Source organism: Mesoplodon mirus (assembly GCF_964341445.2).
Source record: "Mesoplodon mirus genome assembly, chromosome: 5".
Classification (NCBI taxonomy): domain Eukaryota; kingdom Metazoa; phylum Chordata; class Mammalia; order Artiodactyla; family Ziphiidae; genus Mesoplodon; species Mesoplodon mirus.
The window spans coordinates 100,718,207-100,853,211 of record NC_138980.1 but is presented as its reverse complement, the minus strand read 5'-3'; the positions used below and the strand labels follow the sequence as shown (position 1 = coordinate 100,853,211).

The 135,005-nt window shown below is 35.2% G+C and overlaps 2 protein-coding genes across 23 annotated transcripts; one reads left to right on the top strand and one right to left on the bottom strand.

Moving 5' to 3' along the window:
- Positions 1–13,996: 13,996 nt before the first annotated feature.
- On the bottom strand, positions 13,997–42,913 carry GIN1 (gypsy retrotransposon integrase 1). Of its 2 annotated transcripts, XM_082620658.1 has the most exons (8): positions 42,842–42,913; positions 33,263–33,408; positions 31,436–31,629; positions 29,524–29,829; positions 22,591–22,782; positions 22,319–22,495; positions 21,563–21,848; positions 13,997–14,684 (listed from the first exon to the last, which is right to left on the bottom strand). In XM_082620658.1, exons 2-8 carry the CDS (start codon positions 33,402–33,404, stop codon positions 14,410–14,412), a joined length of 1,572 nt encoding a protein of 523 aa, XP_082476784.1. In that variant the 5' UTR covers positions 33,405–33,408; positions 42,842–42,913; the 3' UTR covers positions 13,997–14,409. The 2 variants fall into 2 exon arrangements, with proteins under 2 accessions (XP_082476784.1, XP_082476785.1); XM_082620659.1 differs by lacking the exon at positions 29,524–29,829.
- A 135-nt stretch (positions 42,914–43,048) lies between these two features.
- Positions 43,049–123,023, top strand: PPIP5K2 (diphosphoinositol pentakisphosphate kinase 2). 21 transcript variants are annotated; one of them, XM_082620632.1, is made up of 32 exons: positions 43,049–43,271; positions 50,757–51,142; positions 53,904–54,099; positions 56,564–56,654; positions 58,338–58,423; positions 59,453–59,607; positions 60,838–60,939; positions 62,055–62,216; positions 63,874–63,995; positions 65,243–65,344; positions 73,545–73,631; positions 74,237–74,312; positions 74,396–74,505; positions 75,237–75,322; positions 77,659–77,784; positions 78,027–78,145; positions 78,417–78,599; positions 83,843–83,984; positions 84,818–85,041; positions 95,125–95,252; positions 95,833–95,947; positions 99,657–99,764; positions 99,854–99,970; positions 103,051–103,218; positions 105,022–105,138; positions 105,797–105,970; positions 107,262–107,334; positions 108,930–109,049; positions 109,950–110,012; positions 113,621–113,761; positions 116,895–117,020; positions 121,301–123,023. In XM_082620632.1, exons 2-32 carry the CDS (start codon positions 51,029–51,031, stop codon positions 121,411–121,413), a joined length of 3,846 nt encoding a protein of 1,281 aa, XP_082476758.1. In that variant the 5' UTR covers positions 43,049–43,271; positions 50,757–51,028; the 3' UTR covers positions 121,414–123,023. The 21 variants fall into 21 exon arrangements, with proteins under 21 accessions (XP_082476758.1, XP_082476744.1, XP_082476755.1 ...); XM_082620618.1 differs by having other exon boundaries at positions 78,024–78,145; XM_082620629.1 differs by having other exon boundaries at positions 43,049–43,322; positions 78,024–78,145.
- The last annotated feature ends 11,982 nt before the right edge of the window (positions 123,024–135,005 follow it).

The window sequence follows — 135,005 nt, the reverse complement described above, 5'->3', positions numbered from 1 at the left end:
CTATAGTTTTTTTTTCTTAATAAAATACACTTTATCAGGGTAAGGAAATGCCCTTCTGAGTTTGCCAAGAATTTTTTTAAATTTCACATGGATGTTAACATTCAGCAAATACTTTTTCTGCATCTACTAGATCAAGCGTCTACAAACTACTACCCCACAGGCCAAATCCAGTCCACAGTTTTTTTGGGGGGAAATACAATTTTACTGGAAAACAGACACACCCATTTGTTTAGTATGTATATATGGCTGCTTACACTACAATGGCAGAATTGTGTAGTTCCAACAGAAAGTTTGGTTTGCAAAGCTGAAAAATATTTACTATCTAGCTAAGCCCTTTACAGAAAATGTTTGCCACCTAACTAGATGATTACGTGACTTTTCTTTTTTACATCTGATCATGTGGTTTTGCCTGTTCTTCTCAAATCACATGCCAACATCCATTCTCTGCCCTTTTCTGCTCTGTTCCCTAGGAGGCTGATCTCAACTGCTTGCATCCCCAAGCTCCCTGCCACTGACTTCCTATGGGGGCTAACAAATGAGAGGCTCTAGCAGGAGATGGGAGGGTTGTACCCTCCTATGGTCACAGTTTTAACAATGGTTGTTACAGTTCTAACTTGTATTGTTCTGGCAGAGGTTGCTTTCCTCTATGACTACCACCATTGATGGTTAAACTCTTTTCCATGAATTCGTCTCTCAATGGACATTTCCACTCTTTGCCCCTTCAAGCCTAGAGGTTTCTGGCTATTGCTAGTTACTAAATGTCCCACCATCTCTTGTGGGTTCCATTAATCTTTAAATAGTTCCTTAAATTCTCCTCAGTTAAAACGTTTTGTGTGTTTCATCTCTTTTTTTGCCAGATCTCTCAGAAAAGCTGTCATTAATTAAACCAAACTTGCATTTTGGGGATCCACTCAATTTGGTCATAATGCATATTTTTATAGGTCACTGGATGTGGTTTGCTAATTTATTTTTAGGTCTTTGTGTTCATGGGAGAATGACCTGTTATTTTCCTTTCTCATTCTGTCCTTTGCAGATTTTGGTATCAAGATTATGCTACCCTCATGTCAAAGATTTAAGGAGCAGTCCTTCTGCTTCTACACCATGAATAATTTGTGTAAGCTTAAAATTATGTACTCCTTAAATTTTGTTATAAATGTTTGGTAAAATCATATGGCTTATTATTTCTTGAACCACTTTTGCAGGTTAAATTTTTCTAGAATTTATCAGTTTTATTGAGGTTTCAAAATTATTAGAATAAAGTTATAATATCATTTATCTTTTAAATATCTGCATTATATGTGGTTCTGACCCTTTATATATCACAATATTGTTTATAAATTCTCTAAGATTATTTTCTTAATTAGAATTTGCTAGATTTGTCTCAATTTATTAGTGTTTTCAAAAAAGCAATTTTGGCTCAGTTCATCCTGTCATAAGCTTATTTTCTATTCCATTAATTTCTATTATGTTCATGATTTCAAACCTATTTTCTTTAGGCTTATTCACTTGTTCTTTTTATACCACATTAAATTGGATGCTTAGCTCATTACTTCATAACCTTTATTTTTTTCCAGTATAATCATGTAGGTCATAAATTTTCATCTAAGCACAATTTGAGCTACATCCCACAAACTTTTAAAAACAGCTTTATTAAGATATAATTCACATACCATATAATTCACCAATTTAAAGTGAATAACTCAGTAGTTTTTGGTATATTACATTATTAATTTTTCTAAACTGTGGTAAAATATATATAACATAAATGTTGTCATTGTAACCATTTTAAGTGTACAGTTCAGTGACATTAATTACATTCACAATGTTGTGCAACCATTACTACGATTCCCAAAATGTCTTCACTATTTCAAACAGAAACCTTGTAGCCATTAATCATCAACTCCTCATTTCCCCTCCCCTATTCCCTGGTAAACACTGATCTATTTTCTATCTCTATGAATTTGCCTATTCTAGATATTTTATGTAGGTGGAATCATACAATATTTTTCATTTTATGTCTGACATATTTCACTTAGCATAATGTCTTCAAGGGTCAATCATGTAGCATTATTCAGAAATCCATTCCTTTTGATGGCCGAATAATATTCCATTGCATGTATATACCACATTTTATTTATTCATTCATCTGTTGATAGACACTTGGGCTGTTTCTACCTTTTAGCTATTGATAATGCTACAGTAAACACTGGCATACAATTATCTGTTCCAGTTCCTATTTTCAATTCTTTTGGGTATATACCTACAAGTGGAATTGCTGGGTCATATGGTAATACTATGTTTAGCTTTTTGAGGAACAAACAGTTTCCCATAGTGGCTGAACCATTTTACATTCCTATCAGCAATATACAAGGGTTCCAATTTCTCCACATTCTCATCAACACTTCTTATTTTCCTTTTTTTTCCCCCCAACTATCACAGCCATTCTAGTAAGTGTGAAGTGGTATCTCATTTGTATATCTTCTTTAGAGAAATGTATAATCAAGTTTTTTGCCCATTTTTAAATTGGGTTCTTGTCTTTTTGTCTGTTGAGTTATAAGAGTTTTTATATATTCTTGATTTTATGACTTTTCACATTACATAAAAAGAAATCATTACCCTTTTAACTGATAACATATTAACTACCTCAGGTAGAATTAGTGATTATTAAACATAGTTTGTGATCAGTGTGGCTTAACAGGGGATTGACTGTAAGTCCTATTCTCAAAGTCTAAGCAGATTTGCCACTGACATGTTTCTAGCTATGACCAAGTAACATAAACCACCACTATGATTATTTTATCACTGTTTATTTACCACATACAATTTTTAAATGAATAATATATGCATATGTTTGTAAGGATGAAATTCTAAATGGAAAGAGCAAAAACCCAGAATAAAACGCTCTCCAGAAATCCAGAGACTGTAGATTATATATTACAATGCAGTAGGAAAACATATTGGAGGAAGAGAACCATTCCATTTAGTATTTTTCTCTTCACCTCTATTTCAAAATAATACACAGGAAGGAATGAAGTCAGATTCCCTTTCCTTTCATTTCTCTTCTGTTCTCCACTTCATTTCCTGGGACCTCTTCTCAGAACTAACAGAGGCTTCACTGGGATGTGGGGGAGAGGAGGGAGTGAAGTGGTCATTGGCTATCTGGTCTCCTCCAGCTAACCACCAGGCCAAGGAAATGGCTCTCCTCACTATGAGCTCTTCACAAGGACCTTCAACGTGTGGACAGTGAGGTGGTCAGATAAGGGAAGTCCCTTGGACCCAATGCTCCTTAACTTCTAAACAAGTTTTGGGTGAGTACACAAAGGAAGTAGTATTTTAACATTTAATTTAATATAATTTTTTTTGCGGTATGCGGGCCTTTCACTGTTGTGGCCTCTCCCGTTGCGGAGCACAGGCTCCGGACATGCAGGCTCAGCGGCCATGGCTCACGGGCTTAGCCGCTCCATGGCATGTGGGATCTTCCCGGACTGGGGCACGAACCTGTGTCCCCTGCATCGGCAGGCGGACTCTCAACCACTGCGCCACCAGGGAAGCCCAGGAAGTAGTATTAATGGGGGGTGAGGAAGTAAGAAAGGGGAGAGAGGAGGAAATTGAGGGGTTAGAGGAGAACCATTTGATCTGGTCCTCATGTTCAGGGCAGGCTACCAATTTAGATACTTCTTAACTTGATGACATTGAATTGATCCTTGCCTGTTTAACATCAATTGTAACATTGCACAAAGCTGGCATTTCTCTCTCAATAACAGAAGCATTTGTGGAAAACAAAAGTTTGGAAAAAATTTGCTTTTTAAATGCTTATTTTGTTTTTAATTACTAATCATAATGGTTAGAAACTCCAGCTGGAAGTGGCCCAGTCCTTTTTAGACCTCTGAACAAAAACACTGTTAGAACTTTCTACACAGTCAAAAAATAAGTGGAAGAGGCTTAAGGTAGGGATCTCAACAAGATGTCTGTGCAAAAGGCTATCAATGAGATTGTAGGATTGGATGTAAGTAATGTATTTGTTAAGAACTACTGGTCAATATTCTATTGGAATGCAAGCTCTAGGAGGTCAGAGATATTTGTTTCTCATTGATATATCCTCAGTGCCAAAACAGTACATGGACATAGTAGACATTTAATACATACCCTTTTTGAGTGTATGAATGAATCCCATAACTAAATATCTAGTAAGTTTTATTTTGTAAATCTTAGTGAGTTACTTCTTTTTTAAAGATGGTGATATAAGAAAAATTTTACACTTGGAATGTTAATTATGATATTTAAAAATAACTTTTCAAATGAGGAAATTATTCAAAAAATTTTTTCCTTTATTATAGCTTAGCATTTCCATTTCTTTCTATATCATGGTTTTAAGTGTTCATAAAAATACCACAAGGTGGCATATAAAACCTCATAAAGACACTGGCATTTTTTTGGTCAAAATTTTACTATATACTTATAGAAAACCTCCCTTAAATCCAGGCAAGAGGGACCTCACTCTCGACCCTTTGCTTGAGGGCTAGGCTCTGTCCCCCTTGAGCTTATGTTCCTCCCTGTAGGGTGAAAAGATCACAGGGCCCAGGGATGTGCCCCTCCCCTCCTGGAGAACCTCTTCAAAGGCCTCCCTCCTAGGGGGGTGGACAGAGAGGTGGAGAGCACATTCCAAAAGCTTGGGCTGGTCAAAGGGTGCATCTGCAGGAGCTTGAATGGGGGAGAGGGGCAGCAATGGAGGGGGGAGAGTTGCTCTTGGGAGAGGATGGAGTTGAGACAAAGAACTCTCTATGACCAGCTCTCCCTGCTTTGCCACTCATTAGTGTGAAGCTTGAAGAGTCCAAGAATTCTAGGAACCTTAAGGCATATTTACCAAAGTAGGAATAGTTTATTAGCTCAATTTATAACTTATAAATATTTAGGTATATGGTATATTGAAATACATTTTCACTCTTGACAGGGCCCTGCAAACATTAGAGACAAGGCTATGTATATGTATATAATTTGTTATTTGTTTACTTAACATCTGTATTTGGAATCTACATTAGAATCCTCAGATTTCAGTTATAAAATCAGCATTTTATTTGAATAGTTTATATTCGCTATCAGGAAATAAAAATAACTTTCATCATAGGTGGCCTTTAATAGAATTTGCAAACAAAGACGAGTATGGCAGTTATTGCAGTTATATTCTAGTTTTCCTCCTTCAAGGAATATAGTAGGACTATATTAGGTGTGGCTATGTGGCTAGTTCTGTTTTTAAAACTTTGGTTTAGACTCTTTTTATAACAATTTTATTGAGAAATAATTCTCATAAAATTCACCCTTTTAAAGAATACAATTCAGTGGATCTTAGTATTTTTTGTTATGCATCCAGCACCATTAACTTTAGAACATTGTTATCACTACAAAAAGAAACCTGTACCCATTAGCAGTGTGTGACTAGGTTTGACCCTTGTTATGTGAGTAGGAAGGATGTGCATAATTACACACCAAGTCTTTTCACAGCTAGTGCACAGTTCACCATATTCTCCCCTTGCCATGGTGACTGGTGTATTCCAGAAGTCAGGTTCCTTCAGCCTGCATCTTGGATTGAGGATGAAAATGGACGCTTAATGAACCAAGAGGGTGGCTAAGAAATAAAACTCTGTTGTTTTAACCCACTAAGATTTTGGGGTGGTTTGTAGACGCAACATGGTGTAGCCCAACATGACCAGTGCACACAGGATAAAGGTCTGTTTGATGAGAAAGTATTTAAAGGAGATAGAATTCTAAAAAAAAAAAAAAAAAAAAAAGCTTAGGAATTGTAATTCTAAAATGACTCATTAATAATTACCCTGTTACAATGGAAAAAGACTTAGAGTCAGATGATCATTGAAGAAAAGTCACTTTATTTGAGCCAAGAAAAGGGTACTTGACCACTTATACTTACCCGAGAGAGTTCAGTACGACTCCATCATGAACTTTTTTCTGCTAATAGGAGCAGGATAGGTATCACGGTTTGAGACAACTATGTTTTCTTAAGGTTTTTTTTTCTTTTTCTTTTCTTTTTATACAGCAGGTTCTTATTAGTCCTCAGTTTTATACACATCAGTGTATACATGTCAATCCCAATTGCACACCACCAACCACACCACCAACCCCAATTCAGCACACCACCAACCCCAAACCCCAGTGGCTTTCCCCCCTTTGTGTCCATACGTTTGTTCTCTATATCTGTGTCTCAATTTCTGCCCTGAAAACCAGTTCATTTGTACCATTTTTCTAGGTTCCACATACATGCGTTAATATACGATATTTGTTTTGCTCTTTCTGACTTACTTCACTCTGTATGGCAGTCTCTAGGTCTATCCACGTCTCTACAAATGACCCAATTTCATTCCTTTTTATGGCTGAGTAATATTCCATTGTATATATGTACCACATCTTCTTTATCCATTCATCTGTCGATGGGCATTTAGGTTGCTTCCATGACCTGGTTATTGTAAATAGTGCTGCAGTGAACATTGGGGTGCATGTGTCTTTTTGAATTGTGGTTTTCGCTGGGTATATGCCCAGTAGTGAGATTGCTGGATCATATGGTAGAAATATTATCAGTTTTTTAAGGAACCTCCATACTGTTCTCCATAGTGGCTGTATCAATTTACATTCCCACCAACAGTGCAAGAGGGTTCCCTTTTCTCCACACCCGCTCCAGCATTTGTTGTTTGTAGATTTTCTGATGATGCCCCTTCTAACTGGTGTGAGGTGATACCTCATTGTAGTTTTGATTTGCATTTCTCTAATAATTAGTGATGTTGAGCAAATTTTCATGTGCCTCTTGGCCATCTATATGTCTTCTTTAGAGAAATGTCTATTTAGGTCTTCTGACCATTTTTGGATTGGGTTGTTTGCTTTTTTAATATTGAGCTGCATGAGCTGTTTATATATTTTGGAGATTAATCCTTTGTTCATTGATTCCTTTGCAAATATTTTCTCCCATTCTGAGTGTTGTCTTTTCATCTTGTTTATGGTTTCCTTGCTGTGCAAAAGCTTTTAAGTTTCATTAGGTCCCATTTGTTTATTTTTGTTTTTATTTCCATTACTCTAGGAGGTGGATCAAAAAAGATCTTGCTGTGATTTATGTCAAGGAGTGTTCTTCCTATGTTTTCCTCTAAGAGTTTTATAGTGTCCGGTCTTACATTTAGGTCTCGAATCCATTTTGAGTTTATTTTTGTGTATGGTGTTAGGGAGTGTTCTAATTTCATTCTTTTACATGTAGCTGTCTAGTTTTCCCAGCACCACTTATTGAAGAGATTGTCTTTTCTCCATTGTATATCCTTGCCTCCTTTGTCATAGATTAGTTGACCATAGGTGCATGGGTTTATCTCTGGGCTTTCTATCTTGTTCCATTGATCTACGTTTCTGTTTTTGTGCCAGTAGCATATTCTCTTGATTACTGTAGCTTTGTAGTATAGTCTGAAGTCAGGGAGTCTGATTCCTCCACCTCCGTATTTTTCCCTCAAGATTGCTTTGGCTATTGGGGGTCTTTTGTGTCTCCATACAGATTTTAAGATTTTTTGTTCTAGTTCTATAAAAAATGCCATTGGTAATTTGATAGGGATTGCATTGAATCTGTAGATTTCTTTGGGTAGTATAGTCATTTTCACAATATTGATTCTTCCAATCCAAGAACATGGTATATCTCTCCAACTGTTCGTATCATCTTTAATTTCTTTCATCAGTGTCTTATAGTTTTCTGCATACAGGTCTTTTGCCTTCCTAGGTAGGCTTATTCCTAGGTATTTTATTCTTTTTGTTGCAGTGGTAAATGGGAGTGTTTCCTTAATTTCTCTTTCAGATATTTCATCATTAGTGTATAGGAATGCAAGAGATTTCTGTGCATTAATTTTCTATCCTGCAACTTTACCGAATTCATTGATTAGCTCTAGTAGTTTTCTGGTAGCATCTTTAGGACTCTCTCTGTATAGTATCATGTCATCTGCAAACAGTGAAAGCTTTACTTCTTCTTTTCCAATTTGTATTCCTTTTATTTCTTTTTCTTCTCTGATTGCCGAGGCTAGAATTTGCAAAACCATGTTGAATAATAACAGTGAGAGTGGACATCGTTGTCTTGTTCCTGATCTTAGAGGAAATGCTTTTAGTTTTTCACCATTGAGAATGATGTTTGCTGTGGGTTCGTCGTATATGGACTTTATTATGTTGAGGTAGGTTGCCTCTATGCCCACTTTCTGGAGAGTTTTTATCATAAATGGGTATTGAATTTTGTCAAAAGCTTTTTCTGCATGTATTGAGATGATCATATGGTTTTTATTCTTCAAATTGTTAATATGGTGTATCACATTGATTGATTTGCGTATATTGAAGAATCCTTGCATCCCTGGGATAAATCCCACTTGATCATGGTGTATGATCCTTTTAATGTGTTGTTGGATTCTGTTTACTAGTAGTTTGTTGAGGATTTTTGCATCTATGTTCATCAGTGATATTGGTCTGTAATTTTCTTGTTTTGTAGTATCTTTGTCTGGTTTTGGTATCAGGGTGATGGTGGCCACATAGAATGAGTTCGGGAGTGTTCCTTCCTCTGCAATTTTTTGGAAGAGTTTGAGAAGGATGGGTGTTAGCACCTCTCTAAATGTTTGATAGAATTCACCTGTGAAGCCATCTGGTCCTGCACTTTTGTTTGTTGGAAGATTTTTAATCACAGTGTCAATTTCATTACTTGTGATTGGTCTGCTCATATTTTCTATTTCTTCCTGGTTCAGTCTTGGAAGGTTATACCTTTCTAAGAATTTGTCCATTTCTTCCAGGTTGTCCATTTTATTGGCATAGAGTTGCTTGTAGTACTCTCTTAGGATGCTCTGTATTTCTGTGGCATCGTAACTTCTCCTTTTTCATTTCTAATTTTATTGATTTGAGTCCTCTCCCTCTTTTTCTTGATGAGTCTACTTAATGGTTTATCAATTTTTTTTATCTTCTCAAAGAACCAGCTTTTAGTTTTATTGATCTTTGCTATGGTTTTCTTTGTTTCTATTTCATTTATTTCTGCTCTGATCTTTATGATTTCTTTCCTTCTGCTAACTTTGGGTTTTGTTTGTTCTTCTTTCTCTAGTTCCTTTAGGTGTAAGGTTAGATTGTTTACTTGAGATTTTTCTTGTTTCTTGAGGTAGGCTTGTATAACTATAAACTTCCCTCTTAGAACTGCTTTTGCTGCATCCCATACGTTTTGGATTGTTGTGTTTTCATTGTCATTTGTCTCTAGGTACTTTCTGATTTCCTCTTTGATTTCTTCAGTGATCTCTTGGTTATTTAGTAATGTAGTGTTTAGACTCCATGTGTTTGTATTTTTTATGGTTTTTCCCCTGTAATTTATTTCTAATCTTATAGCATTATGGTCAGAAAAGATGCTTGATATGATTTCAATTTTCTTAAATTTACTGAGGCTTGATTTGTGACCCAAGAAGTGATCTATCCTAGAGAATGTTCTGTGCACACTTGAGAAGAAAGTGTAGTCTGCTGTTGTTGGATGGAATGTTCTATAAATATTAATTAAATCTATCTGGTCTATTGTGTCATTTAAAGCTTCTGTTTTCTTATTTATTTTCATTTTGGATGATCTGCCCATTGGTGTAAGTGAGGTGTTAAAGTCCCCCACTATTACTGTGTTATTGTCCATTTCCTCTTTTACAGCTGTTTGCCATATGTATTGAGGTGCTCCTATGTTGGGTGCATATATATTTATAATTGTTATATCTTTTTCTTGGATTGATCCCTTGATCATTATGTAGTGTCCTTCCTTGTCTGTTATAATATTCTTTATTTTCAAGTCTACTTTATCTGATATGAGTATTGCTACTCCAGCTTTCTTTTGATTTCCGTTTGCATGGAATATCTTTTTCTATCCCCTCACTTTCAGTGTGTATGTGTCCCTAGGTCTGAAGTTGGTCTCTTGTAGACAGCATATAGATGGGTCTTGTTTTTGTATCCATTCAGCCAACCTGTGTCTTTTGGTTGGAGCATTTAATCCATTCATGTTTAAGGTAATTATCGATATGTATGTTGCTATGACCATTTTCTTAATTGTTTTGGGTTTGTTTTTGTAGGTCCTTTTCTCCTCTTGTGTTTCCCACTTAGAGAAATTCCTTCAGCATTTGTTGTAGATCTGGTTCGGTGGTGCTGAATTCTCTTAGCTTTTGCTTGTCTGTTAAGCTTTTGATTTCTCCATCGAATCTGAATGAGATCCTTGCTGGGTAGAATAATCTTGGTTGTAGTTTCTTCCCTTTTATCACTTTAAGTATATCATGCCACTCTCTTCTGGCTTGTAGAGTTTGTGCTGAGAAATCAGCTGTTAACCTTATGGGAGTTCCCTTGTACGTTATTTGTCATTTTTCCCTTGCTGTTTTCAATAATTTTTCTTTGTCTTTAATTTTTGCCAATTTGATTACTATGTGTCTCAGTGGGTTTCTTCTTGGGTTTATCCTGTATGGGACTCGCTGTGCTTCCTGGACTTGGGTGACTGTTTCCTTTCCCATGTTGGGGAAGTTTTTGACTATAATCTCTTCAAATATTTTCTTGGGTCCTTTCTCTCTCTCTTCTCCTTCTGGGACCCCTATAATGTGAATGTTGTTGCATTTAATGTTGTCCCAGAGGTCTCTTATGCTGTCTTCATTCCTTTTCATTCTTTTTTCTTTATTCTGTTCTGCAGCAGTGAATTCCACCATTCTGTCTTCCAGGTCACTTATCCGTTCTTCTGCCTCAGTTATTCTGTTATTGATCCCTTCTAGTGTAGTTTTCATTTCAGTTATTGTATTGTTCATCTCTGTTTGTTTTTTCTTTAATTCTTCTAGGTCTTTGTTAAACATTTCTTGCATCTTCTTGATCTTTGCCTCCATTCTTTTTCTGAGGTCCTGGATCATCTTCACTATTGTTATTCTGAATTCTTTTTCTGGAAGGTTGCCTATCTCCACTTCATTTAGTTGTTTTTCTGGGGTTTTATTTTGTTCCTTCATCTGGTACATAGCCCTCTGCCTTTTCATATTGCCTATCTTTCTGTGAATGTGGTTTTTGTTCCAGAGGCTTCAGGATTGTAGTTCTTTTTGCTTGTGCTGTCTGTCCTCTGGTGGATGAGGCTATCTAAGAGGCTTGTGCAGGTTTCCTGATGGGAGAGACTGGTGGTGGGTAGAGCTGGGCGTTGCTCTGGTGGGCAGAGCTCAGTAAAACTTTGAATCCGCTTGACTGCTGATGGGTGGGGCTGGGTTCCCTCCCTGTTAGTTGTTTGGCCTGAAGCAACCCAACACTGGAGCCTACCTGGGCTCTTTGGTGGGGCTAATGGCAGACTCTGGGAGGGCTCACGCCAAGGAGTACTTCCCAGAACTTCTGCTGCCAGTGTCCTTGTCCCCATGGTGAGCCACAGCCACCACCCGCCTCTGCAGGAGACCCTCCAACACTAGCAGGTAGGCCTGGTTCAGTCTCCCCTGGGGTCACTGCTCCTTCCCCTGGGTCCCGATGCGCACACTACTTTGTGTGTGACCTCCAAGGTGGAGTCTCTGTTTCCACCAGTCCTGTCAAAGTCCTGCAATCAAATCCCACTAGCTTCAAAGTCTGATTCTCTAGGAATTCTTCCTCCTGTTGCCAGACCCCCAGGTTGGGAAGTCTGATGTAGGGCTCAGAGCCTTCACTCCAGTGGGTGGACTTCTGTGGTATAAGGGTTCTCCAGTCTGTGAGTCACCCACCCAGCAGTTATGGGATTTGATTTTGCTGTGATTGCGCCCCTCCTACTGTCTCATTGTGGCTTCTGCTTTGTCTTTGGATGTGGGGTATCTTTTTGGTGAGTTCCAGTGTCTTCCTGTCGATGACTGTCCAGCAGCTAGCTGTGATTCTGGTGTTCTCACAAGAGGGAGTGAAAGCATGTCCTTCTACTCCACCATCTTGGTTCAGCTTGTTTTCTTTTTTTTTTTTTTTTTTTTTAAAGATGATGTTGGGGGTAGGAGTTTTTATTAATTAATTAATTAATTTTTGCTGTGTTGCGTCTTCGTTTCTGTGTGAGGGCTTTCTCTAGTTGTGGCAAGCAGGGGCCACTCTTCATCGCGGTGCGCGGGCCTCTCACTATTGCGGCCTCTTGTTGCGGAGCACAGGCTCCAGACGCGCAGGCTCAGTAGTTGTGGCTCACGGGCCTAGTTGCTCCGCGGCATGTGGGATCCTCCCAGACCAGGGCTCGAACCCGTGTCCCCTGCATTAGCAGATTCTCAACCACTGCGCCACCAGGGAAGCCCCCAGCTTCTGTTTTCTTAAGGTTTGTTTCTGGAATTCTACTTGGAATTCATTTGGTCTGTGGTATAAGATGGAGTCCTTGATTTCTTTCCTCCAATCACTTTTCCTTTAGCGTATATTAAACGTAATTTAACCTTTCTTAAATGAGTAACTGTAATATCTCACCTCAGGTTTCCATTTTCAATATCACTGTTCAGTATGGTTGATGCAAAAAATATGAGATATTCTGTAGATCTTGAGATATGCTCCATTCATTACTAATGCTACTAGAATAGTGCAGGTTCCTATTATTCATCATCACTTCAAAGTCATAACAACTAATCCTCCATGCTTTGATTCTCTCCTCCTCTAATCAGTTCTTTACTAGTTGCCAGCTTAAACTTCCTAAAGCATAGTCCTGATGACACTTCCCTATACAAAGACCTTCAATGGCTCTCAGAAAATAAAAAATAATTTAACTAGGTATTTATATTACTTTGCTAGGGCTGCTGTAACAAAGTGCCACAAACCTGGTGACTTAAACAAAAGATACTGTCTCACAGTTCTGGAGGCTACAAAGCTGAAATGAAAGTGTTGACAGTCTTGCTTCCTTCTCTGGGCTCTGAGCAAGAGTCTATTCCATGCCTCTCCTTTAGTTTCTGGTGGTTTTCTGGTAAACTCCAGCATTCCTTGGCTTGTGGATGAATTACCTCAATCTCTGACTTCATCTTCACATGGCATTCTCCCTGACTCTATGACCAAATTTCCCCCTCTTGTAAGGATATCAGTCATACTGGATTAGGCCCCACTCTACTTCAATATGACCTCATCTTAACTAATCAATATCTGCAATAACCTTGTTTCCAAATAAGGTCACATTCTAAGGTACTAGGGTTTAGAACTTCAACATGTGAATTTGGAGGGAGGGGGACACAATTCAACCCCCACCAGTATTCAAAGCCCTCCACAAGGTTTCCTACTTCCCCTTCAGCTTTATCTCCCCATGCCTTACCATTTCGCCTTACACCGGAGGCAATGTAGACAACAAAAAGCCCTGCCTTTCTGTAAATCAATTCAATACTTTCTGTCTCTGTGCATTTCTTTTCCTCTAATTTTTTGGATCCTCTCACCAAATCCTATTCATTCTTCAGGGTCAAGCTCAAAAGATCCTTCCATTAATAGCCTAAGTTTCCTATCCAGAAATAAACTCTTTCTTTTCTTCCTCGCTAAATGTATTATTTGCACTTTTCTTATGGAACTTAGCACATAACTTGTAACTACTGTTGTACATGGCTTATATGATCTATATCCCCTACTGGACTATACGTCTCTCTTGGGGACAAGGCACACATAGCATTTATTTTTCCCACAGTATTCTTCAAAATGCTTTATAACAAATATTTGTTGAGCAAAGTTATAACTATCATAGAAATTATAGTTTAAAATCTTTGATATCAGTTATTTTATAATTATTATTTACTTCTTTAAGACTGCAGAAAAAATCTTATTAATGGATGCTTCTGACTTTAAAATATACTATGGAAATGCACAAATGTTTTCAAACTAATATATAGTTTCAGATCCTAATCCTCAGCCTGTCTAACAAGGTGAACTTACCAATACACTGTAGGAGCCCATTAAACAACTCTAAATTTTTTCCTACAATATTGTTTTTAGAAGTTCCAATGACAAAGAAAGAGGTTCCATTTATCACATTTAATAAATATTTATTAATGCAATTCTAGGTAGTTCAAACTTATTTTTTAAAAGGGGGGAATATTAAAAAAAAATTAAAACTGAAAACATGGTACTATTATCAAACAAAGTTTTGAGAATTTTGAGCTAGAATTTAGTTTACTTCCTAAGAAGCAAGCATGCTTTGCCTGTTCTCTTTTTAGAAGAAAAAATGACATCTATGTAATATACTTCCTTTGCCTTTTTATTTATATATATATATATATATATATATATATATATATATATATGCACTGACATTCAAATGAGGCACAATTTTAGATAAATAAATAGTTATAAAATAAATCTTCAGGATTTAGTCATTAAGAGTTTGTCAAGATACTTTTTCTAAGTAACCTTTTTGAATGGAAAAGATAACAAGATTCAAGGAGATATACTTTCTAAACAAGCATTTTAAAGGAATTTTGGTGTTCACTAACTTAAGTACTCAAGGACTTGGTTTGAAGAGTCCAAGAGACTAAAAGTCTGCTTTTCAAGAGTACTATGATCTTCTATCAAGGGAGAGATTTTGGGATTTCTATATTCTAACAGTTCATGATCCTTGCTTGATGTCAGTAATTCATTGTTGACTACTCCAATAGTTGCATCTTCTACCAGAATATTTGCTTGGTATGCTCCAACTGAAATTTCAGGCATTCCAATGTAGTCATGATCTGCCACTACTGAACCTTGTAAGAGATAAAGACTGTCTGAAAGAAGAAAGATAAATTTGCCTTTTAGAATTATAATTAAATCACTTTAAAATTAAATAATGTTAAATGAGGAACAAAATCCCAAGTAATACAAATTAACTATGAAGATTAATTTCTGGTGGGTTCTTGTATCTCCTAAATAAATATGCCAAAGAATGAATAAAATGATATATGAATTTGACAGTGCATACATACAGAATTCAGGAAAGATCAAGGATTTTAAAAGAGCCAAACTTTTTTTTTCCAATTAAAAAAATAGGAATAATATAAAGGGATTTTTTTTTACAGGATTAAAAAAAATTTTTAATGGGGTATAGTTGATTTACAATGTTGTGTTAGTTTCAGGTGTACAGCAAAGTGAATCTGTTATACATATACATATATCCACTCTTTTTTGGATTCTTTTCCCGTTTGGCCATTACAGAGTATTCTCTTGACCTGTGTTTGGTAGGTGTGGGTGGAGGGGGTGGTAGGTGTGGGTGAGGGGGTGAGAATCATGGTATAGATTAAAAACAAAAGTTATAAAACTATATTTTTGATGTTGATGATATTCTTAATATACTTCTGCAAAGCATTTCTGGGTGAATTAATGGGGTCTCGAAAGATGTTTTATTAACAAATTGAACTGTTAAATCCTTAAATTTACAACTTTAGATAATTCTCTGGTCTTTATAGAATCCATATTAGGGCAATAATATTAAATTGTCACAATATGAAATGACAAACTAAAATGAAGATTAAGTTCCTAGAATCAGGCTTATATAATAGGAATGTAAAAGTAGGCAGGCTACAATGAATTAGATTAAAAAGCTTAGCTTACTTAAGTCTAATTTAATATTAAAATGCTCATGACCTTTTAAGGTGTAGCAAAATCCATACTAAAATGTGACAAGGAATCTTGCCTGTCAGCATTTCATTCTATTTTGAGCAAATTTATCATCACTATCAGGAAAAAAATGCTTAAAATGAAAAACACATGGCAAAGCAGCAGCATCTTCATAAATAAAGGTTAATTATATAAAAGAATTTCTCCCTACATAATATTTTAATTCATTACAACAAGGAACTATTCCACCACAGTTGATTAACTTCCTGGACCCGTGCCTTCTCTTTCTGGATTTTCTCCCAAAACATTAACAGATTCTCTTAAAGATTTTAATACCTTAAAGAATCCTCAAATTTTAAGTTCAAGAAATAGCAAAAGGAACATTAATTATCCATTTAGATTAGAGAGCAATGAAAGTTTCTCAGAGCAGATAAATTTACTAATATATCCCAGAACATGATTCCACCCTACCCATCCTCATACTAATATGTGAAAAGCTAACTGAATCTATTCCAACCCTATAAGTTACACATTTATGAACTTTAAATTTACAAACATCAAAAGATCAAACAGGACTTCCCTGGTGGCACAGTGGTTAAGAATCCGCCTGCCAATTCAGGGGACATGGGTTCGAGCCCTGGTCCGGGAACATCCCACATGCTGCAGAGCAACTAAGCCCGTGTGCCATAACTACTGAGCCTGCACTCTAGAGCCTGTGAGCCACAACTACGTGTGCCTAGAGCTCATGCTCCACAACAAGAGAAGCCACTGCAATGAGAAGCCTGCACACTGCAACAAAGAGTAGCCCCTGCTCACCACAACTAAAAGAAAGCCCCCACACAGCAAAGAAGACCCAACGTAGCCAAAATAAATAAATAAACTTAAAAAAAAAAGAATATAAAAAAAAAAGATCAAACAAAGCTACGCTCTCTCCCAGCAGATGGCATAAGTAGACTTGGGCTTGTATGGACATTTAGTTTTGCCCATTTACTGCTTCATTAGGCAAAGTGTAGTTGGTATTTTAGTTTTGAGAGGCTTTCTAAGTTTAACCCCACCAATTGTTATTAATGCAAAAGTAGTAATTAGATTGAAAATGCTGTTAAGAAGATACACATATTTATGATGGAAATAAAAGGATGGGTAACTGAAGGTGATAAGAAAATGATTTTTGTATGCTAGTAGGGGATGAATTGCTGAACAAGAGAACAATTCTGAAAGATAAAAAAATCATGCAACCCATGAGAAGTGCTATGCCCAAGAGTAGCGGGAAAGAAGAAAAAATGATCAGTGAAATTGAAACACTTTTAGAATGTGTTGCTAGAGCTTCAACATCAAAGTCTGCTATTAGCTTGTTAATACTAGAGCAAGATAGGTTGTAATTTAAAAGAGAACTTAAAAAAGGTTAGGTATGGTAAAAATGTTGCTGATGAAATTTTTCTAATAAGCCATGAAGAATTTCATAGGTTCAGGGTACAATGCTGCAATGTATTAGTGACAGCAGCTACAATATAGCATTTAAAGTATTTCCAAATTGGATCTTTGCAGAGATCTTTGATAAAGGAAGTTTTCTGTCTCAAAAATTTTTTTCCATACAGAAAGCCAGGTTGTAGTAAAATATGTCCAGTAAACATGTATCAACAGGGAAACTATGGATAGATGTAAAGCTCTTAGAAGTTATCACTTTGATTTCCTGCAAATGCATTCAAAGACCTTGAGCGTAAAAACCTCCTAATTACAGTAGACTTAGAAACAAATGGACTTTACCAACCTCACCTGTTTGTAAGAGGACAGCTTCTATATGAAAGTAACCAATATATATCTGAATATATATACATACACACACACACACGCACACACAGTTTCTTTTAAATAAACTTTAAAGTAACTTAGTGTGATAAAACTGTAGAGAATAAAGATTATACTCAGCAAATTCTACACAAATCACTCTATATGCAATGGGAAACTACTCTGGAGATTTCAAGCCTTCTTTGTGTAGGAAAAAACAAAATTCTCATTCATTCATAAAGGTCAAATATGTTTCAATTCCTACTATGTTCTAAATCTAGTGGACCCAACAGAAATGCTCTTTAACTTCGAAAAAGATTACCAAAGACTTACCAGAAAGAGATTTTTGAGGCCTTACATACATGTTGAAATAATGCTATCTTAGATATATTGGGTAACTATAAAATATATTATTAAAATTTTTTTCACCTACTTTTTAAACATGGCTACTAGAAAATTTTAAATTATATATTACTTAGTTTTTGCATTATATATCCATTGGACAGTACTGATCTAGAACAATCCTGAGTTAGGGATATAGAAAAGAACAAGATAAGTTTTTGCACCCAAGATAAAAGAGAAATAAACAAACAAAACCATATTAAAGGACTTTTCTACTCAGTCACATTACACGATAGAATTTAATTATTTTAATTTTCTCATTCTATTGATTTAGTTACTATTATAACATGTTTGATAAAAGCATTATTTCAGTTTTGACTAGACTGAATACTTAAGTCTTTAGTTTCTTAGAAGCAGAGGTATTTTCAAGACATTTCAGGAAAGTGTTATCAGCAGTTTTGACATACTTTTTCTTATTTAGTTTTAAGGAGGAAAAAAATGAGATTAAGAGTATTAAAATTTCCCTAGGGAGAAAAATAAGTTAAAACCAAAGCCTCAGAAAAGTCTGAGTGATTTGGATTAATTTATTTTTTCAAATAGAAAGAAAAGTACAAGGTTTCAGAATAATTAATTTTCTTATTGTGAAGTGTGGTGTCTTGACTAATCCTATACATGGCCTGATATCCTAAAACTATTACAAATGTGTTGCCATACTAGTACACCTTTTCTCATGATAAAATAACAAATAACTACAATTTGATACATACCACATAATTGTCATAACAGATAACCAATACTAACACAGAGAACTGAATGACTTTTAATTTTGAGATTACATAATTAGAGGCCAAAGGGAGGTGCTCTGCTAAAACTACAGTTGGCTCTCCATATCCCAGGGTTCGGATCCATGGATGTGCAGGTGGGGTAGGGGATAAAGGTTGGGGGTACTGTACTATGCCATTTTATGTAAGGGGCCTGAGCATGAGCGGATTTTGGTATCCACAGGGCTCCTGGAACTGATCCCCTGTGGATACCAACTGATGACTGTATTAATAATAAACTCAAGCTCATGGGCTTGATACTAATACAGGGACTAAGCTTTATTTTGTTTTGCGAATGTAGACCATAATTGTGGTAGGCAGAATGATGGACCCCTAAAGATAGCCATGTACTAATTCATGAAGCTTGTGATTACGTTACCTTACATGGCAAAGGAGAATTAGGGTAGTGATAGAATTATGGTTGCTAAACAACCAACCTTGAAACAGGGAGATTATCCTGAATTATCAGGATGGGCCCAAGGATAAGAGTCCTTAAATGTGGAAGGGGAAGGAAGACTAGGAGGATGGAGTGATGTAATGTGAGAAGAACTCTACCCCCACTGCTGGCTTTTAAGATAGAGGAAGAGGACCACAGCCAAGCAATGTGAACAGCCTCTAGAAGGTGGAAAATGCACAGAAACACCATCTTCTTGAGCCTCCAGAAAGGAACACAGCCCTGCAAATGCCTCAATTTTAGCCCAATGAGACCTACATTGGATTTCTAAGTATAGAACTGTAAGATAATAAACCCGTGTTGTTCTAAGCCACTAAATTTGTGGTAAATTGTTATGGCAGCAATAGGAAACTTATAAAAGAATAAAAACCATTTCACAAACTGTGAAGGGCAATCAGACCAAAGCCTTTAGGGGAGGCAGACACAAACTGATCACAATAATTCCCACTCAAAACAAACAAAACTACTCAAAATCTATGTCAGATAGAATAATGGGTCAATAACATTTTTCCTTTCAAAGGGAAACATTACGATTATGAAGAGACACTATGGTATGTCAAAAAATTTCTTGTTAAAACACTTAGTCTTGAAAAGGTGCCTGGCACTGAACTAGACAAAAAGGCAAATAGGCCTGCTTAAAATAGCAATGTCAACCTAGTACTGAATGTGCTCCCTCAACATTATGTTCTAGATAAGAATGGATAAGAAGTTTCGCAACGGAAGCATATCTGCTTTGTACAGTGAGCTTTAATACAGCTATGAAATCTCAATGCTGGTAAGAGCAACCATGCAGACAAATTCATAGTTCTTTTGGCTATACCTTGTTCAAATTTATGTCAAAAGAATGGGATGACTATTCAAAGACATTTTGTTTGGTTTAAATTCAGTTCAAGGACTCTTTAAAATCAGCTTTTGAGGAGATTTTCAGGAAAATATGTGATAGAAATCACATTTATTTTGAATTTTCTACAAATAAGAGAAACAGACAAAAATGGACCAAAGAGTAAACAAGAACCAGACTCTAGGATAGCTAGATTAGTACTTCCTTTGATTAATTAGAAAAAACTATTTTACCCATCAATCTCAGGTTCCTTATATGTATACACTAGTACTAATACTGCAATTTCCTTTGTATTACTGGAAGAATAATCTGCAGAGAATTCAAGCATGAGGCAAAAATTGTACTGCCTCTGTTTAGAAATTGTTCTATTCAATTGGATTCTGAAATATTCAGCAGTAGCAAAATGTTAGGTCTCCTTAAGAAATTCTTCGGCAAGAGCAAATTGCAAAATGTTGAAACAGATCCTAATACAGCAACATTTTAAGCAGAAATTTTGTATTAATTAAGGAAGGTTAACACATTAGAAGGGAGCAAGTCCCGAACGCCGAAGATTAAGGGGAAAATCAAAAGAAGAAGAAAGGACAACATGCACCTGTATAATCTTTTGTTCCTACTTAACTTGCAGAAGGGAGAAATCATAAAGGGCAGCTTAGAACTAAGAGGAGGCACAAGGAATAAAAGTGCTTGTCTTCTAACAACGAGAATGAAGGTACTGTGAGCCTTCTGAATTGGAACAGTCCAAGCTAAGTTTACTACTAGAGCAACTGGTTCTGCCATAAGCAGAAAAGAAGGTACTCAGAGCTTTTAACATTAGAGTTGTGACCCAGATCAGAAACAGAGTTGAGCTATTACAAAGCAGCCCCAAGGGCTTCATATCCTAAGAAAGAGGGTTATCTATTATCATCATTTTTGTAATTATTATTTACTTAAGCCTGTTAAATAACTCAGTTGTTTATATTGTTTAAAAATGTACTAAATTGTATCTTCCTTAATTGCTACTCAGATTCAAATATTGATGCTTTATCTTTCTTTATAGAAAAAACAAAATTAACTAGCTAAGGTACCAATTCATTCCCTCTAAGTTATCCACCCCAAAGAAACTCTAGGGAGCACATACAATAGACAAAATAAAAGCCTGAATAAAGTGGGATTTAATCTGAAAGCCATGTCATTTAGCTCCAGTCTATGAAAGAAAGGGTTAGAGAAGATCAGGATATCGTGACTATTCGTAATCACATTTTGAGGCAAGTATTACCTTGTCCAGTGTGCTATTTACCTCTTCTTATAATGGCACTTTATAGCATTCTGAGTATCTCCCACTCTCACCCTCCCCTGCATCCACCATGACTGTGACTAAGATGCAACATTAAAAATTAATCACATTTTTAAATGTCCACTAATATATTTATCTCACAACAGAATTCCAGATACATGTTTGTTTTTGGCATTATTTATCTTAGTTACTATCACTTCATATTAAAAGTGACAAAATATTCTGAAAATGAAAATAATGAAGATATAATTCTGTGAAACACGTTCAGTGTCTCCCACATGAACTGTGGGAAAGTGTGTGAAAAGTACACTAGAAATCAAAATAAAATCTCTTACAAACCTGACAGTTCCAGAAGACACATGCTAATAAAAAAGACTACCTGGGCTCCAATACTGTACAAAATTTTATAAAAATAAGAAGGGAAAAGAAAAACTAACCAAAGGAGGGGTGTGGGGCAGGGGAGATTTCTTATATTTTTAACTTCTCTCTTCATTCAAAGAAAGTAAAAATGTAGAGAAGTGACAGATATTTACCTTGTTCACTGGATTCTCTTACATAGGGCTTGAGGTGGGACATTTTGATGGGTCTTTTAAGTCTTGTCCCAGTGTTGTCTCTCAGAACAGCACATCCATTTTCTGTAATATAGTCTATGACACAAGGACCAACCCATTCAGATTGGAAACGACCATCCTTCCACCAGTTTTTCCTTTGTCTTAAAACTTCATGACCCACTTTTAGATGAAATGGATTTAATTGCTTTGGTTTCTTTTTAACAATGATTTTGCTTTTATTTAGTTCATCAAAACTGTTGTTCTCCATCTGCAAGTGTAAAAACACAAAAAAAAGAACAAAGGGATGAAAGAGCTAGAGTTTCTTGAAGGTATATACAGATAATATAATAAAAAGATTACTTATTGAGATGCTACTGAAAGCTAGGCAAGAATCCCACTTAATTTTTTAAAACAATGTTTCAAAGTCAGTATTATTACCTCAACTTTATAAAGAAAATAAAGTAATATATGAGATAAAGTAATATGCCCAAGTTAAACAACTAGAAAGCAAGACCAGGGATTTGAATTCAGCTCTACCTTGATTCCAAAACACGTAGTTTTCCTATTAATGTCTCTCAGAATTTCATAGCTAATAAACATACTGTTTAATCAAAACAGAATTCAATAGAAAAAATTTGGTTTTAGGGTATATCATATGTATGTGAGTGTATGCTGAAATTAAAAAAAATCACTATAGATTTTTAGATTATAGAGATTTTTTCTATTAGATAGAATCACCTGGCCTGCTGAAGTTGTCTTATTCTCCATTATTTTATCAGCTTCTTTAATTGCACCTAGAATTCTGGCAAACATACTTGTATTACTACCATCCACTTCACGAAGAATATCTGAAGTCTCAGGCATGTAAAGATTTCGATTAAACATTTGAAAATATGGTGTATTTTTAGTAGGTTCCTATTAAGAAAAATAAACAACAATTTGTAATAAAACATTTATGTAGCCAAGAAATGGTCATAATTCACAAGTACAGATTATAAAAAGGTACATACCAAGTGAGTAACATTGAAGGCAAATGAAACAGCTGCTAGGTGATCATCCCAGTTGTTTGGGTAGTCAGCACAGTGTTTGGAAAGAAATGTTTTGATTGTGCTAGATGTACTTACAGTTGGATTAATAGTTTGGGAGGCATGAGAAATTACAATTTGCTTTGTACCAAACAATTCACACAGTTCTACATTGATCTGAAAAACATATAAAAAACAAAGCTGATTTTAAAATCTGTATGTTATTTTTCCCTGGATTGAAAGGTTACAAAAGAATTTGAATCTTACCTTTTACTTGACCATAGCCAGTCTTTATGAAAACATACACATTTTGTTTAAAAGAGTAACTACCATTTATTGAGTCCTTACTATGTGCTGATGCTTTACATTACAGTCATTATACCTGACAAAAATCTTATGAGATATTATTAACCCTATTTTAAAGATAAGAAGCTGAAGCTCTGGGAGGTTAAGTGCCTTGCCAGACACACACATACAGCAAGGAAATGGAAGAACAGAATTTAACACTAACTCTGAGTTCAGATAACATTTTAATTCAGTAGACAGTTTCTCAAACACAGTTAACATAATCCACTTGACAGCTACATGACCTTGGCCACATCACCAAACCTCTGTGTACTGTTTCTTCATCTGTAAAATGAGGAAAATCCTAACCATGACTCTCTTGAGGATTAAATGAATAAATGTTTATAAGGTACTTAAAACAGTGCTTGGCAAGTAGTAAGCACTTTATAACTCTTAATGTTACTATTATTTTTGTTGTTATATTTATTATGGGCAGGGCCTAATAAGTCAAAATGAGTTTAGAAAACTTCTAAGAATAAGCCTGTTAACTTATTTTTCCTACCTTATTTACACCTCAAACTATTTTTTCTTATTATTTTTAGTTGGGGTAGTCAGATAGTAGTGATATAGTAGTGGGGTAGTGATATAGTTCTGGCCAAACAGATTTAAGTGAAAGTTGTTGGGCAGACTCAGTTAGTTCTAGCTTTTTTAGCCCATTAACCTCCCCTTTCTTTCTGCCAGAAATATAGAATTTGTGGCATGCCATATTGTAAGCATAAGATTGAGAGTCCCATCTCAAAGATGGTGGAACAGAATGCTAGAAGCATGGGTTGGTTCCCAGTGACATTCAGAGTTACCCTTCCAACCCTGGAGAGCCTGGCTTTCTTTTCCCTAAGTATAAAATAAACTCCTATTGGAGTTTATATATTGGAGGGAAGAGAAGGGTTCTCAGTTACTCGCAGTGGAATACAATTCCTACCTAATATATGTACTAATTAAGGCTGCTTTTTTTTTTAACATCTTTATTGGAGTATAATTGCTTTACAATGGTGTGTTAGTTTCTGCTTTATAACAAAGTAAATCAGCTATACATATACATATATCCCCATATCTCCTCCCTCTTGTGTCTTCCTCCCACCCTCCCTATCCCACCCCTCTAGGTGGTCACAAAGCACCAAGCTGATCTCCCTGGGTTATGTGGCTGCTTCCCACTAGCTATCTATTTCACATTTGGTAGTATATATTAGTCCGTGCCACTCTCTCACTTCGTCCCAGCTTACCCTTCCCCCTCCCCATGTCCTCAAGTCCATTCTCTACATCTGTGTCATTATTCCTGTCCTGTCCCTAGGTTCTTCATAACCATTTTTTTTTAGATTCCATATATACTTGTTAGCATACAGTATGCTTTTCTCTTTTTTTTTTTTTTTTTTTTTTTTTGCGGTATGCGGGCCTCTCACTGTTGTGGCCTCTCCCGTTGCGGAGCACAGGCTCCGGACGCGCAGGCCCAGCGGCCATGGCTCACGGGCCCAGCCGCTCCGCGGCACATGGGATCCTCCCAGACCGGGGCACGAACCCGTATCTCCTGCATCGGCAGGCGGACTCTCAACCACTGCGCCACCAGGGAAGCCCTGCTTTTCTCTTTTTGACTTCACTCTGTATGACAGACTCTAGGTCCATCCACCTCACTACAAATAACTCAGTTTTGTTTCTTTTTATGGCTGAGTAATATTCCATTGTATATATGTTAGGCCACCTCCTTTTAAATCAAAAGTAATCTAAAAGAAATCCCAGAAAATAGGTATCATTTGGGTCAGCCTCAATCTGAGGTCATAATTAATGGTTTTAAAAATGACTGACTTTTGGAAAAGGCTTCAACTTGTTTGAAGAGGTTGCCTAGAACTGATCCAGTGAATCCATTTGTGAGATGCTACCTAGATATCCTTACCCCAAGAACCTTTTTTTCTCGCCATCAAACCAGACATTCCATTAGTGGTCACAATTTTAGTTTTCCATAAGACACATTTTTAAAATTAAAGAAATAATTTTTCCTTTACAAACGTTAATTCTCTTTTCTTCAGAGGTTTATAAAAAGGTCTTTGTGTATTTTATTGAAACAATTTAGCAAATACTCAAATGCTCTAAGCTGAGATGTTAGAAACATCTGTACTTTCATCAACTTTATAATAAACCTCCCACATTGTGTATAATGTTCTAAATCTTATTTCAATAGTTTAGCAGTGTTTCCTATGTCAGTATATGCTGACAAAAAAACCATTTTATTTTGTCACGATTATGCCTGCTGTGTAATATTTAAGCCATTTAAATCACAGCAAAAAGAACAAATTTTCTTAATCACGTGTGATTTTTAGTTTTTTTGTTAAACCTCATAAAAGAGGCTTATAAACATTTATTGTTACTTTTGGTAAAATTTTCATAGTCTTGGATTATCATATGACTATTCTTTTATTTTTAAAATTAATTTTTATTGGAGTATGGTTGCTTTACAATGTTGTGTTAGCCTCCACTGCACAACAAAATGAATCAGCCATACACATACAGATATCCCCTCTCTATTGGACTTCCCTCCCGTTTAGGTTATCACAGTGCATTAGGTAGAGTTCCCTGTGCTACACAGTATGTTCCCATCAGTTGTCTATTTTATACATAGTACCAATAATGTATATATCATATGACTTTAAATATGACTGGAAAGACTGCTGCTGATTCATAATGGTTTCATATTGTCATTACCTAGTATTTTGAAGTACTATATGCATTTAGGATGAGGCTTTTCATTAATAAAGGTGAAAGTAAGATAATATTTCAAATAGATTTCTTGATAATTTTGAATTTTGGTGGCCAATTTCCTATCAGATCTGATTAGTCCACATTTATTTTTATATTGTTAATGCATCTGTGAAAGAGCTAGTACTAGAAGTTACTTGTGTCAGCTCTATCATTTTCCTGTGGTTGAAAGGTGATTGCATTATTATTCGTATGATCTTGTTTCACTGCAAGAAAATTAAGCCACCTAGCTATTCTATGAAGGGTAGTTTGGCAAAAACTGGCCAATATCCATAAATTTAATTACTGCTGCTAAAGCAAAAGAATGAGTGAGGGAACCACTATGGACTCCCACATGTTGCAGATTCTCACTTTTCTCCCAAGATACCTTCCCGTACCATGTGCGACACACAATCATCTGCTTTGTTGATTCAGGATGCTATTATCAATCTCTATATATTATTAGCAAAAGCTTCATTTCTTATTTATTAGATAAAAATTATAAACAAAAGTTCTAATATTGTCATCCTACAAACTAGATTGTCTTGCACACCCCATTTTGCAGACCACTGCTATATTAGTCAAGGTAGGCAATATTATACTGCAGTTAAAAAACACATTCAAGGCTCAGTGGTTTAACTCAAAAATTTTACTACTTGCTCAGACAAGGTCAGCTGTAGGTCAGGGTGTCTCTCCAAAGCACCTAGGTGCCTCAGAAATCCTGGATGGGAGAAAATCCACTACCCTTTAGGGTAATATCTGAAATATGCAGTTAATTCTCCAGAGACAGAATAAGACTGGGAGAAGGAAGAATCGAGGATGAAGTTTTCAGTACCTCAGGCTGAAAGGGGCACACATTCATCCATTCAACTTCTTTGCCCAGATGTGTTACTTGGGCTTGCCCACCTGCAAGAGGCTAGGACAGTCGTCTATGTTTGTAAGGCTAGGAGAACTAGTTATTGCTAAGCACTAGTAATTTATATCACAAAACAACAGATGATTATGTATATTTTAATCACTAATAGTTATAAAAGCAACATAATGCTAACATATAAACTGAAAAGTTAAGGGAAAAAACCTATAATCTCATTACTCTTAAAAACTCCATGGTTAACCATATAAATTTTTATTTTAGTTTCTTTACATCTATTTTTACAGTTATCTGTGTAAAATATGTATACATAATATATGTAATAAAATCTTTTATCGAGAGTTTTAACTGAACATGTTTTAATCAGTGTCCATGTTATTTCCTTTTCTTTGTAAACATTTTTAATGACTACAAAATATTTCACCATGTGACTTGACGTTTTTCTGAAACACTTTCTTTATTTGGATATTTAGGTCATTTCCTGTTTCTCGTTAATATACATAGCACTGTGGTAAGTAATATCATAAAAGAGCTATTTTTCTATACTTTGGATAATCGCCTTAGAATTCTTAGAAATAGGATCGTTCACCAGAAGATGTATGTATGTATGTGTGTGTGTATATATATATATATATATATATATATATATATATATATATATATATATATATAGCTCTTACTGGACCTTTGGCAGACTGCTTTACAAGAGTTAGTTTCAAGTTGCTATACTACCTGTAATGTAAGGCTATATTATTTTATCTGTAGTCTACTTGGTATTTTTGGTATTACTACTATTTTTCTTGATTTAGATAAACAAAAAATGGTCTTAATTTACATTACTCATTACTATTGGGTTTGAACATTTTTCCATATTTATTATTTTTATTCCCTCTTGTGAATTACGTTTCTGCCATTGACTAAATTTTTTAATTTGTTTGAATCTTTTATAATAAAGGCATTAGCCCTTTCCTGCATGAATGTGCTTTATTTTTGTTGGCCTATTTCTTGGCCTGTATGTTTTGGTGATTTTACCACATATAAATTTCTAATTTTTAAACAGCCAAAGTTGGTGATTTTTCCATTTAAATGTATGCCACTATTCCCTAAGCTTGGAAAGTTAACTCAGTCTCTAGAGATTGAAAAAAAAAAAAAAAGTCAACAGTATTTTTTGTTGTTTCAATTAAAAAAACCAAAATTTTTAATTTACCTGAAAACAATTTTGGTATGCAGTAATTCTAAAATCATATTATAGAAATAACTAGAAATAATTAGAAAATTATTATCTATGCTGTTAATTAAATTAAATTTATTAAATAATCCTTCTCTAACTCCACTCATTTGTGATACCAGCTCTATCATTTTAAACATGGTTACTAAACTCTGTGCCAAAGGGCCTCCTTAACATCTGTTGGACACCTTGAAAACTACTAGCTTAAGGTAGTTTATGGTTTCAACATTAGATCAGACTACATTCCTTTTGATGATGCTGTATCTTTACAGAACTGTTTTTTGACAGGTGCTATGATAGAAAGCAACGACTGTATAAAAAATCAATGCGAAACAGGAAATGAGGATGGCAGTGTCCAAACTGATTCCAAAGTTTGAAAAGCTTAGCAGTGGTAAACAGGTATACACATCCCATTAGTAACTAACTGTGGTTATTTAAGAATGAAATAAAAATGAAATGAAAATGAAATGAAATGAAAATATTATTTCTTTCCATTTATGACTACTATTTTTTTAAATGGCTAAGTGGTTAGGATATAAATACTAAGTTGTTTGGACCTGTGCAGAAAAAGAGTTAACTTAGCAGAACTAAGGCTGCTATCCTGTGAAAGTCCTGCTTACAAAGTTGGCCCTTGGCTGGTGTCTAGGACCTTGGATTTCGTGCGGGTTTCCACCACTCCCTAACTGATTAAGGGTGGCTCACAGTGACTAAACTGTTTATACAATCAAGGTGGCTTATGCTGAACACCTTCTTTCTTTTGAGAATCTAGAATTTTTGGTGCTTATGTGATCAGCTCCCAGTAAAAATCCTAGGCACCGAGTCTCTAGTGAGCTTCCCTGGTAGACAACAATTTACATGTGTTGCTATAACTCTGCTGGGAGAATTGAGCATGTCCTGTGTGATTACACTGAGAGAGTATGTCTTAGAAGCTTGTTCCTAGTTTCCCTGGGACTTATCCCCATGAGCCTTTTGTCTGCTGATTTTGCTTTGTATCCTTTAGTTATAATAAATCTTAGCCATAGTATGACCATCTGCTGAGTCCTCCTAGTGAATTATAAAACCTGGAGATAACCTTAGGGACCCCCGGCACAAGCCCTAACTATTTGATAAGTATCAGTTTAGGTATTTCTTTTGGACTGAGATATCAAAGGTGTGGTGAACCTAGACAGTCTGGTTATTTTCTTACACCAGTACCCTGTCAATTATAAAAATTTAATAATATGCCTTAAGTACAGTAGTTATATTCCTTTTTTAGAATTTTTGTATGTATTCCTGTCTGCTTATTCTTTCAGGTTAACTTTAATCTGGATAAAGGCCAGGGCAAGGGAAAATGCTCCCTCCTTTTTAATGCTGATTAGAAATACATTAACATATAAATTAATTTTGATTTGGGAAAAATTGGTATCTTTCAATATTGAATAGTCTCATTCACGAACATGACTGTATTTCTCCATTTAGTCAATTCCCCCTCTACATGTCAATCATAGAATTTTTAAGTTAGAAGCAAAAAAAGACTCTTTGGTCCAACCTCCTCTTTTTAGTTTGAAGAAAACTAAAGATAGGTTTACAATTACTTGGTGGCACAGTAAGTACTAAAATCCTTAATTTCCAGTCCAACTACCTTGTACTATACAATATTAAACCTCTATATCTGTAGGAATTTATCTAAACTTATTAAGTACCATATAAGTTTCGCTGCTCACTGAAAGGTGAGTAAAATATCTTCCTAGATCTAAGTAGTTTGTCTTACCTGATGAATGAACTCATCTCTTTGGTCCATTATTATTTTCTGAGGAGGTCCATATAAGAAAAATATATTGATAATAGCTTTAGAAATTTCTGATGCTGAAACATCACAAAGAGGCAAAATCACAACCCATTTTGTGAACAAATCTGTCATGATTATAGCATATACATGACTTCTGCTGCTTGTATGAAATGGGCCCATCAGATCAACAGTAACTATACTCCATGGATTCTCCACTTTGAGAAGGTGCTGTTTAGGTGCTAGAATAACCGTATTTTTTGCCACTTGGCAATGCTGACAAGCATATACCTATAAAACAGGCATACAATAAAGAAAAGGTATACAAATGTTAATATATTCAATATAATAAAAACAGTCTTATAAATCTGAACTTTGAAATGGTTGATAGGTACTTTGTGTTTTGAAGGAGAAACTTTGGGACTATTCTCATAATAATATAAAACCTATTCAGAATATAAGCAAATATTACTTGCTACTACTATTCAGTGACTCCCTTAAGGGGTCTTATTCACATGGAACATAATTCTGGTTTACAATCAATAAATATTTATTAAATGAATAGATCTTAAAACATGTTTTGCTATAATTTTAAATCAATATGTGAGTATATAATTTCTATAAGCAAAAATTTTTTTCTTTTAAAGTTATCACTCTACTAAGTTCATTCATGTATGCAATAATATTCATTAAAATATAACTTTATTCAAACAATATTTATAGATGCCAGAAATTCCTCTAGGTCCTGGAAAAAGAGAATGAACAAAAACAACGCCCATGCTGTCATGGAGCTTTCATTTGTGTGAGATGACATCAACTGATCAACATATGGATGGTGCCATTGTTCAACATATTTCTGGAATTACACTTTGGAAACTACTTTCAAACCAAGTCCTGAACAAAATTTTTAAACCAATCTTATTGCATTATAGTTACTTTTGATCAAAATTTTTATTTTCTAGCTTTTCTAACTTAAACTAATTCTCATCACAAATAACCTTATTTCCAGAAATCATTTTTCAAATGATAAAGATGTGACAAAGATTTCATTGAATGTCTGTAAAGGAATGTGTGGCAGGTTCTAAAGGCAAATACAAAAACTGAGGTCTTTGGAATACCTGCACAGACTCACAAATGATACTTAGTTAAATTAAATGTTAGGTTAATTCTTTATGCCTGAAATGACAGTCTTTTTAATGCACTATTATGATTATTAAAGGGTTCTCACATACATACTAAGGAATTTCTATCATTTGCCATATGGAGCACACTAGAAAGAGTAGGGATCAATTGACCTAGAAGCAAGAATCCCAGAACTCCTATATGAATTTTCTATTAGAAGAAGTTGAGGTCCTAATGGGTTATAAAGTTACAAAACTCAGATTAATTTCATTATCTTCACAACTTGATTTTGCAATTAGTTGGTTTGGGGTTTCTGCCATATTTGACATTTTCTATGTCAAGACAATATAGGGACAAAAGAGGAGACACACATGGGGCCTGACTTATAATGAACACATTCTCCTCTCAAGAAAAGATTGTATGACTGCCATCAAAGAGGTAATGATTAATTTTTGGTCAAAGAAATTTCAGCCCCATTTAAATTCTGCCTACACAAGATAGTTCAATGATGAAAATCTGGTTCTAGATAATCTATCTCAACAGAGTATTTTCAAATATTTAAATAATGCTTTGTTCTAATTCAAATTATATTTCAGTGATTTAAAGAAGATTTTTGAAGGGAAATAAAACTCCCTTTAAATGTTTTGCAGAAAAACTACCCAGACAAAAAGTACTTAATGAGAAGTGATATCTAGAGTTAATCTGGAGCAAAAATGAAATTTGGATATATACTACAAAGACATTATTCAAAATATTTTAAATACATAAGCCATACCCACTGTTTGACATCATTGGTCACAGAAGTCCAATAGTAGCTGGATTCCACTAGAGTAAGGGTTCTGGATATGCCATGATGGGCTCCAGTGTCATTTTCATGGCATTCTCTTAGGACTTTCTTTTTTTCTTCTTCTGAAACAATTACCAAACGATTTTGTTTTCTGTCTTTTCCGACATAAAACAGCTTTTTTTCTGAAATAAAAAAATACCAAAAAGATATAATTGAAATTTTTAGATATCTATATAGTTTTAAGATAATCATAGCCTTATCTTCAAACCGTGAGGTTTTTTTTGTTAAATCTTTTTCCCTCTACTATAGAATATTTGTGATGATGCTACCATACAATCTGAAAGGTCCTCAGCTGTTACACTTACTAATAGATATGTAGGAGAACTAGCTGCTATAGTTTTGTAGCTATCAACACAAGTAGGGCTAGCTTGGTCACCAAAGCACATGATAAATATGGGAGTATAAAATTATCTTTCTATGGGAGTAATCAAACTAGAAAAATACTTGCAGCAGGCACCTCCTAAAAAAGGCAGGAATTAGCAAATAAATTATGTACAGATAAGCAACTTCTGGAATAGAATTTTCCAAAATAGCATTTCATCATAGCTGTATTTTTGTAAGCAACCACCTCTCTTAAGTTTTTCTGGATTTGGGTAGGAAATAGGGTTCATAAAGCCAAGAAAGTGGGCAAACCTTAATCCTCAGGACAGTTGTTTTCCTTTGGAGACACCTGGAAGGAGTCTATGGCTGGGAAGTAATCAGGGCAGGAAGAGAATCGCCAATTCTCCAGTGTGGATGACTAGCTATTCAAACTCCAAAATACATCAGTAAGCTATTAGTGTGCTTAATTAAGCACATGCTGAGTGGAACATTCCTTACTTGAATTAGAAAGTAAGCAACTTAAGGGCAGGACTTATCTATCTTATGCATCAACATGTTCCCAAGGCCTAAAATGTGATTGGCACACAGTAGGAACTCAGTAAACATTTGCTGCATAAATGATTAAATAAATGAATGAATGAGTCCTCTTTAGTCTAAGATGTAATAGGTATGCCTGTTCTTAAGCTTAAGGGAGTTACTGGAAGGGGTGTACACAGGGAGAAACAAGCAGGTATTTATTTATTATCTTAGAATTTTCTTGACCTGCTTTGAGAAAAGCCTGATTCTGTACCTACAGGCAAAATTCCCATTAATAGTACCAACATTCATTTAGTCATCTGGTGATTGTACTTCTTTGCTTATCTCATCCCAAACTTCTCTTCCCCTTTGGAGGAGGAGGAGAAAGAGGGAGAAATTATCATAATCTTTCAGATAAATACTCTACTGTCTTTCAAATATTTAATTCATTCAGGGAGATTAGGAGTTCAAAAATAAATATGATCCTGAGACTATTTAACGGCACTGAGAGGGAGGAACCACAGAAATAAGTAGAGTAAATAAGTTAACTTTGTCAACATTTTCGTATTAGGCATCAAATAAGTTCTTCATTGAGAGTGACAAGAGTGCTTGCAAGTGTACCACTAGAGTAGGAATCAACTGAGGACAAAAGCAGGTGACATTAATTTAGGTAAGTTTTGTTTTGTTCATGGTATCGTTTTCTGTCTATGATTTAAAATGCCCTTTTCACGCTTACTGGCCTTCAGTTAGCTTCAGTGTGATTTTTATTTTGCTTTTGACTGAATGGCATTATCAATTTAAATGGTAATTGTTAAGCAACGACCAATTACTACAGAAATTCTCAGGATTCCACAAGGAATTAATATGGAGAAACATCTATATAAACTCTATACTAAAAATTGGGGGCATTAATTTTACCTTTGAAGGCAAATTTTTTTGCTGCTCTTCTTATGCCACTTCTCTCACTAGGCAGTGTAGTTGGATGATATTCACCAATTCGTTTATAATATGCAATCTGTTTCAGATGAAGGTCACCATTTTTTCCACTACGAACCATCATGAACCTAGGTAAAAGGTATTTAAAGATATAATTTAAATGATAAACTAATTCAGTTGCTATTTCAGTTTAGCCTTCTGTCATATTTCTGCTTACACGTGAACTGAACATTCCCGGAATATTATCTGTGTCAGAGATAATTGTAGTACAGAAAAGTGTGTGATGTAGATGAACTAAAATATTCAAATGCTATTTTTGAGACATAACATGACACATTATCTTGTCTCTTTCCATGTGAAAAGAAATACTGAAAAATTTCCACATACTGGGAAAAAAGGAAATGAACAAGCACACTTCAAAAAGTTTTGCTTAAAGTCTCTATTACTATCAACTGAAATGTTACTTACATAGGATGGTTCTGTTATGTGACATGTAAACAAATGACAGCTTATAAGAGGGAAAATATAATTTTATATTACTTCTAAATATATTCATGGTCATTGCAAAATGCAAAAAATTCTCAAATCATTTATGAGAAAGATACATTTTAGAAATGTTCAAATGATAAATGGCAAAGAAGATATTTAGCTACACTAGATCTCATACACTCTTCTGAAGTACATTGTAAGCTAATTTTTCTTGAACAGAAATGATTTTTGTTCTGTGTGTACTTTCCCTATGTTATAAAGAAAAATCTGGCTGGACTGGCCAAAACAAAACTTCTCTATTTTAGACCCTAAGCCATATGGAAACCATTACTACATTCAAAAGAAAAAACCTTTTCTTTCATATTTTCAGTCAAAACGAACTATTCTGTGCTGGTTATTCTGTTTGCCACCATCCCCGCTGATCCAGATACATGTTTGGCCTTTCTCTCCATGCTGCTGTACCCTAAAAGACTGGCCCTTACAGACTGCATTTATAGTTTTCTGGTTGGACTTGTCCAATGGGAGGTACGAGCAGGCATATCAGATGGCAGAAGAAAGAGGTCAGGATATTTATTTCCCGGCTCCTTCCTTGGTTTAAGCTGCAACCCTCTACAATCATAGCTCCTGTCAGGAAGCCCATCTTCTGTGTCTCTAGTTCTCACTGGAAGTCTATAACAACATTTCTTCTTGCTGCTTCAGCCCTAGAGGTGGTTGCTATTTTCTGCTGTTGCTAGTCTCCAGGTGCCATGTTGGTTTCTTTGACCCTTTCCATCATATGTTTATAAACAGGAACTTCATTAAGTTTTCTTTAAAATTCTAGCAGAGTATATCTTCTGTTTCCTGCTAGAACTATAATTGATACAAATGCTTAAAATTCTGAATTTCCACAAACAATATAGATGTTTACTGACCACTAGAAGATGCAGGGATAAGGCTACAAGAAAATATTACTGCAGAGAGAATGTTAGAACAAAGCAGAATAGACCATGCTTATAAACTATGGCTTAAAAAGCTTATTAAGTCTCTTTCCCAATGATACAGCACTTTGCACATTTAATAACCATCTTTCTGATCTTTTCATAACTTTGGGATATCAGTACATATCTAATATCCCTTAACCTTAGGTTAGCATAAAGTGTAAGCCATTTTAAAAGCAAAGGTTCTGCAAAGCTAATTCTCTCCTATCATAACCTAAAAAACAGGTCAATTATCTCTATAAAACAATTAGCTTATTCTAAGTTTAATTCACTTTCAATTAAATACATAACGTTTTTTTATTTTATAATAAATGATTGTACCCCTAAATCAAACAAATGTACCTCATCACAGTTTCTAAAACATCTCAAAAATGAATGGATCAGATTTTTTTTTTTTTTTTTTTTTTGCGGTATGTGGGCCTCTCACTGTTGTGGCCTCTCCCGTTGCGGAGCACAGGCTCCGGATGCGCAGGCCCAGCGGCCATGGCTCACGGGCCCAGCCGCTCCGCGGCATATGGGATCCTCCCAGACCGGGGCACGAACCCGTATCCCCTGCATCGGCAGGCGGACTCTCAACCACTGCGCCACCAGGGAGGTCCTGGATCAGATTTTAAGACCATCTATAAAACTACAGTAAATAAGACAGTGAAGTATTGGCATAAGCCAATACTTATGGATAGACAAACAGGTCACTGAAATAGAATAGGGAGTCCAGAATTAAATCCACATGTATACAGTCAATTAATTTACAACAAAGGCATCAATACAATGGGGGAAGAGACGGTCTTTTCGATAAATGATGCTGAAGTAATTGGATATCTGTATCAGAAAAAAAATTAATATTGACCACCTACCTACATCAACAAAAGTAATTCCAGATAAATCATAAACCTAAAAGTGAAAAGTAAACTATAAAACTTCTGGAAGAAAACACAGAAGATCTTCAAAACCTTGGGATAAGCAAAGATTTCTTAAACAGGACACAAAAAGCACTATTCGTAAAAGAAAAAAATTATAACACGTTGGATTTCATTAAAATCAAAACCTATTCATCAAAAGACCATTAAGAAGGCAAAGGGTAATCCACAGATTGGGAGAAGATATCTTTAATATATATATATCTCACGAAAGACTCATACCCTGCATATATAATTAACTACTACAAAATCAAGAAGAAAAGGATAAAACTCAATACAAAAAAATGGGGGAAAAATCTTACATGACATTTCAAAGAAGTGAATATCCAAATGGTTAATAAGCAAGTGAAAATGTGCTCAACATCATTACCCCTAGGGCAATGCAAATTAAAGCTAAAATGATTTACAACTACACACTATTAAAAGGGCTAAATTTAAAAACAGAGACAACACCAGGGGTTGTGAGGACAGGTAACTGAAACTCTCATACACTGTTTGTGGAAGTGTAAAATGGTACAGCTACCTTGGAAAATGGACAGTTTCTTCTAAAGCTAAACATGTTTACCCTAAGGACTTGGCAATTCTATTTTTAAGTTTATATCCTAGTGAAATGAGTATATGAGTATCAGAAGACGTGTATAAAAATTTTCATAGACGTTTTATAGTCATAATACCCCAAGGCATCAAGAGGTTTTACCCTGTGTATACTCAGTCCTTGCCCTATAGACACTTTTGTTGTTTTCCAGTTCCATGTTGCTCTAAATCTCAGTGCTTTTCAAACTGTGAAATCTGTGACAATAGACCCCTTGATGCCTTTATTTTCATGTCATCCTATCTACAGCCTTTCCTCTGCCAAAAGGTTCTGTGGCAAACTTCCACCCTTCATCCATTTTCAATTTAGGAAGACTTGTGTGGTTTTAAGTATGGAATATAGACTGTCAGTCTACCTATCCATTTGCCTGCCTGTCATTCTAGCTCTGTATTATTAATAATTCTCCTTAACTCTTAAAAAATCAACCAGAAAATAGGCAAAAATCATTTTTTCTCTGTCTTATTTTCATCTCTAGGATACACTGACACAAGCTCTTCCAAGTCCAAGAGACAGCAAGACCCGTCCTTTCTTAGTTTACATTAAATCATTATGATTTACATGCTGTAAAATTTATAATATACTATAAATGACCCCAAATTCTTGTTTTCCCTTAATGGCTTTTGGGACCACCAATGTTCTAAATCACCTAAAAGAAAACGTTAAAACATCCCAGCCTAGCCACTGGGAGCACGGTACCTGTAGGAGGATGAAATTTATTTTAAAAAGGTAAAATCCTTTGTTACCTCCATTTCAGAGACCAGTAAATGTTGCAAAATTTCCTGAAGGACATTAAAAAGAAAAGGGGAGAAGCCTTTTCAGGCCTCTGAAAAGCCCGCAGGAGCAAAAGACCAAACTCTCACACCTCAAAGGAAGTACAGGTCCTAAAACACAGAGGTTTATCCCAGGGGATACAAGGATTCTTCAATATATGCAAATCAATCAATGTGATACACCATACTAAAACACAGAGGGATGTGAGTAATTGTAACTGGTAGAAAAAAATTGGCCATTGGAAAACATGAATGTCTGCATAAAGCACAGTGATGTCTATATCTCGCCCTTATATTTAAAAACCTCTCTGTTCTAAGTTCCCACCATACCCCTCCCATTTCCCTTCTCCTGGGTATCTTAGTCCATTTGGGCTGCTATAGTAATTTATTATAGACTAGGTGGCTTAATAATAACAAACATTTGTTTCTGATAATTCTAGAGGCTGGGAAGTTCAAGAACAATCTGGTGGATTCGGTGTCTGGTTACAGCTTGCTTCTTGGTTCATAAATGGCATCTTTGCTATGTCCTCACATGGTAGAAGGGGTTCAGGAACTCTCTGAGCTCTCTCTTATAAAGACACTTAACCCATTCTTGAGAGTTCTACCCTCAGGATCTAATCATCTACCAAAGATGCCACCTACTAATACCAACACATTAGGGGTTAGAATTTCAACACATGAATTTTGGGGGGACACAAACATTGTCTATAGCATTGAGGTAACTATAGTTACTTACTAATGGCATGCCTGCACCTCTGGTCAGTGTACAACTCCTCAAACCTTGGAATTAGATTAGACACTGCCACCCTCATTTCTTCTTCCATACTGATTTTCGTACAGTATCTGCATTATTACCACAGCAAACATCCAAAAACCAGTTTTGCAAAGATATAAAAAAAAGGAATGTAGTGTGACCTAATGTTGAAACTGTGAACTAGTGGTCCACAAGGGATATAATAGATGTTGGATACACCTGTGTTTCCTTTGAAAGTTTAAAATGTTTCATGGCACCCTGTGAATTCACTATGATGCCCTAGGAAGCCTTGGCACACAGTTTGACAGTTCTGAGTTAAGGCATTTAACAAGTGAATACAAATTGGATTTATTAAGTTAAATTTTTGGATGTTAAAAGGTTGTAGACTGACAACACTGATAGTTATAAATTATAGGTCGCTCAGAGGTACAGACTAAAAGTTTTCGACATTCCTTTAACTGGAATCAAAAAAACCTGGCAGATGGCAATGCTAATACTAAGTTCTCTAAGTGTATAGCAAAAAGCACCTATCAGGTCAATTCCATATATCTCTTTTCTAAGCACTTCTTAAATAAAGACAAAAGGCAAGAGATAATTTCACAGAAGAAAAAGGTTTCTTATTTCATTTTCTCTTTGTAAAATTAATTTTTACACTTCTTAAAACATACACATCATTCTTGATGATGTGTACTTCTAACTTGCAAAAAGTTCAGGAAATAAGGCTTTCTAATTTGAAAGACCAATCATTATTAACAGGAGAGTTACTTTATTTCATTATTTCTATTCTTTTGCATCTTTCACACAATTATAATATAGCAAAGGATATTAAAATACATTGATTCTTCAAGAAGTAGGGAAAGATGAACAGATTTTTAAAAAATTAAATATACCACATCACACACTGAAAAATTAGATCTTGACTAAAGAACACATTAATATAGCACCAAAAGGAAGCCCAGCGACTGTGATTCAATATCCCATTTTCCAGATAAGAAAAAAGACTTCAAGTGGTTAATTCAGATTGAAATTGACTGGTAAATTATAATACTCAACAATGGAAGTAAATTATTCCTTTCTGAAACAGCATTTAAAAATTCCCATATAGGCTTCTGCCTAGAATGCATAAAGCTGGAAAAAAGTCACTCCTACCCTAACAATGAGAAAAGAACTGGATAAGCTCACTAAGATGTCAATTCTCCACAAACTGATCTATAGAATCAATGCAATGCAATCAGATACCCAACAAGCTCTTTTGTAGGAACTGACAAGCTGATTCTAAAATTGATATGGAAAACCAAAGGACTCAGAATAGCTAAAACAAGTTTGAAAAACAAGAATATAGTTGAAAATTTTTACATTACCTGGTTTCAAGACTTACTTTAATGTTATAGTAATCAAAACTGTGTGGTACTGGCAAAATGACAGCCATCGGTCTACAGAACAGAATAGAGTGTCCAGACATATAGCCACACAGAAATGGTGTTTACTGATTTTTGACATAGGTGCCAAGGTAATTCAATAGAGAAAGGATAATATTTATAACAAATGATGCTGGAGCAACTAACTAAACATCCATGTGAAAAAACATGAATCTCAACTCATACCTTGCACCATATGAATAAATTAAAATTATTCACGATGGTCACAGACCTAAATGTAACACCTAAAGTTACAGAACTTCTAGAAGACAACAAAAAAGAAAATTTTTGTGAGCTTAGGTTAGGCAATGACTCCCAGATAACAAACAGAAAGAACCACCCATAAAAGAAAAAAATTAAAACTTCTGTTTTAATTTAAGAAAATAGAGAAATCACAGTCCGGAGAAGGTATTTGCAGTACACGTATATAATGAAAAACCTGGGTCCAGAATTTATAAAGAATTCTCAAAGCTCAATAATAAGAAAACAAACAATCCAATTTTTAAAATGGGCAAAAGGTGTGAACAGACACTTCATCAAAGAAGATATGGTTAGCAAATAAAAACATGGAAAGACGTTCAACACCATTAGACAATGAAAAACGCAAAAAACCACAACAAATACCTCTACAAATCCACCAAAATGGCAAAAAACAACAAAAACAAAACAAAACCTGGCAATACTAAGTACTACCAAGCATGAAAAGCATTGCTGGTAAGAATAAAAAATGGTGTTAACATGTTGGAAAACAGTTTTAACCCAAGAGAAATGAAAGTATATGTTCACACAAAAATCTGTATGTGAATGTTTCTAGAAGCTTTATTCATAACAGCCAAAACCTGAATACAATCCACAAGTTCATCAACAGGTGAATGGATAAACAAACTGTGGTAGATCCACACAGTGGAATACCACTCAGCAAAAAGGAACTACAAATACATTTAACAATAGGGAGGAATCTCAAAATCATTGTGTTAAGTGAAAGCAGACACAAAAGGCTACATACATACTATATGCCAGTCTTTTTATGACATCTGGAAAAGCCAAAACTATAAAGAGAGGAAATTTTTTGAACTAATTTTTGAAAAATAACTACAAAAGCAGATTTTAAAAATAATAGCAAACGTATACAGCACTTTACTGTGATGATCCTCACAACATGCTATGGAGCAGGTACTAGTTTTACATCTGTTTTAGAGATAAGAAAATGGAGGTTCAGAGAGATTATCCACTTTACTCAAGGCAACACAGTTAGTGAATGCAGCCATTGACTTAAATTTAAACGTTGGTCTCTGTTGCTTCAAATTTCGTGGTCCGTCCCCCGACACACACTAATTTAATTATTTGTCATCCTCAGCTTTCATAATATTTGGTTCAGGCCTCTGCTAGAAAAGTTATAAAGTGATTTTTGTAATAAATAATTTAGGTTATAAATGAGGAATGAGAAGGTCTTGTTAGTTTTTAATGATTACATTGTTTCACATAGTATTCAGGACACAGTGGACATTCAACTATTGGTAAATGAGTAAGTATTACTTGCATTTCCTGACAGGAGAGGTAGCACTGAATTGAAAAAGAGCACACGTTCCAAAGGTGACTATTATTTCACTTCAGAAAATATTACTTCACTTGCATGTATTGATATATGGTACTACAAGTAGGGCCTGTCTAAGAAGGTATGGCTTTTAGGAGTCAGAATTTCTAGCATGTGACAGTTACCTGTCTCAGTATCCATGTTTGACAAAAAGGAAATAATACTTACCTTTCCTTCTTCACAATTATGAAGATCAATGAGATAATTATGAATTTCAAAAGTCCTTTGCAAATGGTAAAGCAATATATAATTATTGTTAAAATGTTTTAAGTATTATTATCATCCATATAAAACTGTTCAAAGTAGCAGAGAACTTTCTTGTCTCAAAACCTTTATCTTCAAGGAAAAATAGATTTTAAAATCTCGTTCCTTTCATTAATGGAACGAGATTAATGTTTCATAGCAATGTTTATTTACGTTTTACTGCTAAACACGAAACCCAGAAGAATCAAGAGTTGTATACTTTATAATGAGTTTATAGTCTAATTGGGTTCACAAGCTTATGGTTCTGGCAGTAAAGACAGATGACAAGGAGAAATAGAAAACGAATAAGAAAGAAAAATCAGTTCACAAAAAGTATAGTCCTCTAAGTGGAAGGTTAAAAGTTTCCTGCTAATGTTTGCTATTTATATATAGATATAACTTAAAGAACTAATAGTTTTTTCCTTTTCAAAAGAACTATTTGGTCCCTAGAAACTATCCAATGGAATAGTTAATATGAGCAAATGGCTTTAGGCTATAATACTCAGAACAAAGATAAATATCTTCCTGTTCCCAAATATTATTAAACAAAGGTATCATTTACAAGGGACAATTAAGTGGTTTGAGTTATAAACACGAAGATTACATTACACCTTTTTTGGATATGCTCATGTTTTCAAAAATTCTTAAAAAAATAATTACTCGTGTATTAAAATATGTAGGGATGAGAAAAGGTAGTAAAGGTGTCTTATTACAAATCCTAATTGAGGAACTGTCAGGATCAAATTTGGTTGAGCTTTTTACACTATGCCCCTGGTACAACATTAAATGAAATCAATGAATACTTATTGTAGGTGTGAGTACTTATTACTTGATTCCTTTAATAATTTTATCTTGTGTGTGCAATAAAGGCAGTTAGGTACCACTTTAAATAAAATTAGGATTTAACTGTGTTTCACCAAGGGCAAAACCCAATTTAAGCTTCTAAAGGTTATAATACGCATATGTGCCAACTTTAAAACTTAAAATCTGTAATATTTCGATAAACATATTTACTTGGGATCAATAATTTTACTTCCAAATTATTCTATTATAATCTCTAAAAAATTGGAAGTGCACAATTTTATGTAACGAAAACGACTGGGAAATCTAATTACACAATACACTTCCCTATAATCTGCTTCACTTCAACGTGCAAATCCATTTAACAAAAACGCCTTCATCTCCATATGCATACACATGAAGCCACGTGTGATAAATGAATTTAAATTTTAAAAATTATTTCTCTACTTTGGTTCAGAAATGCTCATTTAAAGAACATCCACAGAAATAGTAATTTTCCTTTAAAACAACAGGGCAAGATTCTCCCTTAAACTCGCATTTCTCCCCTCCACAGGAGATTTTAATCTGGGGCAAAAGATTAAAGGACAACTATGATAAAGTAAGGAGGAGAATTCTTTACTGTCAGCCAAAGGCAGCACTCAACTTCTGAATTTGCTACTCTGAGGGAGCATTTCCAGAGTCTGGGTTACTCGTTAACTAATTCTTAAGGGCAAGGTCCAGCTAAATTTAGCGTAGGCAAGAAAATGACCAATAAGTAAAACTCGGTCACACGCAGAAGGCACCTCCCTAGGCCAAACAACGGAACTCGTCCCTTTTCTGCTCAACTGTCGCGGGCATCGCAACGCCCAAGCAAGGCCCTCCCGCTCCAAGGGCGCCTGCGCAATCTCCACAAAGTCAATTAAACCCTTCTTTAAACTAGTTGACGCGAATGGTTTTGAAATTACTGTCAGCTCACGCCTAATTTTAAAAAATCATCAGGTGTGAATACACCAAAACGACCACTCACCGAAGTGGTCCTAAATGCAAGCGTCAAGATTTAAGCTTCCTCTCGCGATTTATGTGGTGCTGCCGGAAGCGGAACTACCCGTGTGGTTAAGAGAGGAGTGTTTACGGGGGCCTCGGAGCTTCGGACAGAAAAGGTTAGGGCGGATCGTTTGGTTCTTGCCGGAAATCGTTCCGCCCGGTGAGGTTTCTGTGTGAGACCCGAGGCGGGAGGGGAAGAGGCGTGACCAGGGTTCGGCGAGGTGTAGTGTTACCTACGGAATCTCTCTGTGGCCTTCCAGCTGCTATTGAAGAGAGAAGACCCAGGTTCAAGCTAACAGCTGGAGTCTCTTTGATGAACACCTCAGTTCTGTCCCGGGGATTAAAGGGGAAACCGAGGCCTGAATGGGCGCGGTCATTTCCTGCAGTTTGCGTGACGACCGCAGCCGTGGCAGGTGCGGGCCCCGTGACCGAAGGAATCAAGATGCGGAACCTGGTCCCCCGAGGTTTGCGGCCGCTGCTGGGCAGTTGTTTTGTCTCCTGCTGCGCTCTGGGGGAGCCTAGACACGCGCTCCTCCTAGGGGCATGTGCCAGAGAGGCAGCGTGGGTGTGGAGGAGTGACAGTACAGCCTTTAGGGTCCTTCCGTGTCTTAATTTCTCCTCCTCCTCCATTACTTCCCTTTTCCATTTCTTGGGTTTGAGATAACCGGAGGTTTCATCTTAGCTCGAAGGGAAGGCTGCGGTCTCGTTCCACCGAAGTAGGCAGTCTCGAGTTTGGGGACTGCTGTGGGTAGAGATGGCTATTTTCATTTTCATTCCTCAGTCTTTATCCTTCTGCTCCTCGCCTTCTCCACTCCACTACAAGAGACCAAAAGCCCCTTCCGTTGCAGCTTTCCAGAGTAGGGAAGGAGGCTGCAGGTCAGTGCCGCCCCTAATCGGTTGGAGTGTTGCATCCTCGCGCGCTTCGAGGGAGAAGGGGCGAGGGAGGTGACCACTGGATATCATTTACTAGGACTTCCTGGGAGTTTGCGACCTTTGGAGTCCCGTGGATGATACTTACCTTGGCTTTAGCGTATTGAAAAGCTTAGTTGTGGAAGTAGGAAGCCTCCTTGCTGACTTAGGCACCTAGCATCCTTGCTCTACGGTGGGATAGGGTTTTGCTTTGCTACTGAAAATTCTTCATGAAAAATAAAGGTTTTGTTTCAAGCAAATAAAAAAATAATGATAGCTGCCATTCGCTGAGTTCTTATGTGTGCCAAGTGCTTTACATAGTTTCTCATATACTTCTCTCAACAATTCCATGAGGTGTATTAGATTATTATTCTCATTTTACAGAGGTAGGAACTGAGTCTTATCTCTAAGCCTCACTTAACTTGCTCTAGTAAATTTTTGCTACTAGTAAACGTTTGAACAAACCTATACTAGAAAGCAGGTTTTTCATACTTCAAAATCTGTATTCTTAACTATTACATTACCATTGTCCTACCGTTGTGCTTCATTGCTTCCAACTTCTTCATTAACATTTTCAGTAGCTCAAAGTATTCATTAGAAAAATATTTGGTATGCCTATTTAGGTGTCTGAAGGCAGACAGATGTGACGTCTGTCTTCATGGAGCCTCAGTATTGATGCAGAATTAAATAATTCAGAAACCAAAATACTTAAACTTGCATGGGTTTGTTTAAAGCAGGTGATTAAACTGGTGGGCAGAAGGTGCAGGTTGTACAATCAAAGCTTGCTGTTTAAGTTTTAAACCCACGACTTGCAGGGTAGTTGTTGTGAGGGTATTAAACTTAACAATTGGTTGAACGCTTATTCATCACTCAAATAAGTGCTATGCACCAGTTAAGTACTGGGAATATATAGATGACATCCTCGTTCTCTAAAAGCTCCCATGCAACTACATATGGATAGTATTGTGGAACTATTAATGTTCTTATGTGGAAATGATACTGTGGTTATGTAAGAGCATATCCTTATTTTTAGGAGATGCATAGTAAAGTATTTAGAGATGACACATATTGATGTCTACAACTTACTTTCAAATGATAGAGCAATTGTTGAGTCCAGTGGTGGGTATATGGGTGTTTACAGTGAACTGTTCTTTCAATTTCTGTGAATATTTGAAATTTTTCACAATAAAAAGTTGTGGAGGAAAACCGTAACTGTAGTGGAAACATATTTGTAAAGATAGATCCAAAATGCTGTGGAACATAGAGGATGGGAGAGGGTGCTGATGTGTATTTGGGGGTAGCAAAGGCGTGACTTCCAGGCTTTTTAGTTTAGTAGTTTAACAAGCCCTCCAGGTGATTTGAGTGCATTCTAGAGTTTGAGAACCAGTGCTTTGAGTGTGGGTACTTTAGTAGCATGATACTAATTTCAAATTTAGAAATCAGCCTTAATAGGTATTTGTCTTTTGCACAAATTTAAACATTACCAAACCTGGCTACACTTTGATTTGTTAAAATATAGATTATCTGGTTAAGAAATGCTGTTGTAGAAAATTTGTGGGAGGTCTATTAACTTGAGTTTTTACAGATGTCCCAGATAATTCTGATGTAGCCAGTCTATTATGGGACTACTGCTATAGAAAGAATCTTAAAGATAAGAAAGGCTCAACTTTGATACTTGAATAATGTAATATCTTTAAGGCCAGTTATATGTTTTGGAATTCATGATGGAGGATGTAGGTTGGTCGAAATGCTAAATAATGTGGAAATGCATAAGGTATATTTGGTTTGTCAGGGGTTCAGGTGAAATAGCAATTCATTTAGAATATCCTGGATTTCCTATCATGCCCATAAAATTTCATCTTGTACTACAGTATACATATCACTTGGGTAGGGGAAACAAAAATACATTTATTTCATACTTGTAGTTTTATAAGTATTTATTTAATATGTATAATGCTGTGGTAAGGACTGTGGAGTCCTGATTTTGCCCTTAAGTGATCATGATGGCCTTTGGTTTAAGCAGACCTGGATTTGATTTCTTTTTACAAGTCTTATCGGGTGTGTGGTTACAGTCAAATTTCTTGAACTTTCTGAGCTTCAAGTCCTCATTTATAATCAAATGATGGACATTTATCTATGTACTGCAAGCATTTGTAAAACGAGGAAAATATCTCTAATCCCAGGATTGCTGAGAATAATTGTTAAATCACAAAGTCATAACCGCTTCCCAACTTTTTTCATATTAGAGTATTCATAGAAAGTGATAGTATTTGTACAGTGTTTCCAGGAGAAACTGAAGAGAGTGGTTGGAGGCAACTGGCCAGGGGGTTCCAGCTGCCATACTTGACATACTTAAAGTATTCATTCGTGGTGAGGCTCTGGGTTAACAAATTAAGTACATACCAGGTAGCAATGATGAATAAATGTTCATTCTCTTGAAGCTTATCGTGTTTTGAAGGGATGTACACAACCAAAACAGCTAAATAATGCCAAGGTTAGAGGTGACCAAAGGGCAAAATGAATGATTCATAGAAGAAATCTTGAAAATTGTTAAGGAAAGGTTTGTGAGGGAATATTTTTGGGGTACTTGAGATGTGCCAGGCATCAAGAAGACAAAGACTCTGCTTCGTCAGCTTTGTCTCCTTTTTTATCAGATCAGATCTCCTGTAATAATAGCATGCCCTCCTAACAATGGCAAACACAGGTTTTGCTTGCCATGTACTTCCATTGTTCTACACTCCCCTCCTTTTTTTGAGTTGTACAGCAGTTCTCAAACTTGGGTGCACATTAGAATCTGAGAAGCCTTAAAAATACCTGGGCCTTTCTCCCAAATATTTTGATAAAATTGGTATGGAGTATTGCCTGAGCGGTGGGATATAAGAACTTTCTAAATATAATTTAATCTGTAAAACAACTTGAAAGATAGGTACAATTTACTGAGGCTCTTAGAGGTTAATTAACTTGCTCAAGGTCACACAGCTACTGGAGTTAAGATTTAACACCAAGTGTTTTGGGCTCCAGAATCCATACTATTAACCACTAGCCTGTTCAGTCTATTTCTAGTATTTGTAAGTATCGTTCATATATCAGAAGAAAAAACAAAAAAGAAAGCCTTTGCCTACCTTTATAACAAAGCCCTTCAAAAGAATTGTCAGTATAGCTTGTCTCTACTTCTTCTCCCGTTCTCTTAAAGGCAATCCAATCACATTTAATAAAATTGAAAATTCTTACCGTGGCTTCTCAGTCCTCTGTATGTATCTTAGCTACTTCTCTGACTTTATTTTCTACCATTTTTCCTTTACTTGCTTGCTCTGCTCCAGCTGCGTATGTTCTCCTTACTTTTCCTTGATCATGTGAAATATGCCAAATATTTATGTTTTAGGGCCTTTAGAGTTTGTTTCTTGTCTGGAATGCTCTTGTCATATAACCCCATGGCTGGTTTCCTCATTAATTCAGATTTCTACTCAAATGTCACCATATTAGGGAGGTCTTCCTAACATATATTTATTTGTTGATTTGTCTATTGTCTCTCTCCAAATGAGTGAATGAGACATGGTTTCAGACCTAAACCCATAATCAGATGGGGGACATATATATATGTATTTGAAGACATATGTATTTGAAGCAGCATTGAGGACTGAAACAGAATTTGACTAAGTGAAGAGAAGGGGACAGATCAGTCATTCATTTATACTCTTGGAAGAACATGTGCAGGATACACATTTTTTTCCAAAAGCTGATTTCTACTCACACATAATACACATATAAAGTAGCTCAAAAATTTGGGAAAATATATAGTAAAGGGACTAGTAGGAAATACAACCCAATCATTCCACAACTAAGAACTATAACCAGTAGTTCTGCCACTCGGTCATGGTATTATTAATTGACTTTTAAAATTTCATTTTTATGCATTCTAGACTTTTCACGATGAACACTCTAAAATTACAGAGTTTTTGAAAATTAATTTTCAGCTCTGTAGAACAGGATTATTATCACTTTCATTAAAGCACCTAAATTAGAAGAAAGTACAATTTTAAAATCATGCCATAAAGTGTACACATATACATACTTACATGCATATATATATAAGTAAACATATATCTTTATATGCACTGAAATACATCTCCCATTGTTGCCGTTCTGAAAAGTGAGACATTATTGCATATTTCTATTGTCAGTTTCGTTGGTGTGCTTATCACACTAAAACAGAAAATGTTAATTTTTTTAAGTAGGTTGTCTTTTTTTAAAAATACTCTTCTGTAATGTGATTATTTATTTATTTATGGCTGTGTTGGGTCTTCGTTTCCGTGCGAGGGCTTTCTCTAGTTGTGGCAAGCGGGGGCCACTCTTCATCGCGGTGCGTGGGCCTCTCACTGTCACGGCCTCTCTTGTTGTGGAGCACAGGCTCCAGACGCACAGGCTCAGTCGTTGTGGCTCACGGGCCTAGTTGCTCCGCGGCATGTGGTATCTTCCCGGACCGGGGCACGAACTCGTGTCCCCTGCATCGGCAGGCGGACTCTCAACCACTGCGCCACCAGGGAAGCCCAGAAAATGTTAATTTACTTGGCTGTCTTCTTTCTAGACCTTAAGCTGCTTAAGAAAAAGGTTCATGTTTACTTTGACTTTATATTGCCAGCACCTAATACTGGGCCTTCTGTAATAGGTTAAAAGTTATTTGTGATTTAGGTCAACAACTCGTGAGCAATATTCATTTTGGTAGATTTTATGTTACGTTAGTAGGGAGCTTGGTTTATAGAGTGCCTATAGAAACTAAGGTTTATTGAGTGTTTAGTATATGCCAAACATTTACTTACTCTTCACAAAGTTACAGGGTACTATGATACCCCCTTTTTTATAGATGAAGATATTTAGAGAAACTAGCATAAGTTGCTTGTTATGTAATGACAGATTTAAATAGGTATATCTGACTGTAAAACACATGCCCTTTCTGCTACTAAATATTCAATGTTAGGGCTGGTTTTAGGTGGATGGGAGGGGTTGAAAACTAAAAAGAAACCAAAGAGGTTTGCCTTTTGATACAAAACAGAAGAACTGAGATCAGCTTATTCACTACCATCAAGTTTTACAATAATTGGAAACTTTCTCTTTTTTTTTTCAGCAAACATCTTTTATATATGAAACAGTGCAAGGGAAATAGGAATAAAAAGCACTGATACATAAAATGAATTATTTCTGCTTTTATTCTTTAATGATAAAGTTTTAAATTTCATAACAATGTAGTTGCCTGGCTAGGTAAACAGCTAGTTTTTTTTTTTAATATAAATTTATTTATTTATTTATTTACTTTTGGCTGTGTTGGGGCTTCGTTGCTGTGTACAAGCTTTCTTTAGTTGTGGTGAGTGGGGGCTACTCTTTGTTGCGGTGCGCGGGCTTCTCATTGTCGTGGCTTCTCGTTGTGGAGCACGGGCTCTAGGCGCGCAGGCTTCAGTAGTTGTGGCACGTGGGCTCAGTAGTTGTGGCTTGTGGGCTCTAGAGCTCAGGCTCAGTAGTTGTAGCGCACGGGCTTAGTTGCTCCGCGGCATGTGGGATCTTCCCAGGCCAGGGCTCGAACCCATGTCCCTTGGATTGGCAGGCAGGTTCTTAACCACTGCGCCACCAGGGAAGCCCAAGGTAAACTAGTTTTAATGTTTCATAGGGAGCCACCAATTAAACTGGAATTAGATCTTTAGGGATAGGACTTTTGGCATTATGCTTTGAAGTTCTAGCTAGCTTATCATCCAGCTCTTGAGAATATTTAATCAAGTAATTTCTTGTATTACCAGGAATCAAATAAAGTATTTGATATGTAGTTTCATCTTGGTAGGTGATTAGTTTTAATATGACCAAGGAACCAAGTACATGTAAACAGCTTTGCTAAGGAATATTCTGAGGTTATATCACTGTTGTATGATAGTTCTTAAACTGATGTTCATGGGCATCTGTTTTTGTGGAAAAGTTTGGATGTCTGTCAGTCACATAAAATTGCTTGCAGAATTTAGTGTACATGTGCATTTTTTCTGAGAAGATCCATAGATTTTAGTAGATTTGCCACAGGTTTTTTTAGCCTTTATCTTTATTTTTTTTAATTGAGGTATAGTTGACATATAATATGTAAGTTACAGGTGTACAATGCAGTGATTCACAATTTTTAAAGGTTATACTCCATTTATGGTTATTATAAAATATTGCAAAAGAGTTTGTGACTCTAAAACTTTGAGCTGCTGTTATAATGAAATCTTGTTTTCATTCTAATCTTGTTTTGTTGATTTATATGTGAGACCAAAATGCAGAATGGTTATGTACCCCAAAAAACCAGTTTGCAAATTGAACTTTTACAAATTGAAGCCTTTTAAAAATTGATTTAATGTGATTTCAGATTGGTGTATAGTTGTTAATGATTTTTAAATCCACATTATATTTTATCCTTTTCCATTCTATTCAGATATTACTGAACTATGTGCAGAGGGATTTAGCTTTTTTTTTTTTGCGGTACGCGGGCCTCTCACTGTTGTGGCCTCTTCCGTTGCGGAGCACAGGCTCCGGACGCGCAGGCTCAGTGGCCATGGCTCATGGGCCCAGCCGCTCCGCGGCATGTAGGATCTTCCCGCACCGGGGCACGAACCAGTGTCCCCTGCATCGGCAGGCGGACACTCAACCACTGCGCCACCAGGGAAGCCCGAGGGATTTAGCTTTTAGTGTAATTTTGTTATAATTTGAATGATTTTCTCCTAATTCGTTAGATATTTTTAGACTTGAGGAATTTAGTGTACTCTTTTTTGTTATTTGTATCAGTTTGTCAAATTGCCAAGATATATATTATTGAAGATGAGAGCCTAAATTTCTTAAATTTATGGAAAAAATCTCTTTTCATTTGAAGGTATACATCAAGTTATTGGTAATGATTTTACAAGTGTCATTTAAAGTTATTTTTACATGAGTGATTTTGAAGTACAGTCTCCAAAATTAATTTTTTAATTGCATTTTAGGTAAAAAGATTGCCATATCAACTCACTGAAGCAATAGCGTCACTGTCTTGTTTTTTAAACTGCATCAACAATGAAGCAATAATATCTGAGAACAAATGAACATTTGCCAACTAACTGTCGTCACAATTTCAAGTGATTGTATAAGCAGAAACAAGCTGCAACAGACCCATGTGTCAGCTCTTACAGAGAGAATGCTTTTTTCAGATGCTGTTTATTTAGAAACAGTTTTAGTATATCACATTTAAGTTATATTTATATCAAATGAAATAAAAATGAGTGAAGCCCCCAGATTCTTTGTTGGACCTGAGGATACAGAAATAAACCCTGGAAATTATCGACACTTCTTCCACCATGCAGATGAAGATGATGAGGAGGAGGATGAATCTGTAAGTTGTTTGTTTGTTTAGTGAAGGGGAATTGATACCATTGTCTTAAATTATTAAGACATTTTTTTTCACATAGAAATTTGTCGGAAATTTTTAAACTGAAAAAGCATACTGTGTGTCATTAGTAACATTACTGACTCTATAGTGCTTCAAGAAAGACAATTGGAGGTCAGATTTCTAAGTTGTTTAATAATGACTAATTTAGTGTCTTTCATTGTTATGCCTAGTATAACACAGGGTTAGGTAGAAAAAGTGACAAGGAGAAAGAGTAATCAGGGCCATAAATCAAAGGGGTTCCTTGTATGTAGAAGTGCTACAACAAATACATCAAGATAAATAATTTTAAAGGTACTAAAGCAGAACTGCTTAACCAGCTTCATTAAGTTTGTCATGTTGTCAACACAAGTAGCGGTTGACCTGAAGATATCCCTTTTATTAACTATTCAGAAGTCTAAACTGCGTGGCTAGGAGAAACTACCTCAAGTACCTACGGGTGTGTGTGTGTATGTATGTGTGTAAACCATACTGGATCTTTAGGAGTAACACATTTATTATGTTTATTTTGCTATGGTTATGTTAGCTCAACATTTTTATTACTCATCATTTTTGTCCCTTTACAATTAGAGATTGCTTTACTTTGAGAACCTATTTAAAATACAAACAAAATATGTGTTTCTTATATTTCCAATTGAAAAGAGAATTTTGTTTTAAAACAAAAACCTGTTAAACTTGATGTAAGTAGTAAAAATGAACCAAAAATAGCTATTAGATGACTCTTCAAATTCTTTTTCACTGTTATTTAACAACACCTTTCACAGTGCAGTTATACATCTGAAATGCAAAATCAGACTGTCACCCATTTAAAATCTATCCCACCCCCCCACCTCACCCCTAGAAAAAAATGATGGTTTTCAAACTTCTCATACCAGCCCAAACTTTTCTTCATCTAAAGTCTTATGTAGAAGTCCAGTAACTAAAACATAAAAGCAGAGCTTCTCTAACTGACTTAGACTAGAAAGTACTTTTGATTCTGCCTCTGCTACGCTTACCCCTTTTCTTTAGAGTTCTTCTGAGCACATGAGAACACCACTGATAAATCAAGTCCAGTCTTCTTCCATATAAGGATTTTTATCTCTCTCCTATGTCTAGAACTGTACTTGTCTCTCTTCTCTTTTACCTTTTATGTTTTAGCAATGTCAGATTTTTATTTCCCACATATTCTATCTTGTACCATGCCTCTTTGCTGTTATCTCTGTGAAATGCCCCTCCTTTTTGGATAATTTGTGAATCATTTTTCATTCTTCAAAACCTCAGATTTCATGTTGTTCAGTCTTCCCCCTCTCCTTACTCTTTTCCCCATGAGAGACTTGAACATTTTTTCCTCAATACCATTTCTGTACCTTGACTATATACTTCTATTCTGTGTATCACTATGTACTGTATGATTACTGTGTTTCCTGTTAGATTCAGAATGTTTGATGACAGGTAGTTTCTGTATATGTAACTCTTCAGTGCTTAGCATAGTTCTTGGAATATTGGTACTAATTAAATTGAGTTCACATTTTGAGGAGCTTGATTTGGTTCATTTGACCTGTAGATTGATAAAATGATTTGTTCCAGATCGTTCTGTTAAGGTATCAAAGACGTTAGGTTGAGTACTCTTGTTGTCTAGGGAAATCTACTTAAGGAACATCATAATGAGCTATGCTGAGGCTTTTGATCAGGAGAGAATTGAATAAGGGAACATAAAAGTAGATGATCAGAGGGTGAAAGACAGCAGATCCCAGGGAGGTTAGGATTTACAATCTTTGATGGTAACATCAAATCCAATACCAATTTGAACTCTAAATTTCATATGAGTGAGAGGAATAATGCTAAGCATAAAGAAGAAGAAGAATTCAGATGTTGCCGTTTTATTTTTAGATTTATAATAAGAGAAAGTCTAGTAAAACACTTTTGGGCCCAGATTATAATGTCGTATGAAATAAATAAATATAGAAGAGAGAAGAACTGAAATGGAAAACTGGACACAGCTTTATATTTGATAAAACTCTCAAAGTACCTGAAAGCAAAGACCTCAGAATGAATCTTGAGTAATTTTATAAACCCATGAGCTACTCATAAGTTGTTTCTATATTCTGAGTTTTAAATTTCAGGCTGAATCATGGCCTTTGAGCTGTAGCAAGGGTGCCAGAGATGAGCAACACCGTAAACTAGGAATGTTGAGTACGAAGATTGGGGTGTCAAAGAGCATAGACACCTCTGTTTAGCAGTGTGGCTTTCTCCAAAATTTCCTTCTAAGTTGTCATTGGTGACCAACTCACATTTAAATTCAATCTACAAAAATATTTTAACACTGCATAGCTTTGTAGTGAAAATACCTTATTTTAGGCAAGAGAATTCTTTATCTCACTCCTATTGGCCCTTTAGGCCTTATTTGCTCCTTTAGCAATTTAACAATTTGCTAAATTGTTATTTAGCAAATAAACACTAGAGACAGTTAAGGAAGTATTTAAGTTTGAAATCTGAATGAAAGTAGTAACAGTGTTCTGAAACATTAAAAAAATTTTTCCAGACCTTTGTAGAAAACTATTATTATTAAGTATTATAACAATATAATCTTGAAAAATGCCTGTTTGGGTAATGTGTCACTTTTATTGATTCATCACATGCTTTATGTACTTCTGACAGAGATTTAAGATAGCTGTACTTTGGAGTTGTTATCAAGTCAACCTGATTTTTTGTTTTCTTTCTGTTTTAGCCACCGGAAAGGCAGATTATGGTTGGAATATGTTCCATGGCAAAGAAATCCAAATCCAAACCAATGAAGGAAATTCTTGAACGGGTCTCCTTATTTAAATATATCACAGTAGTAGTATTTGAAGAAGATGTTATTTTGAATGAACCAGTAGAAAACTGGCCTTTGTGTGATTGTCTTATTTCTTTTCATTCTAAAGGTAGTAAAACAGAGAGGGAAACCTCTTTATCCTTTCTAACTATAAAACTAATAGATAAAATAGAAAAATAAAATTAAACTCACCTAGTCTCACAGATAAGTGATATTAACATTTTGATATATTTCTTTCCAATCTTTTTTTCTGTGTGTATTTTTAAAAAACACATTTAGTGTTATAGTGTATATGTAATTTTATATTTAATTTTTAACCTAATTACATCAAGAGGTTTTCCCCTTCTATATCATTTGTCAAAAACCTGATTTTTAATGGTGTCATAGTCTATATCATACTTAACCAATATCCTAAAAGTTAGATGGTTTCCAATTTTTACTATTAAAAATAAGGTTGTGATGAACTTTTTGAATGTATGTCTTTGTTTACAACTGTAAGTTGCTTAGGACAAATTCTTGATTTTTTAAATATTATAAGCCCATATGTTTTGCCATACAGAAGATGGTCTATCATTCCTCAATACATATTCATGCTTTATTTCTTAAGAACTTAATATTTGAATTTTATATTTGTCTTGCTATCTTTTATAGATCAAACTGAAATATCAATTAAGCTTAAGTATTTCTTCAAAGTAAAGTCCACTAATCAAAAGTTACTAAGTGTATGTCTGAAAATTTATAACCTAAGAATCTGTGAATTAAGTTAATTTTCATTAAGAGCTCTAATTTAAAAGATATGCACTCAGTTATAAATGCATTCATATTAAATCGTTTTGTTACCAAACTAATGTAGCCTCCAGGTGTGTTAAAGTCTCACTTTAGTTAGGTGTTCAGCAAGAAGGGGATGGAGCAGGTTAAGACTTTTTGTGCTCCATACACTATATTGATTTTCGTTATTTCATAGAGAAGTCAAGTCCCTGGTCTTCTTTTCAGACTGAAGTCATTCATTTTAGAGAATCTTAAAATTTGCTTATCCTTGATGGTAAGATGTTCTTCCCTTACTATCACATGGTTCTTCCTATTTATTAAGTTAAAGCTAGTTATTTGCTTGTAAAAACTAGATACTACCTAAGGTCATATCCCACACGCTGCCTCTTTAACAGCAACAAAAACAGGGTAATGACTATATAGGCGTTTCTTATTTCCTGAATTGTGTTAGAAAGCTCCAAACCATAGACGCTGAGACATCTTTACAGTAAGTGATGAATTCTTAGAGTCTATAAAACTAGATGGGTTTGTGATTTGTGGCCCATTGATTCTTGGTATAGAGTACTTATAATTAAATGTTAAAAGCTAAGAGGAATTTAGGAATAAATCTTTTTTTTAACTGACCATAGCTCTTTGTTTTGTTTTTGTTTTTTTAACTTCAGTAGGCTTTAACACTTCCTTCCTCTACTAACTATTCTGATAATGAAACAAAATACAGTGTCTTCACAGATACACTGTAGCATACTATAGTTAAATGCTAAAGCTATGTATGCCTGATGATTGTTACCCTTTTGCTTATTTATTAAAATATTGTTATTTAGGGAATAATAATAGTTAACATTTATTGAGCACTTACTATGCCAGGTATTGTAATAAGTGTTTTATATACACTATTATATTTAATTTCCCAAAAACCCTTTTAGTTAATATACCCCTTTACAACTGGGAATCAGAGACTTGGAGATATTAAATAAATTTGCTCACGGTCACATAGCTAATGAAAGATGGAGTTAGGATTTGAACCTTGGTTTATGCTTTTAACATCTATGGTATACTGCCATTCTTAATCATATACTATACATTGATGGATAAAATTGGAGTCTTTTAGTGTTAATACAGAGAGTGAAGTATAATCATTAAAATTATTTAGATCTCTTACTATATCTGCCATTTGATTTGTTTTCATTGTAATTAGTAATTTTACCAAAGTCTAGAAATTTTAAGGACTTAATTTCTACTGTGTTAACATTGACCTAGTTAACAGCAAGCATGATTCTGCTCATATATTTTATATTTTGAGCATATCTGTTGAATGTAAATTAATCTTTCTTTTGCTGTTTTTGAAGATGCTTAAGTTCTTTGAATTATCAGCTAATTTATATGTATATGCATCAAAATATCATTAGTGAGAAGAAGAGGAGTTATATAAATTTTAAAAAAATCTCCAGGTGATTGTGATACACTTATTTATATATAGATTTCTATCTGTGTATGAGGTAGTCTTACCTTCTGTCATGTGACTTTGAATAATCAGGCATCAACTAACATGTCAGTGCTCTAAATTGGGTTATATAACCACTGGCTTGCTGTGCCTTATCTATCAAATTCACTAAGAAAAAATAAGATTTATTTACTAGTACAAGATAAATCAAGTTTTGTGTATTATTCTGTCTTATAGAGAAAGCAGTTACATGCATAATGAAATTAGTCTTTTATAGGAAGTGGCATAAATTCAAGTTGATTAAGTTATAGATGTCAACTTATCTTGAGATTCTACAGAATATGTTAATAATATGTGTTCTTAGGATTTCCACTGGACAAAGCAGTTGCCTATGCAAAACTCAGGAATCCATTTGTAATCAATGACTTGAATATGCAGTATCTCATACAAGATAGGTGAGTGGTTAAATTGGCTAAATTAAGGAAGGAAAATTAACATTTATTTAGTATCTACTTAAGCTGACATGGTACAGGTGTTTTTATAAATATATAGATTTGTGGTATCCTTGAAATAATACTTAGAAATAGGTATTTATACCCAATTTTACAGGTGACAAAACTTGAGAATCAGGAAGATCATTTAGTTTGCCAAGAGTCACAAGTAGTTTCTCAGGTAGTGGGACAAGGACTTAAACCAGGTCTGTTTAATTTCCAGACCCTACTAAACCATTGAAAATTATGAACAGTTTTTCCGTCATGTGACTGATGATGAAGCTACGGCTTTACCCATTATAACTAGGTTTTTAATGGTAAAGTGGAACCATTTTGAGAAATATTTTACTGTATATCTTAGCAATTCATTTAACAGGTCAAAAGCATAGATATTTAAAAGAAATTGTAAAATACAAATGCATTTATATATTTCATTTAATTGGTGTTTCATTCTACTGGCTACCCTTATAATTTCACCGGCATTCTATTCTGTCTTAGCATTACAATATGAGGTTATACATATGAAAATGCTGTAAGAAGTGTAAGGCCCTATAGTTTTTTGTTTTTCTATTTTTGTTTTTCCTTTTCCAGATAGTAATGTTATTAATATCTCAATTTTTATAACATTTTACCTAGGTTTACATGTTTATATATTATAAATATATATATGTGTATATATATATAAATGCATATTCATTTTAAGAAATTTAGAAAATAAAATCATGAAGAAAGGCATTGGGTCTTCTCTGGTGGCGCAGTGGTTGAGAGTCCGCCTGCCGATGCAGGGGACACGGGTTCGTGCCCTGGTCCGGGAAGATCCCACATGCTGCGGAGTGGCTGGGCCCGTGAGCCATGGCCGCTGAGCCTGCGTGTCCGGAGCCTGTGCTCCGCAATGGGAGAGGCCACAACAGTGAGAGGCCCGCGTACCGCAAAAAAAAAAAAGGCATTTAACCCTGCCACTACGTTTACCATATTTTTTTACTATAGAAAGCAATACATATATGCACTTACATTTTACAAAATTAGGATCACATTTCTATTAAAAGACTGTAAACATTTTCCCACATTGTTAAATATTCTTTGAGTACTGTATAAGGTTTTTAATACTTAGGTAATATTCTGTCATTGTGATGTAACTTTAACCATTTCTTTTTATACATTTACATTCCCAATTTTAAAAATTAGTATTTTAATATGCCACAAAATGTATTGTGCATACACTTTTGTTCTAATATTGCTGAATATTTACTTAGAATACAGTTTTTCAATGTTCTAAATGACATATTTGTTTACTTAAAAAAAGACTTTATATGCATGACTTTTTTTTTTTTTTTTTTTTTTGCGCTACGCGGGCCTCTCACTGTTGTGGCCTCTCCCATTGCGGAGCACAGGCTCCGGACGCGCAGGCTTAGCGGCCATGGCTCACGGGCCCAGCCGCTTCGCGGCATGTGGGATCTTCCTGGACCAGGGCACGAACCCGTGTCCCCTGCATCGGCAGGCGGACTCTCAACCACTGCGCCACCAGGGAAGCCCTGCATGACTTTTTTAGTGATAGAACAGTAATAATGTACTTTATGAACAGTAGAGTAATATACTCATTGTGAAACAGAGCAATAAAACAATAAGGATATTTTCTTTTTTCTTCAGGAGAGAAGTATATAGTATTCTTCAAGCTGAAGGTATTTTACTTCCTCGTTATGCAATTTTGAATCGTGACCCAAATAATCCCAAAGGTAAGAGTAAGAGATTTTAAACAAGCTATCTTTTATCACTTAACATACTTTTGAGCCACTCTCTTCTATAATTAAATGGAAAGAATTTAAATTATGGTATTCTATTCAATTTTTTAAAAAATGATCCAAATAGGCAATTAAATTTCAATTAAAATGTGACACTGTGAACGACAAGGCTAACTAATAATCAGGAGTTGTATATCCTACATTTCTTTGGTCTACATTTGACATATCAGAATCATAAAGAAGAATTTTTAAATTACATGCTTAATAAATTTGTATTGATTGGGGTAAATGAGTGATTCATCTATGACTATTGAATTAAGTATTAGAAACTTCATGTTAGTATGCCACAACTAAACTTCTGATGAGTAGGAATTTTGAAATACTACTATTTATTAATATTTTAAAGTACCCTTTGCTTCATTTTCCTGGTTATCTAAAACATAGCATGTAAGTTACACTTAGTCTAAAAAGGCAAGATAAATGTTTATATGTTTTAATATTCTGATAACTATTTTGGGGAATTTTGATGACTATTGTACATTAGAGGAACTTTTATTAAAAACCAGATATAGTACCATCTGTAACAGGGAACTTTTCTCATTTGTCTAGAGGTACAACTTGCTGATTGGATTGCTTGCTTACTCTGTATATTGGTTAATTTTCTAACTTAAATAATTTCATGTTTTATGGTATCTGTGGTATAATGATTCCATACATTTTTCAGAAGATGATAGCATTATGGAGTTATTTCTCAATCTTTCTTGTGTATCATTTCATATCTAACTTTGAATTCTATGGGGTGACAGGGTAAAATGGCAGGTCCATTAGATTTTTGAAGAATATAGTTCCTAATGTCACAGGTCATATGTTTGCATAAATATTTTTAATTAAAATCAAATCAGTACATTATCCAAGGTTACTTTTCTTTGTAATCTCTATTATAGTAAAAATAAAAAGTCCTCAATAATAATATTATATCTAGGTAATATACAATATATAATTTTTCTTGCTATTGATTTATAGAATGTAATCTGATTGAAGGGGAAGATCATGTGGAAGTAAATGGGGAAGTTTTCCAAAAGCCATTTGTAGAAAAGCCAGTCAGTGCAGAAGACCACAATGTTTACATTTATTATCCAACATCTGCTGGTGGTGGAAGTCAAAGACTTTTTCGAAAGGTAAACCTTTGTTACCCTAGTGAATACTATTCTAAATACATTGTTGTATAAATTTTACTAAAAGTAATCAAGTATTTAGTAAAACTAAGATTAACAATGTATCATTTAGAGATAAATTAATAAAACTGATATCATATCAATATTTTGTTAGAAAAGCAAGGCATCATTTTAGTTATTACTGTTGTTTATGCAAAAGCTTACCTACTGAATACCAAGAAAGTTATTTGATCTTCTTTCTACCTTCCATTTATGTATCTGTCATGTGGGAAATTCAGTAAAGATCAGCATTTTTTTAAGAAAAATGGCCTCCTAAATGGATAGTTCATAGAAAAAGTAATGCCAATGAACTCTTAAATACATGAAAGTATGCTCAAAATTTTACACCCATAATAAAATAAATGTAAATCAAGTCTAAAATATAATGACATTGAATTACTTTTTGAATTAACAAGATCAAAAAGATTGAGGTAGTTGGAAAACAAGTACAAGCCCAAACGTTGTTAGCAACATTTCTACTTAGCAATATAACTTAGCAATATATATCAAGATTAAAAGTGCACGTTCACTCATAAACAATCATGGAAATGCAAAGTAAGAACACAATGAGGTACTTGTTTTATATTCATTAGAGTGGCAAATATTAGGAAGTCTGACAATACCAAATATAGATAATTGTAGATCAGTAGAAACTCTTATACATTGCTGGAGGGACTGGAAATTATTAAAACAGTTTTTAAAAGATTTTGGCATTATTTTGTAAGTTGAATGTGAGCATATTCTATCACCTAGTGATTCCACTTCTAGTATATGTCTTAGAAACACTCCTGCACGCATGTGCCACGGGCATATTTAAAAGAAAGTTCGAAGCAAGGTTGCTCTACTAGCTAAAGCTTAGAAAACAACCTAAATATATATTGATAGGCAAATGAATGAATTATGGGCTATTTATACAGAGGAAAATTCTATAGTATTAAGAAAGTAGTTACATGCAGCAATATGGTTGAATCTTAGAAACACTGTTCTTAGTGTTCATTGTATTTTTACGCTATTCAAGTTACAATTACAGCAGAAAATAATATAGTGTCAGCTATGTAATGTGTTGTTAAATATTTGTAGATTAAAAAAATTTTTGGAAATATCAGTGATGGAAATAGATGGTAAAAAGGGTTATTTTATAAAAATGAGGAGAATAATTTAGTTTTTACATTGATAGACTTCTTTTATTTTCAGATTGGCAGTAGAAGTAGTGTTTATTCCCCAGAAAGCAATGTACGAAAAACAGGCTCATATATATATGAAGAGTTTATGCCCACAGATGGTACTGATGTTAAGGTAGGATTGATTAAAGTATATTTTCATTTTGTATTTTGAGTTTACCAGTGATCTCAGAAAAAGAGATTACCCTTTAGTTAGCTATATCTAACCTCTATTCTAAATCTCTTTCTTTTTAACTAGGGATTCTTAATCTGTTTTGTATTATGAATGCCATTGGCAGTCTGAAGCCTATGGACCCTTTATAGAGGATAATATTCTTAAATGCTTAAAATAAACCACACAGGATTACCACGAGACAAATTTTATTGAATATTTAAAAACCAACCCAAAATATAGTGGGTAAGGGTCTAATAGCCACCACGATGTTTCCAGGCATTGATCAGTGTAAATGATATTTTGAGAACTTTGACAACTATAATGTGATTAAAAAAAAAATAGGTGTGATTTCTGTTGGTGACATATAAGGTCTTAACTGCTTTACCTTCAGCCAGTCTGTGTCTAGAGAGTTCTTTCTTAGGTGTAAACCTGATCATGAACTTCTTTTTAAAAATTCTCTTGTGGATCCTCATTGACCACAGGGTAATAATCAGATTTATAAGGCTGGCATAGATACTTCACAGTCTGCCCTCTGTCCTACAAACCTTATTTCTTACATTATAAACCATACCAAATAACATACTGTTACCTGAATACATCATGCTGTTTTGTTTCTCTGCCCTTTGTCTGTGTTTATTACCTCTGCTTAGAGTGCGTTTCCCTCTCTTGTCTGCTTTTGAATTCATGCTGTCCCTCATCCCCCACCCACTTTTAAATCTTTATTTTGAAAGTTACCTCCTTCTGTAATTTTTTTATTTATTTGTACCTCTACTTTGTTAAACTAAAAAATTTGAGAAGGATCACATCATATGCATTCTAGTATTCCCTCATAATGTTCAGTATAATTATTTTTAATAGAGAACAGAACCTCACTTTACCAATTTTTGCTGTATAATTAATTATTTATAACCTCTTCCAGTGTATTGAAAATTTTCACATGTAAAATAGAAAGATGTGTGAAAAAATAGTCTGGACACAGGTATTTTTTATTTATTATTTTTTATTTGAATTTGTTGTCTGCTGTTTTTATTTATATATTTTTTAAAGTAAAATATGTATTTTAATATTTCTGAAAGGTTTATACAGTAGGTCCAGATTATGCCCATGCTGAAGCTCGAAAATCTCCTGCACTTGATGGCAAGGTGGAACGAGATAGTGAAGGAAAAGAAGTAAGATACCCTGTTATTCTCAATGCACGAGAGAAATTAATTGCTTGGAAAGTCTGCCTTGCATTTAAGGTAAGATGTTATGCAGGCCATATAGACTCTTGTAAAAATTCTAATTTTTTGTTTTTTGAGTAAATGAGATGTTATTTGGGCTTATAACCGGAGAGATAAGCAGAGAAAATAAAGTGGTATATCTGAATGGTTTATGTACTTTTCAAGGGATTCTTGTAGTGCCATTAATATTAAAATATATATAATAAATGAAGACCTTTGTTTCTCTTTATTCTTTCTGTATTATATAGAAGGAAACCTTGTCAATTTATTCAGAAATTACAATTACAGAGGAAAACTTAACTGAAACAGTAGAATTACAGGAGTATTATTTAACATACCCCTATAACCAAAACTGATTACAAGTATCTATTCAGAGTTGATAAATGATTTTTTAAATAAAAAATGTCATCAGTCTTCTAGCCTTTGCAATTGATCCTTTAGCCTATTATTATTTTTTAATTTTTTTTATTTTAGAGGTTTTTTTTTTGTGTTGTTTTTTGTTTTTTGCTGTACGCGGGCCTCTCACTGCTGTGGCCTCGCCCGTTGTGGAGCACAGGCTCCGGACGCACAGGCTCAGCGGCCATGGCTCATGGGCCCAGCCGCTCCATGGCATGTGGGATCCTCCCGGACCGGGGTACGAACCCCTGCATCGGCAGGCGGACTCTCAACCACTGCGCCACCAGGGAAGCCCCCTTTAGCCTATTATATATAGTAAAATATGTTCATGAAGGCTATACTAATACACTTCTTAAAGAAAACTTTTTACTTATGACATTTGACTAGTTCTCTCAATCTGTATTATTAGGCTTTGCCTGTACTGTACAGTAAAGGTTTAAATATAGTTCAACTTGCATCTAATAAAGGATAAACTTTATCTTGTTGAAGCCTTGCCTTGGATATGTAACTTAAAGACTAGTGTATATTACTGGTTATCAAATAATAAATAAGTTCTTTGTGTTTTAATAATTTGAAGTCTCTCATGGAAGGAATCTTAGCCTGAAATATGTTTTAATAGCTTTATATGAATTGTTTTAATTTTGTAATACCAGGATTCCAAAAGCCTTGACTTAAAATCACATTATACTAATATGTGATATATGAATATAAAATGTAGAAGATCAGAAAATTCCTGGAGCCTGAGCAGGAAATTCATACCCTTCAACTGTTTTCTCCCAAATAAAGTAAATTCATTTCAGGTGCTCACAAGTATGTGGTTATCAGGGTTTAAAAGATTCATAGGGATAATGGGACATTTCCTCTGGGATATGTCTTCAAAACTTTCTCCTGTTTAGGTTTTTTTTTTTTTTTTTTGGAATAAAATGATATAATTTCTACTAGCACAGAATTTATCGAAGGCTTTAAAAATTTTTACTTCTGTTTTTTAATAAAATGTTAATTGAAGAACTTCTTGATTTCTTGGCCTCTCTAGTCCCGTAAGCATTATTGTTCTATATCTACTTCATAGGAAGAACTTAAATAATCATATGACATGTATATTTTCAGAGTATTCAAGTTACAGATAAGTAGTTTCTTTGTTTTTACTTGCTATGAAGTAAACTGATAAGCAGTAATATACTTTTAGGCAGTTATAAAATTTGATGTGTTCTAATAAGACTGGAAAACTGTAAGTCATAATTCAAATGGCACTTTAAAGTTTATAATTTATTTTAAACAGCAAACAGTTTGTGGCTTTGATTTGTTACGGGCCAATGGACAGTCCTATGTCTGTGATGTCAATGGCTTCAGTTTTGTGAAAAATTCCATGAAATATTATGATGATTGTGCAAAAATACTTGGGTAAGATTTTCTTCTTTATATTTCTTCCTCTTTACTTTTGTTACAGCTAATGCATACTAGTTATTCAGAAACCAAATAACGGTAAGCATCAAGTGATCAGGGTTTTGTAAACACTGCAGACTAAAAATCAGTGTTCATAAAATGACACGCCCAAAGACCATGCCAAATCCTGAATTACACTTTGGGTTATGAAAGACAAATCAATATATGACCAGTATAGATAAAGGCTTAAAGGTATTTAACTTCATAGATTTAGAAATGCTGTAACAGTGATTTTTAGTGATTATTACAGTGGTTATTCATCAAAATGGCTAATTTATTTGATTATTTTGTTTCTCAAGTTTTTGATATGTAATTATAGTACTTAATGGTACAAAATTAACCAGGGTAAGTAACCAGAATAAAATAGAAATATTTGGAATTTAGAATTCTTTTGAATGATTCTGCTTTCTACACACGTTACTTTAAAATAATCTCATGAGATTATGAAGTGAATATAAAAGAAATTATTGCATATAGAAATGCCATTTTTATATTCTTTGACTTATTTTCTTATATCCTGATTTAGACGACTTGAAAGACAACTATTTTTAAACCATTTCAAACTATATTTGACAAAGCCATAAAAACTTACACATTAAAATGTATTTTAATAATTGGGGTCAGCTGTTATAGTATATTTCAAAGGTTTGTGAACTTACCCTTAAAGTGAAATTTGGGGGAGCTTACTAAATTTTAGCATGAGTAAATGCTAAGTTTAAACAAAACAAAAAATGTCTTATAATTACTTAAACATGTTTTCATTATTAACCTTATTAGCAAAGAGTAATAAGAAATTTGTTAAACATGAGCAATAGTGTTTAAAATAGCTTTGCAGGTGATAAATAAAAACTGAAAGAAATGATCAGTGGCCACACAGAAGAGATAATCTTGGATTTCAGAATCTTTGTAAGTAGATACGCAGTTACAGTGATTTACTTGAATCCTGTGTAATTTATATTTTTAAAATGAGTAAATAAGTACAGCCAAATTCATGACATCCTGTTAGTGTGTTCTATACAACAGTTTAGCACTACTGATCTAATTTTTCTTGATCGGGGTTGATTTTTTAGGTTACATTTTATGTGCTGTATTCACATAATCACTAGATAGTTTGACTTTAACTCCTATAATACTCAGTTATTTGTCATTAAATACCCAGGTTTGTCTTAAAATGAACTAATTTTTCTTTTCTTTTTGTCTTGAAGGAATATTGTAATGCGAGAGCTTGCTCCACAGTTTCATATCCCCTGGTCGATACCCTTAGAAGCTGAAGATATCCCGATTGTACCAACTACATCTGGAACTATGTAAGTTTAAATATTTTCATTTAGAAACTCCTTGCGTTTTCCCCATTGGTTAGTGCTATTACAGTGAAGATTACATTTCTGAATAATTATTAGACACTCTACTGTGTATGTTTTCATATGATTGACTTTGCAGATGGAGAAATAGATTATATGCTTTTACATGGTGCTATTTAGACTAAAGATCTTTTCTGTTGTTACAAATAAAATCCTGAAAAATGCTTAGATAATTATAGAACTATTGAATTAAGCCATAAGAATAAAGGAGGTGCCAACAGATGTGTTCCCTAAAGGTTCGTGTTCAGTGGTCATACAACTTTGGTGCTCTCAGCATGTAAAGGAAAAATATACAGTTATATCTTGAAGTAAATTAATTAGACCAACATTGCCAAAGTGTTTCATAAATTCTAGTGAAAGTTACTGCTTGAAATTCACCTATCACTCAGGTGGGTTTACCAAATGCTTCATATTCACAGCTTAGATCTTTATGTTAGCATATTAAATATTCTTAGGAGTCCTGATTGGGGCAGAGAGGAGGGCAAAAATACTTAATTTTGATTTAAACCAATATTTCCAAACTTATTTAACACAAAACATGTTTTTGGCTAACTTATTCTATAGAGTTGTGTTCTATGTCTCACAGTTTGGCAAATGTTAAATTGTACCCTACCATTCTTGCTAAAACAGTTTTATCTTCCAGTAACTTGAGTTTGAAATATTTTTCTTCTTACATGGGCAAAATAAATATAGCAGCTTTATTTTGTTTGATTTAATGAAATCTCAGTCTGTAGTGATCTATGCTACAGGGCAGATGATTATGGAAGTTAGGAGATTACAGTCCATTTACTTTTTAAAAAAATATTTATTTATTTATTTTAACATCTTTATTGGAGTATAATTGCTTTACAATGGTGTGTTAGTTTCTGCTTTATAACAAAGTCAATCATCTATACATATACATATATCCCCATATCTCTTCCCTCTTGTGTCTCCCTCCCTCCCACCCTCCCTATCCCACCCCTCTAGGTGGTCACAAAGCACCGAGCTGATCTCCCTGTGCTATGCGGCTGCTTCCCACTAGCTATCGATTTTACACTGGGTAGTGTATATATGTCCATGCCACTTTCTCACTTTGTCCCAGCTTACCCTTCCCCCTCCCCGTGTCTTCAAGTCCATTCTTTAGTAGGTCTGTGTTTTTATTCCCATCCTGCCCCTAGGTTCTTCATAACCACTTTTTTTTCTTAGATTCCATGTATATATGTTAGCAGATGGTATTTGTTTTTCTGTATCTGACTTGCTTGACTCTGTATGACAGACTCTAGGTCCATCCACCTCACTACAAATAACTCAATTTCGTTGCCTTTTATGCGGGAGTAACATTCCATTGTATACTTGAGCCACATCTTCTTTATCCATTCATCTGTCGATGGACACATAGGTTGCTTCCATGTCCTGGCTATTGTAAATAGAGCTGCAATGAACATTGTGGTACATGACCCTTTTTGAATTATGGTTTTCTCAGGGTATATGCCCAGTAGTGGGATTCCTGGGTTGTATGGTAGTTATATTTTTTGTTTTTTAAGGAACCTCCATACTGTTCTCTATAGTGGGTGTATCAATTTACATTCCAACCAACAGTGCAAGAGGGTTCACTTTTCTCCACACTGTCTGCAGCATATATTGTTTGTAGATTTTTTGATGATGGCCATTCTGACCCATGTGAGGTGATACCTCATTGTAGTTTTGATTTGCATTTCTCTAATGACTACTGATGTTGAGCATCCATTCATATGTTTGTTGGCAATCTGTATATCTTCTTTGGAGAAATGTCTGTTTAGGTCTTCTGCCCATTTTTGGATTGGGTTGTTTGGTTTTTTGATATTGAGCTGCATGAGCTGCTTACAAATTTTGGAGATTAATCCTTTGTCAGTTGCTTCCTTTGCAAATATTTTCTCCCATTCTGAGGGTTGCCTTTTCATCTTGTTTACGGTTTCCTTTGCTGTGCAAAAGCTTTTCAGTTTCATTAGGTTCCATTTGTTTATTTTTGTTTTTATTTCCATTTCTGTAGAAGGTGGGTCAAAAAGGATCTTGCTGTGATTTATCTCATAGAGTGTCCTGCCTATGTTTTCCTCTAAGAGTTTTATAGTGTCTGGCCTTACATTTAGGTCGTTAATCCATTTTGGGTTTATTTTTGTGTATGGTGTTAGGGAGTGTTCTAATTTCATTCTTCTACATGTAGCTGTCCAGTTTTCCCATCACCACTTATTGAAGAGGTTATCTTTTCTCCTTGTATATTGTTGCCTCCTTTATCAAATATAAGGTGACCATATGTGCATGGGTTTATCTCTGGGCTTTCTGTCCTGTTCCATTGATCTATATTTCTGTTTTTGTGCCAGTACCATACTGTGTTGATTACTGTAGCTTTGTAGTATAGTCTGAAGTCAGGGAGCCTGATTCCGCCAGCTCCATTTTTCTTTCTCAAGATTGCTTTGGCTATTTGGGGTCTTTTGAGTTTCCATACAAATTGTGAAATTTCTGGTTCTAGTTCTGTGAAAAATGCCATTGGTAATTTGATAGGGATTGCATTGAATCTGTAGCTTGCTTTGGGTAGTATAGTCATTTTCACACTGTTGATTCTTCCAATCCAAGAACATGGTATATCTCTCCATCTATTTGTATCATCTTTAATTTCTTTCATCAGTGTCTTATAATTTTCTGCATACAGGTCTTTTGTCTCCTTAAGTAGGTTTATTCCTAGGTATTTTATTCTTTTTGTTACAATGGTAAATGGGAGTGTTTCATTAATTTCTCTTTCAGATATTTTATCATTAGTGTATAGGAATGCAAGAGATTTCTGTGCATTAATTTTGTGTCCTGCTACTCTACCAAATTCATTGATTAGCTCTAGAAGTTTTCTGGTAGCATCTTTAGGATTCTCTATGTATAGTATGTCATCTGCAAACAGTGACAGCTTTACTTCTTTTCTGATTGGGATTCCTTTTATTTCTTTTTCTTCTCTGATTGCTGTGGCTAAAACTTCCAGAACAGTGTTGAATAATAGTGGTGAGAGTGGGCAACCTTGGGTTGTTCCTGATCTTAGTGGAAATGGTTTCAATTTTTCACCATTGAGGATGATGTTGGCTGTGGGTTTGTCATATATGGCCTTTATTATGTTTAGGTAAGTTCCCTCCATGCCTACTTTCTGGAGGTTTTTTTTTTTTATCATAAATGGGTGTTGAATTCTGTCGAAAGCTTTTTCTCCATCTATTGAGATGATCATATGGTTTTTATTCTTCTATTTGTTAATATGGTGTATCACTTTGATTGATTTGCATATATTGAAGAGTCCTTGCATTCCTGAGATAAACCCCACTTGATCATAGTGTACGATCCTTTTAATGTGCTGTTGGATTCTCTTTGCTAGTATTTTGTTGAGGATTTCTGCATGTGTATTCATCAGTGATATTGGCCTGTAGATTTCTTTCTATCTGACACCTTTGGTTTTGGTATCAGGGTGACGGTGGCCTTGTAGAATGCGTTTGGGAGTGTTCCTCCCTCTGCTATATTTTGGAAGAGTTTGAGAAGGATAGGTGTTAGCTCTCCTCTAAATGTTTGATAAAATTCGCCTGTGAAGCCATCTGGTCCTGGGCTTTTGTTTTTTGGAAGACTTTTAATCACAGTCTCAATTTCAGTGCTTCTGACTGGTCTGTTTATATTTTCTGTTTCTTTCTGTTCAGCCTCGGAAGGCTGTGCTTTTCTAAGAATTTGTCCGTTTCTTTTTAGTTGTCCATTTTATTGGCATATAGGTGCTTGTAGTAATCTCTCATGATCCTTTGTATTTCTGAAGTGTCAGTTGTTACTTCTCCTTTTTCATTTCTAATTCTGTTGATTTGAGTCTTCTCCCTTTTTTCTTGATAAGTCTGGCTAATGGTTTATCAATTTTGTTTATCTTTTCAAAGAACGAGCTTGTAGTTTTATTGATCTTTGCTATTGTTTCCTTCATTTCTTTTTCATTTATTTCTGATCTGATCTTTATGATTTCTTTCCTTCTGCTAAATTTGGGGGTTTTTTGTTCTTCTTTCTCTAATTGCTTTAGGTGTAAGGTTAGGTTGTTTATTTGAGATGTTTCTCGTTTCTTAAGGTAGGATTGTATTGCTATAAACTTCCCTGTTAGAACTGTTTTTGCTGCATTCCATAGGTATTGGGTCATCTTGTTTTCATTGTCATTTGTTTCTAGGTATTTTTTCATTTCCTCTTTGATTTCTTCAGTAATCTCTTGGTTATTAAGTAGTGTATTGTTTAGCCTCCATGTGTTTGTATTTTTACAGATTTTTTCCCTCTAACTGATATCTAGTCTCATAGCGTTGTGGTTGGAAAAGATACTTGATACAATTTCAATTTTCTTAAATTTACCAAGGCTTGATTTGTGACCCACGATATGATCTATCCTGGAGAATGTTCCACAAGCACTTGAGAAGAAAGTGTATTCTGTTGTTTTTGAATGGAATGTCCTATAAATATCAATTAAGTCCATCTTGTTTAATGTATCATTTAAAGCTTGTGTTTCCTTATTTATTTTCATTTTGGATGATCTGTCCATTGGTGAAAGTGGGGTGTTAAAGTCCCCTACTATGAATGTGTTACTGTCGATTTCCCCTTTTATGGCTGTTAGTAATTGCCTTATGTACTGTGGTGCTCCTATGTTGGGTGCATAAATGTTTACAATTGTTATATCTTCTTTTTGGATTGATCCCTTGATCATTATTTGGTGTCCTTCTTTGTCTCTTGTAATAGTCTTTATTTTAAAGTCTATTTTGTCTCATATGAGCATTGGTACTCCAGCTTTCCTTTGATTTCCATTTTCATGGAATACCTTTTTCCATCCCCTCACTTTCAGTCTCTGTGTCCCTAGGTCTGAAGTGGGTCTCTTGTAGACAGCATATGTACAGGTCTTATTTTTGTATCCATTCAGCCAGTCTATGTCTTTTGGTTGGAGTATTTAATCCATTTACATTTAAGGTAATTATCGATATGCATGTTCCTATTAACATTTTCTTAATTTTGGGGGGTTTGTTATTGTAGGTCTTTTCCTTCTTTTGTGTTTCCTGCATAAAGAAGTTCCTTTAGCATTTGTTGTAGAGCTGGTTAAATGATGCTGAATTCTTTTAGCTTTTGTTTGTCTGTAAAGGTTTTAATTTCTCCATCAAATCTGAATGAGATCCTTGCTGGGTAGAGTAATATTGGTTGTAGGTTTTCTCCTTTCATCACTTTAAATATGTCCTGCCACCTCCTTCTGGCTTGCAGAGTTTCTGCTGAAAGATCAACTGTAACCTTATGGGGATTCCCTTGTATGTTATTTGTTGTTTTTCCCTTGCTGCTTTTAATATTTTTTCTTCGTATTTAATTTTTGATAGTTTGATTAATATGTGTCTTGGCATGTTTCTCCTTGGATTTATCCTTTATGGGACTCTGCACTTCCTGGACTTGATTAACTATTTCCTTTCCCATATAAGGGAAGTTTTCAACTATAATCTCTTCACATATTTTCTCAGTCCCTTTCTTTCTCCCTTCTTCTTCTGGGACCCCTCTAATTCGAATGTTGGTGCACTTAATGTTGTCCCAGAGGTCTCTGAGACTGTCCTCAATTCTTTTCATTCTTTTTCCCTTATTCTGCTCTGCAGTAGTTGTTTCCACTATTTTATCTTCCAGGTCACTTACCCGTTTTTCTGCCGCAGTTATTCTGCTATTGATTCCTTCTAGGGAATTTTTAATTTCATTTATTGTGTTTTTCATCATTGTTTGTTTGCTTTTTAGGTCTTCTAGGTCCCTGTTAAACATTTCTTGTGTTTGCTCCATTGTGTATCCAAGATTTTGGATGATCTTTACTGTGCTAACTCTGAATTCTTTTTTAGGTAGACTTTCTGTTTCCTCTTCATTTGTTTCGTCTGGTGGGTTTTCACCTTGCTGCTTCATCTGCTGTGTGTTTCTCTGTCTTCTCATTTTGCTTCAGTTACTGCACTTGGGGTCTCCTTTTCTCAGGCTGCAGGTTCGTAGTTCCCGTTTTTTTTGGTGTCTGCCCCCAGTGGCTAAGGTTTGTTCAGTGGGTTGTGTAGGCTTCCTGGTGGAGGGGACTAGTGCCTGTGTTGTGGTGGATGAGGCTGGATCTTGTCTTTCTGGTGGGCAGGTCCACGTCCGGTGGTGTGTTTTTGGGTGTCTGTGAGCTATTATGAGTTTAGGCAGCCTTTCTGCTAGTGGGTGGGGTTGTGTTCCTGTTTTGCTAGTTGTTTGGCATAGGGTGTCCAGCACTGTAGTTTGCGGTCATTGAGTGGAGCTGGGTCTTGGCGTTGAGATGGAGATCTCTGGGAGATTCTTGCCGTTTGACATTACGTGGAGCTGGGAGGTTTCTGGTGGACCAATGTCCTGAACTCCGCTCTCCCACCTCAGAGGCACAGGTAATTAGGTAATAAATAAAAGAAAGAAAGAAGAAAGCAAGGAAACCTAAAAACAAATCCACCAATGATAAGAAGTGCTAAAAACTATACTAAGAAAAAAATGGGCAGACAGAATCCTAGGACAAATGGTAAAAACAAAGCTATACAGACAAAATTACACACAGAAGCATACACATACACACTTACAAAAGAGAAAAAGGAAGTATATATATATATATATATATATATATCTCGTTGCTCCCAAAGTCCACTGCCTCAATTTGGGATGATTTGTTGTCTATTCAGGTATTCCAGATATGCAGCGTTGTCTATTCAGGTATTCCAGAGATGCAGCCTATATCAAGTTGATTGTGGAGATTTAATATGCTGCTCCTGAGGCTGCTGGGAGAGATTTCCCTTTCTCTTCTTTGTTCGCACAGCTCCTGGGGTTCAGCTTTGCATTTGGCCCCTCCTCTGCATTGCCTCAGGGCGTCTGTCCTTTGCTCAGACAGGATGAGTTAAAGGAGCAGCTGATTATGGGGCTCTGCCTCACTCAGGCTGGGGGGAGTGAAGCATACGGAATGCAGGGTGAGCCTGCGGCGGCAGAGGCCAGCGTAATGTTGCAGCGGCCTGAGAAATGCTTTGTGTTCTCCCGGGGAAGTTGTCCCTGGATCACAGGGCCCTGGCAGTGATGAGCTGCACAGGCTCCGGGAGGGGAGGTGTGGATAGTGACCTGTGCTTGCACACAGACTTTTTGGTGGCTGCAGCAGCAGCCTTAGCATTTCATGCCCGTCTCTGGTGTCCGCGCTCATAGCTGTGGCTCGCGCTCATCTCTAGAGCTCGTTTAGGCGGTGCTCTGAATCCCCTCTCCTCGCACACTGTGAAACAAAGAGGCAAGAAAAAGTCTGTTGCCTCTTAGGCAGGTCCAGGCTTTTTCCCTGACTCCCTCCCAGCTAGCTGTGGTGTACTAGCCCCCTTCAGGCTGTGTTCATGAAGCCAACCCCAGCCCTCGCCCTGGGATCTGACCTCCCGAAGCCCGAGCCTCAGCTCCCAGCCCCCGCCGGCCCCCGGCGGGTGAGCAGACAAGCCTCTCGGGCTGGTGAGTGCTGGTCAGCACCGATCCTCTGTGCGGGAATCTCTCTGCTTTGCCCTCTGCACCCCTGTTGCTGCACTCTCCTCTGAGGCTCCAAAGCTTCACCCCTCCGCCACCCGCAGTCTCCGCCTGTGAAGGGGCTTCCTAGTGTGTGGAAACATTTTCTCCTTCACAGCTCCCTCCCACTGGTGCAGGTCCTGTCCCTATTCTTTTGTCTCTGTTTTTTCTTTTTCTTTTGCCCTACCCAGGTACGTGGGGAGTTTCTTGCCTTTCGGGAGGTCTGACATCTTCTGCCAGCGTTCAGTAGGTGTTCTGTAGGAGTTGTTCCACGTGTAGATGTATTTCTGATGTATTTGTGGGGAGGAAGGTGATCTCCATGTCTTACTCTTCCACCATTTTGAAGGTCTCCCCTCCGTTTACTTTTATCCCAGAGTTAGCATAGTCATCTCAAGAGAAGAAGCAGGTATTGTGTAGCTTAATATTACTTCCCCTCCAGCGTCTTAAATTCTTTTTAGGATTTGATTTGATAAAATTAAGACTAGTTGTTACAAGCACTATGCTTCATGGAAAATATCTTAAAGTGGTAAAAGATGGTTCTATAATATAATTAGATATATTAATCTGAATTATATAACACAAATCTTTGTCAGAAAATTGAACGTTATGTTTTTAATTTTAGGATGGAACTTAGATGTGTCATAGCTGTCATACGTCATGGGGACCGAACACCAAAACAAAAAATGAAAATGGAAGTGAGGCATCAAAAGTATGTTTAAAGGGGAATAATTTAGCCCTTAGGAGATAATTTAAGATTTCTGATAGGTGCTTAGTTATTTTGATTAATACTTCATATAGAAAAACTGTTTACCACTACTTCTTGGCCATTAATATTTAAACCACTGGAAAAAAATAAAATCCAACAAAATCCATTTTAAATTGTGTATTTTATCATCTGAAAATTACTGTGGCAATATCCATATATGGTCATCATCCTGACCTAGCTTTTATTTATTGTTGTAAATATTCAGTCTTGTGTTATTATTCTCTTACATTGCTTTCTGAGAATTATTAACTTCTCAACATTCTAGATGAAAATTAGTAGAATGAAAGTTTGTTACTTCTGTTCAGTGAATCTAGTGATTATTAGTTTGATATGGTTTAGGAAAATACTAAGTTTTATCAATCAAAGTAGAGGAGCAACATTGTATAGTGAAACAGGGCACACAGTGTTTGAAGTCCAGAGACCCCAAGTCCCATATCTATTATTAATTATTGTTTTAGTCCATATCTATCATTTATTATAATTATTGTTTTAGTTTATAGAGGTAATATTGTTGCAAATGCCTAACAGTGCTCTGTCTTTCTTATAAGATTCTTTGATCTGTTTGAAAAGTGTGATGGATATAAATCTGGGAAATTAAAGCTCAAAAAACCAAAACAATTACAGGCAAGTGCATCTGATTTCTTGTTGGGTTTTAAATTGCTAATCGCGAAGTTACATAAAAATTCAATTCTTTATTTATTTTACAGGAAGTGCTGGATATTGCACGACAACTTCTTATAGAGTTGGGACAAAATAATGATTCTGAAATTGAAGAAAACAAGTCAAAACTTGAACAACTTAAGACCGTGTTAGAGATGTAAGTATCTTTTTGAAACCCATAATTTTGGTAACTACTTATAGTGCTTTTTTTTTTTTTAATATGTGTGACTTTTCATGTTAATTTCCTTCACAGTTTTATCTTTTTTCTCTTTATCACTGTAGCTGAGGAGAAATTAGTGGAAATCTAACAAGAATTTTATTTTCACCAGTGAGAAAAGAGATTGTTGTATTGAAGGTTCTGTTTTAGTTTTAATTTTGATGAGAAGATCAAAAGAGGGCATCACATTTAAATCTTGTATGAAGTACTACTTAGGATGAAGGCCACATTGTTAAGTTAACCACAGATTCAGTGCTGTTTAAGTGAAAAATAATTTTGAACTATGTTTTAATCAAGTGAAATTGGTACCACCAATATTCCTCTTATAAACTTTATTTCTTTGACCACTTAAAATCGTTTTTTCTTTTATTGTTTTAAAGACACATACATTTATGTTTTTGTATGTTTATATACTTTGGCATCTATTCAAAATTCTCCAACTTTTCTAGAGAAACTTTATTGTATTTTTATTTTTAACATGGTTAGAATAATTACCTAGGATACAGATTTTGTGCTAGGATATTTTGAAGAATTCAGCAAGGTAATTACAAATAGGAAGCATTAATATGTAAGATTTAGTTTTTGTCTAGGTGGATTTTAGTTTTTCTTTAGGAGGTTGCATTGCATGCTTAATGAATATTGTCTGTTCTGTTTGCCATTTTATTTTTCAGGTATGGCCATTTTTCTGGAATAAATCGTAAGGTCCAGTTAACCTATCTCCCTCATGGTTGTCCTAAGACATCTAGTGAAGAAGAAGGTATGTCGCTATTAATGCCTATTGTGTTTTATTTATATGTAGGGACTTACTACTCGTTGTTGATTACCTTTGTAATCTTCTGTCTAATAGTTTAGGGGTTGGCATGCTGAACAGAGGAAAAATAACATGGAGTTGTGTTAACTATGCCTTCTATCCTTTAAATAAAAGATGTTTTACTTTTTATCCTTTAGGTAAAGGATACCTTTTATTATTTTGAAAACTGCCTAGGACTTCTCTTTTACTCTTCTGAAAGCTTATTTATTTATAACTAAATGTTACTTAATGGGTCCCTATCCCATACAGGGTATACAGGAAGAAAACTTAAGAAGTATGAAAAGATTGTTTAAAAAAATATGTAATCACCATGTTTCTAAAATAGATATTTTTCTCCACCCAATAAATCAGAATAAGCATTTAAAATTAGTCTCCTAAGAGCAGTGAGCACAAAAGTTCATTTACTTTTCAAAAGAAAAATGGGCAGGGGTTGGGAAGCCATTTTACAGGGAAGTGGAGATGCCCAATACAATAATGATAATAGTAATAATCAGTCTTGCCTATCACACTGGCAAAGTGTTTTCTTATTTTGTTCTTTTTCAAATGATAATAAAGAATGCTGATGAGAGTACAGTGTGACAGGATTTCAGTTTACTGGTAGGATTGTAAATTGACGTAACTTTTTTTTTTTTTTTACTTTTATTTATTTTATTTTGGGCTGCATTGGGTCTTCGTTGCTGCGCGCGGGCTTTCTCTAGATGTGGCGAGTGCGGGCTACTCTTCGTTGTGGTGCGCCAGCTTCTTGTTGCGGTGGCTTCTTTTGTTGCGGAGCACGGGCTCTAGGTGTGCGGGCTTCAGTAGTTGTGGCTCGTGGGCTCTAGAGCTCAGGCTCTGTAGTTGTGACGCACGGGCTTGGTTGCTCTGTGGCATGTGGGATCTTCCCGGACCAGGGCTCCAACCCCTGTCCTCTGCATTGGCAGGCAGATTCTTAACCACTGTGCCACCAGGGAAGCTTTGACATCATTCTTTGAAAAGTAATTTGGCAATATATATCAACATTTCAGGGGACTTCCCTGGCAGTCCAGTGGTTAAGCCTCCACTCTTCCACTGCAGGGGACACGGTTTTGAGCCCTGGTCGGGGAACTAAGATCCAGCATGTTACGCAGTGTGGCTGGGGAAAAAAAAAACACTTCAGAAATTTTTCATATGCTTTGACCTTAATTCTACTTATAAGAATCTATCCCAAGGGGGTAATCAGATATTGAGGGAAAGATTGTTCTATAGGTATATTCACAGTGACATTATTTATAGTAGCAAAAATTGAAGTAATGATTATTTTAAATGCAAACAAATTTGATTATGTTGATCTTTATATATTCTAAAATTTGAAATATTGCTGTTGTCACACCTTGTGATTAATAGCAACACAGATTAATTTTCTATATTTTGATGTTTATATCAAAAAAATCCATAAACAACTATAATTAACAAGTCAATTAATTACCTTTCTATAAATGAATGTTGGCTTGCATGGTAAAGCACATACAGCTACTAACTAGCCCCAGGGGAAAGGGTGATTTTCTATCACTTTTAATGAATTATCAAATTCTTTAGTGCTTATAGTGCTAATTTTTAAATGACCCTTGTTTCTGTAATCCAACACAGATCTTAGGGCATGATAAAGAGCAAGCCAAGATTAAATATAGAAACTCAGACCTCCCCTATATCTGAGAAAATACTTTGGTCTGGAACATACAGATTCTACAACTCCAAATTTAGAAAGCTGTTCTTGGCTATATTTTATTGTATATCTCACCCATAAGTTTAAATTATAATAAATATTAAGCTCTGTCATCTCACATCTTCTTGAAAGTTATTCAAATCACTGATTACTAATCATAAAAATGTGTATATCTTCTTCACTTCAGGTAATATTAACTTTTATGTGACAGCACTGCAGGAGGCTTTTAATATAAAGCCAAGATCTGAATCCTGTCATCAAGGAGCTCTTAATCTAGTATATGTAGTACAACTAAATACATTGGGCAAATACCATTGCTCTCATACCACTGAGAGCAGGGAAGGTAGAGAAATGGGAAAGAGCCTTCTTTCTAGAATGTGGGAGAGATTTTGAAATTTTAGTAAGATTTTAACAGGTGGAGCAAGGGATATTCCTAGCAGAAGCAACAGCCTACAAGAAAGGTATGTTTAGGGAACAAAATAATTTACATAAGGGCCATATTCCACTGCAGAAGAGACACACAGAAAAAATTAATCTTGAAATATGTCTATTTAGAAGAAAAAACCTTGACATTTGCTTTATTCATTCACATGTATCTTAGACAGCCGAAGAGAAGAGCCATCCTTACTTCTGGTTCTAAAATGGGGAGGAGAACTAACCCCTGCAGGCAGGGTCCAGGCTGAAGAACTTGGAAGAGCTTTCAGGTGTATGTATCCTGGAGGTCAAGGTAAATCTTAGAGTTTCTTTAATTCAGTTAAATTCATACAGGCTGGGTCCAGGCTGAAGAACTTGGAAGAGCTTTGAGGTGTATGTATTCTGGAGGTCAAGGTAAATCTTGGAGTTTCTTTAATTCAGTTAAATTCATACATCATATTTTCAAATTCTAATTTTGAGATGTTATTAAATATTTATAGAGATACAGTGAAATAAAAATATAGCTTAAGTGATTTGAGGATTTATTTTCAGGAGATTATGCAGGATTTCCTGGTTGTGGTTTACTTAGATTACATAGTACCTACCGACATGACCTTAAAATATACGCCTCTGATGAAGGACGAGTCCAGATGACTGCAGCTGCTTTTGCAAAGGTATAAATAAATGTTTTTTAGAATTATTAGAATTTTCAGCTAATATAGCATTTTAAAAGATTTTTACTAAGGTATTATTTTAATATTCTAAATTTGAAACTTCTAACTAAAGCCCTGAAATGGCAATGACAAGTTGCATTATTAATAAAGTTTATTGTAAATAGTAAGCTTACACCTTGTGAAATTCAGCATGTAACAAGATAATTATTAAGATACCTTCTATTTTGCATACTAATTCTTAATCTGTTTTGGCTTTATTTTATGTATTTAGGGGCTATTAGCTCTAGAAGGAGAACTTACACCCATTCTTGTTCAGATGGTGAAAAGTGCAAACATGAATGGCCTTTTGGATAGTGATAGTGACTCTTTGAGCAGTTGTCAGCAACGTGTGAAAGCAAGACTTCATGAAATACTTCAGAAAGACAGAGATTTTACTGCTGAAGATTATGAAAAGGTGGGTCTTACCAAACTCTTACATTGTCAAATATTACATGCACATACACATAGAAAAGTGCATAAAATGTAAACTTAGAGCTTATCATATTATAAAGCAAAGAGTTGTATAATCACTATAGAGATACAGAATGTTGGAACAACTCTAGCCTTTGTGTGTCCCTTCCCAGTTGCAGCCCCTTCCCTATCTGCTAGAAATAATCACTATCCTAACTTTTTGTAGTCTTATACCCAGAATGCTTATTTGGCTAAGTATGTATCTGTAGCTACCTTAGTCTCAGTTTGGGGTATTTTTTAAGCTTCATGTAATAGAATGTTTTCTTTTATGTCTGGCTCTTTTTCTCAATATTATGTTTGTGAAATTCATCCGTAGTTTTGAGAATTTTCAGAATTAATTTTCATTTCTGTGTAGTATTGTTTTCAGAGGTTGGCAAACTTTTTCTGTAAAAGACCAGATAGTAAATATTTCAGGCTTTGTAGATCCCATATAGTTGCTTGTTGCATATTCTTTTCTTTTTTAAACCACCTTTTAAAAATGTAAAAACCATTTATTAGCTCACAGGCTATCACAGGTCATGTTTGGCCTAGTTTGTTGATCCATATTCTATTTTATGAGTATATGGCAATTTATATATGCTTTCTAATATTGTTATAGTTTGGGGTTGTTATTGCTAATACTGCCGTGAATATCAATATATGTCTCCTAGTGTATATGAGCATATGTTTCTCTTTGGCGTATTCTAGGAGTGGAAGTGTTGTGCCCCACAGTGTGCTAATATTTCGATATTAGTAGATGTCAAACTGTTTTCCAAAGTCATTGAAGCAATTTATACTCCCACCAGAAGTCCATGGAAATTGTTATTGCTCTACATAGTCTCTATTCTTGGTATTTTCAGACCATTCAATTTTGCCTCTTCTGAAGGTGGATGTATAGTAGTACCTCACTGTGGTTTTAATATTCGTTGACCATTTAGGTATCTTCTTTCATAAGGCCTGTTCTTCAAGTCTTTTCCTTTTTTTCTACTAGTTGCCTGTGTTTTTCTTATTGAATAGTAGAATTTCTTTGTATATTTTGGATATGAGCTCTTTGTTATGTGTTCTAAATACTACCATCTACTCTGAGCCTTAATGATTTCCTTTGATAAGCAGAAATTCTTATTTTCCATGTATTTCTTTTTTTTCCATGTATTTCAAGGTCAATTTTTTCCTTTATGTTCAGTGCATTTTAATGGATTATTTATAATACCTTTTTCTAATGTGGGGTCATAAGGTATTTCCATATGCAATCTTCTATAAACTTTACTGTTTTTCCTGCACATTTATCTACAATCTAGCTAAAATTGACTTTTGTGCGTGCTATTAGATAAGGATGTCAAAATTGATGTTTTCCCCCCAACCATATGTACATCCAGGTGTCTCAACACCACATACTGAAAAGACCATCCTTTCCCCACTACTCTGTAGTGCCAGCTTTATCATATGTGTGTTCTCTGTTTCTAGAACGTATTCTTTTGTTGACTCTTGGGCCATTGAATAAGATCTCCCAAATCCTACATGGGTCCTTCTTCAAGTTCTTCTTGGCTTTTCTTGTATTTCCATATAAATTTTAAAATAACCTGGCCCAAAATCCTGTTGGAATATTGATTTAGATTGCATTAGATCTATAGTTTGTGAAAACTTACATCTTTAAAAAAAAATTTTGTGTACTTGTAAACGCTCCCTCTAAAAAGGTTACTGTCTGTTGCTGCTATGTACAAATAGTTTTTTTAATATTGACTTTATATGTGTCAACTTTATTGAACTTATTTATTAACTTAGTAATTTATCTGTAGATTAAAAAAAACCTTTTCAAAGCATATCCCCAGGTTTTTGTCTTCCTTTCCAGTTTTTATGTTTTTAATTCTTTTTCTTGCTTTACTTTAATAGCTAGTACCATCAAAGTGATAGTAAATAGAAGTGGGTTTTCTGTTTTTGTTCATATTCTCAAAGGGAAATCTTTTTAACATTGTCCATTAAGTATGGTCTTTGTAGATTTTTTTAAAGCTACTCTTTTTCAAAATAAGGAAAATCCATTCTACTCCTATTTTCTTAAGAGGTTTTATCATGACAAGTTTTAAAATTTTATATTTTCTTATCTGTTAAACATCATGATTTGAGGGAGAGGCTACCTTGATTCCTAGAATAAGCTCATTTAAAAAATATATATATCACTGGTTTGGGTTTACTAATATTTTTGGTTAGGAGTTTTACATCTGTGTTCATGAGTCATACTGACATTTACTTTTTTATTCTTGTTGTCTTTGTCTGCTTTCAATATCAAGATTATGCTGTTCTCATAAAATTAGAGAGTCCTGTTTGGGGGGAATAATTCATGTATATATGTTTCAGTAAATGTTTGGTAAAATTTATTGGTAAATCCCATGGGCATTTTCTTTATGGGAAAGCTTGTAATTGTGGTTTCCAGAGTAATTTAGTAGTTTCCATTTATTATGTCTTGTGTCTGTATTAAGTTACATTCTTCTAGAAATTTGTGTATGCAGTCCTCTTAAGTTGTTTGTAATGTCTGCAAGATCAGTAGAGATATTCCTTTTTGTTTTGTAACATTGTACAGACTTCTCCCCCTTTTTTTTCCTTGATCAGTTTTGCCATAGTTGATCAGCTTTATTAGTCCTTTAAAAGAACTGTCTTTCAGATTTGTTGGTTCACTAAATTATGCACTTGTTTTCTATTTTACTAATTTTTATTGTTTAATATTTTATTCCTTCTACTTCTGTAGTTTTATTTTGCTCTTTTTCTAATTCTTAAAAACTAATGTCACTAGATGGATGCTTGTTAACTCATGAATGTTCAATCTTTTGTAAAATACACACTCTAGAACATAAATTTCCCTTTATGCACTGTTTTGACTGTATTCATAAATTGAGGTTTATGCTATCTGGGACATTTTCTAATTTCCTTAGTGATTTCTTTGATCATATGTTATTTAGAAGTGTACTTTTTTTTTTTTTTTTTTTTTTTTTGCGGTACGCGGGCTTCTCACTGTTGTGGCCTCTCCCGTTGCGGCGCACAGGCTCCGGACGCGCAGGCTCAGCGGCCATGGCTCACGGGCGCAGCCGCTCCGCGGCATGTGGGATCCTCCCAGACTGGGGCACGAACCCGCGTCCCCTGCATCGGCAGGCGGACTCTCAACCACTTGCGCCACCAGGGAAGCCCAGAAGTGTACTTTTAAAATTTCCAAACCTATGCATTTTTAAGTTATATATATATATATATATATATATATATATATTTGTGTGTGTGTGTGTGTGAGATACGCGGGCCTCTCACTGTTGTGGCCTCTCCCGTTGCGGAGCACAGGCTCTGGACGCGCAGGCCCAGCGGCCATGGCTCACGGGCCCAGCCAGTCCGCGGCATGTGGGATCTTCCCAGACCGGGGCACGAACCTGTGTCCCCTGCATCGGCAGGGGGACTCTCAACCACTGCGCCACCAGGGAAGCCCTATTTTTGTTATTTCTAACTTTATATCATTTTGGTAAAAACAAAAATTCTTGCTGATTTTTTTTTGGTCTGTTTTTTCTTTCTTTACTGTTGTGTGTTAAAATTTCCCACTATAATTGTGGATTTTTTCTTGTCTTTGTAATCTCTTAAGCCTTGCTTTACATGTTTTGATATCATGCTATTAAATGCATACAAATTAAGAATTGGTATATTTCAATCAGTATTTTTGCCTCAAAATTTACTTTGTCTGAGATTAATATAGCTACAACAGTTGTTTTTTCTTTTACTTGGTGTTTGTACAGTATCTTTTTTATCTTTTAACTTTCAGTCTTTCTGAAACTATACTTTTAGATGTATCTCTTAAAATCTGCATATAGATTTTTTAAAATTTGTCATGAAAATCTTTGTTTAGGACAATTATTTCATTTATATTATAAATTACTGAAATTTGTATATGAATCTATTATCCTTTTAAGTGCTTTATATTTATACTGCCTATTTTTATTTTTCTCTCCTTTCTTGCTTCATTAGAATTGGTACTTTTTATTTATTTATTTCCCTGGTAGTTTGAAAATTATATTTGATTTTACTATTTGTTTTGTCACTACCCAAGAGGTAACAATAGGCTTCTATGACATCTGCAAATTGAATGTTTACATCATGCTTTTATCCTCTTCCTGGACAAAGCAAGCACTGTAGAACTAAAGTGTTTTTCAAACTTACTTGACTAAGAATCATCTGGGGTCTTGTTAAAAATGCAGACTCCAGTTTATCCCTTTTTTGAACCCTAAATGCAGAGTTTACCAGAGTTTCACCTTTGAAAATCCTGGACTTCAGTTTTGTCCCCTTAACCTAAAAGGATATTAAAGCTCTATTCTTCTTCTCTGCTGTCTATTCAGAATCAACAGATGTCTCCAATGCAAAAATAGCCTTAAAAGCCAGTATCACTCTCTGGATCTCTGACCTATGAGTTTGGTTTCCATAATTCTTAATATCTTATCTCTCAGATACCTTAAAGCAGAAGTATAGAAGTTCTTTGCCCAGGATTTTTACTAATCTTCAGTGGTTAGATTGTCCTAAACTACCTAGTTTGCCATAACAAGAAGTGGAATTCCACTTTACATTTTTTATATTTATACAAACTTATTTGATGGGGTTAAATTACTTGCCAAGCAAAGTTTCAGCAGTGAAAATTGAAACTATTTGTCATTAATGGCTTTTGTTGACTTGCAAAAAATCTCATCACAAAGACATTTACATGGTGGTTAAGAGCACAGCTCTTTAGCCAGATTACCTGCTTTTTTAATCTCACTCTTTGCATACTAGTGGTTTGATTTTAGGGAAGGTGCTTTAACCTCTGTTAAGTACTTCATCTGGAAAAAGTGATGAAAATAATAGTCTCGAGGTTATTACATGTCAATATATGTCAAATGGTTAAACCATATTTGCAAATACCAAGTGAATCAGCAAAATGTCTGCAAAATGTTAGAATAAAATCTCCTTGTAAGTTAGAGTACTTCTAGTAGATTTTCCCTATGGATAATCTAATATTAGCTAAGGTTTAGGATTTTTTTAACATGAAATTTTGAGGTTTTTATTTCCTCCTTTATCTTATTTCTGTATTTTGGGGGTCATCTTAATTTGTAGTTTGAAGTTATTCTCCAGCTACTGGAAAATTGTGTATATTGTTCTCTTGGCCAATTGAGCATAACCAGATGTAAAAATATATACTCTATTCATTTGTAGCTTACTCCATCTGGAAGCATTTCTCTTATCAAATCAATGCATTTAATTAAAAATCCTGTGAAGACCTGTGACAAAGTGTATTTCTTGATACAAAGTTTGACTTCCCAAATCAGACATCGAATGGAAGATCCCAAATCATCAGGTAAATATTTTGTTTTCCTTAGATTAGAAAACAAATAAAAAGCACTATCCAGTTGCTATAAACATTTTTAAATAAGATGCACCAATCATAAAATATTCAAGCCTTTAATGCTATATCTAGCATTAGATAGGTATGTCTAGGTATAATTTGAGTTAGTATATATCCAGCAAAAGAATAATAGTGAAGTTATAATTGCTTTTATCTGTGGTAGCATGAAAGGGTTAACAAAACATTTTTATTTGGTTAATTATGTAGCATTACTGTGCAGTTCAGCAGCAAATAGTCAGCATAATAAGAAGGAGCAAGCAACAGGAATGTGATCAGTGCTCTGGCTCTGAGACTAGCTTAGTTAATAACCTGGGCAACTAACGTATGTAACATATGGAAGGTCTTCTATAAAACCAGTTCCGGGCTTCCCTGGTGGCGCAGTGGTTGAGAGTCCGCCTGCTGATGCAGGGGACATGGGTTCGGGCCCCGGTCTGGGAAGATCCCACATGCTGTGGAGCGGCTGGGGCCGTGAGCCATGGCCGCTGGGCCTGCGCATCTGGAGCCTGTGCTCCGCAACGGGAGAGGCCACAGCAGTGAAAGGCCCGCGTACCACCAAAAAAAAAAAAAAAAAAAAAAAAAAAAACCAGTTCCTAACCCATGTATTTATACCTTTATTCAAGTCTACAAAATATATGGTTGCTAATAGTATATGCCTATGAGAACATTTCCTAGCTTGTTAACAATTTTACCTTTGATATTTAAGAAGTTTCTAACTACCAATTTTTAATATATATTCTTTATCTGATTTTTAAGTTTAATATACTAAAACTGTTATGTTGTTTTAGATATTCAGCTTTATCATAGTGAGACCTTAGAGCTCATGCTACGTAGATGGTCCAAGTTGGAGAAAGACTTTAAAACAAAGAATGGAAGATATGATATTAGTAAAATCCCTGACATATACGACTGTATAAAATATGATGTCCAGCATAATGGCTCCTTGAAATTAGAAAACACAATGGAATTATATAGGCTTTCAAAGGCATTAGCTGATATTGTTATTCCTCAGGTAAGTAATTCCTACATATCAATTTTCTTGTACTGTTATATAGATACTTTTAAAATGTCTATCGGTGGATAAAAGATAGTTGGTTTTTGTGTCCCAGTAAACCTATAATTTTAAAAAGGAAAGTAACTAATTATGAATTTATATTTTAAATTTTTTGTTATATTAAATCATTGTTTGATTTTTTTAATAGTTTGTAGTGACTTTTTAAAATTTAAGAATTGATACTCTTAATAATAATATGCTAACAACAAACAAGACAACTGAAAATAGAATGGGATAAATCACTTAAGTATTTATTGGGCATTTATTGTGCAACTACCAACTCTGTGCTATGGGAATGTGTGCAAAGTGGGAGAAAAAGGTAGTTGTGTCCCTATATAAATATTGGAAGTTTTTGTTACTTTATGTGGAAGTATCTTGAAAGTAGTATTTAGAGGCCGGGATGTAAGTAGTTATTTGTGGGGTGTGGTAGAGGTGGAAGGGAGGGCCTTTTCATTATAGGAGAGTAAAAATAGAGGTGTAACCAAAATTCAGATAACTGAAATGTAATTAAACAGAGAATCAGATGATAATAAAGAGACAGGTGACAAGTTGAAATAAGAGATGTGTTAGAAGAAAACAGTTGCAGATGCCCTTTGGAGAACTTCTTTCAACTCAATTACTAAAAGATCATTTGGACATTGTAAAAGGGAGATTGGAGTAAATCACACATTCCAACTGTGAACCAAAGTTAAAAAGCAGGAAAAATGAAATACAGTTGATTTTTGACCAATGTGGGTTTGAACTGTAGTGGGTCCACTTATACGCAGATTTTTTACAATAGTAAATACTACAGTACTGCATGATCCACATATCCACAGTTGAATCTGCCGGGGATGCAGAACCACAAATAAGTTATTCTCGAGTTTTCAGTGGTGTGCAGGGTTGGTGCTCCTAACCTCTAGTTGTTCAAGGGTCACTGTACATGAAAAGTGTAAAGATTGTATATAAAAGTAGCCTCACTTAAAGATACTCATATATAGAAAACAGTGGGGAGGTTCCTTAATAACTGAAAATAAAGCTATTTTATGATCCAGCAATCCCACTCCCATATATCCAGAAAAGATAAAAACTCTTAATTCAGAAAGATACATGCATCCCAGTGTTCATAGCAACACCGTTTACAATAGCCAAGACATGGAAACAACTGAAGTGCCCATCAATGGATGATTGGTTTAAGAAGATGTGGTGTGTGTATGTATATATATCTCTACACACATATACATATATATATATACACACACCACATATACATACACACACACCGTGGAATATTACTCAGCCATAAAAACAAAATATTGCCATTTGCAGCAACATGGATGGACCTAGAGAGCACCATACTAAGTGAATTAAGTCAGAGGAAGACAAATATCATATGATATCACTTGTATGTGGAATCTAAAAAATAATACAAATGAATCTATATTAAAAAGTGGAAACAGACTCATAGACATAGAAAACAAACTTACGGTTACCAAAGGGGAAAGGGAGAGGGGGAATGATAAATAAAGAGTATGGGATACACACTGCTATACATAAAATAGATAAGCAACAAGGATTTACTGTATAGCACAGGGAACTATATTCAATATCTTGTAATAATCTATAATGGAAAATTCTCTGAAAAAATAGTGGATTGGCCAAGATGTTTGTTCGGGTTTTTATGTTATAGAAAAACCCAAACGAACCTTTTGGCCAACCCAATATATAACTGAATCACTTTGCTATACAATTGAAACCAGCACAATACTGTAAATCTACTACAATTAAAACTATACTTCAGGACTTCCCTGGTGGCACAGTGGTTAAGAATCCACCTGCCAATGCAGGGGGCATGAGTTTGATCCCTGGTCCGGGAAGATCCTACATGCTGAGGAACAACTAAGTTCATGTGCCACAAATACTGAGCCTGTGCTCTAGAGCCCACGAGCTGCAACTAGTGAGCCTGCGCACTACAACTACTGAAGCCCACGTGCTCTAGAGCCCATGTGCTGTAACTACTGAAGCCCGCGTGCTCTGGGGCCCGCAAGCCACAACTACTGAGCCTGCGTTCTGCAACTACTGAAGCCCACATGCCTAGAGCCTGTGCTCTGCAACAAGGGAAGCCACCATAATGAGAAATGCATGCACTGCAATGAAGACCCAACGCAGCAAAAAATATATATATATACTTCAGTGTCCTTTTCCTAATATTCACAGAATATCCAGGAAAAACTGGAGACTTTGAAAAACTGGGAATTCAGGCTGCACAACTTACCTATAAGTATTTGTGTACATGTTAAAGTTTAGCTTATTCTTTCAGCATGAAAGAACAACTATTTATTTGTTTGGTCAGTGTATGTGATGTAGACAGGTTTAAGTATATTGTATAAATCAGTGATTTGCAAATAAATTCTCCTTAAAAGAGGATAAAAATATCTCATACTGCAAGAATATGTCTTTGGGCCTCACTATAAGAAACATAGACTTAGAAAACAAGGACTTAGTCTCTGACAACATCTTTCATTTGCTAAATAGTAGTTTTATTCGCAAAAGAGGTTTTATTTTACACAATAAAAAGTTGTATTTTTATAACAGATAAGATATTTTAAGACTAACATCAAAATGAGCACACTAAATTCTGCAGAACTCGATTTTAGCTACATGGTATAGATATTATAGAACTAACACTGATTTCATTATAACTCATTTGGTAAAGTTACTAAATCAACATCCATCTTTGTTATGAAATTCAAGGTAGAGAATTCATTCAAATTTTACTTACTAATAAATCTGAGAAAGAATGGTTACTCTTAATTCTGGTAAGCATGTAATTAGTTTGCATTGGAAGCATACATAAGACTGATTTTTTTTCATCATTTTGGATTGCTTTGACATTATTCCAGGCTCAGTGCATCTTAGTTGTACTTATTCTTACAATGAAGATTATTTCAAAGTATACTTTTAACAGATAGGCTGTAAATATGTGACCCTCTAAAATATTTATTGTAGCTATATGCATTTTTCAAGGTATGCTTTCAGTATATCTGAATGTTTCACCTACTCAGTGGCTAAATAAATACACTAATGATTATTAGCATAATCATGTCTGTGTTGTTAAATGGCTTATTTAATATCAAGCCTCTTCTTTCTCAGTTATGTATACTAAACATTCTAGAATTGGGAATGAAAAGTTTGTTTCTAAGAGTTGGGCTCAAAAGAAAACTTAAGTGTTAATGAGTTTTAGATGATAATTTTTCCTACTTACATAGTGTCTGTATTTTAGGTACATTACTTACATAGCTGAAGAAATTTTCCACCATCTCCTTGTAACTTAAATTTTTATAATGAATTTTCTTAAAACATTATAATTAGAAGAAACACTAAAGATTAGAGATGGTTAGGAAAGATTTGAGACATCATTTGTATCACTCAACTTATCTGTCATGCTCAGCTATTCTCAGTCTCACTTATAGTAATTGTCTTATGATGCAATTAGGTTAGATTTTCTCAACAGTCTGAGAACTTATTTGAAGACATCTCCAATTATTTATCTTGGATAAATTATCTTTGAAGTCTTAGGGCTCTTTGGACAATATTATGCCCAAGCTTCCAGGAATCAGTCTTAGTTTTGTTCAATTCATAATTAAATTTTGGTAATTTTATAACTTTAAAAACAAAGGTCTTTTTATTATGCTTTCCTCGAGTTCCAAGATTATAAACTGAGGAGAGGACAACTTGGGATTTACCTCCCTAACTTTTTGGTTTGACTTTCCTTATTGTGGCAGAAACTTGGGATTTCTTCCTTTTTAAAGAACTGTTGAATTCAGTAAAGTAAATATTCTGCTTTGTTACTTTAGTCTCCATGGACAAGATTTAGGTATTTTCAGTCACTGAACAGATAACTAAAATTGTAAACATATTTATAGTAATTGTAATAAAGCTGTAATTTGTAATGGAAAAAATGAGAAATTTGCACGTTTACTTGACAAAGAATATTTCAAGCTTAGAGACTTGATGACTTAGTCAAATAATGTAATATTTTGACTAGATTAAGAGAGTATTGCTGTCTTTTCAGGAAAAATGTATATGTGTTCTGCTATGTCTCCAAAAAATCAATTTTCATTCTTACATTGCATTAATTCTTATAGCTATGCTGTGTGAATTATGTAATTCTAATCATATGTAAGCTTAAGTATGATCAACATGATTTTTTAGTTACTTTGAGAATTAATAGTTTTAATTATGGTAGGTATTTTTGCTGTGATGAAATCAACTTTTTAGCCTCAGTGCTCAGAAAATAGCCCTGATTTACAAATGATACTTAAAAATTGGGAATTCCCTGGCGGTTCAGTGGTTTGGACTCTGTGCTTTCACTGCCAAGGGCCTGGGTTCAATCACTGGTCGGGGAACTAAGATCTTGCAAGCCGCACAGCGTGGCCAAAAAAAAAAAAATGGTACTTAAAAATAATCACAGTGGAATATGACATCAGCATCATGGTGGTGTGACATGCTCCCTATGTCTCTCCCCTTCAATCTACAACAGTAAAACATGCATAACTCAACAAAGGTGCCTCTGCTCAACACACCAGGATGCCACAAAATTCCATACATCTGTATACCTGAAAGTGGCTGGACTGGAACATATAGAGGAGGTGGAACCAGGGGAACAGTACAGGTGGTACCTGTGATCCCAGACTCGTAGCCACAGTTGGCTGATCCTGCAGCCTCAGAGAACCCAGGAGCAGTGGCGCACACGATTCCAGCCTCTCAGCTTCAGTGGCACCCATGGCCACAGGGAACCGGGCATTAGTGACAGTGGGGCCTGCAACCCCAGCCAGGGAGGTCCCCATAGCTCTCACTACCCCCTGCAACTGCCCGTAGTGGCAGTGCCCTTGAACGCTACAATCCTGGACACGGCAGGGGTACCTGTGACCCTGGCTCCCTCCTCCACCTTATTGGTCCCCTTGTAATGGCGGAGCCTAAAACCTTTGAGACCCTGAGCACCGTGGAGGCGCCTCCTCTTCTGGTGCCCTAGGCAACGACACCAGCACCACCAGCAACAACAAGGCACCAATGACCCTGGAGGCACAATAGCGACAATGAGCACACCAGGTAACAACTCTTAGCAGGTGTGGTGGAGTGTCAGAAGTGTCTATTTCTCAAATATGACCAAAGGCAGCTCATGTAAGAAAAACCAAAAGCTTGAGCTATAGTGCAACCTACTGGAAAAGAGAAAAAAGGCCTCTAAATACTAATCTGTTGAATTGTGAGAACCAAGTTAAAAAAAACGCTTTACTTAAAGAAGAAAACTCTTCACACTTCAAATGTGCCAGCAGAGGAGCATAAAACACCATAAAGAACCACGGTAACACAGTATCACAAAGAGAAAATGACAGTTCCCCAGAAACCAAACTTAAAGTCATGGAATATTGCAAACTAACTGGTACAGAATTCAAAATGGCTATCATTAAAAAAATAAAATAAAAAAGCTATCATGAAGAAACTCAGTGAGCTTCAAGAAAACTCAGAAAGGTAGTCCAGTGAGCTCAGGAATAAAATGAGTGAATAGAAGAAATACTTTACCAAAGAGACCAAAAAAACTCTTAAAAATATGTATAGCTGATTCACTTTGTTATAAAGCAGAACCTAACATACCATTGTAAAGCAATTATACTCCAAAAAAGATATTTAAAAAAAAATTTTTGGATCCGAAGAATTCAAGAAATGAAATGGAGAATGCATTAGAAAGTATTGGAAATAGAGCAGACTATATGGAAGAGAGAATTAGTGAGCTTGAAGATAGAATTATAGAAGTGCTACAGGTAGGAGAGGAGAGAGAATTAAGATCTAAAAAAATGAGGGAATTCTTTGAGAACTGTCTGATTCTATTTGGAAGGGCAACATCAGGATGCTGGCTGTCCCAGAAGGAGAAGAGAGGGAGAAGGGAACAGAAAGTTTATTTAAAGAAATAATAACTGAGAACTTCCCAAATCTGGGTATGGAACTGGATATACAAGTTCATGAAGCTGAAAGAATTCCTAAATCCCTAAATGGTGAAAAAACTGTAACCTATCCCTCTAAGATCAGGAGCAACACAAAGATGCCCGTTCTCACCATTCTTATTCAATATAGTATTGGAAGTCCTAGCCAGAATAATTAGGCAAGAAAAAGAAATAAAAGGGATCCAAATTGAAAAGGAAGAAGTTAAACTGTGACTATTGGCAATGATATGATTTTATGTTTAGAAAACCCTGAAGAGTCCTCAAAAAAACTGTTAGAAGTAATGAATACAGAAAAGTTGCAGGGCATAAAATCAACGTACAAAAATTTGCCACGTGTCTATACACTAACAACAAACTAACAGAAAACGAAATTAAGAAAACCCCATTTGCAATCTCAACAAAAAGAATAAAGTACCTAGGAATAAATTTAAGCAAGGTAATAAGAGACCTGTGCCCTAAAAACTGTAAGACATTGTTGAAAGAATTTGAAGACACAAAGAAATGGAAAGATATCCCATGCTCGTGGATTGGAAGAATTAACATTGTTAATGTGACCATATTACCTAAAGCAGTCTATAGATTTAATGCAATTCTTATCAAACTCCTAGTGACATTTTTCACAGAAATAGAACAAAAAATTCTAAAATTTATATGGAACAAAAGACCCCAAATAGCCAAAGCAGTCCTAAGAAAAAAAGAACAAAGCTGGAGTTATCACACTCCCTGATTTCAAATTATACTACAAAGCTGTAGTAATCAAAACAATATGATATTGACAGAAAAGCAGACATGTAGATGAATGGAACAGAATTGAGAGCCCAGAAACAAACCCACACATATATGGACAATTAGTTTATGATAAAGGAGCCAAGAACATACAATGGAAAAAGCATAGTCTCTTCAATATAGTATTGGGAAAACTGGACAGCCATATGCCAAAGAATGAAACTAGACCACTATATCACACCATACACAAAACTCAAAATGGATTAAAGACTAGAGTGTAAGACCTGAAACCATAAAACTAAAAGAAAACATAGTATGCTCCTTGAAGTTGGTCTTAGCAATATCTTTTTGGATATGTTTCCTTGGGCAGGGAAACAGAAGCAAAAATAAACAAATAGGACTACATCAAACTAAAAAGCTCTGTACAGTAAAGTAAATCATCAACTAAACGAAAAGACAGCCTACCAAATGGGAGAAGATATTTACAAATCATATTCAATTTGGGGGTAATATCCAAAATATATGAAGAACTCATACAACTCAACAACAACAAAAAAACAGCCTGATTAAACAATGGGTAGAGGAGCTAAATATTTTTCCAAAGAAGACATACAGATTGCCAGGAAGCTCATGAGAAGATATTCAGCATCACTAATTATTAGAGAAATGCAAATCGAAACCACAGTGAGAGATCACCTCAGGCCTGTTAGAATGGCTGTTATCAAAAAGGCAAGAAATAACTAGTACCGGACAGGATGTGGAAAAAAGTGTGGTACACTGTCGGTGGGAATGTAAATTGGTGCAGCCACTATGGAAAACAGTATGGAGATTCCTCAAAAAATTAAGACTAGAACTACCCTATGATCCAGGTATTCCACTTCTGGGTATGTATCTGAAGAATATTAAGACTCTAATTCGAATAGATACATGCACCCTCTGTTCATTGTGGCGTTATTTACAATAGCCAAGATATGGGAAGTGCCCATTGATGAATGGATGGATGAAGAAGTAGTATATATAATACAATGGAATACATAAAAAAGATACAATCTTGCCATTTGTGGCAACATGGATGGACCTTGAGGGTGTTATGATAAATAAGTCATTCAAAGAAAAACTAATACTATATGATTTCACTCAAGTGTGAAATATTAAATTTTTTTTAAATAAATGAACAATTACCAGAAGGGAAAGGGGGTGAATTGAGTAAAGGGGATAAACTGTATGGTGATGGGTAGAAACAACTTCTGGTGTTGAGCATACTGTAGTTTATACAGGAGTCAAAATACAATGTTCGCATGAGACATGTTATAAACCAATGTTACCTCAGTAAATTAAGTAAATAGTAAAAGAGCCTCAATGGTATGATGGAAGATAAGAACATCTAAAGATTATATTTGTTATTAAGAGTCTTAATTGAGATGGCACACATTTATTGAAGTTTGAAGATCATTTCTTTGGTGATTGTGTTATGAAATGCAGAGGATTCTTTATAATAGCATTTGCAATATAAAGTCCAATGATACTCATTAAATATCACCACATAATAAGCTTTCACATATCTTCATCTGTTATTTTAATCAGTTCTTTTTATGGCAGAAATATTATAAGAGAACTTGGGTATCTAACAATTAATTATTTGGTCCTAGTTGGTTGTGGCAGCTTGCTTTTTCAGCTCTACAAAATATGTCACTGTTTTGAAGGGAAAGGTTTTTTTATTATGAAAGTAATATATCTTTGTTGTAAAATTAGAAAATATAGATATAGCCAAAAAATAAATCAGTATGCCATTACCAACTAGAGAAAAACATTTCACTGTTTTGGAAAATTCTAAAAGGCCTTTTCCCATAAATTCATGGATAAAATTTTTTTCATAAATTCGTATATATAACAAATGTATTCTTTGCAAAAATGAAACCAGGAAATGCATACTATTTTATAACCTGATTTTTTTTCTTGGCATCAAGAAATTTTTTCCAAATCAGTAAAGCTAAATATACTTCATTTTTCCTAATGGCTGAATGATGTGATGTAATAATAACTGTTTAACCAATTTCTGACATTTGGAAATGTGGATTCTTTTACTTTCTTTCACTCTCCTTATGCATATGTCTTCTACATACAATCAAGAAGATTTCCAGAACTCTTTTACCAGTTTTGTTACAGACCAGCAGTGTATGAGAGTGCCTGTTTCATTACACCTTGCTAATAACAACAGAAAAATTTCCTTTGATGATTTTAATTTCAACATTTTCCTTTTGTTTACACATACATACACAATTGCATACATATTTCTTTTTTTCATACCAATTTCACAGTCATCTATGTTGGTGAGATTATTTATTTATTTGTGTTTAAGGTAAATGACCCAAGAGGTTCCATTTTCATACGTCTTCCATCTAATCAATCAGCCTTTTCTTCATTAGGCAGTTTTGAGATTTATTATGCATACTAAAGTTTTGCCATCTGGGAAGTACCTGGTAACAGGAAGTAGCCTTTAAATACAGGTATCCCAGAAGGAACTTGGAGGGAGAGAGTGTGCCTATTTCTTCCCTCTTCTCTACTCTTCCTTCTTTCCCTCTCTGTCCCTGCCTCCCTCTGTCCCCACCCCACTTTCTGCCCTCTTCCTCTTATACCCTCTCTTCCCATCTACACACACATCACAGATTTTTTTCTTATATCAGGTCATTTTCTCATGTACCCCTTTGAACTGTAATTTTTATTATATTTCTTACAATTACTATGTTTTCTTAACACTTTGGATTGTAATTCCTCATTTAATTAACTTATAATGGTTATAGAGCTCATTAACTTTGATAATTTCATGGCATTTTTGGCTAACCACTAGTTAAAACTTTTACAGTATTTGCCAAAGGCTTTTAAATAATTTGTTAACCTTTTTAATCTTTGACATTCAAATAGACAAAAATTTCATGGTTTCAATTTATATTTCTGTACATTTATTGACTATTTGTTCTGTGCTTTAGTGTTTGTGCCCTTAATCCATCTTTCTTTTAGGGTTGTTTCTACATTTAAAACCTGATTGAGTTGAATACTGTTCATAAAGATTACATTCATCCATTCATCCTATTCTCTTTAGAAATTACTTTCTTTTTCATTTCCACCAAAAAAAAAATTCTTCTAATTACACTCAATACTTTGGGGAATAGTGTACTTGAAGTTGCAGAAATGTAAACTAGGAACATTGTATAATGTTCAAAAGAGGCTTAATAAAAATACTTGTTGCTCACTAAAATTCTTAAATTTAGTAGTACCTTTATTGGAGTTCTTTATTATTATACCCTTTTTCTAATGTTGTGTATTTTCTGCTCAGGAATATGGTATAACTAAAGCTGAAAAACTGGAGATTGCCAAAGGCTACTGTACTCCTCTAGTTAGAAAAATTCGCTCAGATCTTCAAAGGACACAAGATGATGACACTGTAAATAAACTCCATCCTGTGTAAGAGACTGTACTGGTATTTAAGTCTATAGGCATCTGTTTTTGCATTCTTCAAATCTAATTACTTTTTAATGTTCCTATGGCTAAATCAGGAGTGTATCACTTGGCACACTGTGGACATAAATATTACCTAGGTATTTCTAATAGTTAACTTCCAACCAAGGTTCTTTTTGGCTCCAAATTGGAGAAAAAACTGAGGCAAACAGGGAAAGAAGATGTGTGTTATCATTCACATATGATCATCAGTGATCATTCTCATTCAGCAGCATTAACATCTGTGAGCTTCTTTAGTGCTATGACCTCTTTCATTGTTAATAAAGGTGCTTAAATGACCTGTTTACAGTGAACTTGACTAATGTTAATGCTTCTTTGACTAATCTCCGTGGTCCCAGTTATTTCCAGTTATCTTCATGTTAGAGGAATACCTGCTAAGATAACGCCTCAGTTGTGATTGGAAGAGTGATAGATTTGCTTACTATGTTCTTTTGTTTCTAGTAAGATTAAATTCCATTTTACAAAATAATTTCATTAAGTTTTAACTGCATGGTTACGTTTTAACACCGTCTGCTCCTTACTTTAGGTATTCCAGAGGTGTTCTGTCACCTGAACGTCACGTCCGTACCAGATTATATTTCACCAGTGAAAGTCATGTGCATTCTTTACTGTCTATTCTTCGCTATGGTGCCTTATGTGATGTAAGTAGAATAAGTTATATAAATCTATTTAACAAACATGTGTTATTGAATTTGTAATCGAATCACTAACACCATTTTTTACTGTGCAGTTTTTAATAATTCATTATTTACCATCATTTGTCAAGGGTCTACTGTATACCAAGCACTCTGCTAGATGTTGGAGATAATGACATGTTCTCTTCCCTTTGGAGAAGATCCATTTAAGCAAACAATAATACAAAATATTGTAGGTGATGTTACAGGCCAGTGGCAGTGAGATAAAGAGAAGCTGATGAATTTGCATTATTTAGGGGTTAGAATCAATAGTACTTGGTGTTTGGTTGGACATTGTGAGTCTTATTTACTGTTATGTAATAAATCATACCAAAGGTTACTGCCTTAAAACAACCACAGTCATTTTATTTTTTTCTCTCATGGTTTAAAGGCTGACTGTGATCAGGCAGTTTTGCATTGGGCCTCTTGTGAGGTTGCAGTCAGACAGTGGCTCGGGCTCAAGTCCTCTCACAACTTTCTTCTCATGTCTGGTGCTTGATGCGCTGGCTGTCACGTGGGACCTTGGCTGGGGTTGTTGACAAGAATACCTACAATGGCCTCTTCCTGTGACCTGCTTCCTCAGAACATAGCAGCTGAGTTCCAAAAGTGAACTTCCTAAAAGAGCAAGGAGCAAGCACAAAGCATTTTTATGACCTAACTTATGAAGTTATGTAGTATCACTTCTGCTGAGCTTTTTTGGTGGAGGCAGTCACAGAGGCCCATCCAGGTTCAAGGGGTGGGGAATAGACCCATATTACTAGATGAGTGGAGTATCACTGTCACTTACTCATTGTAAGATGAATACTTGGGATTGGATGTATTTTGGTGGCCATATTTGGAAAACAGAGTCTTATCACAGTATGTCCGTTACCCACACAATCCATATTTCTCCCTCATGCAAAATTCACTTAATCTCTCCTCCAGTATTCCCTCAGGCTTATCTATTATAGCATAAACTTGACATCCAGGATCTCATTATCTAAATCAGGTCCAAGTGTGGATGGGACTCCTTGGACAGAGCTCCTTGAGTGCTCAAGAGAACTCAATCTCATTTCAAAGACCTATGAACTGAAGATACCAATTGTCTGTCCTTCATACATTCGACATACAGTGGTGGGATAAGCATAGAATAACTGCTGTAGATAACTTTTTCAAAAGAGGGGAAGGCAGAAGGTACACCATGGTCACTGGTCCATAGCAATTTTGAAATCTGCCTAGGTACTTACTGCTCATTCCTTAATTAGGGCTCTGTCATACTGCCAGGGAGTTGTTTATAATGGTTCATGGCTTCATACTTTGGGTTCTTGATTGCTTCATCTAGGTCATCCTTTCTTTTCCATAAAAAGTAGCTTACATTTGCAGCTAAGTTGTTTTCTTTAACCTGCTTCCTGTCCAAGGAAGTTTGGGGATCCAAAGGTCTGTTTATTTTTAGTTCAAGATGGTATAATTTAAAAAACAAAACAAAGAGGAGTAATTTATAATCTACTTTATTAAACAGTTCACACCCACAAATCTTAAGAATAAGCCCATTTCTACATTGGGCTCCCTCTGTGTCTACTGAGGGATAGTACTCAGCAGTCCTTATTGCTTAATAGTGAGTATCTGAGAGACATGCTAGTATAATCCTGAGAAAGTCTTTGCGTCTTTGAAAGGTCTGTGAGCCTTAAATCTTTCTGAAGTCTTAGCAAGTGTTTTTACAATCACACCCATGTTTTCATGACAGATTCCTGTGTTTCTGTTCTTCCTGGAAGCCACTTTTTAACTATAGCATTTTTTGCTCTCTAGAGAGGCTAGGAATGAGAAACAGTTTTATTTCTGAACTCTGCAAGTCTTGGCTCCTTTAATTAACCATTTCCCTGTGGTTTATCTCCCTCCTCTCATAGTTCATCACAGGCCGTGAGAAGAATCTTGGTGGCCTTTTGAGAATTTTTCCTGGAATTTTTGGTAGCTAGCTCATTGAGTTCCACTGTCTGCAGGCTACAGTGTTTCTACACTTTATGCCACTACCTAGCAAGGGTTCTTTTTCCTGTAGTTTCCAGTATCATTTTTTTTTAACCTTCCTATAGTCCCTCACCAACAACCTCCTCAGTGCCCTTTCAGGCTTTCACTAACACTCTCTTTTTGAGGCATTTTAACTTTCACCAACACTCTCCTTGAGGCCCTTTCTTTGCTTACAGGTGTGGAAGGTAAGAAAGAAAAGAGAGTCAAGAAAGGTTCCCATATTTCTAACAGGATCATCTACAAAATTACCCATCATTCACTGATAAGTAACACTTGGGGGAGTATCAGGCATTAGAAGGAAAGTCATGAGGTTAGATAGCTTGAATTTGAGGCACTAGTAGGCTAGTCAAGTGAAGATAACCAGTAGTATGTTTATATGTAAGGCTAGAGGTTTGGGTTAAAGGTACAGAGTTGGGAAGCCAACATATTAATGATGGCTGAAGCAGTGGCTATTAATAAGATTCCCAGGAAGTTTATATGTGAAAAAATAAAACATCTGTTTTTGCATTCTAAAACAAATGCAAACATTTGTTTGCATTTGTTTTAGAGATTGGCAGTGGAAGTGATATTTTGTTTTAGAGATTGGCAGTGGAAGTGATAACCACACAGACTTAGAAATTTTAATATCCCCTTTCTTTCTCAGTACACTCAAACCACAGATTATCTAGAATACAAGGTCACTTCTATTATATATCAAAAATATCTTTTCAGCCATCTCCAAACTGGCAAAAAATAAGAATTAAAAAACTTTTTCTACGTATATATTGGCATATACATTTAGGCACATCTATAAGAAAATAATCTTTAAAAGAAAATGAAAATGAATTCAACTTTGTTTTCTTTTGTACTTTTTAAAATAAAGGGCACTCAGTGAAATGTATGAAGATTTGGTATATGTCTCCTGATTCTTAATTTCTCTTATCATTGGGCCTTGATGAATAGTTATTATCAGAGTTACCCTAAGACTATGTAAGTGTTCTTTTCCCATCAAATTTTCCAATTCATATGTTCTTGTTTTTATTTCTTTTTTATTCCTTAACAGAATAGCAAAGTGGCATCCCTTGCATACATATGAGGATTAGTGGAGCTTTAATAAAAGAAATAGAGAAAAAAATGACCCTTAATTAGCAAGGCAAGAGCTTATATATCCATTAGTGATGATGGAATTGTTTTAGGGGAAGAGAGATACATCTCTTATGTGGTCACCTTTTAACTTTCTTGCACTTATTTTATAAGGTAGAAAGAACATAGAAGATGTAAGAATGGAGAGAAAGCCTATAATTGGAGCATAATAGTGAGTGATGGATAAAATTGTAACAGATAAGTTTGGAGAGCCATGCCTTGAGGATTCTAAGAGGATTGGGAAGCCATTAAAAGATTTTAAGCAGGGAAGTGAATGGCTTTGGTTGCTGTGTGGACAATAGATAGGTAGAAGTAGATATGAGGAAACCATTTAGGGAGCTATCACAGTGATCTAAAGAAAGGTGATGTAGTTTAGACTTAGGGTGGTGGCAGTAGAACAAAGCTTGTTGAGTATATATAAGCTCGTTGAGTATTAAGTATTCACCTCATTTGTGTGGTATCAATCAGGATTAAACAAATTACCATAATGAAAATAAAGTGGTTTTAAAGTAACATAATATGAGAAAATGCTTACCATCTACCTTTTGTTCAGGAATCAAAGGATGAACAGTGGAAACGAGCTATGGATTATTTAAATGTTGTCAATGAACTCAACTACATGACTCAGATTGTTATCATGCTTTATGAGGATCCTAACAAGGTAACAGAGTCTTGATTTGCATGTGTTACCAGAGGTAAATAAATAATTCGAAGTTTCTCATTTTGAAAGTGTTCTGTAATATTTTTTAGGATCTTTCCTCTGAGGAACGCTTTCATGTTGAATTACATTTTAGTCCAGGAGCCAAAGGATGCGAAGAAGACAAAAATTTACCATCTGGCTATGGATATAGACCAGCTTCAAGGGAGGTAATGAAGATGAAATTTTCATTGCTTAGTTACTACAGTTCTAAATATAAATGAGGTTTCTTTAAGAATTTTCTATTATGTACTATATTTCTTATCTCAACTAAGTAGCAAGATGGTTTAAATTTCTTGAAGTATGATTTGGGTAGACAACATTTTTATGCATATTAGAATTTTATATTTTATCTTTTCTCTAGATTTTTTGGATTTTTAAGATCAGTACTTAGAATGGATAACTATAATTTTTGTCCTCAAGTCCTACTTGAGGACTAATCCATTCTTTACTGTGCTAAGCACTTGTTATGAATTACTGCATTTTAATTCTTAACCTTACAAAAATTAAATATGTACTCAGCTATAAACTTTTTTTTACTAAACTATAATACATATTCATAAACATACCTAAATCATAAGTGTGTAGTTTAATAATATATCACAAAATGAACACAGTTGTAAAACAACTAGCCAGGTTATAGATAGAATATCATTCTAGAAGAACCAGTTGTGCCCCCTCTGTCTCACAACCTCCCTGCCTTCTCCCCAAAGTTATCTACTATAATGACTTCTGGCACCATAGATTAATTTTGTCTATTTTTGGACTTTATGATCACAAATGAAATCACAAAATACGTGCTTTTTTGGGGTGGAGAGTGGGTTTGGCTTTTTTCATTATGTGTTTGAGATTCATCTGTTCTTCATTTTTGTTGCCATGTAGGATTACATTAAATAAATATGGTGCAGTTTATTAATCCATTTCACTATGATGATCATTTGATTTGTTTCCAGTTCAAGGTTTGAAGATGGATGCTTTTATGAAGATCCTTGTTCAGGTCTTTTTCTGAACATATGTACACATTTCTTTTGGATATATATGTAGGTGTAAAATTGCTGGGTTATAGGGTATGCATATGTTCAACTTTTTAAAATACAGTCAAATAACTTTCCAAAGATACTACCATATCTTTATCAGCACTTGGTATGATTAGTGTTTTTAATATAGCTATTTTGGGGACTATGTAGTAATATCTTGTTGTGGCTTAAATTTACATTACCCTCACGACCAATAAGGATTAGTACCTTTTCTTATATTCATTGGTTATTTGAATATGCTTTTTGTGAAGTGCTACTGGCTAGGACTATTATGGTGTTGAGTAGAAGTGTTGATACTAAGCATCCTTAGTATCATCCTTGTTCATTCCCAAACTAAAGCAAAAGGTCATGTTTCAAAGTGAACTTTTTGGAATTTTGATTGAAATTACATAAACTCTGCAGATCAGTGTTGAGAGAAATAACACTTTTACAGAATTGAATCTTCTAGTCCAAGGACTTGGTATACAGCTCTGAATTTAGTGAGCTATTCTTTATATGTTCTTGATAAAATTAAGACTTTTTTTTAATGTCTTGTATTTTCTTTGTCAGAGTGATTCCTAAATTCTTTACGTTATCATAAATGGCTTATTTAAATTTCATTTTGTTTGCTATTTTCATATTGAATTTTAACTCATTTTTATATAGAGATTTTATAATTAACAACCTTACTGCATGCTGTTTATTCATTCTAATAATTTATCCATGGAGTCATTTGAATTTTCTATGTATATGATCATATCTGAATGATGACAAATGTCCAGCAAAATGTTGAATAGATTTAGTGATGGTGAGCACTCTTGTCTTTCAGTGATTTATTAATTGTGATGATTGTTTCAAGTTTTTAGATATCCCTTACCTGGTTGAAGAAGTTTATCTTTATTTTCTATACCCCTTAGTTTGATGAAGATTTTTATGTACTTCTGCTTGGCTTCTTTTAGCTAACGTACGTTCGTAAGATTCATTGATGTAATTAGTTTTAGTTTGCCCATTCTTAGTGCTTTAAAATATCTGTTTTAGTGTAATTTACCCCATTTATCCATCCTGTTTATTTATATTAAAATTTATTTATTTTATTTATTTATTTTTGGCTGCGTTGGGTCTTCGTTGCTGTGCGCAGGCTTTCCCTAGTTGTGGCGAGCGGGGGTGACTCTTCGTTGCGGTGTGTGGGCTTCTCATTGCAGTGGCTTCTCTTGTTGTGGAGCACGGGCTCTAGACGTGTGGGCTTCAGTAGTTGTGGCACACGGGCTTAGTTGCTCCGCGGCATGTGGTATCTTCCCGGACCAGGGCTCAAACCTGTGTCCCCTGCGTTGGCAGGCAGATTCTTTTTTTTTTTTTTTTTTTTTTTTTTGGCGGTACCGCGGGCCTCTCACTGTTGTGGCCTCTCCTGTTGTGGAGCACAGGCTCCGGACGCGCAGCCTCAGTGGCCATGGCTCACGGGCGTAGCCGCTCCGCGGCATGTGGGAATCTTCCTGGACCGGGGCACAAACCCATGTCCCCTGCATCGGCAGGCGGACTCTCAACCACTGAGCCACCAGGGAAGCCCGGCAGGCAGATTCTTAACCACTGCGCCACCAGGGAAGCCCTACCCATTCTACTTAGATGGATATTTAGTGTAACTTTTTTAAACGTATCTGTTTTTTGTACTATACTGTGAGATTCTTATAATTTGGGACAGTATCTTATTCATCTATGTCTTGGCACATGGTACATACTCACAAAATATTCAGTGAGTCATTAAATGGTTGTTATTTAACTATGCAGTCATCACATTTGTTGGAAATATTTGGCATAGAGTTTGAATTTTCTAAAATTTATAACTTCAGCTACTGTTTCAGTTTGTGGTTGAGTTGATGGCATTACTGGTAACAAAACTGATCTCTTTTTTCTTACTGTCATTTATTATTTTTGCTTATTTATTTGGGCATTGGATGAAATTTAATTAAGTACTTTGTTTTATATGGCTCTCTATTGTTGTGTTATGGTTTAATTTATCCAAAGAGCATGTATTTCTTGAAGTCAGGAACTCTGTCATCTGTCTTACAATATCCAGAATAATACTAGGCTTTCATAAGAATTCAATTATTAATTCACTTGAATAAACAAACTTGTATATGTACTGCAAGTGGCTACACCAGTTGGTGGTTGAATTTGTTCATCTGAAGAGATTGATTTGTTTTATCTGAATTTTATTATGTTATATTCTTTCTGTACAGAATGAAGGCAGGAGATCTTTTAACATTGATAGTGATGATGAGCCACATACTTCTAAAAAAGATGAGGTTGATCGAGCTGTGATATTGTTTAAACCTATGGTATCAGAGCCAATTCATATACACAGGAAGTCTCCACTTCCAAGATCTAGGAAGATGGCTGCAAATGAAGTAAGTATATATCAGAGCATGTTTTTTATGAAGTAAACTAACTATATTTTAATAAAACAGAAAAGAAAATACAGCTTTAATTATCAAGCTTGGGAACCTAACAGATTTTTAATTGTCAACTTTATTTTTCAAATAAATTTTTTAAAATATAGAGACAGAAAATACAAAGATTAATTTTAGAATTTGGAGCTTTATAGTTTTCATAGCCAAGTTGAATAGAAGTAGTAAAATAAGGCCTTTCAAAGACTTGATCCATTATTTTCTTGTCACTTTAGGTTATTCTAATAAAGAACTTTTTTAAAAGTCCGATTTAATGGCTCAGGAATAATTTTTGGTTAAAAGTAGTGTGGAATTGCCAGAGATGCTTCAGCAACGACTGATTCCAATGACACTGTAGATTAAGATGTGAAATTCTGAATTGTTAACCTGATTGCGAAAGTCAGTATAGGAATTTGAAAATTTGATGCTATGGTTGAAAAATTTACCTTTGTATTAAGGTCTGTAATTAAATAACTTAGGCTAATTCTTATGCTCACTAACAAAATAACATTTAAATAACTACTAAAATAACATTTAAAAGGAAAGTTGAGGGCTTCCCTGGTGGCGCAGTGGTTGCGAGTCTGCCTGCCGATGCAGGGGACGCGGGTTCGTGCCCCGGTCCGGGAGGATCCCACGTGCCGCAGAGGGGCTGGGCCCGTGAGCCATGGCCGCTGGGCCTGCGCGTCCAGAGCCTGTGCTCCGCAGCGGGAGAGGCCGCAGCAGGGAGAGACCCGTATACCGCAAAAAAAAAAAAAAAAAGGAAAGTTGAGCAGTTGGAATAAAGTTTAAGTAAATCTTTCACATCTGTATACATTTTTATACTCTGGATACCTTCTTTTTGGGTTACTTATATTCTCTATAGGATGATTCCCCCAGCACTGATTTGAGATCAGTGCTTATAAATTTTTCTAAATGCTCAAGTAAAAGTATAAGATAGGAAGAACCATCAACTTTTAAGTTAGAAAAAAATTTTTTGTTGATGATTAAATATGCCAAATCTTGAGAGTTAGGTATAACATCTAGCAGTTGGTGAGTAAGAACATAAACAACAACAAATGAGAATTATGCTCATTTCTATTGCCCCAAATTATACAAACATATGTGCTTTTGATTCTCAAATTTCAAATGTATGTGTCCCATTTTGACAATTATGTATAGGAAAAACATCTCAATAAAATAGATTGTTGTAATTTTACAGTGGAAAATGTATACTAGTTAGGGTTCCCGTGAATGGGATATTTTCAGTTAATTATGGGTTGGCCAAAAAGTTCGTTCGGGGTTTTCCTGCGTTCTTTCGGCCAACCCAATATAAAAGAGGATGATTAACAATTGTAGAATTTGGGATTATTTGTTCTATTATAGCTTAATTTAAGAATGAGAAACCTGGGGTTATGTTCAGTTATCTTTAATTTCAGAAAATTGGGAAATGACATTTATTAATGTAACCTAAAATACCATTTGTGTGAGGGCAGTGATTTTGGTGTTGTTGAACAAAGCAATCTGCAATTCATCAGACTGTTCAGAATTTCACCATTAAACTTTTTTTCTGAACTCCAGAAGAAGTCTGTAACACTGATACAGTCAAACGTATTCTGAGTCTTCATTTTACACCTCATCTGTATTTGTGAAATCTTCAACAAAATCACTGCTCTTTGTTAACTCTTAAAACTCAGAACACATTTATAAACCTTTTTCTCATAAATACTTAAATAGTTGCTTTCAAGAGATTATTTCTATGCCATGCTAAACTTTTACTTCCATAAGGTAAATTATTCAAGTAAAACCTTGAAGACTTTTTCCAGCGTCCATCATCTCCATGGATATCAGAAGTTTGTACTTCCAAAAGACATACAGAGAAAAAGACTATTCTCTTCATTTTGTGCAAGTAGATTTTACTCTGTCCTCACTGTCTGAAACCTGAACATGCAAACATGTAAAATGAAAATGTTTGCTGCATGTTTTGCCTACTGAACTCTATAAATGATCTTTGGAGGGGGTAAATAGATAGATAGCTTGAAAGTGTAAACAAGTGCAGTTTGAATCCTCCATCTTATGATCTCTAATTTTTTTTGTCTGGCAGACAGATTTCCTTTCATACATATATACAATGAAGTCTCTTTAACCCTTTGCAGGATTCTTTAGTGCTTTGGGTTGAAAAGTTTGCCCAGTATAGCATAAAACCTCTTGAATATCATATTTTTAACATTGCTAAGATAAAAAAATTGTTAAAATCTTTCCAGTTCTAAGAGGGAAGTGACAACTATTAAGCAGTATAAATATTTTGTATATTTAAGATAGTAATGTAATTCTCATAATCATTATTACTTACAATTAGATTTATAACTCATTCCTATCAATTTCTCAAATATTAAAATATTTGGCTCCCAAATTACTGTTTAATAGTTTTTTAAAAATTGATAAACAAATGCAAACAAACTGTATTTTTTTTTCTTTCTGATCATTTGGCTCTGTTGTATCTAACTTTGCATGCTCTGCTTTTTTTTTTTTTTTTTTTTTTTTGCCCCTTTCTCACTTCCAGGAAGAGAGCCCCCTGAGTGTGTCTAGCCCAGAGGGTACTGGTACCTGGCTGCATTACACCAGTGGTGTGGGTACTGGGCGTCGAAGACGCAGATCAGGGGAACAAATCACTTCTTCCCCTGTCTCCCCCAAATCATTGGCTTTCACATCCAGTATTTTTGGCTCATGGCAACAGGTTTTTAAACTTTACTTCATTAAACATTTTTCCTCCCCGCATTCAGAGCAACAAACAGCTGTCTTTGAGGACATCTAATCCCTTATATTTTACATCAGAGTAAATCCTTCTGTTTTTAAATTTTGAATTCACTTAAAAATGCTTGTAATGTCTCACAATATTTGAGGGAAAGAAACCACTTACATTGCATGTGTTTAGCATTTTTACTGGGGGGGGGTTAAATATCCAGGATTTTAAAATTAGTCAATAAATTTTATACTCCTGGAACTTTAGCTTGTTAATTAAAATTTTTTAAATATAAAGAAATCTTTTTTTGACTTATATGTTCTTTAAAACATTCAGAAATGAAATTACATAATTTGATGATAAGAAAATTTAATAACCTTTTCCCCCATAATTGAAAAATAGATTCCATTTGGAATTTGCTGAGAATGTGAACATTTTTTTAAATATCAAAATTTATGTGGCCCTGTGTTAATTAGCAGGATACATCTAATACTGATGGTTCTCTCCCTCGCTTTCTATTATCTGGAAGTATTTAATAATTTCATACAGTATGGGTTTTTTTTAGTTGTATAATATCTTAATGCTCTCTTTAAGATAAAAGGGGACAATGTATATGTGCCCATCAACAATATGCCCCAACAAAAGGGGTCAAAATAAAATTACTTCAGAAGGACTTTTTGTGATGACATTTGGAAACTTAAAATACTATGGGTTTTTTTGTTTTTTCACAATGGAAGGTCTGCTCATACACATGACTTTTCCGAGAATTTCAGCAATTTCCTTTTGGAAATATAATGCATTGATTATAGGAAAAGGGATTATGGTATCCATTAAGGCTGTGAATATCTAAAGGTTACTCTGATAAAGCCTGTGCATGGATCAGTAACTGTATGGTGATCTCAACAGTCTGTCTGTCCTTTCTTTTGTTTGTGATTGTTTTTTCCCCCTTCAAATACAGGAGCCGTTTAAGAGTGGGCATTTGGCTTCTTTTAAGAGAGAGTGAAATTATTAATTGTCTATTAATTGTTTCTTTTCATCTGTCTTGTTTCATACATGATATTTAATTCTGAATGCCTGCTTCGCACCACTTCATTACAAGGACCTCATATGAAATGGACTCCCTTCAGAAGGGGATCTTGCATGATCTTTCATAATTTGTGTATTTCTACTAATATTTATCATAAGCTTATTAACCTTTGTCTGTCTGGAACAGGCTGCAAATGAAGTATGGACTTTTTAATTTATTTTACTGTTTTAGTTCATTTATTTTGCTTTCCTTGTGCAGGTTGTATCTGAAAATGCTAATTACTTGCGAACACCAAGAACTCTTGTAGAACAGAAGCAGAACCCTACTGTAGGTATGTGGTCTAAAGGAAGTTGTATTCCAAACCTTAAACTCACTAGTTTGCACACATGTAAAACTCTTCAGAGGTGAAAACATGACCAAATGCTATGCTTTAGTTTTTATTTAACATACACTAATTCAGAAATGTTGAGTCATAAAGCTCAAAATATAAAGTTTTGATGAAATAAATATGAAATAACATTAATTTTGTTTCATAACCCTTTTGAATGCCCATAATGTAAACTACTTAGTCTAATTGCCAGAGCTCATTTTTAATCTTGTATTCTATAAGTTAAAATCCCAACATGTTTTAATTTAGGAAGGAAACTTCATTTTTCCCAGCTGATAAAGATGAAAATATGCTATCGCATACAAAAAGAATCTACTATTCTGATTAAAAAATTTTTTAAGTGGGGAGTGTTTCAAACCCTATCTGGGTATATTAATTATCCTTTTGGTTTTGTTCATCTCTTAAGGAAAGCCAAAGCAAAACTAATTTACAGTGACAATGTTAATTCTTTATTGACCTATAGAACATAATTGTTTCTTTGCTAACACTCAAGCAAAGCAACATTGAAAAAAACCTTTCTAAACTTATTTTAGTTTTAAGCTCATGATAGATAAACTACATGAGATAATGACATATTATTTTCTGTAAATAGTTGTCTAAATCAGTTTAATAACAGCATAAATAAATTTCATTATGTTTCAACTATGTATGTACTATGATCTCTATACTAAGTTTATGAACTGTCCATTGATGCCTACATACTTGAAAAATCTCTCTTTAATTACATACATGTTAATTTGATACCTTTTGATATTCCCACAGTGTCTTGCCAGATACACACACACACACACGTGTGTGTGTGTGTATATATATATGTGTGTGTGTGTGTGTGTGTGTGTATATATATATATATATATACATTACTCATTTCTTTATGTATCATAATGTATCTGATAAAAATTTACTTAATCCTTACCCAGTGGTAAAAGTTTTACTTGGGTATAAAGACTTTTACTACAAGTTAAGCATCGGATTGGGGTCTTATTAATTAAGATCTTAAATCATTTAAGTATTAGGAATTTAGAGTGATTTAGGCCTGAATGACCACTTAAAAGGAATTGTTTCACCTGGTCTTCTCACAAATTTCATAATAGATATTGATAACTCAAATTCAAAGGCATCAGGAAAGCTTCTTCATTTACAGATATACCTTCAAAAATATTGATTTAGTATGATTTAATTTATGCTAGGAGAAGTTTTTTTATATGGCCTGCTCATGCAAATTGATTGACAGAATTCCTTATCATCCTAAATTAATTTTTATGATAGTGTTTTTTTTAATATGTATATGTCTAATTATTGTGTGGTCATATTATTTTCCTCAAAGAACATTTTCTCCAGTGTAAAATGCCTCCATTTGTACATATGATAAATGGTGGTGGTGATTGTATTAAGTTGACATTAAAAGTGAATTGTGAGCCTGTTCAGGGCACTGCCAGATATGTGTGGTAAGAGCCATGTTATTGCATGCTGCATGAATTCCCAATGTGAATAGAAGAACACCCGTTGTTGTATGTATTTTCTCTAACTCCCATCAGGGTCTCACTGTGCGGGCCTGTTTAGCACCTCAGTGCTCGGGGGTTCTTCAAGCGCACCTAACCTACAGGATTATGCTCGTATTCATCGTAAAAAGCTGACCTCTTCTGGCTGCATAGATGGTATGTGCACACATGCACACACAGATTCATACCTACACCCATGCACACACCCATGAGCATACGATATTTCTCAAAGGCAAGCCTAAGGCCACTGACTGATGCAAGTGGAATCCTAGCACCCTTTGCCTAAGTGACTATCAGTGCTCTGTTATTCACTACTTGGGTCCATGTTTCCTCAAACAGTTAATTGTAGTTAGACTTACAGTACTTGTTCAGTGAGTGTTTCACTGAAATATGAAATTTAGGACTACATCATGTGTATTCTTCTTTTAAATAGTTGATAAGCCATATTATAAAGAGTAAATCTTTCCTTGATCTTTTAAACGTTTGTTCATTATTAAACCTTATTTTATTTACTAGTATTGATCTAAATAAATAAAGTGAATGGAATGTTTATAAGTAGAAGAAAATATCATATTGGCAATATTTTTATAAGAATAAACATAAGATGAGAATATTTTAGGACCCCTAGTAGAAGGAAATCCTCTCATTACTGTTAATACACCTTAAATTATAGTATTCAGAACACCTCTTGAGGCTCACAGAAGCTTGCCCCTTTTGTTAATAGGAATGTTTATTAGCCCTTTCTGAATTAGCTTTATTTGAAACTTTTTCTCATGTATCCACAAATTTATTTTACTCAGTAAAACATGGCTTTCCCAGAATTGCCAGCTCATCCTGCTTTTCTTTCTTTTGTATATTCTGTTAAACACTTTGCCTCTATCATCAAGCCATTTACTTCTTTTAACCAGTTTTTGGCTTATTTCCCTCTCTCATTGTCCCTTCTGCATGTCACCTAATTCTAACCTCCTTATATATTTGTTTTTCCTCCTCTTTTTTTAAGTGTCCTTCTTTTGGTAGCTGTTATGAATTTCAGGTACCTGTTTTTCTCTTTCTCAGACGCCACACGCGGTTCTGCTGTTAAAAGGTTTTCTATCTCATTTGCTCGACACCCAACCAATGGTACGTTTTGCTTTTATTTTAAAAGATAATCCCCTGCTTCATCCTTTTTTATTTTTCTTCTGTTTCAAAATATGTGGGGTATACAGTATCATTCATTTCTCAGTCCTTAATTTCAATTGGCATACAATTCTAACTTATTATTCACCCAAAATATTGATACTGTCTAGCTCCCTGTTTCATCTGTAATTTACACAATAATTTAGCACTACTCATCAAACTTAAATGACCACAATGATGATGAGTTTTAATACTTAATTAGCACCTAAAAATTTCTTCTGATTTCTCAAGTGATCAATCTATGTAATTTAAAAAATATAATTTGTATTATTTATTTTCTTTTTAATTCTTAATAATTTTAATGTGTTTTTCTTTCTAGTTTATTTTCTTTTTTTTGAATTTTTGAATTTTATTTTATTTTTTATATAGCAGGTTCTTATTATCTATTTTATACATATTAGTATATATAGGTCAATCCCAATCTTCCAATTCTCCCAACCATGATCACATGGTTGTTTCATTGAGCTATTTAACAAAAATACAGAACCACACTTGTCAAATAGCCAAATGAGATGTGTCTTTGAAAACTTCTTGGGAACCAGGGGATGCAGGTTTCACTGTGTAACATTATTTATCCCTGGCTGTCTAAAGCAAAACCCAACTTGGTCTGGAGCACTCTGAAAACTTCATTCAGCATTCACTTTGTCCTCATGTGGCAATATGGTTTGCTGCTGTCGAGCAACCAATTTTGGGGGGGTACTGTTGCTTTTTGTTAGAATTTGGAGGGCTCCTGATAGGAAGAAGACTAGGCTAAAAATCTAGACAACCAGTTCAATTAAATTCAGTTTTTGAGGCTGAACAGGAAGGTTTTGTGGCCATTATTTATAAGCTGAATTTTGCACTATTACAGCTTTCTTACATAGAGCTTTTTTCATGTGGGACAAGAGGGAATATTCACTAATCATTTTTAAATAACTCAGAATCAAAGAATTTAAAAGAAAACATACACGTTTTTGCTTTTATTCGGAATGAAGTTGTTTTTATCCATGCAATTTTTTTTTCTTTTTCTTTTTAATTGTAAGTAAGTTTTTCAAAGACTCAAGTCAGGTCTTTCAGAAACTATTATGAAGCTCAGGGATTGAACACAAGTTTATAGTCATTCTTCTCCTTCTGGATCCTTTAACAGCACACCTAAGTTAACAGTACACTAATACTTCTTGAAGGTGGAGTAAGAAGATCTAATCCTCAACAAGTGAAAATTTAGCCTTAAAGCTAAATGAGCTTTCCCTCCATTGTAGCTGTTTAAATGCTACTTTTTGAAGAAAAAGATCCTTATTTGATACAGCTGCAGCTTCTAAAGAACCCACATGCATAAGAACTTAGAAGAAAAACCAAAGTCACAAGAAAAACCGAAGTCACAAGGAAAACCGAAGTCCCAAAATTCTAAAGAAGAGACATTGAAGATTTAAGACTGACTATAGTTTTTGTACGAAATGCTTATGTGTTTATAGCCAGTATTGCAAGTTTTATATAGGAGAAATCTTTGTTTACTGTAGCTTAAAAAAAAAAGCTTTTGTTAAGTTTAACAGAAAATAGAGTAATTTTATATTCTTTTGGTTTAGACTTTTTAAAAAATGTGGATTTCCCACACATTGTGTGACTTGATGCATATAAAATGCATTCCTTTCAATTCTATAAATATTTCTTTTGGGTTTCAAACTTACTTTTTTATGCTGTGTTGTCTTATCTGTCCTATGAGTTGTCATTTGACTCTTTCTTTTTATTTTTATTTTCCTTAACTTCCATGTTTTTTCCATCTTAACACATATTATGGACTTACCCCTCCCCTTCATCTTTAGTTCAAAGAACATGGTGAAACAAGTATCTTCTGACAGTGCTTTACCTTATTTTCTGGGCCTCTGTGCAGAACACCTACACCTCTATAGGTGCTGGTCCGTTTCCTCTGTGGAATTTCTAGGCTCCAGTGGTATGTTTTTATAGCTTCTAAACATGACAGCAGGGTGGCTTTTTAAACTGCTGCGCTAACCCTTTCACTGTGCATTAAAGAAAAAGTTTACTAAGGATAGATGGAAAAAGATATAGTCCAAAGGGACTTGATTATATTGTCATTTGCCTGTTATGAAATCTAACAGGCAAGTGCAAGAAAATAGTTGTTACAAATGACTTATAAACATTCTGACGAAAGGATAAAAAAGCCACAGTATTAAGTTTAGCGTAATGCATGGAAAGGGTTTGCGCTTATTTGCATGAATCTTGTACTTTTAAAGAAATGTAGTACTTGTGGAAGCCTAATTTCTTTAGTGCTTAACTTAGGTGCTTTAGCTGCTATTATGGTATTATAGTTTTGTTTTGTTTTAAGTATATGTAATGTTCTGTCATGCTTTGGTTTGCACCTGAAAATCAAACATACCAGTTTTGTTAATCAAAGGATTTGTTGTTTTCATTGAAAGATAGATTCTCTTTTAACCAGAGTTTCCCTATTGCAACTAAGAATTAGACAGTTCTTGGGTCAGTATTTTCTCCCAAAATTAAATAAATATCAGTCAGTGTTAAAATGAGCACATGCCTATTGAAGCAGAGAGTTTTCCAGTCTATTTGAGTTTAGTTTTTACTTTTAAGTTAAGAATATTAGACTTTATGTAGAAACTAAACATTAAAAGTATTTCTTTTGGAGGAAAACTAGTTTAAATTTTTGAAAAAGTACATGCAGAAAGACTTGTTATTTTAGTTGTATATAAAAGCAATTTTAAAAGCCATTCAGTTGAATAAAGTTTAAATAAATAGGCAATATTTATAAAAACTGAATAACCTACGTCCTATTTGTTTAAAAAAACTGTATATTTAAGTGCTTTTGTTTCAGTGATGGTATTAATACATATCTGCATGGTTTGTTTCATGAAATTTTTGTATTCCTGTGCCATTGTTGAATGCAAACATATTTGTATTTTGTATTGCTTTTTACTTGGCCTGACTTCACTCAGCTAGCAATTTCCAACAATAGAATTATTGTGTTAATTCAATAAAGGTAGGTGAAATATGTTTTGGAATTTTAATTTCAGCGTAAATGAATGGATGTTATTTTGGGGTCACACTAGAAAGTATTATTGGCCTTGTTATGACTAGAAAAGTATTTAAAATCACTCTTCACAAGTAATCGCTTAATTGTTTTTCAACAAGAAGTTACCTTTAGCATTCTGGCATCAGGGAGACATTATGGCATCAGCTTATTCACCTATCAAATAGACCTGATTCTAAAAAGTAAAAACTGAAAAATCTATATTTTTTTCTATTTATTATTCCCCCAGGTTTTTTTCTTTAAGTATTATTCTTAGATTTTACCAAAATACAGAATGAAATTGTGTGCATGCTGTACTATGTGGTTACATTTAAAATGAAATCTTTGTCACATCTTGATCCAACCCCATACTGCATAGCATCTGGTGTCATGACTTCAGAGATCTCATGTGTTTGCATGTGATAGATTGAAAAGACCTAAACTGTCTAGTTCTAAGCAATGGTCTTCTTCCTTTTTAATTAATGATTTTTAAGATATCCAACTCTTGTTTTTGTTTTTGTTTTTTTTCCCTCAGGCTTTGAATTGTATTCGATGGTGCCATCTATTTGTCCTCTAGAAACTCTTCACAATGCCCTGTCTTTAAAGCAGGTGGATGAATTTCTTGCTTCCATTGCTTCTCCATCAAGTGAAGTTCCACAGAAGACCCCTGAAATTTGTAGGAAAATTATTATTATTATTTGATTTTTAGGCAATAAAGATTATCTGAATATAAAAATAATTATGAAAACATAAATTCAATAGTGATAGTAAATAGAATTTTAGGAGAGAAAGAGAAGAACATTATCTAGAATTCTTTGGTATAATATGCAGTGTACCAGGCTGTTGTCTTGACTCTTCCTCAAAGACTTTTTTTTTTTCCAAAAAGGGGGGAAAATCTAATAAGACCCAGCAATAAAATCAGCAACATGTAATATAGAGTCATGGTCTTATTTTCACATTCCTATTGTATGTCATTTTATAATAAGCTTTTTAAAAATGACAAAACATCAGTCTATATTAACCTACACATGCCACATGCCCATCCCTTCACCACTTTTGATAAGCAGTCATATAGACTCAGAGCCCTTAAGTAAAGAGAGCAAATTAGGACAACAATTTTTTAAATTGTGTTCTGCAGAAAATATTCTGAAGAGGTTAATTCCTCTGTGTAAAAAAAAAGGGGGGGGAGGGGTTTGTGGCTAAGTTTTGGAAACTTTATTATATCCCATCTCCCTTTAAAGAGGTGTAGTTTCATCAGCATATAAACAGCTAAGGTTCTTCTTTCTATAAAGAAAACTATATACCCACATTTTCCAGAACTTACTTGCTGAGAAAACACTTTTTTTGGTAATGTATTTAAACATCATGTAGAACTATTCTGAGGGATTTCAGTTTGGGAAATGTTCAGGGCTACCTTTTTAGATGTGAGAAGTCAGCTGGCTGTTGTCATTTTCAGCTCTGTAGGATCCTTTGACACATTGGAATTTCCAGTTTAGGAAGCATTCATTCTGGAAGAGAATGCTCTGCTTAGAGTTAAGAGTCTTGCTAGTCCTAGTCATATCTTAGCAAAGGTACAAACTTTCTGTGTATACCAGTTCCTTTTTGTAAGGAGAATGCTGTAAATATGTTTTTCCCAAGAATGAAATTGGAGGTCTTGGGATGAAAGCCACTTTCGTGTGTTGCTGTTACTCTCTTCCCTTTCCTGGGGAACCACAATGTATTATTCTACAGAGTTCTATTCAGTGTATTCTGTCCAAACAGCGCCCCCTGCATTTTTGCCTTTCTCTCTCACATCTGGTGGTAGAGGTCAGCTTTTAACCATTAAGGGTAATGGAGAGGTATCTTGGTGTGAATGTTCTAAAATATTTCACTTTAGGAATGGTTTGGGGAAGTAGGTTTCAGTTTTAAATGTACATATGAATGTGTCTGATTCTGAGAATTGATAATACTCCAGATGAAATAACCTGCAAGCTATAAAGTCAAAGTCAGGAAACTGAAGGATGTTCTTCCTTTTATATTCTCTATTAGCTGATAGAATGGACAATGCTGCTCCTCAGAACGCAGTAGAGAACCTGAATAAATAAATTCTCATTTTCTCTTTTACCCTTCTTTATACTTGACATTTCAGTGCTTCCCTGGGTCAGGGATTTATAATCTTAAAATAGAGATTAAAGAAAGACTGTAATTAGTAAATAAGAATTTAGGGTAGGCATTAATGCTGCTTTGAATTTAGAAGATCTTCAGTAAATGACTTAAAGGAAAAGTAGCAGTAATGACATCTGTTTTGGAAAGAGAATTTTGGTGGAATGTGTACAAAAAGATAATCTTTGAATGTTTATGCTGTGGCATTGCTATCTTATGATGGCTTCATTTCTGTGGTTAGTGAATTCAGTTCCTCAGAGTATATTATTGAGGCATATTAATGAAATGAAGGATATTATATTCCTTTTCTAGTTCTCATTAACTCTTCTCTATATTATGGACACAAGTTGTACCACAACCCCTCTAGTTCTCTTAAAATTTCATTCCATTACTTACTAAGGGAACTAGATGAGAAAGTAAACATAGTTAATGCCGTTCATAGAGTTGGATAAACCTTAGAGTTAATCTAATTCATTGGTCTTCAAACTATATTCCCAAGAGCTTTAGGAAGTTCCGTGAGGAAGAGAAGGATGCTGAGTGATTAGGCCTGTGTCTTCTGTGGTTGCTTCAATCAGAGTCTCTGCTTTGATCCGTTTTATTTAAGATTTCATTTGAGAAAAGCTTACTGTTTTAAGAGAAAAACTTAGAGACACCACTGAGGAAATTAACCAGTTAGTGCTCAAGCAAGACTAAAACCCAGGTCTCCTAAAGTGTATGTTTTTTCCATTCTTTTTGATTAAAGAAAATAGGGTTCCAATTATGATGGAAGTATCTGAATCCTGTATTTTATAGTGTAACTGCAGAATAAATATTTAGTAATCACAATATATTTATGTAATTTATACTTAATTCCCTGGATTGTCAAGGAAGTAACATCATAATATAGAACTATACTGAATTTGTGGCATTCATAACAAGGGAGAAGACACTGTTAATATCTGTCATTCACAGATTTTTTTCTCACCTAGGACAAAATTAATTTTGTGGTAACTAGTAGATAGCTTACAATGAGGCACTGACAGTATCAGGTTGGTGGAAAAGGTGTGAGAATACTAATTGGATAAGTTAGAGGTGGAAGTTATAATAAGATAAAAAATGCAAGCAGAAAAGAGCTAAGTAATGGTGTGGTGCTTTATAGGATGTTTTAGGTACTTTTTAATCACTTGTGTATTATTTTATTAGTGGCTACTTTGATCTTCTGCCAGTGAAATTTATGTTCATTCACTGTAGGTATCAACCACCAAAGGCACATTTGCCATAATTGGCCCACATATTGATTTTTCAGAGACACAGTGTTTATTACTATCAGGTCCTCTTCCAAAATTGCAATAATAGGCAAATTGGTCTTTTGTTATCTCCTTAACTCCCTTTGTTTAGGAACCCAAAAGGTCATAACAATAGCTCCCGCACTCCAACCTATCCTTTCCCAGAGGACTTCATACTTAAGAATTGTACCTACTTGTCCTTTTCACACCTCTCAATCTCCCCACCTTAATTAGAAAGAAAAAAAAATCTTTAAATTTCTTTTGCTTGAAGATAAATCTCATCTGGGTGATATAGGAAGACAATCTGATTTAATTATTTGTAATCTAGTTAGTTTAGATTTGATAGAATTGTCAGAAAATTATTGAATTACCATGTTGGGTTTGTTTGTTTGTTTTTTCCAGCCTCTTCAGCTTCACGTTCCAGTCCAATAATAAGAAGAAAAGTATCTTTAAATACATATACACCTGCAAAGATCCTCCCAATGCCAGCAGCTACCATAAAGAGTACTAAAGCAAGCAGCAAACCAGGTTAGGAGTGTGTGTGAATTTGTGGATTCAATATAGCAATTAGAGGAGTAATAATAGCTTGCTTTGTAGATGTAAAGATCTGTTTTTAACTAGGATCATTAGACTCTAGGAACTCTGTTATTGTAGCCTATTGACATATTTGGGGTTTTTTTTCTCTGTTAATTATCCCCCCTTTCCCTCACATATATTAATAAAATATATTTCATACTCATACTTTTCTAAACGGATTTATGGACTGTCTTGTCTTCTGCTTTTCTCTTGAGCCAAGGCATCACTTTAGTCATTTTGTTTGAAACATTTTTTTTTCTCTTTCCCTAGAGTATTTTAATCTCTCCATTCTCAGTCTGGTGCTGTAACTACCAAATTCAACTATCTTTTATCAGCTTTTTTCTGTTTTTACTTGGCATATTTGATTGTGTTGTTGCCCATTACAGATGAAGAAAGTTGCAGAGAGGTTGTGACTTGTCCCTGTTCATGTAGCTAGTAGTCAGTAGACCTAAGACTTGAATACTCTTTGAATCATGGTACATTGTTCTCCATGTTTTAGATGCATAATAAATGTACCAAGTACACTAAAAAGGAATTATTCCATAGTTTATTGAGGCAGTGTTCTATAAGTATCCATTAGGTCAAGATTGTTGATAATGTTACTCAGATCTTCTGCGTATTTACCATTTTGGGGGATGGCAACACGTACAAGGGAGAGGAGGTTCTGATTGTTCTAGCAGTTGCTTAGAGAGCAGTTTCTACTCACAATTGTGGAATTGTCTGCTTCCCTCTTTAATTTGGTCAGTTTTTACTTTGTGAATTTTGAAACCCTGTTATTAGGTGCATATACATTTGATTGTTATGACTTCCTGATGTATTGCCCCAATATCATCATGAAATTTCCCTCTTTTATTTCTAGTAATGCTTTGTCTTAAAGTTTATTTTATCTATTGTGAATTTAGCTACTTCAGCTTTCTTATGACTACTGTATGCATAGTATATATATATATTTAATTTATTTTATTGAAGTATAGTTGATTTACAATGTTGTGTTAATATCTGCTGTACAGCAAAGTGATTCAGTTTTATATATATATATTTTTTCATATTCTTTTCCATTATGGTTTATTACAGGATATTGAATATAGTTCCCTGTGCTTTAATTTAAAGTAGGACCTTGTTGTTTATCCATTCTATATATAATAGTTTACATCTGCTAATCCCAAACTCCCAATCCATCCCTCCCCCACCCACCCTCCCCCTTGGCAATCACAGGTCTGTTCTCTATATCTGTGAGTCTGTTTCTGTTTCATAGATAAGTTCATTTATGTCATATTTTAGATTCCACATATAAGTGATATCATATGGTATTTGTCTTTCTGACTTACTTCACTTAGTGTGATAATCTCTAGGTCCATCCATGTTGCTGCAAATGGCATTATTTCATTCTTTTTGTGGCTGAGTAGTATTCCATTGTATATATATACCATATCTTCTTTATCCATTCATCTGTCGATGGACATTTAGGTCGTTTCCATGTCTTGGCTATTGTAAATAGTGCTGCTATGAACATAGGGGTGCATGTATCTTTTTGAATTATAGTTTTTTCCGGATATATGCCCAGGAACAGGATTGCTGGATCATATGATAACTCTATTTTTAGTTTTTTGAGGAACCTCCAAACTGTTTTCCATAGTGGCTGCGCCAGTTTACATTCCCACCAACAGTGTAGGAGGGTTCCCTTTTCTCCACACCCTCGCTAGCACTTGTTATTTGTAGACTTTTTAATGATGGCCATTCTGACCGGTGTGAGGTGGTACTTCATTGTAGTTTTGATTTGCATTTCTCTAATAATGAGCAATGATGAGCATCTTTTCATTTGCCTATTGGTCATCTGTATGTCTTCTTTGAAGAAATGACTATTTAGGTCTTCATGAATGTGTATATTTTTTTTAACCAAACTGTCTTCATATTTGAGGGGATCTTTTTTAGACAGCATATATTTGGCTTTTTTAAAAGGCCATTCTAACAGTATGTGCCTTATAGTTAGTGTTTATAGTCCATTAACATTTAATGTAATTATTGATATGGTTGAGTTAGGTCTACTCTTTTATTACATTTTCTGTTTATTCCTTCTGATTATTATTCCCTTTTTCTTTCCTTCCTGTTTTTTTATTAATTCAATATTTTTTAGAATTTCATTTTAACTTATCTGTTGGCTTTTTAGCTATACCTTTTTGCATTATTCTCTTACTGGTAGCAGTAAATACACATTTCTGGCTTTTTATGGTCTACTTCGAGTCAATTTTGTGCCACTTAACATAAAATGTAGAAACCTTCCAACTGTATAGGTGTGTTTACCCTCCCTTCTTCCCATCTTTTACACATAGTTTCCCATATGTGTTACTTCCACATGTATTATAAAGGCTACAGTACACTGTTATGTTATTTGATTTAAAGAGTCATATGTATTTTAAAGAAATTTAAAAGAGAAAGAAGTCTTTAATTATCCACATATTTGCTACTTTTAATGTTCTTTATTTCTTCTTTTAAGTGTTTGTTTCCATCTGGTTTCATTTCCCTTCAACCTGAATCTATTTACCATTTCTTATACTTCAGATCTGTTACTATATCTGAAAAAAAAATCTTTATTTTACCTTCATTCTTGAAAGGTAGTTTTGCTAGACAGAGAATTTGGGAAGAAAGTTTTTTCTTTCAGCATTTTAAGGATGTTGTTCCACTATCTTGTCATTCCCCTTGTTTCTGATGAGAAGTCTTTGTTAATTTGAATTGGTTGTTCCCATGTATGCAGTGGGTTAATGGATTATTTTTCTCTGCCTGCTTTCAGTGTTTTCCCTTTATCTTTGGTTCTCAGAAGTCTGACTACGGCATGCTTAGGACTTTTTTTTTTTTGGTAATAAAATCCTGGTTGATAGTCACTTTAACCTGTCATCTCTATTCTGCTGTTAAACCCATCCAGTGAAATTTTATTTCATATATTTCTTCTTCAGTTTTAGACACTTGTTTTGATGATTCTTTGTAGTTTTTTTTCCTTCAGAGATTTCCTATATTTTTATTCATTATAAGCATATTTTCCTTTGTTCTTGAGCATAGTTAAAATAGTTGCTTTAAAATTCTTATCTATTAATCTGGCTGATCTCAGGATTGGTCTCATAAATTTTCTCATTCCCAAGAAGGAAGGTTTATTTCCTGTTTTTCATATACTAAGTAACTTTGGATTGTATCCTAGACAAATGCTGGACTCTATTGTTTCTCTTATGTTCCTCCAAAGAGTATTGGGTTGTTTTTAAAGCAAAGAGTTAACCTTGGCTGAACTCAGATTGCAAACCTATGTATTCTGATGTGACTGACAGGTCAAATTTCACTTCACTTCTTTTAGCCTGAGCCGGACTTCTTAGGAGCTTACTCTGCTCAAGTCACACACTTGATCAGGGTTTACACAAAGATTTGGGATTCCCCACTGGACTTCCAAGCAGCGATTTTTGCCCCAATACTTTTCTTCTGGTTCTTCATGCTAGTAGGACTGAGTTTTATGTTGTAGTTTTAGCCATTCCACATGGGGCAGACTGGATCCTGTCCTTAAGCCTAAAACTTTTTTAAAAAGGGCACGGGGGACTAACTCCATGTTGTTCCCTTCTTCCAAATATTGATTCTTTTCTAGTATATGCCTGCTTTTGTTCACAATTCAATGTCTTCAGGTAGTTGTTTTTTTCATATTTTATCCTGCGCTTATACTTTTTACCTGCAGGAGGAGGATTGGTCTGGCAGGAACTTACCCATCCATACAAAAGTGTAACCTGGCTTAGAATAACTTTTTGATAACTCATTGGGGCTTGATGTTGGTTTGGATATAAAAGGATGATTCCCAAGTCAAGAATGTTTCTAGTTCTCTAATCTTTCAGCTTTTTAGATAGTGGTAATATAGGAGATACTGAAGAAAATAGATGTTTATAGGGAAAATGATGAGTTCAGTTTTAAACATGGTAAGTTTATATTTCCTGTCAACTATCTATATAGAGGTTTGTAGTAGGATGTACAGGATATACAGATCTTGAGGTAAGGGAAAAGGCCTGGGCCAGAAGTATAAATTTGAAGGTCGTTAGGACATTAGATGTTAATTTAAAATGATGGAATAAATTAGTTTTCCAGGAAGAATGCAGGGAAAAAGAGAAGTTTGTTTTATGTTATTTGAACTTCCGTTGATTGTTTGTATTACCTGAACTTGGATTGCTTGTGAAAATCTAAACAGTAGTCTTTCTTTTTATGTATAGCTCCCAGCGGACCTTCTAGTATGGTTGTTCCCAATACCTCATCTCGGAAAAAGGGTGTGAGTAGCAAAACAGAAATGCATGAACACAAAAAAAACACTGCGAAAAAAAAATGAAATCTTCTTAGCAGAAGCTGGAACTCATTATACTTATAAAAAATCACGTGTTCAGTAGAAAGAGACACATAATAAACCTTGACTGAAAAGTATCAAAGCAAGTAATTTGTGTCTCCTTATACATCTCTATATTAATTTAAAGATATATGACATCTAGAGAATTCTTTGTATATATTCAGGTAAGGCCTTTGTCATGATCTGGAAATGTTTAAAACAATGTTTATAGCATTTTATGTGTAGCAAAACTTATGGTGATAAAGGTCTTTTGTTCTGAATGTGATGTTTACCATGTGCCTATGGTAAAGAAGAGGAATGGGAAAGCCCAGACGGCCTGTGCCAATGTCACACAGTAATGCTGTTCGCTGAAGAACCTATGAGGTGGCCTCTGTACACGTTTTCACTTTCACAGGGTCACATCTGGGCTGCAAAAACCTATAGCTTGAAATTTGATGGCCATACTGGGGACTTTTAAAAAGCATATTTCCAAAGAGATTTCATTGACCATATAGATTAGAAACCTTTTTTTCCCCAATTGTTATGATTACATATATGCTGCAATATTTAATAACTGGAGTATTGGCATATGGGTTATTTTTTCAATCTATGCTTTGAATTTTTATTGTGTATTATTTAAAATATTACATATGCAGCTGGGATAACTATACCTTTATGCACATAAATTTGTATATTAATTTGTAGAAAATATTTTCTTTATATATTTCCTTACCATAAGGTGCTTTTGTTCGTCAGGACAATTTTTCTTTGTATATTGGGAAGAAAGACATCTTTAGAGTTTCTTTTTAAGATATAGTTGACAAATTTATAAATGTTAGTTATTTTCAGAGTTCTTTTTAGATCTAAAAAACTGAGTTCCAGAATGGAGGTAATCAATGTAAGAAGAGTATCTGAATTCCATTGTTAGTAGATATTATGTATAGCACCTATTTTTACCATTTCCATTCTTATCTCTAGAATATCAGTTGATCTCACTAAGATAACTTAAAGATTGAGCATTTGAAATACATGGTCATTTCAAATGATTAGATTTTGAAGGGAAATTGAGATTATTGCATTGTGATTTCATCTATGATGTGAAAAAATATTTATTATCCTTGGTGCTTACTTTCCCCTGATGCACAAATAATTATTGTATAAACCACTTGAAATGACTTAAACTGTAAACCAAACAGTACATCCTGATAAGAATTGCATTCATTGCCAGTTAGGTAACTTAAATTGCTAAAGCTTTAGTTTGAGGCTTATGTTTAGAAAAATTATTGAATTCTCGTATGAATGCAGCTATTAAAATCCTTCAGTAGAGACTCTCCTAACCTTCAATTATCATATATGAATTGACTTTAGAAAATAAGCATAGTACGTGTTCATTTTAAAAGGTACCAGATGCAAAAGTCACAAATATATACAATTCTATAAGTTCATATATTTCACATGAATGTAAATGTATTACATGGAGACATGTCTTGTAAACAGTTGAATGTACCTAAGCTTTCTGTATGTGAAAATGTGGTTAATGTGCTCATTGTCAGAGTAAAGAAACTACTTTTATTTTTTAAGTGGAACTGAATTAAAATATTTTATTTCTAGAATCAGAGGATGGCTTAAATGGCAAGTTATTTTTTATTCTTTTCTTTGACCCTTTACTTTTAACTTTCAAAGTAGAATGAGGAAATGCATTTTAATATTAAACAATGCTCATCTTAGATATTAGATAAAATTTCTTAGTATTGGCCATAGCTATCACAATAGAAACTAACTAGAAAGTTCAGTACAAGTCACATTTTTACATTGATATACAAGAACTATGATTTCACTGTAGTTGCCAAACTTGGTAATAACTGCTGTGTAGACAGGACAGTTTTATTTGCAAGGACCTTAGATTCATTTTCCAAAACAAACAAAAATAAGTTATAGTTATCACCATTCAATGGAAGTTTGACTGAAGCATCTGTTTCTCACTTGATTCTATCCCCGTAAAGTGTGTTTTTTGTTTGTTTTAAATACTAGAAGATATTTCTTCTCATAGCTAATCCTCCATCCAGCAAAGAGATGAGAAAGCCCAGCTTGAGGTACTGTTCAGTTATCCTGGCATGTTAGTCTTCATAGTGCATTATTCAATCTTTTCCCCTTAAAAACCCTGCATATGAACTCAAACCTAATTTTTGCCCTTGAAGTCCAGTGCCAGCAGGCTCTGCTGCTCTGGTTCTAATGAGTTTTTGTAGTCCATTCTTAACTACTAGAAAATGTTTTGGGGGTGTTGTACAATCTTGGGTTATGGAGAAAAGTATGCTGAACACTTTATATCATGTTTCCTTTGAGTAGGAAATGGATGCAGAAAGTAGACAGTAAATGAACAGAGAACATGTGGCAGTATGCTTAATATATACATACCTAGAGCAAGAGGGTGATAGATGGCAATTATGAGAGAGAAGTTAAATGATAGTTCTTCTTCAAGAACTCTCTTGTTAAAACTCTTTAGACAAAGGAAGGGTTTTTTGATCAAGGTCACCTAGATTTTTCTCCAGGTTCTGTTGACTCTGATCTACCCTGCACTTCCACTATTATTTATTTCCATGCCAGTTTGAACTAAGATTTTACTTTTTGTCTTGTGTTCATACTTTGGTAAAAAGTTCTCAATCTTTACTTGTGTGCTTATCAAAGTTTGCCTTACATAGAGCATTCATTAGTTTTCTGTCAGTTTACCCTTGCCTTATTTTTTTTTTTTTTTTTTTTTTTTTTTTGCGGTATGTGGGCCTCTCACTGTTGTGGCCCCTCCCATTGCAGAGCACAAGCTCCGGACGCAAAGGCCCAGCGGCCATGGCTCACGGGCCCAGCCGCTCCGCGGCATGTGGGATCTTCCCAGACCGGGGCACGAACCCGTTTCCCCTGCATTGGCAGGCGGACTCTCAACCACTGCGCCACCAGGGAAGCCCTACCCTTGCCTTATTATCTGGACAGTGTAGGCAGCCATACTATTCTTGATCAGGTTGGGATCACTTCTGTGATGGCCCAGCAGTTCCCTCTCTAGCCTCTCTCTAATTCTCTTTCTCTGTACCTGGTGCTACCACAAATAGCAGCATTCTTGCCCGTGGGAACAATTTTTACATTCCTTCTGAAGGAGTCCCTTGTGATAAGGAGTCCAAGTAGAAACAGCTGTCCCTTTGTATGGAATCCTGGGTACCAAACTATTGGCATGTAAAGTTTTCTTTACATGGGTCAATTTTTGTGGAAGATCTAGTCTCTATTTTCAGAGAAGGGAGGACTATACAAAACCTCTTTATTGTTTTATACTATATATATACTATATCCTGATTAAAGATATTATTTAGATTTTCTATAGCCTTTTCCTTTGGTCCACATGCTTAGTCATGACTTGAGAGAGAGGTAAGTTAAACTCTCCACTTACAGATTACTGTTAAGTTCTCCTCTTATTATCTGTGGTTTTTACTTTACTTTTTTCTGTACAGTACGTGGCTGTTTTCTGTTGCAAATGAATTCACAACTGTTAAATTTCCATTGTGGGTTTTACCTTTACCATTATAACAGTATTTTTTTCCTCATTGGATGCTTTTGAAATGTCAGATATTAAGATTATGACCTGTTTTATTTTGGCTTGCATTTGCCTGATATACCCTTATTCATCCTTTTATTTTTTATAGTGTCAATTTATTTAGGTATTTTATTTTAATTTACTATATAGTGGGTTTTGCTTTGTGATTTTATTTTAGTATCTTATTTCATTTATTAGTATAGTCTAATCGTATTTATTTATATGTAATATATCTTTGCTTTTAGTTATGTTTTGTTTTTATTGCATATTTAGTTTATCTTTTTGTAAAAGAATACTTTTCATTGCAAGTAGGAAAAACTCCAGTTGAAATTAACTTAAAATCATAAGGAAATTCGCTGTTAAACATTTCTGAAGGTCCAAATGGTGAGCTTCAGCCACAGTTCTATCAGTCATGTCATCAAGGGCCCAGGTTCTCTTCCTGTTTTCTCTAGCATAGAATAAACTTTATCCCAAAGTTGTTTTCTGTCATGTTCACAAGATGGTTGCCAGTGGCTTCATGTTGCCTTGTTCATGTCCAACACAACAAATTGAGGGAAATTCTCCTTCAACCATGGAATAGTAAGTCATCTTCTTCAGTGTGATTGGGCTAACTTATTTGGTTATTTGTCCACTTTCTGGATGAATAACATTCACCCGGAGAATTCTATGAACTTATTGGCCCTAGAGCTGGTGATGGGGTCAGATTTCCCCAAAAGCCTCAGCAGTGTTTGTATTTTGGACCAGTTAATTCATTGTGGGAGGCTGTTATGTGCGTTGTAGGATGTTTAGCAGTATCCCTGCACCGAGCTGGAAGGGTTTTAAGACAGTGAGCCAAAATGAAAGTAACAATCAAGTCTTTATTTACTTACTGTGATAAGCAAGAGGCCAAAAAGGAAAGTAGGAAAACAGTGCCCACTCCTCACTGTTCCAAACCCCCACTCCCCACAGAATGGCACTGAGCAAGGGTCAATCAAATGACAGGTAGTACAGGTGGAGGAAATTGTCTTACTGCTGAGGAGCCTGGAATAAAAGGTTCCTGCCATTTTATGAACCATGGGGACTAGAGGAAAGGCTATGAGTGAAAAAACTGAGTCATAGTGGAGAAAAGTGTCTTGGTCAAGGCCCGCCCCATAAGGAGGTCTCAGTGGAGAGATCTAAAATGTGTCTCAGCCAAGGTCTCCTGATAAGGAGGCCTGTGAATGGAGGTGCCTGGGCTAGGAATGCAGATATGCACATGAGCATGCAGGCCCAGAGGTTATTGATTATAACTCCCTTGGAAGACTATATGTGGGAAGGGCAGCTTTTCCCCATGAATCCTGTCAGGCAAAGCCTCTGTAATTGCCTATGATAAGGTCTGAAATGTCACATACAGGATTTTGGCCTGGAGCCAGTCACGTCATCCTGGCCTCCACCCTAAATGTCAGTAGCATCCTCCCCAAAATTGTTAGAGTCAACATATCCAGACACGATCAGATGTCCCCTGGAGGGGCAGAATCACCTTCAGTTAAGAAACAGTGCCCTAGAGCCCATGACAGTATGAAGAAAGGATGGATATATGACACAAATTAGGGTTCTGATAGGAGGGAGAGGTAGGGGGATGGATAACGAATAAGTAATCAATATAAACTGTACATTATCAATTATATTATCCATGTTTGCTATAGTTTCTTTGGTTCCACTAATAGTTTTCTTTTTTTTTTTGCGGTACGCGGGCCTCTCACCGCTGCGGCCTCTCCCATTGCGGAGCACAGGCTCCGGACGCACAGGCCCAGCGGCCATGGCTCACGGGCCCAGCCGCTCTGCGGCATGCGGGATCCTCCCGGACCGGGGCATGAACCCGCGTCCCCTGCATCGGCAGGCAGACTCCCAACCACTGCGCCACCAGGGAAGCCCTAATAGTTTTCTTTTTAACTATAATTTTGTATTATACACTTAATTTTTTAGGTGCTACTCACTCCCTGCTATGAGCAATGTCCGATTAGTATACTTCCTTCTACCTTTTATCTACTTCACAATTTTGGTTGATTTCCTTGGTTCTTCCTGTGTTTAACTTTTATAAATATTTTTATGCCTTATTACATGCTTATCAATTTAAATGTTGTATTTTGAACGCCTGGTTAATCAAGATGAAGAAATCATTTCACCTTATCTCTTCTTTGCCTTCTCTTAGTTTCACTTATTTCCTCTGTATTCTTTCTGGTGTGACCTTATTTCTGGGATGTCTTTATTTTTTCTCTTTCTTTCCTGAACTTTGTTAGCTCATATTGCATTGCCTTTGGTTGTTTTGCCAGGTGGTTTCTGATCACGTGTATATCTGGATGAACTTTTCACTTCCTTAAATTTTTTGAATTTTGATGGTATGTTTGGTCACATATTTTGTATGCTCAGCGAATTCATTTTCTCTGTTGAATGGTTTTATCTGCTGTTTGTCCTGTTCCTTTCCTCCTTTTCTTGGAGCATGTTTATGTTAGCACTGTGTGAGGTCATTCTCATTTATTGCTCTTCTTTAAATGAGGTAAGTTTCTTTCTGGCTCACCTATTTGATATAAAATCATATGGTGGATAGGGCACCATTTTGTTTTATTTATTTATTTATTTGGCTGTGTTGGGTCTTCGCTGCTGCATGCGGGCCCTCTCTAGTTGTGGTGAGCGGGGGCTACTCTTCGTTGCGGTGCACGGGCTTCTCATTGCGGTGGCCTCTCCTGCTGCGGAGCACGGGCTCTAGGCGTGCGGGCTTCAGTAGCTGTGGCACACGGGCTTCGTTGCTCTGCAGCATGTGAGATCTTCCCAGACCAGGGCTCAAACCCGTGTCTCCTACATTGGTAGGTGATTCCCAACCACTGCGCCACCAGAGAAGTCCCTAGGGCACCATTTTGGATTAATAGTTCTTCCTGGGTTACAGTGAAGCTACTTATGACAGGATTGTGGGTCTGAGAGAGCTTTTTGAGCCTTTTCTCTCCTGCTAACAAGGGTTGGCAACTGCAGAGCTACTCACCTTTGGAATCTCTTTCCTCCCTTCTGACTCATCCACAGATTGCTTCTTGTATGTGGCATGTCTATATTTCCTTCTTTGGCTTTGCCTCTCCTGCTACTCTGTGGTACCGGGTAGTATTCAGAAAATTCCCTCCTGCTGGCACTCAGCCCATTTCCATGTTTTCAGACAAGGAATTGGCTTTGCCCCACCGATTATGCCATCTATTTTGGAGTCTTTTGGTCTAGTGACTTTGAGATCTGCAGTGTGAGCATCCTTTCCAGGCATCATCCTGTTTGACCTTGACTACATATGTCATCCCTTTCTCATATATTGTGGTTGAGGTTACAGGTGTCTTCTAGTTGTGTTGAAGACAGTTTATATTTCTGTTTATATTTGGGGATAATTTTTTTATTGAGAAATAATTCCTCCTTTATTTTCAAACTGGGAACCACTTCTTTTTTTGTTACTGTCCTTTAACAAGAAGGAAGAGGAGGAGGAGTAGGAAGGAGAAAAGGAGAAGCCCATGTCTTCTCATCACAGTTATATTTTATTAATGAAGTTAATAATGCCAGTCCTGCCTGCAGTACAATGTTGGCAGGATCAAATGAAATGTTAATTTGGTAAACCATAAAGGGAAGAACAAAATCGAAGCATTGTTTGCATTCTTTTGTTGTAATACAGTTGTATATAGTCCAAATGTCGACCAGGCCTGTTTTCAATGGTGTTTCAGCATTTTTCAGTCAAGGATGTTCTGGACAGCTCCTAATACTCCTTTATGGTTGCTCTTGTTACCATGGGAACAGCCTGCCTAGTAACAATCTAACAAAACCTACCCCCCACCCCCAAATCAAGGTTATTCTAACACCTTTCCCTTTTTAAAAATAAAATATTTAAAATAAGGCAATACAGTCCTTCTTAAAGTGGGTTAAAAAAAAAAAGCAACACAGTATTTAATCAGGCCTGCCCTCCCACCCATCCATCTCATATTGTGTGTGGTGTGAATGACAACAGTTGTATGACCCTGGTGGGATAATGGTTGTACAGTTTAGATACCTATTTTCAAGCACTTACAAGCATGTATCTTGATGAGGAAAGTGAGCTACTTCTTTATCATTCTATGTAAGGTGCTTCAGGAGTGCTTGACACATGGAAGGATGATTTTTTTTTTTTTTTTTTTTTTTTTTTTTGCTGTACGCGGGCCTCTCACTGCTGTGGCCTCTCCCGTTGCGGAGCACAGGCTCCGGACACACAGGCTCCGCGGCCATGGCTCGCGGGCCCAGCCGCTCCGCGGCATGTGGGATCTTCCGGGATCGGGGCACGAACCCATGTCTCCTGCATCGGCAGGCGGACTCTCAACCACTGCGCCACCAGGGAAGCCCTGGAAGGATGATTTTTAAAAGAAAAAAGAAACCCAATGTGCCTTCTGAAAGGGTTTTGCTGCTTTTAAAACCCATAGATTTTTCTCAAACTAGTCATTGCTGAATAGAAAGCTCAGTGATAAAGGTAGATGGGTGGATGGAAAAATGAGAAAAGAGAGAAAGTGAGGGAGAGGTGAGGCAGAGAATAAAAGAACCCAGGCTCTACTGTTATCAAAAAGCGTCATTGCTGATGTGAAGAAATTAGAAACCAAATAATTAAAGACTCTCTTTCATTACACATAGAAATGCTAATTTGTCCTATAATGTCTGGCACAAGATTCATGACAATAAAATGAGACCCGCGAGTCTCAAATGTTATAACTCATCACAATTTTTTATTACTGATTCTTCATTGGTCAGGTAGAAACCTTTTTGAAAGTCCCATATACCATACCTACATCCCAGTGAAATAGATGGAAAAGCCACAAAGAGAGAATAAGCCACACAATAGTACCCATATTGAAAAAGAACTGTGTCTGCTCCAACTGTGAGAAATGCAATCACTTTAAAAATGTGAAAATTGAAAGAATCAATAGCTCAAAGAAAGCACGGAGTCATTTCAGAAATCCTGTATGAAATATTAAATGTCCAGATTGGAATTATGTGACTGAAATGCCCTCATGTGATCATTCCACAGGCTGGGCAAGAGGATAGAGCACTGAATAGATAGATGCTTTAATTCTATTTTTAGCAATGAAATTTGTGTATGTAAAAACGTGCATGTTGGGCTTCCCTGGAGGCGCAGTGGTAGAGAGTCCGCCTGCTGATGCAGGGGACACGGGTTTGTGCCCCGGTCCGGGAAGATCCCACGTGCCGCGGAGCGGCTAGGCCCATGAGCCATGGCCTCTGAGCCTGCACGTCCGGAGCCTGTGCTCTGCAACGGGAGAGGCCACAACAGTGAGAGGCCCGCGTACCGCAAAAAGAAAGAAAAAAAAAATGCATGTTGAACTGCCTGGCTATAATGCTTTTTTCCACACTTTTTCAAAGCCTCTTCAGGAAGAAAGAGCAAAGTCATTGCTATGAAAGGTAGAATACGGGACTGGGAGAAAGGAGACCTGGTTTTGCCTCCCGGGTCTGCTACTGGCTGTCTGGGAGACTGTGATGCTCCATACTTCTTTGGTTCCCAGATCCCTTATCTCTGCATCCAGAGGGTTTGCCTGAGGCCCTTTTTCTAAAACCTTATATGAACTTGCTTTATCTTCCCTTCCACAGAATTCTAGAACCTTAACCATTCTCTCTAATATCACTAGCTCCCTCTCCTTCTATCATAGTCAACAAGTGTTTTTTTGAACACTTATTTAGGTAGATAGCATAACTCAAAAAACAGTTAGTGGTACTAATTCACATTACTACTCCCTCTTGTTCCTCAGATGTTCTTTTGAGGAATTTACTGTTAATAGAGTTAATGCTACAATATTAATAATAATAACTTTGAGAATTATCAACATGAGAATATCTACTTAATAGCTTCCCTTTATTACCCAGAATGCATTTAGTTCTGGATATTGGTTGGTATTGTAAATGCAAACTCTTCTTCATATTAGCCTTAATAAAATGAAATACAGTTATGGAAATGTTTTTGTAGCAAGAAAAAAAATATTTATACACAGTATCCTTATGGGTGATGTAGTCCTATGGGCTGCGTAAAAGCAAATGACTGTAAGGGGAAGTCTTTGAGTGTATAGAATATGTTCCATATTCCTACTACACATGCATTATTACCCTTGTCCAACTGGTTGTTTAAACCAACATCTGTAAAATTAATCTGTAAAATGATCATGTGGGTTCCGACCTCTCACAGTCTATGATGCAGTGATTCTAAGGAAGTTCTTTCCCTTGTTATCTTCTGTCTTCTATATTCTGACCAATCCTGCAATCACAAATAAGTACATGGTATCATTTCATCATAACACTTGGTTATAAATGGCTATAACTCATTTTCACACACACACACATTATCCCTAAAAAACTAGAGTGACTCCGTAGGAATCAGGTGACCTCGTATTACTGGGTTGGGCCAAGAGGCTACTACATAAGCAGAAAATTTGGTTGCCGAGTAAGGTGTGAGAATTTGGAAGGAATTTATCTGCTCAAAATATCTCACCTACTTGCTAGATTTAGCGTCTGAAGTGTAAACACTGGAGATCGTTTGAGGGAAAAAATCATTAAGAAAGCTCAGTGAACTCCCCTGTGAACACATAGATAGCCCCTTTTAAAATGCAAATACCCTTGGAAGGTTTACCTCATTAAGCTAGCCATTAACCCCATAATTAATCAAATGGTTTTCTCAGTCATCTGAGAATAGTCATTTCTTCACCAAATGTGTGTTGAATGCCTATTATAAACCAGTTACTGTGCTAAGCCCTGGTGATAACAAAGGTGAAAAGTTCTGTTTTCATTCTTTAAGGAATTTACTGTCCACTGAGGACCAAGTGCTCTAAAGTAATCAGAATCCATGGCAAAATGACTGAGTAATTAGCTCTTCCATTCCAAACACTTAAAACTTCTGGATAAAATATTTTGAAAATAAATGCAACAGTTCAAAAACAAAATCAGAGGGTATCCAAAATATAAAAACAATCAACAGCTAAATCAAGCTTGAAGTCTTTTTATCCAACGGATTCAAAGGGTACCTCGATCTCTGATTTTTCAGGAATAATTTATTTAGTCAACATGAGCTATAGCTAAGGGTACTCTTGAGAAGATATAATAGGGATTGTGGTTGCAAACTATATGCATGGCAAGTTATTGGAGCTGAGCTCCATTCATAAAGGAGAGAGCAGGAAACACTCTTCACTGTTGGTAATCAGAACTGTTAGAATCTCATGCCTGCTCATTATCTTGCTAAGTCCTGTGGGACCATAAAAAGAAGCAAATACCAAAACATACAGTGGGGACACTTTCACAATCCAGAGCACACACAGGGCACTCCCACAATAGAAAATCACACTCAAGGGAATCCCGCAGTTAAACAACAACTCAAAAATCCCCTGAGCAAACTGCAAGAGACAGTTGGCAACCTAGGAGAGGAGACTTCTTATCTGAGGAACTAGCTGGTGGTGTGTGATTGTGGCATATAAGGAACAAAATAAGGTTGGAGTAGGAAGAGGCATTTAGAGGGGAAGCTAGGAGAGGCAGACAATGATGACTTCATAAATATTCCTGGGCTGGTCTTGGTCGGCTAGGAGGCTTCAAGAATTTCAAAACACTGGAGTATAAACTACTGGAGACACAGGGATGGTTGTCATCCTAATAGGATCCCAAATAAAGTGTATACTCTAAAATGTTATTTTGCAAGTTGTAAAAGCTTTTCAAAGTAAAGTGATGTTAAGCTAATATAACATGAAGTTAAAATACTTTAAAGTCATTTATTATCCCATTACCCTAATAAAACTTTTCATTTTTCCATTGTCTCTTCCAGTTGTTGCATCTTTACATAGTTTTAATCATTGTGCCATAAACATACAATTTTGTTTTTCCCAGGTTCTTTATTCCTAGGAAATAAACTCTGGTATTTTATTTAAATTTTTAAAAAATATATTTATTAAATAATATAGCATGTTAGGTCAAATGTTACTAAAATGTAACAAGAGCTTCAGTTCCCTGCCTCTTCTTTTCCTTGACCTTTATCCACCCTAATCCCTGCTCTCATTTCTTAAAGTCTCACTTTCTCCCTACAAGTTTTCTAGCTTTTTCTTCATATATTTGCCTCCGTATTTCTATGTAATAATCGTATACATCTGTGTTTTGATTTACCAATTTTAGATATTATCTATTGACTTCTTGTTACGGTAAGAATTTAACTTTCTAAACTCTACTTTTCCTTCCTACCCTCGAAAATTATAATATTTTAAAATCATTAATCAGTGTTTACAGTGTTCGTGGCTATGTAAATATTGCTTATTGCTGAGCCAAGTAGTATACTATGATTGTTTCCTGTCTTGTACAATTTTGGTTTCTTCTTGGAATTAATTGTTTCATTGGTTTTCATTCAGCTACTATATTGCTAGTTCTTCAGTTTCTCCAGTGGATATGTAGAGCAGATTTTAATGTTATTTTCAACATAATAGAAAACCAGTTAGTTCCATTTTCTTCCCCTGAATATATCTTTCCTGTATCTTGTCAGTAGAATAACTTTAGAAGTTGGGCCCACCAAGTTAGAAAAAGCAATGGCAGATATGCAGAAATCAATCCAATGTTATCATACTATTCCTAAGAGTTGTGTGGTCCTACCAGTCAGGAAAAACTTGAAATGAATGAATGATTAATAAAATTCAGGTTTTAAAGCTAGGCAGGGAGATATTTATACTTTAAGAAGAGCCAGAGAAATACAAAATCCAGTCAAGTCATATGGTCAGTTAGATGGAGGTGACAGACTTAAAGACGTCTATGAGTAGACAGAAAGGTATGTACATTTCCAGTCTAAGAGATGGCAGACTACTTAAAAACCTGCTTCTTTAGGCACAGAGTGCTTAACACAGCAACTATAAAATGATACTCAGTAAATCCCATCAGTGTTGAAGGGAAGAATCCAGTCCTGGCCCAGGCCAAAGTCTTCTCTGAACCTAAAGAAACTTTGGGGTTGTTTTGTTTTGTTTTACCATAAACTATGAACAAGCTGAAAGGGTGGCCACAAAAATGACATGGGATGGTAACTTTAAGATTTTGGTGGTGGGTAACAGTTTTTTTCGTAGTGACAAAGAGTCATTTATCTTTTAACTTTGGGAAGATTTAAAATTAAGTAGAGGAATATTTAAGGGACTCAAACTTAAAGTAACAATTTTTTTTGTTAGAGAATCTCTGCATTTTTGTATTTTATGTAAGTATAATATTTAAGAAAACTTGGTCAATTGGAGTTAGATCAGCTTGCAATTCCAATTTTAAGATGTGTAATTGATTTAATTTGATTTTAAGCTGAAATCAAACTTAATTTATTAGATTTATAAGAATTCTGTGAGCACCTTGGAACATTTGTCAGACATTTAAATATTTAAAATACTTAAACAGGTGTTATGGACCAAGCTAGTAAATGGGACTGAATATTAATAAAAGGATCCTTACAGAAGTAATTAAAATTGGCTAGATTTACAAATAGAATAATATGTTAAAGTCAACTTAAGTGCTTAGGAATTTTGAATTTGTAACTTTACTAAATGGAACATTTTAAAAATCAAAGTGCTCTCTGAATAATTTTTTGTGCCCCCAGGCTGCCCTTGAGGGCATTATAGAACTCTCACATTAACAAAGTCTGCTGTCCTTCTGTTCCAGTCTGGACTGATTACTCTCTAAGCCTGCTTCCACTACTTTCCTGTGTTAGCTCCATGTTTTTCAGATTCTGTGCCCATGTCTTCCTCTGAGTCCCATGGCCACACCGTCACACTACGAGAAGGACTCAGCATTCTTCCAGGAAGGAGGAAGGGTAAGCATGTCAGGGGCTGGATGAGAAATAGATGTTGAGTAGAAAACCACTGGTGTCTGCTGCCTTTCCCCCAAGCCCCATCCCATCCTTGCCTCCCATATACCGTATGCCCCAAGCCCTCAGGGTTTATTAGTTTCTTGGAGCAGCTGGTTTGCTTTTCTTTGGTGTTTCCATCTGCGGTGCCTTCGGTTGCAGTTGCCTCTGTTCTCTAAA

What these genes read in the sequence shown, in the direction of transcription:
- GIN1 (XM_082620658.1), bottom strand. Translation starts at nt 33,404, where the DNA reads ATGATGGTTCGTAGTGGAAAAAATGGTGACCTTCATCTGAAACAGATT. An exon ending in GAGATGAGTTCATTCATCAG is followed by an intron (nt 22,783 to 29,523) that starts GTAAGACAAACT and finishes TATGTTTTTCAG; the next exon opens with ATCAATGTAGAACTGTGTGA. An exon ending in AGACAACTTCAGCAGGCCAG is followed by an intron (nt 21,849 to 22,318) that starts GTGATTCTATCT and finishes TTACACTTGCAG; the next exon opens with ATGGAGAACAACAGTTTTGA.
- PPIP5K2 (XM_082620618.1), top strand. Translation starts at nt 51,029, where the DNA reads ATGAGTGAAGCCCCCAGATTCTTTGTTGGACCTGAGGATACAGAAATA. An exon ending in GCTATGGTGCCTTATGTGAT is followed by an intron (nt 95,948 to 99,656) that starts GTAAGTAGAATA and finishes CCTTTTGTTCAG; the next exon opens with GAATCAAAGGATGAACAGTG. An exon ending in TTTTTGGCTCATGGCAACAG is followed by an intron (nt 105,971 to 107,261) that starts GTTTTTAAACTT and finishes TTCCTTGTGCAG; the next exon opens with GTTGTATCTGAAAATGCTAA.